Raw genomic sequence first — 108,281 nt, 5'->3', positions numbered from 1 at the left:
AGAGTGAGGTATACTTATCATTAAGATGTTGATTTAGTAATTCAATGCAAAATGGTCGCTCAAACTACTTCTTATTCAAAATAATAATCTCAATAGTATCAGGCAAAGTATAATTTGAGCTTCATTTTTCCACATTTATAGCCCAACTGTATTGCAGCTAAAGTAAAGGTAAATATGGAGAGGTATGTCTTTCATTCAAGTTCTCATAATCTACAGAGGGTAGATTTCAACCCTGGTATGCCATCTAGAATATATGCCTCAGTCACTTGGGAGTTGGTGGCATATGCATTTAATATATTATTATTGATAGTGGTTCAGACTAGATTATTATTATTAATTGTACATTTAAGATCAGTTCCCTTAATCCACATAATATTTCTACGTATCTTTTACTTGGGACTTCAGATAGGCCATAGAAAGGGATAGCAAAGTTAGCAAATAGCTAACTTCGTAAGTTTGTGCTTAAAAAATAAATATGGTAATATGTGAATTTAATTTGTGTGCCTCTGCTGTTTTGGAACAGATCTAAGCACAAACCTTGTGGGTTCACTTTACACAGTATACATAATACTGTTTCTTCTTTTCTTAAAGATATTGTGTTCTTCTAATCAAATAAGGATATCAATGAGCACAATAATATTTGCAAACAAGCAAAACGCTTTCAGTAAGGCTGGTAGAAAAAACCCTTGAAATGGAAAAAAAATATTCAAAGCGAAGAAATAAAATAGCAGAATAGCATGAAATATCTACAGGACCATGATCAATAATTGTTTTGCATCAATTCAGGCATAATAATTATTCTCATCAATAAGAATACCTACTTAATACCCCTGAAAAGGAATAATTTACCAGACAGAAAACCATGTTTGGAAAAAAATTAATATTATTCAACATGTTTGACTTAAATATTTCCACATAACAAAAGTGTTATTTTCAAGTCACCAGCTATATTACTTATATACATATGTCCAGAGTTAACAAAAGAATTATGAGATGTCCTATCAAAAGCAGTGATTTTTCCTTTTTTTTGGAAATAGAAAGTACTAGTCTTATATTACACAAAATATAAATTATATGTACAGATAGTTTTTTTCTGGAACTGAAAAACAAATTAAAAGCAATAATATTTTCATAAAGATATAATATGTCTACATTACATTAAAATGAATCAATACTGATTTTGAAATGTTTATCTAAAGTTGAAAACTTTATAAACACTTCTTGAAACTGGAATTATTATTTACAAAATATACTCATCAGCCACACAGAGGCTTAAATATCTGTATATATACACACATACATATATATAACATATAAAGAAATTTTAAAATCTCAACGTAAAATTAAGCAAGATCCTTCTGTCTTTGGAATGTCTAAAACAGAACATATGCTTTATTTCCAATGTGGGTGTTTTTGTATGATTATACCTCTTTTGAATGATTGGGACCTTTCAGAGTAATACTGAAAAAGCCTAGGTAGTCTTTAAAAATTTCATAACTGTCAAGACAAATTGATGACAATAGTAACAAGGACTTCTAATTCGGAGTTATCTTTCAGAATGACTGTACTGTAATTTAACCTGCAGCTAATTTGATCTTCTTCAGAAAATATATAGTCTTGTAAGTTCTACCATCTTGAATATATGGCTTATATTTTTATGGTTATTCAGCAAAAGTTTCTCTGCTGAAAGATCCACATGAAAGTATATGTGTTTGCCATTTACTTCATGGAATTGCAGTTGTTAGTGTGTTCCTCTGAATTATTGCTGAGTTTAAAGCTGAGAAATAATAGCACTCATCAAACTAAATGAATGTGAGCTATCATCCTGATGTATCTGCCAACACCAATTAATGGTCTAAAACAACCTTAGATCATGTACTATCTGCATTGGAGCAGGCATCATCTACTACTGGCAGAAGTCTCCAACCTTGGCAACTTTAAGCCTGGCGGACTTCAACTCCCAGAATTTCTGGGAGTTGAAGTCCGCCAGGCTTAAAGTTGCCAAGATTGGAAACCCCTGATCTACGGCACCCATACAATTTTGTTTTAAATACTCAAGACATTCCTCATGATTGACAGAAAAGCCAAGAAAGCCTAGTTCAGATTCACTCTTCACTGATTTCAAGATCTGGGTGTATTTCTGTTTTAGAGAATACACTTGTGGTGGAATGAAAAGATAAATAAGTTCCATCTACCTGAGATCACTGATTGTAGACAATGCAGAAAAGTTTGTCTGATGTTTCTCAAATATTCTATATGCTTACAAAAGACAGGTAATTCATTCGGTGTTTTGTAATATTTAAAAAGCTATATCATCCTTATTATTTGCAATACGCTTTAATAGTAAAAATCCACAGATGACTATTTTTAGGAGAAAAAAGAAAAAAATTCTAGTCCTGAAAGCATTCGGAGCTTTCGTCTTATAGTCATCAAAAAATATTGGTTATACTCTGCCATTCGTTTGAAGATTCTTGAACAACTTCTTCCAAATTCAGGGCACGATTAATGTCTTCGCCTTCCTGTCCTTGATGACTGGTCGATTCTTGCATTGCACCTATCATAGTAAAAAGATAAAGAACAATAAGAGATACAGCATAAAGTCTTCAGGCAAACAGCAGAAAATTAAATCCAAAAGATTATTTTATTGACTATAAAGCAGTGATCTGCAAGGGGGAGGGTCTGAAAAAAAGGAAATAAGAGCCTGGGAGTAAGGGAATTTAGTGAGGCTTGTTTTGAGTAAATACCTATCACAACTTTAATTTAAAAAATATTCATCTTCAAAAGGGATACACATCACTTTTCTTTATTGCTATCATTTGGACACAAAACTCTACATGCAGTTCTGGTCTGTGGCATGTCCATTTCTTTTAACAGAGTAGCTTGTTAAAAAAAAATCAATATTTAATTTATGTCTATTAAAATTTATGTATCAGTCCTCAAAAGTAATGGAGCTCTATATGCGTAAATACACTTTGTGATTAAGAAAGTAACATACAGAAGTTTTCATCCGTAAATTCTACTTTCCACCTAATCATTTAATGCAGTTTCCACAGCTGTATTTATTTATAACATAGCCATCAAAATTCCATGATGAAAAAAATAAAAAGAAATTTTGCAAATATAAAGAAAAAGGACTGAATATATTTTTTATTTGTTATACCTCTTAGAGATACACCAAAAGCTTTTCTTCTAGCAAGTCAGATCTTAGGTCTTCTTACAATGTAATCAAGTTTCTACAGTATAGCCACTGGGTTTTTACATTATGGTGACATCAATTAAATGTACACTGCTTTATTTCATGTCAACATACTCTCTAGAAAAGAAAACAGCCTTCTTGTTCATTATAGGTAGTGCTCATTTATTGACAGAAATTGGGATTGGAATTCCCATTGCTAATGACATGGTCATAAAGTGCAATATCACCCGACCATATCATTTAGCATCGACAATCCCATAAGTCCTTATAGATGTTGTTAAGTGAGTATCATGTGTATATGATACTCCTTATAGATGTATCAAGATGCAATCATATCAAGATGCAATCATAAGCAACGACTTGAGTATCAAGATGCAATCATAAGCAACAACTGCTTATGATTGCATCTTGCGACTTCCTGCAGACTTTGCAGTCAATGGAAAGCCAGTGAGAAATCTCAAGTCCCCTATGGCTCACAAGCAGGCAGGCAGTAGGACGAGTTCTATGGAAGAGGGGTGGGGTGCTCCAGTGAGTGCTCCCCAATGGGGAGAGGGTGTAGTGGCGAGGCGTGAGTCTGTGTGGTTGGGGAGGGAATGCTGAGATGAGACGTAAGTATGTGCAAGTTAGGGAGGAGATGCTGTGGCAAGGCCCAGATGTGGATGGGCAGGCTGGCAGGGGAAGGGTGCTAACATGAAATTCCTGCAATCGGATACTCCGTAGCGAAGATGTTCAGGAGAAAATTGGTGGGAGCAACTGCTGGCTTTGCTTGTAAGCTGGCAGGGAAGGTTCCAAATGGTAACCACATGACCACAGGATGCCATACCTGTTAAAAGTATGAACCAATTGCCAAGCACCCAAATTCTGATCACCTGACAGCAGGGGTGCTGGGACAGCCAAAACTTGAGAGAATCAGTTGTAAATACCACTCATTTAATGTCATTATAATTTCTATCGACGGTTGTTAACCAAGGACACCAATAATAGGACTTGTAAAACAGGAAAAGCAGAGTTATTTCCCTTTGAAGATGAACATGCATGGATCATATTTATATAAACCTTATATAAAAATGATGCATGCAGGTTGGGAGTTTGTAACTTCATTTTATTGATTCAGTGATGCTTTTCTGATAATTAAGTGTTGGCCTTCCTAGAGGCCCCTGTATAAACGAGCAAGCCTTTACTTGTTCCAGAATCTATCATACATAAGCAAAGCAAATAGATTGCCTCACATCTTCACCCCTAATAGCCAACACATATATTGATCAGAAAATCATTATTATCAGCTCCATTTTAACTGCTGTTGAAATCATTTTATTTTAATAAGTACAATGTGGTCTGGTAAATCTGAGTTGGATTGGGTCGTGATTGCAATGCTAAGTTGTTGTTAGATAGTTGTTAGATGTAGCCTGAAGACCAAAAGAGGCTAAAAAGCATTGAACGATAATAATTAACTAGTCCAAAGGGCGAGTAGGTTCCCGTGAGATAATAGAAATGAGAAGATCAAAGCCTTCCACATAAAGGTCATTTGCAGAGCATCTGAGAGTGACAGGGAGAAATTTTGTCATCAGTCTCTATAAACCCGTGCTTAACTCTTGAATGGAGACATAGGTAGGTTTGAAAATAGAATTGCCCATTCAATATGTGTTTATAGTTGCTGTATATTCTCTATACTTTAGAGTAAAATCTTGAGTTTAATCACGTACCTTCCTACCTTGGTATATCTACGGTATTGGTTATGGATTTGTTCCACCTATCTCCATGAGGATGCCAAAGCCTGATATCCTTTCCCATTTCTCCCAGTCTCTCTCAGATGTTCTGCAAGTGGCTTTCATCCGGATGGCTTTGATCTTCTCATCTGGGCTAGTTAGTTATTCTTCCTCAAAGCTCTTCATCCTCTTCTGATCTTCAGACTATGCCTAACAACTGTCTTTAGCATTGTAATCATTATCCAATCCAACTCAGATTTACCAGACTGTACTTATCGAAATAAACAAAATGTCTTCAACAGCCACTACTGTCGACTCCATTTTAAACTGTTAGCTATTTTTTCAGACAGCCAATCCAATTCCTACAGTTCTGTTGGTGTTTTTTAAGGCTTCTCCCTTCATGTAAATCCAATCCAGGAGAAGGCTTCTCCTTCTATCTTCTACGAGATAAGAGGTCCTATAAAAATTTAAAATAATGTCTACATTCATCTACCCATTTTCTGCAAAACTAGCAGAAATTGGCATCTGAATATTTATTTGCATTATAACACAGAAGTCTGAAGAGGTGACAAACTAGCTCGGAGACTTGGCTAATGCAGGTGCATTACACCCTACTTTCATTCTCATGGCTCACATTTTTGCCTTACATTTTATTTTTCAGTCACAAAAATGGGAAAACTTAAGCAAGTTCCAAAATGCTTTTTCAAATTCAAATACAGAACTGAAATAATTAATTTATATATTAGTTAGATGCATATTCAGAAGCTGAAAGTAGAATATATGGTGGCACCTCCTACCAGTTTTTCCTTAAAAATCCACCCTGCGAGGTAAGATTTCTCCATACTTCTCAACAACTATGCCACCTATGAAATTGGACTGGAATATAACTGTACTGCACAACTGAAAACATTTCTGTTCAATAAGCAACTGAATTACATTAATACCGCTACCAGGTATTATCTTAAAGATTAAGAGCCAGAGCACAAAGTTCAATTCTTGTAGTGCTTGGTACAATCCGAGAAAATTAGAAATGTTGAGTCTCTTCAGTTTAATGCTATAAAATAAAGAGATATGCCGAACTTTCTCATAGCAAATATCACATTACCGGAATAGCCATGAGCCCGTTTCATATGAAGCTTCATGTTGCTTTTCTGGGTGAAGCCCATTGTACAGTAATCACATTTGTATGGCCTTTCCCCTGTATGTTTTTTCATATGAACTTGCAGTGCACTCTTCTGGTTAAAAGCTTTCTCACACAAGGTACACTGAAAGGGCCGCTCACCTTTGGTAAAGAAGCAAAGAAACAAGAACAGATGAATTGACCTAATGGCAAATTGCAACAAAAATCCCTTCAACTTCCCATTTCTTCTAATGTGACCTGAAAAGTATCTAATTTCAACCGAGCTAAGCAATCATCTAGCCCATTGCAAAACACATGGGCTTAGGGCTATAGTCACAAATGTTCAGCAGCCATAAGGCAGTATGCTGGGAATTGCTATGGGAGAATAAAATGGGAAGCTGATTTTTTTAGCCCATCCTCATGCAAAATAACCATCATATTATCCAAACAAAAGTCACTTTAATACATTTCTTAAGGGTCACCTCTGTTAACACATTTCGAAGATGCAGCAATTCTACTTGAACGTTTGTCCAGAAACTTGACCCTCCCCAAATATCACAAAGTGGTTGAAGACTCTTCTTTCTCTTCCACCATACGTATTCCCCAGGTAACTTGGCATTTCCTCCATTGGTTTTCAAATGATTTATTTGATCTGAGCATGCTGCAGCTAATTTCAGACAGACAAATATCCATGCATGCAATGTTTAAGTTATGTCCTCTACCACTGCAGAGAGAATGGAAAGCTATCAAAGCAGGATACATAGAATATGGAGGAAATACAATTAATAAGAGAAGTTCTGCAGCTGTTCAGAATTGGTTCCACCCCTCTGGATCCTTCTATCTTGAAGTGCAGCACCTACAGATGAGAACTGTCTTGCATGAAGAGATATCTTAGACACTTTGTTTAATATGTCATGTCTCCAATCCATAAATTGTGATAAGGGTGAGCTTTCTCAATATTAATAGCCTCAAAAATGCATGGTGGTTAAAAACAAATGAGACTTCTTTGCCTTTGGTGATTCAGACATAATTAGCAAAATGATTAGAATATAACCTCAAATACTGCAAGGGGTATCACTTAGTACTGTTTAGTTACCTGTATGGATGCGACTATGCCTTTCTAATTGACTTGGTTTAGCGAAGGCTTTTTCACAAGTATCACATTTAAATACTCTTGGCTTTTGGGAACTCGGTGATGGTCCAGCCTGATGCGTTTGCATATGCTCCTAATCAAAGACAAAATACATTTCATTTGGCACATTTTTTTAAATAATAGAAATATATTTGGAGACTTGTTAATTTAGTTCCAGTTTCTACAACCCTATATTCATTTTGCAGTTCTGGCCCAGAGGTGTTACATAACTCAGAGCAAAAGGACAAGAAATGGGCAATGATATAAGAAATGCAATACTTCAAAGACAGACACTATTGCTACGTATGTCTAGTTTAATGAAAAGGACTAGGGATGACATAACAGCAGTGTTCCAATACCTAAGGGGCTGCCACAAAGAAGAAGGGGTCTAAAAGAAGAAGGGGTCACAAAGAAGAAGGTCTGTAAAGCACCTGAAGGTAGAACAAGAAGCAACAGATGGAAAGTAATCAAGGAGAGAATAAGGAAAACTTTCCCGCGAGAACAATTAATCAGTAGAATGGCTTGCCTTCAGAAGTACTGGAGATTTTTAAGAAGAGATTTTACCAGCTGTCTAAAATGGTATAAGGTCTCCTGCTTGAGCAGGGGGTTGGACTAGAAGACCGCCAAGGTTCCTTCCAACTCTGTTATGCTGCTATTTATAATTTCTACATATAATATTAGAAAGGTAAGCATCACATGTGCCTAGATTCCAGATGCATAAAGAACTGCTTGTTCATTAACATTCAAACATAACAATTTCTAATTTTTACTGAAGCAAACTATGATTCAGAATGAAATATTGCTTTTTCTCACCAAACTAAGATTTAGTCGTCTGGATAACAAGTAGAATTCCTACTGCTTCCTACTTGAAACAATGTTCAAGGTGACATAATAAAATATAATGGTATTTATGATTGCAACATTAAATAAAACAATGAAGCAAGAAAACACAAGCAACTGGGCTAATACTTTCAAACACTTTGTCTTCATAAAATCTTTTTCAAGATTTTAAAGGAATACTGAAACACAGAGGTGGAAGTAGCAAGCTCAGGTTTCCTTAGGGAAAATCAATAAAGTGCCATGGAATTACATTGCCTCTCCTGCTAAGGGGAAACAAAATTGTTTCTATAAAAAAATGTGCACCTGGAAGGAAGTTTGCTCATTTGCTAGAAAAAGTGCTTCGTTTCAATTAATAGTTACCATGGAAGTACAGAGCTGAAAAAAATGATAGTACAACCCTCCCTTCGAATAAACACGAAAAGTGGAAGCATGGATATTCCAGCAATAAGATCAATCCACCTGGATTCCTGAAGGCAGTGCAAAATCCAATTAAATATCAGGGTTGTGCAAAACCTTCGAAAAAGGTGTTCTGCACTATGCATGGGGTGATGGGGTGATATGCAAAGAACTCATTTTTAAATTGTTAAAAGAGACAGGTGTGTTGCAAAGTCATATGACTACTTTGGAAGCTGCTCCCAGATATTTTGAATTAATTTGCTCTGCTGGACAGAAAATGTTGCAAAACCTCTCCTTCAAAGTTTTTGACAGTTCTACCAAGGATTTGGTAACGGTAAAATCTCTTAAGCTCACGACAAATTCCGTTGACAAGCCCATGTTGTTTTCTTGACAGCAATAAGGTCGCCCTTTATTCTTTCCTTCTTCTGGGGGAGGTCTTCAAGCCCTTCAAGTCTGTAAAGAGTCTCAGTCACCCAGGTCATGGTTGTCCCAAAGGTGCTTTTTCAGCAGGCAAACAAGAAAGTCCAGTTGCCTCCTGAAAAAGCACCTTTGGGACTTCAAGTCCTAAATTTATCCAAATACCCTGATGTTACCTGGAAATCTCCTATCCAACTACCCTGTTTTCCCCAAAATAAGACATCCCCTGTTAATAAGCCCAATCGGGCTTTTGAGCACATGGCAATAAGGCCAAGCGCTTATTTCAGGGTTCAAAAAAAATAAGACAGAATCTTATTTTTGGGGAAACATGGTAATAACCAGGCTCAAGAGTTAAACCTTAGAGGCAAGACAAAATTGATCGCAGGTTCCTATTATTATTTTTTTCCCCTTCTTCCTAGTGCAGGGTCTGTTCCCCACCCCTTCTCTGGGATCAATCCAGCATTCGCCTATTGATTGCAACAGGAACTGACCAACCAGCTCCTCGCCCAAGCCTGGTATTGTGAGCTGAGACAGTGATCGTCCCAAAGTCCACCCAGCTGGCTCTTACATTTTTTTATTAAAACAGTTTAATTTCATTTTGTACCTTCAGATGCGTGGCTCGTTTGAAAGCTTTATTGCAAATATGACAGACGTGGATTCTTTCTTTTCCATGAACTTCCTTACTGTGCTGCATTAGCACGGTGATTGAAGAAAACGTTTGACTACACTCAAAACAATGATGCACGCGGGCCTCTTTTTCAACTTGAATACTTTTTGACAGAGGTGGAGAAACCTCACTCACCTGTAACAGGGACATAAAATACATAGACAAATAATTATGGCAAATACAACCCACAAAACGTTTGTGAGAATATTGAATTGCCTTTTCAGATGGGATACAATTACATCTCAAAGAGTGTAGTTTTATTATACAGCTTTGACACACATATTACCCCAATTCTTCCATGTAATAAGGGATTAATAATCTTGTTAGCAACTTCCTGCAAGGTACATGTATACATATGTGGATATAGACCACACATCATACACAAGTAATCTGGTAAAAGAATAAGGGTGTTCAATATTATTTCAACCCAACTTAGGGATACCAGTTTTCCCATGAATTTGTTTCATTATGTGACAAGAGATTATTTTGCTGTCAAATTACCCCTCTCACATGGACAAGGAGGGCGGGATCAGTTTGTCACCCATAACAGGCAACTGCCTCTTCATCTTCTGTATAAACTTTTTCTAGGGTGTTTTTTTCTAGTTTCCCAATCAAGCCTACACTCCTGATATTATTACTTTACAATTATATTATTATCATATTATATAGTGGAACTTCATGCACAAGCACAAGTGGCCTCTGCTCACGCGAGTGAAAGTTTGCACACACGTGCTTGCCCGACATTCACACAGCCCGGTTTTGAACAGACCTGGGCCCGGGGGTTGGGGACCCCTGCTCTAGGCAGTTTTCAATGTCAGAATTATTTGCATAATGCCCTCAACAATTTGGATCCTCATTTTATCGACTTTGGGAGGATGGAAGGCTGAGTCAACCATGAGCCTTGTCAGGATCAAATTCCAGGCTGTGGGCAGAGTTAGCCTGCAATACTGCAACTTTAACCACTGTGCCACCAGGGGTCCCCATAGTCCAGCATTCATGTATATGTCACTTAATTTCCTCTTTTCCTTTTGAGGAAAAGAGATTCAGCTTCACAGGATAGATCAGACAAGAAACACATCTGGATAAGCTAATTGTACTTTATGGTAAAGCTACATTAATCAAATACTGTAAGTCTGAAAGTAAAATCTCCTGCCATCTCCTTTACAGCCCAAGAAACTAGGGACAATTCTTTCTGAGTCTTTTGCCCCAACTCACTATCTAGCTGTGGACTATGCCCTCGCTTATCTGACCATTCCCTAGGCAGCCTCTTTTCACCCATCTCCCAAAATCTTTCCCACATACCATTACACACTGGACCTGATTTTTATCTCTGGTCGGTGGTTGAAGGATCTGGACTTGAGAGATATAGTCACGGAACCTTTGTCATGGTCAGATCACTCGCTCCTTCGCCTAGACCTTCTGACCGCTACCCAACACCGCAGGGAGACGGAACCATTACGTTGGTACCGTCCCAGGCGCCTGATGGACCCGGAGAGGTTCCGGACGGAGCTTGGGCCACTTCCTGAGGGTCTGGCTCACGGCACGGCAGAGGAACTAGCCGCAGCCTGGGAACGGGCTGCGGCTGGGGCTTTAGACCGTGTCGTGCCTCTGCGGCCTCTGACCCGGCGCAGATCCCACCCGGCTCCTTGGTCCCCGGAGGAGCGGAGGGGGATGAAACGCCGGAGAAGACGCCTAGAGAGTTCTTGGAGGTCCAGCCGCTCAGAGGCTGATCGGACACTAGTTAGATCCTATACTAGGACCTACCTAGTGGCACTGAGGGAAGCGGCGTTGCTCGCCTCCTCCCTCATTGCGTCGGCAGATAACCGCCCAGCTGCCCTGTTTGGTGACCCGCTCCTCCTTCACCAGGGGAGCGGGATGACCCGTGCAGGGGCGTGCTGAGGAGTTTAACGGTTATCTATACGATAAAATCGCTCAGCTTCGGGACGGTCTGGACCAAAATTGTGGCGATTCGGACGGGCGTCTGAGGCGGTCTTGGTGATATTGTCTGGGATGAGTTTGACCCTGTGGCTCCGAGGACATGGACAGGTTGCTGGGTAGACTGAATGCCACCACGTGTTTACTGGACCCGTGCCCTCCTGGCTGGTGCTGGCCACTCAGGAGGTGACACGAGGCTGGCTCAGGCGATTACAAGTGCTTCCTTGTTGGAGGAGTCTTTCCGCCGCCTTGAAAGAGGCGGTGGTGAGGCCCTCCTCAAGAAGCCTTCCTGGACCCGGCTATTTTAGGTAATTATCGTCCGGTCTCCAACCTTAAGCGGCGAAGGTTGTAGAAATATGGTGGCATATCAGTTTCCTCCACCTGGAGGAAACTGTCTATCTAGACCCGTTCAGTCCGGCTTCCGGCCGGTTACAGCACTGAGACGGCTTTGGTCGCGTTGGTGGATGATCTCTGGAGGGCCAGGGATAGGGGTTGTTCCTCTGCCCTGGTCCTATTAGACCTCTCAGCGGCTTTTGATACCATCGACCATGGTATCCTGCTGCGCTGGTTGGGGGGACTGGGAGTGAGAGGCACCGTTTATCGGTGGTTCTCCTCCTATCTCTCCGACCGGTCGCAGACGGTGTTGACGGGGGGGCAGAGGTCGACTCCGCGGCGCCTCACTTGTGGGGTGCCGCAGGGGTCGATTCTCTCGCCCCTTCTGTTCAACATCTATATGAAGCCGCTGGGTGAGATCATCAGTGGCTTCGGTGTGAGGTACCAGCTGTACGCTGATGACACCCAGCTGTACTTTTCCACACCGGGCCACCCCAATGAAGCTATCGAAGTGCTGTCCCGGTGTTTGGAAGCCGTACGGGTCTGGATGGGGAGAAACAGGCTCAAGCTCAATCCCTCCAAGACGGAGTGGCTGTGGATGCCGGCATCCCGGTACAGTCAGCTGAGTCCACGGCTGACTGTTGGGAGCGAGTCATTGGCCCCGATGGAGAGGGTGCGCAACTTGGGCGTTCTCCTGGATGAACGGCTGTCTTTTGAAGACCACCTGACGGCCGTCTCCAGGAGAGCTTTCCACCAGGTTCGCCTGGTGCGCCAGTTGCGCCCCTTTCTAGACCGGGATGCCTTATGCACAGTCACTCACGCCCTCGTGACGTCTCGTCTGGATTACTGCAATGCTCTCTACATGGGGCTCCCCTTGAGGGGCATCCGGAGGCTTCAGTTAGTCCAGAACGCGGCTGCGCGGGTGATAGAGGGAGCCCCTCGTGGCTCCCGCGTGACACCTATCCTGCGCAGACTGCACTGGCTACCTGTGGCCTTCCGGGTGCGCTTCAAGGTTCTGGTGAACGTCTTCAAAGCGCTCCATGGCATAGGGCCGGGCTATTTACGGGACCGCCTACTGCTACCGAATACCTCCCACCGACCCGTGCGCTCTCACAGAGAGGGACTCCTCAGGGTGCCGTCGGCGCGACAGTGTCGTCTGGCGACGCCCAGGGGAAGGGCCTTCTCTGTGGGGGCTCCCACCCTCTGGAACGAACTCCCCCCGGGACTCCGTCAACTTCCGGACCTCCGAACCTTTCGTCGCGAGCTTAAAACGCATTTATTCATCTGCGCAGGACTGGGTTAGTTTTTTAAATTTATGGGTTTTAATTGGGGGTTTTAAATGGGGTTTTAAATTGTATCTAAATTTTTAGGCCGTTATTGAATCAGTTTTTTTATATAGTTTTTAATTTGTATTCTAGGTATTGTGCTTTTTATTGGCTGTGAACCGCCCTGAGTCCTTCGGGAGAAGGGCGGTATACAAATATAATAAATAAATAAATAAATAAATTACGGGAGTTTAGAAACTTCTATTCCCAATAATGCAATAAGTCTTATGATAATATCTATTTAAATCCCATAGACTTGCTTTTGTTTCAAACTATGTTTGCTGACTTGTGACACAATAATAAACCAAGGATGCAAGATTTCTATCTCAGCCAACTTGTTGGACGGATCAAAAATAGGTAGACCTAAAGTTAAAATCATAGTTGTGCTTACAACTATAAAGAGGCACAAAGGAACAATACTGTTTACATTAAGCTGTTATTTCCGGGCAATGTATTTCTATATGCAGAGTTCTCTTAACTGTTATATGGACTTGAATAGTTTGAGTTGCTGCAGATGATTTAGGCATAACCTAAGTTACTAAGTAAATCTCATAAATCAGCACGGTAGTGGTTATGAACACAGTTTGGGTTAGTATAATGAAGACTGAAACCTGTAGTCTTTATATTCCATTTTCTAATTCCTCAAAATAAGATTTTCTATAATTGACAACTTCATGTGCCATTCTGTTAAATTATACATTGCTGGGGTGAGGGCAGGGAAAAGGAAGGGAAAACATGCCAGAGGTAAACTTGATGAGATTACTATAAAAATACATGGTACAAGGCCATAGCTTAGTATCAATTTGCCTACACATTCTGAAGGCATTGGGGATCTGAAAGCTAGGAGATTCTATCCACCCAAATAATTTAGAATTGAACATGCCCTACTAGTCATGTGACAAAGCAAACAATACCCACCTGCTACTCCTCAGGAATCAGCCTGTCACCCTGTCCACAATTGATTAGAAAGACTAAAATTTAAAAAGACAAATGCTTTCCAGATGTAAGTAAACCTTTGAATGCAGAAATGTTCTTACCTGATTAATTTTCCTAAGATTTATGTCTCCATCAATCCATCTTTCTGAGTACTCCCACTCTGTGAGCAAAACCAGAGGCAATTCAAGCACTGTGGCTGAAAGCTCTAGGCTTAAGCCCTATCAGCAACAGATGTTCTCTAGAGTAGCATTTCCACAGCCTTTGACATAGTTTACATATAGAATGATAACATATATGTTCTCTCTTTGTGTGTGTGTGTGCGTGCGCGCGCACGTGCTTGTCTGTATATCTTAATACTACATAAATGTTTTACTGCAGTTTTCTTCAAGTAGCAAATAAAAAAAGACATCTAAACATCAGTTGCTTGATTTAAGATTGAAAGAGACATTACCCAAGAACAAAAAAATCATCAGGTAAGACTTTCCATTCTTTGTCATAATTAGTTACTGTTGAAGCAGTAAAAAGCAATTCTATGGAAGGCAGTGAAGAGGAAGCTTTGTGGTGGACAATGAAAATGAAGAGAGAAAACAGACAGGTGAACTATCGATATGCATCTTAAGTTTACAGGAAGACATGCAAGGACATAAAAATTATTAGTGTGGTGAGAGAAATTAATCACAAACCAAATCGGATTAGTTGAGAATAAGAATGAAAGGAAGGGAGAAAAATTAAGAATGATGTTTTCAGGAAAGAGAATAGAATAGATAGTAGAACAAGAGTATCTCCTTACATGTGATCTTCAGAAACAGATTTCACGAATAGTAAGAAACAATCAACAAATACCATAGAGCAGGGGTGTCAAACTCAATTTCATTGAGGGCCGCATCAGGGTTGTGTTTGACCTTGGGGGACTGGGGGGGGCATGGCCAGCTCGACATCACTCGTGTCGGGGATGCTTGTGGTGGCTTGAGCACTCTGCCAGAGAAAATGGGCTCCCAAGCTCCATTTTTGGCTGCAATGGCCTTCTGCAACACTCTGCCAGCAAAAATGGAGCCCAGATGAGCCCTCCTGAGCTCCATTTTCCCTGGCAAAGGCACTGTGGATCTGTCCTTCACTGTTTCCAGGGCAGCCCCGCGGGCCAGATGTAAACACTCCACAGAACAGATCCGCCCCACGGGCCTTGAGTTTGACAACCCTGCCATAGAGCATAGCGATACCAAAACTCTATGTTAATGCATGTTAGCTATAAAAAATCAGCTATAGTGCCAAAGGGGCTGAAACTGGTATTGAAAGAAAAGCAGAACTTGCTGAGAAGTTAAATAAATTGATAGTACCACTCTTTACTGCAGTTAGTCATATTTAAGCTATTTTTTTCGCACAGTACATCTGGAAAACGATGTCAAATAGCAATAATAAATTACATATTTGAATATAATATTCTCCCTAAAAGGATGTGAAGGCAATCAACAGAGATATGGGAATTTTTAGTACAGTAAAGTCATAAATATTAAATTGCAAAAATATGAACTGACTTTTAACACTTTATGCTCTCCTTTAAAGCCTCAATGCAAAGATCATCCAAAGTATTGGCGTATTATGTTCAAAATATCAAAAGTAGTCATATTTCAAATCATGTATTACTGTACGTTTTGTACACATTGCAAAATCTTGGTGTCCAGGATTTTAGGCCAACTAGGTGGGCAAGCAGGACTTCCTAAAGAATACTGCACTTATCAGGCAGCCCCTTATAAAGGGATATTTTAAATTGAATTCAAATGCAATGTTAGCACACTAGTAGGGCATCTGTCAAGCAATGCATATGCCAAAATGGAAAAAACAGGGAAGTTGTACATTTTCTTGCTTTATAGAAATCACATTTAAATTCAATTAATTTAAAAAAAGCAAAATGTATGTAGATCTATCAATCCAACACCTAAAGACAGCCTCTTTGCTCAAAAATCCTTCAGAAGCTGGACACAAACAACATGGAAATGGTTAACTTCACCATTGCTCATTCAGGGAATCTTATAGGATGCTGTTGGATCTATTACAAGCAACAATCATTAACATTAATGATAATTAATTTGAAAAACTATCCTAAAAAATCAAAAAAAGCAGAATAATAATAATAGTAGGTTTCAGATAAGTGATGTAAGAGAAAATCAGAAGAATTAAACAATAATGATGAGGTGTTGATGAGGTGCAACCAGAGCATAGAAGAACAACAAAATAAAATAAGTATTAAGAATACTTGGCTACACTAGGATAGCTGTGAACAAAAATATCATCAGCCTAAAGCTACAGTTCCATATACGAGTTTCTTCAAACAAATTATCTAGATATATTGGACTTCCAAGTTTCAGAATCCATTAATTAGAGGCCACACTGACAGGGGGATTATGGCAATTGACAATATCTAATATATTGAATTAATATATACCAGGCTGGAGAACATTGCAATACATGCTATCTGGAGTAATTCCTATTGAATATCAGACTCCCTCTATAAAGGCCTGCACTTCAGGTCTCATTTAGAAAAATGACAAATAATACATTTAATATAGTGCCATCTCAAATTCTCCTTGGAAGAGCAAAACTCTGTCAAATTGAAGCTTTCATAGATACTATCCCTAATGAAATAAATGAGTAAGATAAATGACAACCTCAGATACAGGACACAAAATAACTGCATTATCATTCGAGAAAGGTTAATGAAGACCACTTACCTGATAAGTTAATTCCTCATGGTTTGCAGGTACTGAATGTGGAGCATGGCTGACTAGGATGACCTGCTGTGAGCTTGAATTGGTCTGGCCAGAGAGAGTAGAATCTGTGAGTAAAGCAGGAAACTGTTGACCCTGGCAAAGAAATTTCCAAATGTTTAGAAAAATGTGCAACTAACTCACATCATCAACATCTAAGCCAATTAACATATTTATTATTTAAACTTTCCACTCATAGATAACTAAAAGTTATCAATAAATATAATCTGATATCACTGGTTAAATAAAAATATAAACTATTATTCTATTAATAACCCCAAAATATTTAATTTGTCTAATGTTAGAATTACGCTAAATGCAGTAATACGTAATGTGAAATTAATTTACTGACAGCCTATGGACTATATATCCTATGATCACATTATCTGAAATCTGTCCAACAAATCACACTTATGACACCATCAATTTGTTACTGTGTAGTACTAACAAAATTCAAGAGGATTTGTCACACATTAATTGTGACTAAACTAATAAAAACTAAACATAGGGAAGAAAACCAAAGTTGAGAAGGCTATATAAAAGACTAAAACATTTATTTCAGTTTTATATACTTCGATTTGGCTACTAAGAGGAAAGCAGTGAAGATGCAGCATTATATAACGTATTCTGATAAATGATTCGGGGGAAAAAAATATTTTATTCATAGTTCTCAAGGCCACTGTATGAAAACCCCAAGGCTTAATCCATGATTAACCCCTTAATCCTTGAGGGATTAACTGTGAGTTTTGCAGTTAATTGATTTGGGGTGAGATGTATATCCTTGGTGCATGTTTCTATATTACCCACTACATTTCTTTCTCTGATCCGTCTGTCACTTAAAAAGTATGCTCGTCACACAGTCAGCCAGATGTTCAGATTAGATTGGGCATTTTTATCAATTTATCAGGACCTAAAGACTTGGGATAGGCAAATGTAGATGCATTAAAGGTATTGTCGCAAGATGTAAGCTGTTCAGAGTAAAGCTGCCTTTTGCAACTGACTGATGGTGATTTTGTCAATGCCAGTGGTGTTTTTGTGGTGCTCCAGTTGTTTTGGGATTGTACCCAAAGTTCCTATATTGTTAACTTCTCTGGTTCCTTCTCTTCTATTCTGTTTTTTCCAGCTTTTTCTACTACCATGTCCACTATCCAGATTTTTTTGTCTTTTTTTTTATAATTGCTAAGTCTGGGGTTTTACATGGCGGGTATCTATCAGTTTTAATTCTAAAGTCCCAGAGCACTTTAGATTTTTCTTCCTATAATAACTATTAGACTTATTTACTGCCCCTATCCCCTATATGCTTTGTTTTAAAACCATACAACCAAAAGCAGCAGCAATTTGTATTAGCCATATTCATATTTAAATGTAGAAATTTGTTAAGGAAGGATATAGAGTATAAGTTATACTCTATATCCCTCCTTAACAAAATTCTACATTTAAAAAATCTCCCACAGATGTATCTTTCTTCTATATTTTCTTCTTAGGGATGGGCTTATATTTAATCTTGGATACATTATACATAGATAAATTAATGGGAAAATTAAGGGAAAACAAAAGTCTTTTGTAATTGATGAGAGCTAACGGTCAGCTGCATTCAAACTATTGTTCTGCAAACAAAAATCACAACAGAATTTCTAGTCCCACTAATTCAATGCTTCCTGGGAAGCAAAGAAGGGAGCTATATTTGTTTATCTGTGCTTCCCCCTGCAGTTCTCATGCCATCTTTAGAATTCCATATTATCTGGATCAAGTTTTAGGAAGCAAAGGGAATTGCAAGAAGGGGAGGAGGAGGAACAATAGAAGTTTGGATCCAAAGCCTGAATGTCCCATCTTACCTTTAGGAAATATAAGCAAAAATTCAATTACACGGTGACCCTGAAATATTGCAGCACCAGACATATGATAAAATTGAAACCACACGAAGAGCGAGGCATATAGCACAATTTTAAAAATATGTTCGATATTCACTGCTATACAAGAAGGATTAACCTATCATTATCTTAAGATTTTTTCCAAATTTTATGGTTTTAGCAAAATGTTAAGAACAAGATAGAAGAGATCAGAGAAATGACACAAACCTGTGAAGTGATATTAAGTGTCACTGCATCAAGACCAGCAGATAACATGCTCTGAGTATCAGCCAGGGTCAATGTGACACTACCATCTCCTCCCACACCTGGGGATGACATTACTAGGTTCTGAGCTGGCTGAGACATGGGTGGTGTCGTTGGAAGGTTTCCGCTTGAAGTGTTAAGTTCTACAAAAAGTATACCACAAGAATTCAAAATCAGAATCACACTTCATAATTGGGAATGTACTGTACACCGTTCTTAAATTCTTTATTATTTAGCCATTTTGTAACCCATGCAAAATTTAAATTCCAGCTTCTGTGCAACTGTAAGTATCTTACTCCAAAATAGTTCTGTGCTACTCACCTCTTGGGGGTGGGGGTGAGGGGATTGACGGGTAGGGGGAGTGACCCGTCGGGGAGGGTATGTCCAGTCCCAACGCGGGCTCACGACACTATTTCACTTGGTCCGAAGACGGGGCGGGAGGGGATTGTACATTATTCCATCTGTACGGTGAGTGGGAGGGGCAGATATGGCGGAGGCAGGGGGCCGTATCGCTCTTTGGGAGCACGTGTTCGATGTTTAAAAGCGATCACGTGCTCCGGCCCCCCAGTCCTCACTCGTTCCCCGGATGGTCAAGACCCTCAGAGCTTGGGTCTTAGGCTGATGCTTTGCAATGCCCGGTCCGTGGTTAACAAGGCTCCCCTGATTTGTGATCTTATTCAGAGGGAGTCCGCGGACCTTATGGGCATTACGGAGACCTGGTTGGGCACAGAAGGGTGTACCCTGGTCGAACTGTGCCTCCGGGTTTCCGTGCATTCCATCAGCCGAGGACCCAAGGTTGGGGGGTGGCGGTTGTGATTAAAGAAAGTCTGGAGCCGAGGGAGTCCACTGTTCCTCAGATAGCTGGCTGTGAATCCTCCCTTGGGAGGTGGGGCCACCGGAATCAGATGGGGCTGTTGATCACGTACCTGGCTCCTTGCTGCGTGACTACAGCCCTACCTGAACTGCTAGAGGTGCTCGCTGGCGTGGCGGTGGAGATCCCCAGACTACTGGTCTTGGGGATTTCAACCTGCCATCTGCCGGCTTGTCGCCGACGGTGGTTCAGGAGTTCCAGGCCTCCATGACGGCCTTGGACCTGATTCAAGTCAGCATGTTTCATGGAAGACCAAATTGAGCGACTTTGGGTAATTCACTCTCTCAGCAGAGGGTTTGAAAATGACCTTGAAGAAAATATATCACAGTCATTACCAAAGTATCAATTTTGCCTGAAAAGACAGGAGAGAGTGAGGAAAAAAATCAAGTCTGGTTCACCACGATTATCTTGGGTATAAGAGAGAGAGGGAAAGAAATTGTCAGGTTTTCAAGATTCAGTTATTATAGCTTATACAGGTAGTTCTTGACTTACAACAGTTCATTTAGTGACCATTCAAAGTTACAACGGCACTGAAAAAAGTGATTTATGATCGTTTTCACACTTACAACCATTGCAGCATCCCCATGGTCACATGATCACAATTCAGATGCTTGGCAATTGGTTCATATTTATGACAATTGCAGTGTCTGGGGGTCATGTGATCAGCATTTGTGATCTTCTGACAAGCAAAGCCAATGGGGAAATCAGATTCACTTAACAACGTTATTAACTTAACAACTGCAATGATTCACTTAAACAACTGTGGCAAGAATGATCGTAAAATGCGGCAAAACTCATTTAACCAATGTTTTCCTTATCAACCTAAATTTTGGGCTCAACTGTGGTCGTAAATCGAGGACTACCTGTGCCACAACGTATTTTCTTGGATAGTTGCCTCCTGAACTGGTCTACCTCCAAAGGGACCATACTTTTACCTCAACCTATCTCAGAAAATTGCTGTGAGGAAAAACAAGTGTATTGCCTTGAATTAAAGCTAGCAAGTAAACAAGCACAAAGTGCACTGAAATTTAGGTTAAGGTGAATAGGAATTTAGATTACAAGGATGTTCAAATATTCAAATGATTACTTTGGTGTGATGAGAATCTGCACAAAGCATCATTTTGAAGACACAATGCAAAACAACGTACCCTCCCCACCACAGTGAAATGGGATGTTTTTCATGACTGCAAGCTTTTCCTTAGCAGTTCTAACATTGGAAATGACTTCTGTGGTTGCATATTTTTGGACTGAACTTAAGCCCTTTGGGAAGGTAAATTGTGCCATCTTTGCACCTTGACACATCTCTCCATGATCCTATTCCTCCAAACCGTGGCTGTCTCACATACTTCCTACTAAAGATAACCATGTGGTCAAAGTGAATAAAAACCAATGATTTTTTAAAAAAAAAAATTAAAAAAGGATTTTTAAAATTTAAATCGGATTTAAACTATCTAAAGATAGTTTTCTATTTAAGATACATAAATGATTTAGTTTATTCAGCATGAAATGGAGTTTAGTTATGTAGCATGAGGCTGTATATTCTGCAACATTGGGACTGTCGGAAAGTTAACAGCAGGTCAGAGGAGTAGCAGAGATGACAGTTGCTCTTTAAAAAAACAAGCTTTTTAAAATCAACTTGATTTAAATCAAATCCACCCTGCATGTGGTTCAAACTAATAATTTATAACATCTTTTCAAATGTAAATTCCATCGAAGTCACTTTAAAATAGTTCTAAATAACTATGTGCAATCTAGCAAATTTGAGGAAAATAAATGAAAACTTACCTGAAGAACTATTCAATGCTGGGTTATGAGACAGTAACTGATCATTATTTATAGTTAGTGTAGTAGCAGGTGATTGATTAGTGATATTAGGGGTTGCCAAACGTAGGTTCCCATTCAGTTCATTGTTGCCAGAGGAAATGTGTTGAATAAGGTCTTGGCCTAAATGGAAAATGGAACTGTTTAGCCACTTCAGATCTAGGTTCCACTTTCCTTTTACAATAACAAAGCCCTCAGCAATTAGTGACATCATGAAACTTTATACATTTTAATATTCTTTAAAATGAACATTTTTTATTTCTGAAAGAGAACTGCTTATGTAAAAACTTCAGAATTAAAGTTTCAGTATGACTTAAGCTCTACATTTACAGGGTCCATTGCATCCTACAGTATTTTAATACATACTGACAAGATCAGTATGTACAGAGAGCATACCAATAATGAAATAAAGCACAGAATTATTGTCACTTGTATAACAAATTGAGAGACAAGTATGGTAAATCTTATCAAGTTCAAAAGTATATAATTATGAATTATTTCACAATATAAACTGGATATTGTCAAATATATGGAAGAAACATGTGAAACAAAAGCTCTAATAAAGTTTTTCTTCACCAGAAGCCTCACAATTTAAAAAAAAAATTCTATAATATATACTCAATGGGTATTAATCAGTTAAAGATCAAGAACATTTGTACAAAACTTACTAAAACACTACATTTTAACCCCACCAAATATAATCCCATCATAAATACCCTAAAACTTTTTATTTAAAGATGGATATTAAAAAAATAAAATAAAATTTAAAATACCCAAATCTTCCACTTAAGATTAGCCTGGAAATGAGTACATTTCATTAAAAAGAGTCAATGGAGAAGAATCAGATAACTTCACAATTATACTTGCCAGATATAGTAAGGGTGATCTCTTGAGGGGTTCCTGATGAATTTGTAGTGGTTGAACTAGAAGCATGAGTTAAAACATGACTCAGACCAGAACTATTTATTGTCAGTGTAATCTCATGTTGACCATTGGCAGTTGATACCATTCCCTGTGAAGTCATAACTTGAGAGAGATCCTGTGAACCTGAACATGAGTAAAATAAACTAAATAAAAGTACTCGGGTTTTACATTATTCATATTTAATGTTATAACGGTGTTGGACACATAACTGAAAAACGTAAGGGAGCTGGCTTTGATACGTATCACATATTAATGGTTCCCATCTAGATAATCCAAGAATTGGAATCACAATAGTGGAAAAACAGGTGGTCTATCTGGGTTAGATCTGAAGGAGTAAGAGGGTGGTTTGTGACTCTTGGGACTAATCTGAAGAATTTTCTTCCAGACTTCTCCAGGTGACCATTTGTAGAACCATCCTCAATGAGGAACCAAATCTTTGGTTTTTCAAAAGAATTAAGCAACCATATTTTAAATTATTTAAGCAAATAAAAGATAGAAAAATATCCCTCGGTTCAGAGCTCAGAGATAGGCCAGATTTTCACAGGAGGATCACAAGTAATTTCAGGGTGATATTCCTGACAGAAGTGAGTTGAATTTCTGGCCTGTGAGCATAAGATGGCTCTATCTTGATCTATTTTAGAAATGTTTATTAATATGTCTTTTATCAGATTATAGTGGTATAATTATAAGATAGGAAAATAAGAAGAATTTAGATCATTTTACTCAAAGAGCTTCCGGATGAATTTGCTTTTCTACTATATTTACCTGAAGTAGTTGTAGCCAATACGGATTCTTGCTCAGCCATAGGCCCCATTGTCATATTTGCTGAAGAAGTAACATTGGGCTGTAAGGACAAGCTTGACAAAGGCTGTATTACCACATTTGCTGTTGACACTGCACTTTCTGCTGTCTGTAGGGTGGAGTTCTGAGATGCCAAACTGGAATCTCCTGTTAGTTGCTGGGTGAGTACATTACCCTGTTGAAGGGTCTGTTGCAAAAGACTGGGGTCAATCTGAAAAGAAACAAGTCCGATAGGAATATATTCCATTTTTATTTTCCAAATCAGAGTATAAGTAAACCTATAATATGCAACAAAAGTTGGCTCATCTCATAGATAAATAACTTGTTCAATCTTAGAAAAGCTGGACAGTTTTAATGTTTAATGGCAATGTTCCATTGTCTTATTTTAAACATCAGCCAATAATTGGCAGGTATTAAATAAAATACAAATTCTGCCAGAAGTTGTATTTTGTGAATCTGAACCACTTCATTTTCCTTTTTAGCATTAACAGATCTAAATTTTTTATGTCCATTGGCCAATAAAAAAATTCTATTCTATTCTATTCTATTCTATTCTATTCTATTCTATTCCATTCCATCTGAAGACCTTTTAGAATTATTTCTTTAAAGTTGGCTTGTTCAAAGCAAAGTATCGAGTGTTATTTATAAGAAAGCTTCTGAACTCTACATGAACATGATTAACTTTCTTAGAAAATCAAAATGTTGGACAGCTGCAGGCCAAGGGCTTTCTTTTCACAGTGCCTCATCACCTGATAAAAACTTTCAAATATAACATAGGAGAGATACAGGGTCAGAAAGATAACAAGAAACATTCTCAGCATTATGACTTATGATAAATATGATTGATTTTTCACATTTATCAATTCAGCTATTCTAAATCCCCTTTTCGAGGGATGCCTATAATGTTCTCTTAGCATTCAAAATTTTCGAGTAATTAGGTAGAATTAGGAATCCATATTCTAAATAAGTGGGCAATAGAATACAATTATGCAAAGAAAATTTCTTGTAGGAAGGAAAGAAAAAACAGCACTTAAACTTCATTTAGTCATTAAATGAAAGATCTGGAGATTAAAAGCAAGAGATTATGGGCATTGTGGGTACAACTTATTTAACATCCTATGAAGGATAATATAGAATAAACCCACCTGTAAAGTAATGTTGTTAATGCTACTAGGATCTATTCCAGAAATTTGAACATTCTGTCCAACCAAGTTGGCAGCAAGTTGCAACTGTATTCCTTCGAGGGTGGCCAAGCTACCATCTGTCAAGGATAGAGTTAAATCACCTCCAGCTACCAAAGAAAACAGCCATATTTTATATATATTTCAGTTTTTATATACACAAATTAAGATTAAACATGAATTAATCCTTATTCTACATCAGTGAATTAAGCAAGCTATACTACAACAATTAAAACTGAAAACCTAAAGTTGCTTACCCAGGAATGCCTTACTGAATAATGAATCTTCCTTTTAAATAAATATGCAATACTGCATAGTGGTAATATCAATAAAACCATAAAATTGGTACTGTGTATTTTAAAAAGTGCCAAATTGATTAATCCTGACTGATTTTAATAGCAATGAAATGAGAGAATGTGTACATTCTATACATATAAATGAATTTAAGTAAGTGGATGTACATAGAGTGGGAATGACACAACACAAATCCATACACACTAAGTGGCTAAAACTATTTGTACCAAAATAATTAGCATTCTATAATATATAATAAATCTACCAGAATGCATGGATTTCAATAATTTTGCTACTGATACTTTAGCACTGTGATTTACTGCTAATTTTATAAAGCAAATGATTGGATTTTTAAAATATTTTATCATTCTCTTCAATTTAGTAATTATTATATCTTATTTCCAAAATATCAATAATCATATCTTAATGTAAGGAAAGATAGAAATCTTGTAATCATAATAAAATAGATTTTTTTTCAAAATATAACCCAAGCATTTTCCTGCAAAACACCACAAATGTCCTCTATGAATAACTTTGAAACACACCTGTAAATCATAAGTTATAAACTACACAAAGATGGAGAGACTCAATTAGATCAACTGTGAAACCCTCTGTTCAGAGAGCCCAAACAGATATGACTGTACCATCATCTGTCCTGAAAGTCTCTCTTTCAACATTAACAGGAGCCGCAGAAGAGTTTGATTTTGAGCAGCATGAACATTTCCACATCGTCTTTCTCAAACTGAACCCCCAGGAAAATAGAATGAAACACTTTCATGTTTACCTGACATAGAAGCAGGAAGGATAGCCTGACCAACAATACTTTGCTGGAGCAAATTTTGGTCAAACTGGCCTGTCAGCACAGAGTTATTCATGATGAAAACGTTAGGATCATTTGTGGATGAATTCAGAAGATTGACTGGCTGTAGACCTTTGGCTGGAGCACGAGAGCCAGCTTTCCTGGCTTTCTTGGCCTCTGATTTAAAATGGCACTGTATATGAGTCTTCCTACGTCCAGAAGTCCGAAACCTTAATTCACAATGAGGACACTTAAAAGGCTTTGCTCCAGTATGTAGACGCATATGAACTTTCAAACTCCCTTTTGTAGAAAATGAATTACTACATACATGGCAGCTGAAAAGTTTCTGACCTGGAGAATAATGAAATAGTGTACAGCGAAATATACATTATTTCTAATCACATATAAATTTATGCTAGATTTTGTTTGGACATTAAACGATCTGCATTAATGTTTTATAGTATTTGATAAAAAATTTGTTTAAAGAAGACTTGCTCCTAAATCATGATCTACTCCTAAGTTTTCGAGTTTTGAAAAAATATCTTTTAGGTCATAACTAGACAAAGTCCGCAATAATAAGGGGCGTGCATAAGAGCACAAACGTGCCTACCGTTCCTGTCCTATTGTTTCTTTCCCTATATATATATATATATATATATATATATATATATATATATATATATATATATATATATATATATATATATATATGCTTATACTTCCTTGTTTCTCCTCATATATATGTTTATATATTATATAATCTTTTTGTGTTATGCTTGTGTATATTGTTATGACAAAATTAAATAAATAAATAAAATAAAATAAATATTGGCTTAACCACCTTTCAAATAAATAAGTGGAGGAAGAAATGAATGCAGGGAGGGAAACCAAACTATATACTTAAGTATTAAAAGCTAAATTGTTAATTCATTAGAAAGTAAAGCATCTTTACTTTAATGCAAGGTACAATATATCTGATGTTTATTCACTATTATCTAATTAAGTTGGAAGTGTTCATGATCTTACATACCTGTGTGTGTTTTTACATGACAGTCCAAAGTTGACTTTACAGTAAAACTTTTTCCACATTCATCACATTTGTAAGGTTTTTCTCCCGTATGTATACGTACATGCCTAGCCAAAGATATTTGTTCTAATCATTATAAGGTATATTATGTTTATTAAAATAGCTAAGAAGTTTCAGTTAGGCTTCATCTTCCATTAGGACTCATATTCCGATAGAATTACTTTATGGTTTACATTCAATGTAGCTTAAACACACAGTAAAAACTCATTTTTTTCTTTAATTCACCTACAATATACTGTACTTTCCAAACTTGATTCTGAGTACAGATTAGGAGATACATATTATAAATAAATTGACATGGGGGAAGAAATTGCTATATACAATCCACTTTTCTTTAATTCTGAGTCAATTGTTATGTTATGCCATGTTCTCCTATACAGCATTAAATGATTTTCACTTCCACTATTGGGCTGAGTGTGGGGAGAGATTTCTGTGTTTTTACAACCCTGTATGATATTTTCAGTTGTACTGACCACCAGGACGTTAATATATGTCTAGCTTCACCCTTATTAGGATTCATCAGACATACACCTGATGAATCTCAATAAGCATGAAGCCAATCACATACTGCCTCCCAGTGGTTAGCATAACTTTGTAAAATAAAGAATAAAGAATTATTTGAAGGGAAAATTATAATCTGAATAGAAAAGGATGATAAAAAAATAGTTTTCAGCCAAAAAATCCATAGATCAGTTGTCATTTAAGTAATCAAAACTAGTGCTTTGCTGCAGATGATCACAACTTTTATTTGTACCTATGAGAAAACCATTAAAATCACAATTATCTGTGCGTGCATTTAATAGGATCATTGAATATAAACTCTTCAAAAGTCATAAAAAGTCATAAAACTTATGGCATTTTACTATCACTGCTAAAATCCAAAAAACCTGAGATAATAGAGCTACACACTTTATTGCAAAATGCTTTCAAATCTCGGTTTCAGTTTGACCAGCTTCTAACTGGAAAATAATGTCATCAAAACATTGACCATGCAGTTGATACTGCACTGATAGACGAGACCCTGCCAACATTGAGAAGTCAGACTGTCTTGTAAAGAGTTATTCAGAGATAGTACAAGCTACTTGGTGTGGCAGGTGGTACTCATTTCCTCAAGCTTATACACAGATAATCACTGGAAGGTTGCCTGCCTCTTCCTCTAAATTAAGGATGAAAGAAAGTAAACCGCAAAGTAGTATAATTGATATATCAAAACTAAAAGAAATCTACATTCACTTACCTAACTAAGTCACTAGGTTTTTTAAAGCTTTTTGGGCAGTAAGTACAACAATTGGCATATTTTGGCTCAGCCTCCATTTCCGCTTGTTTGTCTTTGATTTCACTAATCCTGTCCTTTTCTGCTGCAGACTGGACGAGAACTTTTTCAGAGACAGTGGCACTTTCTTGAGGTCTAATTTTTGCAAGCTCGGCTGTTTCCTCCTCCGTGAATGTGATAACACCCGGCCTAGATTTCCGAGAGCTTGTCTTTTCAGATGCTGCCTCTTCTTCTTCTGCATAATTAAATAGGGAAGCAACACTTTTAAAGACTTAGTAATATCAAACACACTTCTTGGATGTTAATGTAAAATCCAGTTATTCTTAGCAATTGTACAAAAATATAGACACTCCAAGGTTAAAGGACATCAGAAATGTATCTACAAGGTCACTACATGTTCTGTGTCAACTAACAACATAATACTGTGCTGCATGTTCTCTCTTTCAGATTATAAAACTTACATAATTCCAGGCAAAAAAAATCCTGTTTTTTTATTGCTAAAGAACATATACTGCTAATTCTCAATTTACCAATATAATTGGGACCAGAATTTTTTTGGACAAACTGGTTGATAAGGGAGATGCCCATGACTGCTTTGCTCAATGTTTGCTATCTTGGCACTCTAGGTTGTGATTGTTACATGATCTCCCAGGTTGTTAAAAGAGTCAGAACAAAAAATCTGCCTGCTGAAACCCTCCTGATAGCCCACAAAGGCTTTCCTTCCCCTCTGTGCATCAAGGATTTTAGTTCCACTCTCCCCCCCACCCCCCTTGCAACTTTTTCTGCGGGCTTCCCCACTGATTTTCTGGGCAAGCCAGCAGAGAAAATTGCACATGACAATCACATGATCACAGGGTGCTTGGCAACTGGTTATAAATGTGAGCCAACTGCCAAGTTCTGAAAATACAGTCATGTGTCAGGGTGGGGGGTGGGGAGTTTCCAATATTTTACAATGGCCAGAAGTGCTTTATGAGCTGTAGAGCACTCTTTCCAAGACTGACATAATTTTGAATGCTAGTTGAACAACCAGTCGTAAGTGGAAGCTAATTATAATATGCTTTTCTGCTACACAGAGAAAGTTGCTTACCCCCTCCCACTACCTCTCCACCTGTTGCTGCTGTTGAAGATACTGTTTGATGCTTTTTCATGTGTTTTTTGCAGTGAACTGTGGTTCTGAAGCTTTCATCACAAAATGGGCACTTGTAGGGCTTCATACTCATATGAGTTGTCATATGTCTAGTAAGGCTTCCATTGGTGGTGAAGGAAGTATTGCAAATACTGCAACTGAATGCTTTAACTCCTGGGGGGAAAACACACAAATGTGAACACATATCCTGATGATTTCCACTTAGTTTCACAGATGTATTTATTTTTTATTTACTTATTTATTTATTTACTTTTTAATCTACATTCAGCTGTAATATAAAGTTACTTCTTCCTTACAAAAGTATTCAAAACAATCCTATAAAATTTGTGTAATAATGAGCTTCATGGCTGAGTGAGGATTTCAAATGTATTCTCTCATTATTACTTCAGGTTTTTTTTCAACAAGTCACTACATTGATACTGCTTTTTGTGAATTTATAGAAGATTTTGTAACCAGTAACTATTAATTCCGTTAATTAAATGGAATCTCCACGATCAAAGTGATATACATTCCACTTTCTGGAAATGGTCATGATCACCTACATATATCTTTTCTTTGGATTGCACAGCAACTTTAAATAGATTATTATAGTGAATAAAAGATGAATTAAATACAGATAGTCCTTGACTTGCAACAGTTCGTTTAGTGACCATTCAAAGTTACGACAGTGAAAAAAGTGATCTATGACCATTTTTCACACTTACAACTGTTACAGCATCTCTATGATTATGTGATCAAAATTCAGATGCTTAGCAGCTGACTCATGTTTATGACGGTCACAGTGTCCCGGTGTCATGTGATCATCGTTTGTAACCTTCTGACAAGCAAAGTCAATGGGGAAGCCAGATTCACTTACCAATCATGTTACTAACCTAACAGCTGCAATGATTCACTTAACAACTATGGCAAGAAAGGTCATAAAATGGGGCAAAACTCACTTTTAACACCTGTCTCTCTCAGCAACAGAAATGTTGGGTTCAATTATGGTCCTAAGTCGAGGACTACCTGTATCTCGAGGCTTGATCCCATTGTACCATCCATTTTAAGTAAGCTAAAAGGATTTGCAAGGGAACCAAATATTACCAAAATTTCATCACCTGTATGTGTTTTCTCATGAGATTTAAGGACTCCGGAAGAGACAAATCCCCGGCCACACAGTTGGCATTTATAAGGCTTCTCCCCAGTGTGTGAACGTACGTGCTGCTTCAAGTGGCTAGATTTCTTGAAGCCCTTATTGCAATACTCACACCTATTAAAATGAAAGTTTACGTTGGATAAAATGAAATAAAGGCATTGATGAATATCTAGGAATATGTGAAAACTTTACAGTTTCTGACTTAATGCTAGAAAAAATTACATATAATTACCTTTGAAATATGACATACCTGTAAGATCTTTTGCTTTGATCATCATTATCTTCCAGAAACTGGGAACGCTGGGCATGCATCTCAAGGTCTGATGACTGATCTTGAACTAACCGGGTAGCCTGGTTATCAATACATTAAAATAAATCCTTTAAATATATAATGGTTATTTATCCAATAAATAACCTCTCATTTAGCCCATAAGGGTAGAAGATTTAAACTCAAGAGATTCCAAAATGCCATAATCCTATTCTCATCCTAGATTATTTCTCTGATTTAAATAAATGTTGCTAATTTTACATATATGTTGCTTTTCTACCAAAATACATTTTCAAGATGGTTAACTATACAATACAGAACACAGGATGAAAATAAATCATATAAAAGCAAATAAAAGGGTTTAATGAAAAAAGTATCCAACAATTAACTTTCATTTTACCAGTAAGTCAATCTAAAAGTCAAGCCTTATCTGAAAAGAAGTATGAAGATATAACAGGAAGAGAATTCTATCATTTGGGTTCCAAATGTGGATTTCTAGTATTTGGAAGAAGCAACTGAAAAGGCCTGCTGTAGCATTCTTTATGGAGGAAGAATTTTTCAAATATCCTGCTTACAGGTTTTCACCTGTAGTCATAACAGGGCCTAGACACAGATTTGTAACCAGTAAAGTTGCGATAAAGGAGTCATAACCTTATTTATAACTGGCTCTGATGAAGAAATTCACTGCAATATAATATAGGAGGTCATCCAAATGAGATGAATTTAGCAGAGATACAAAATACAACTGATGAATACAACTGGTATATTTAGTTATATAAAATAATAGACACTGCTGAAATATGATGCATCACTGTTTGGTGGCAGCAATGTCTCAGATAGAAAGTCCATATAGAGAGTGGTAAGGACAGCCAAGAAGATTATAGGAAGTTCAGTTCCCATTATTCAGGATACTGCTTTTAAGAGCTATATGCTTAGAGCTCATAGCATTGTTAGAGACCCCACACACTCACTTTATGGTCTGTTTCTGTTGCTTCCCTCTGGAAGGAGGTTTTGAAGTATTTCTAGCAGGACTATCAGATTCTGAAACAGCTTTGTTCCCTAAGCCATCCGTCTGGTAACCTCACAAGATTAGTTTTTCTCGCTATGTACATGTATACATCCAAACTAGACTGTGTTGTTTCTCTGTGTCACATAATATATGTGGCTATATACATAATTTTGTATTTATTTATTTATTTGTCATGTTCATGTGGGTATATTGGAGGTGGTGATCCTTTGAAAGCTGTATGCAATGAAATTTCATTTTAATGTATGCTGATTAGTGTACATTGAAAGTGACATTAAAACTATTCTATTCTAATCATGAAAAGGCAGTTTTTGACACCAGAAATCTAATTCTTCAAAAGCACAAGAAATCCTCCCAAATAATTGCTAACTTATATCTGTCTTTTTGACTGCAATCTTATCCACATTAAGCTTCTATTAGTTCTCCATTATCAAGCCAATCCATCTAAATCAGCTATTACATTCAGCAGAATCTTCTGAAATTGGATCCAAGGATCTAATTGGATTTCTAAGACTTGGCAAAAAGATGCCCCTGAGGTCCTTCCCAACCAGACATACTATGACTCTGTTTTTAAATACCAGGCTTCAAGAGACTGACAAGAGACAGACATACAATTCTTTCAGTTCCTGATGGTGCTCATCCATCAAAATTATTGCTATCTATTATAAGCCTTGAAGACACATAAAAAACCCACAGATCTAAATATTATCTAAAATCTCATCCAGAGCCCCAAATCAGAAACGGCATAAATACTTTCTTCAATCTTTTAATAAATACTTACTACATTGATAGTGTCGGGGGCAGGAACCTGAAGCAGACTTGGTTGATGGTAGCTTGTTGAAAGAGCCTGAGATTCAAGAGTGCTTGAATCCTGAAGCTGCTGTACTGCTGGAAATTGACTTGGTTGACTGTAGCCATCATTAACTGTAAAACCTGGTACAAATACAAATGAACAAAACAACCCCCTATTTTTTTGTAACACAAACACACCTAAAACAAAGCAAAAAAATCCTTCACAACTCAGGTTTTGCTAACTAAATGAGCTCTTTAGCATGATTCATATAAAATGGCATCTTGAAGTTGGCAAACAGGAATGCAAGGAAAGCCCCTTTCCAGATCTCTGGAACAGATCCAAGTTTGGCCCAAATTGTTGCACTGATCAATGATCCTTCACTGTCCTCTTTTTTGGCAAGATTGTGAGATATTGTTTCAAAGTTTATGTAAGTGATACCACCATAGTATCGTATTTTAAAAGCCCGACACATCACCCTCTGGATATAATGGGACAGCTGAATAATGTTAGTGATCCTGACAGCATTAGCATTAGCTGATTCATACATGTATTACCTCCCATTAGGGTCACCTTCACCAATAAAATCAAAAGATGAAGCTAAGGATAATTAAGGTAAGTAAGTGTAGGTATGATTCTATAGAAATAAGGGAAGATAGTCCATCTAGGAAAAAGGAAATCAGAAGAAGACAATGACAAACTATTTACTGCTGACAAGAAAAGTATATAAACATTGTTCCAATATGCTCAGGTAGCAGATGATGACACATTTTCCCAAGTACAGACTGGCCTTCTCTTTAAATATAGTGATCCAAATCAAAACTGCAAGAAGATTGATTACGTATAAATCAATCCTGAAAGAGGAACTCCTTATTTTTCCCCCCCTTCCATTCAATCGTGTCCAATTTTCAGAGACTGACTGGAAAATTCCCTGCAGTTTCTTCAGCAAGTGTCTTTTTTAGAAGTGATTTTTGCCATTGTCTCCTTTCCAGGGCTGAGAAAAAGTGACTAACCCAATGTCACTCAGCTGGCTTTGTGCCAAAAGCAAGGCTAGAACTCAGTCTCCAGGTTTCTAGTCTGATGCCTTAATTGCTATACCAAACTGGCTTTCACAGTAATACTGAAAGAGGAATTCCTTACTTAGAAGGACACATATAACTGGAACATAGTATGTGAGATACATGAAACCTGGAATTATGAAGTAGGAAATCAAGCTTTCTAAATTTGAAGCTTTAGAAAGAAGTTAACATAAATAGACAGGGATAGGCCTCTTTAAACCACATTATACATATATTATCCAAAGCATGACACCATATGAAAATATAGAGTGCCAATATTAAAAAGGCCACTGTCAAATGTATAATTTGATATATCAAATCATACATTTGACTGATAGCAATCAAAATATCACTGGAATGTCTTTGGAATAGTTACGGATTATCGCTAGAGACAGTATGATATAAGGAACATGGGGTCATGCCAACTTGATGTCATCTAATCAACCCTACATATTTGCTATAGAAAAATAGGGATCCATAAAATCAGCAATATCAAATGAAGAACAATGTAATCATAGCTCATTATTATAATAATGGCTGTTGAAATATAGAAACTATATTCTCCAAACTTAGAAGAAAAGAACAAATGTGGAAACATTCTAATAATTTACTAAATAGCCATAGTAAGGTCACTTACCTTTTATTTTCCTTATTTTTTACAGTCATTTCCACAGAATATAAATTGAAGTTTCCTTTAAGTCAGAGCCATTCAAAATTTGAATTTATGTACATATGCATGTGTCTAAGAGGTTGACCCGGTACCCTTTATCTTCCATTATTACCCACCAATTAAAGCAGGAACAAATATTAACATAAGCATGTGCCCTAATCTAAGGAAAAAAATAATCACACAATTCTGCACAAATTGAATCTTCATTCTAGAGCATTGTTTCCTCCTTTTAAATGATGTAATTTACAAATTCGATACTGCACATTGAAAAGCATTCTCTCTTTGAAGTCACTGTTTCCCTGCAACTGCTTCCTTTTCTTAGAACAGTTCCATTAAAAAACGGAAGGAACTGTTGAAAATGCACTGAAGGGAGGATCCAAGAACCTTCCATGTTTACTTGTTACAAAATCCATGGCTACCACTGACCTTTAAAGCAGATTGGAAAATTATTTGCTTGGTGTTATTATATGGCGGCTGAATCTGGGGGGCTTTTATTCTTCACAATAGACAAATTTGAACAATGAAGTCTTGGCTACATAAACCAGGATATGCATGAGCGTTATGTATACCATCTTTTAATCCCTTTCTGCTCTTCAGATTTATTGAAAAACCAGTCACAAAGCCTCCCATTGGTTCAATCTGGGGAAATTGTGCTTAACAAATTCTTGTATCAGGATATGAAATGCATCTTTAAAGCGGATTTAAAAATAACTACATTTAGAAATAATGAATGTCCAATTTAGATTAAGAATCACAATGAGTGGTTCCCAGACTGTTAGTAGTAGTACCAAAGTAGTATTATGACCATGTCAGACAAAGTAACATAAAGGTGAAATGCAAGGTCTCTTTCGAATATAAAATAGGTAGGAGAAAATAATAAAATACATATGTATTAAATACAAAAAATGAACTTTTGGATAAATACATCGCCTTTACATAAAATCCAGATCTCTTCATTATATTGGCTTTTTAGCTAAATTGCCTGGTGTTTACTGTTCTGCTCACAATTTATATATTACAGTCAAATAGAACAAGCTACGATTCAGATCTCAATGGGATGTTGTTTCAAATAGGGATCTTAAATATCTAAGCCTAAAGGGGGTTTAGCGTTGATAGTTGAACAAAACGTGAGCAATATCTTTGATGGCAGGGGCACCACTTATAGATATCCTTTCATGATGTAACAAGTGATGAAGCATCCATATTTAGCCATGGAATTCAGCAACTCTTGCTCTAGGATAGACCTTGTTAGGAACTGCATGAAATTCCTTATTTTTCCATTTGGAAATTGGTTTTGTTTTTAGCCAGCCAATGTAAAGAGCTTTTCTTTTCTTTTCTATTTTGCCAATACCTACATGTCTGGGCATTGATATCTACGACTCTGTTTAAAATTTTCCTTTGCCTAGAAGGCGGTTGAGAGTAAACATCTGATGGAAAATCCATGCTGTTAAATTAATTTTGGCAGATCAACTTACCCAGGAGGTAGGCCGAGCTATATATTCAGCTAATGCTTGCATATAACATTAAATCAGAATTTTTAAACTATGGTTTATTGTAAAAGTCATAGTGTTCAAGTTAATACTAATCTATAATGGTTGGATTTGCTAAATTGAATAAACTGACAAACCACAATCTGGATTAATGTCCTATCTGAACCAAGTGGCAAAGAAAAAAAATAAAAATGAGTACATGAAATTTATATTTATATCCTGGTTTATTAAGCCATAGTTCAATAGATCAAATTTTACAGTGTGGTTAATGATAAGGTCAACAGTTAGTGTGAGTCATTTAATTATTGTTCTATGCAGAGAACAATACTGGAAACAGTGAGAAGTTGATTTTGTTCACATCTAAAGATCAATTGTTTAAAAGAGAACAAAAAGATCTGCATTTTAATTCTTAGTATTCATGAAAGAGACAAAAATATTCAAATCCTGTGTGCTCTGACAATTATTTTATTTTAAAATAACATGTATATTTCAGCACTTGTATTCATACAAAAATAGTTCCCAGAACTAATGAATCTCCTGTATATTAAACAGAAATACAATAATTCTCCAAACAAAACTATATAATGAAAAATGATAATGAAAGAGCCTTTATAATATTTAAAGAATTTGAAACTGATACTATTTTATATGTATGCATCATTCAGAAGAGATATGGGTCAAACCTTTAAGCTGTTAAGATTTCTATTAACTCTTCCTTTATTTTAATGGAATTGTATCACATTTAGATTTCACTATACTGAAAGGCTTTTGCAGTGAGAAAATATATTCTAACTCTGAAGGGTGCAAAAATAATCTATCAAAAGATTATAATGTAACAATCATAGTTATAACAGAAGTCATTTTTATGATTCTGCTCCCTTTTTCTTCCAGGAACAGTTCCTCACATCACATATGTGCTATTTCTGAGTGTTGTCCTTATGGATCTAAAAGCTGTCCATCAGGAGGAGCAGCTATGACATGTAAAGGAGAACTGCGGAAATAGCAGGAGAAAAGTGCCAACTTGAACGTCATCTAGTAACAGAGCAAGGAATGTTTTTCAGGTAATGTGGAATCAACAAGTGATACCTAAGAACAATGTTGTCTATCAGAACAAAGAAGTGAAGAGACAATGACCTGAACTGAATTTTCCTCTCTGACTAGTAAAAAGGAAAATGGGAAAGAATGAAACACATATCCAGACAAAGGGATAGGGTCCACCATTTTAAACACATGTGTCCATACACACCTACCTGAAATTCAAAATTTCTGAAGGGCTCCAGGAACTTCAAGGAAACTCCAAAGTATGGAAAATCTGTAGAGGGTATTCCAAGTTGAATAGGAATTGTGTACAATATAGACTTTTAATTATTCCGTCTTAAGTATTTACATTTTAAGGTCCTTGGTCAAATATAATAATCATTATTTTTTTAAAAAGAAAAAACTGCACCAATGATTCAGTATGCATTCTAATTCTAAATGCAAATTTATTACTGCTGAAAATCAGTCTAGCTTCCCAGCAAAACCTATTTCAGTGTACATAAAGACTGAAAACCTTTAGAACACTGCTGGGGTGGGGGGAGATGGGCAAAGAGGGAAATATAGGAAATTACCATACTTCTCTTGTTGGAAGCTTCTATTCTGTTCTCTTTTTGAGAACAGAAGCAGAATTTTCATCTGCAAAGGATTACCTTTGGATGGAACTCATGAAAAATAAACTTTTAAGGTTTACAGATTAGCAATTTAAAAAAAAACAAAACTGGATTTTAGCCTCTAGCAATGCAATTACATAAGTTCTTACTGCCTTCTATATATGACATTTTGGAACTGAAATAAATTGCTCATAAAGCTGACACCTTTAAAATGACTGTATCTTTACCAACCTTGTGATAATCCTTGCTGATCAAATGATTGCTGTACTATTGTTTGCTGCTCAAACTGGTTTATATTTTCTTGCAGCGCATGCTGGGATGTCACAAATCTATCTGAAATTAAATATATATATTTGAAAAGGAAATGACATTAAGTAATTCAGCAGTTGCTGTGGAAGTTGTTTAACAAAAAAGAAATCCTTGATTTAACAGACTAATGGAGAAAAGCATAATGTCTGTTAAATCCAAGTGATTTTATCCATCATAAAATAGTGACACATATGGATAGAATGGTGAACAATATTTCATAGAAATATACATGGTATGGACAAATGTTATCCTTGCAATATGTATTTTTACATCGATCTAAAGATATCTACATAGGACAAACTCTGGTTGTTGCTTCCAAAGTTCACAAATAAAATTCATTCAATTGAGGGTTATTTTAACTGGAAAAAGATGATAAGTAAAACAGGAAATTATAAAAATCTAATTATTTTCTACTTTGATATTTTTAAAACTCTGCCACTTAACTATTATTTATCTTCAAAGTTTTTTTGAATTGTCAAAAAAGTACTGCTAAGGGAAGAAATTCTAATTATGAAATTTGGAAATCCAGGCAATACAATGCTTATTTAACACCTTAGCTCACTGACATTACCATCAGTGATACAACCCTGCAGATTTTAATCCTGTAATCAGTACACTCAGTAGTTTACCTTCCTCTTGACCTAATGACTGATCAGTCAACTGAGGTCTAAGTCCGGCTTCTTCAGTGTCAACAACCTGCTGCTGTTCTAAATCTAAAATAGCTTCCTGATCTGTTGCAACGGCTTCAGTTTGCTGCAACTCTTCACTTTCAATTTCCACTTGCATTTGAGTAGAAACATGTATATTCTGCTGATCTACAGCTGTGTCATCAATGGAAGCAGCTTGCTGATGTTGCTGAAGCTGCTGTGCAAGCTCATACCTAGAAGAAAAAGAAGAAACATTTTTTGCAATGTCAGCACATTAGAATTTTGGATGTATTATATGAAGATATAGGCCTCTAAAGAAGCCTCTTCTTTAATGTTGGGAAAGGTGGAAGGAAAGAGAATAGGACAAGCAAAGAAAGGTGGATGGACTCAATCACAGCAGCAATAGGTAAAGAATTGAAAGACCTGAAGGATTACGTTAGAGACAGATCATGGAGAAAATCTATTTCTATGTGGTTCCCAAGAACTGACACAAACTTGATGTAATATAATCAAATCACTCAATATATCTAATTTGAGCTACTTCCTAATTCCCCCAATCTGCCCACATTTCTACTTCTGCTATACTATAAACTTGAAAGTACTAATGAAGCTAAGAGAAACTAACAAGGAATTAGAGTTAATAATAGGAAGTTACCAAATTAGCTATTATATTATGCCCACAATATAGGGGCCTCTGTGGCTCAGACTGGTAAGACAGTCTGTTATTAACACAGCTGCTTGCAATTACTGCAGGTTCAAGCCCCACCAGGCCCAAGGTTGACTCAGCCTTTCATCCTTTATAAGATAGGTAAAATGAGGACCCAGATTGTTGGGGGCAATAAGTTGACTTTGTATATAATATACAAATGGATGAAGACTATTGTTTGACATAGTGTAAGCCACCCTGAGTCTTCGGAGAAGGGCGGGATATAAATGCAAATTAAAAAAAACAAAAAAAACAATAAACATATTTAAAAACCAAGTGATAATGAGATTTTTTGCTTTTTCTCATTCTGTATTTTCACTTTTAAACTGATTTACTCATTGAAAATAGTTGTTTGTAATTCAACCTAGGTTCCCAGTCTCTGAAAAAAATGCCCTAAAAGTTCTTTCAACAACTTGAATTTACTGACAGGCCCCACAGAATTTCAAAAGACCACTGTATAACAGCTGGAATTAATTATAGTTCAGGATTGAATTTCAAGATACACAAACCTGTGCGTTTTCATATGTTTTTTGCAGTTTAATGAGGTTTTGAACGTTTTTTGACAATACGGGCACATATAGGGTCGAAGGTCATTGTGGATGCCCATATGCCTCCGCAGACTCCCTCCAGTGGTGAAAGCTCCATTGCATATAAGACACTTGAATGCTTTTAATCCAGTGTGGGTTCGAATATGCGCTTTTAGCACTCCGGCTGATACAAAGCCTCTTCCACACTGAGAACATTTGAATGGTTTTTCACCAGTGTGTGATCTTTGAAACAAATCAAAGAAAAAAGTAAGAGGAATAGATAGGGAAATAAATACTAAAGAAATAGCAATTAAAAGAGAAAAGGAGAGACATAAATAAGTTATCAGAAATGGCACCTGCAACAGTCTCCTGTTCAAATTTCTACTCCATTCCCTTTCCTCTTATTTTCTTCTCCTCTTAATCCCAAATCGGGATTTATCACTAATTATGCTCAGCAAATTTCAAGCCCTCACAAAGGGTTTATCTTTTGCCTTTACTATTTTTTGTATATCCTTGAAGTCCAGTTAATTGGGAACTCCCCTTCTTTGCATTGACATGTCTTTGAATACAATGAATTTCACAGGTGCAGCAGAATTTGTAAGGTCATCTTTGGCAGAGATAACACATTTTCTATAGCAAGATAAGAGGCTTTCTGTCTTGAAATATTTTCCATTGTTAAAGTCTTCTAGTTCAGAAATATGCCTAGGTCTCCTTGCATGCATTGCCTGTTTTAGACCTCTTCACAGAGGTGTAACAACATTCAAGTTTGGGAACTATAAAGTCCATTCCAAAACATTTTTTTTTGTATAAGTCTTCATAGTTTATATATATATATTTTTTGTATATACATTTTTTTTTGTATAAGTCTTCATAGTTTATATATATATATATATATATATATATATAAAAATATATATATATATATATATATATATATATATATACTAATTCTATTTTCTCTTTGATTAAACAAAAATAAGCACAATTGTGCTGTCTTAAAGTTTTAATATAAATATAAAATATAAATATAAATATAAATTTTTAATATAAAGTAAAAGGAACACAGTGGCTCAGGGGCTAGGACGTTGAGCTTGTCAATCGAAAGGTCGGCAGCTCAGCGGTTCGAATCCCTAGTGCTGTGTAACGGGGTGAGCTCCTGTTACTGGTCCCAGCTTCTGCCAACCTAGCAGTTTTGAAAGCACGTAAAAATGTAAGTAGAAAAAACAGGGACCACCTTTGGTGGGAAGGTAACAGCGTTCCATGCGCCTTTGGCGCTGAGTCATGCCGGCTATATGACCACGGAGATGTCTTCGGACAACGCTGGCTCTTCGGCTTTGAAACGGAGATGAGCACCGCCCCCTAGAGTCGGCCACGACTAGCACATATGTGCGAGGGGAACCTTTACCTTTACCTAAAGTTTTAATGCTGAGTATTTCTTGAAATTACCAAAATAAGATTTGCAATAGGGAGCTTAAAAAACAAGAAAAGAACCATTTGTTCTTCTTTAATTTTTACAATACTCGTACCCTTGTCCCTTGTCCCCAACATTATTTTTATTGGCTATGGAAATTTTGACAAAAATGATACAAAAAGATGAAGAATTAGAAGGGTATAAGGGGTATAAGATAAATTTGTATGCGGATGAAAAAATAAAAATTAAAATTAAAATTAAAAAAAAAAATAATTTTTACAATACTTCAAAACATTCTATTTTTAAGTAGAATTTACCGGATATGTTGTTTAAGATGACAAGATTTCTTATAAGCTCTGTGACAGTAATAGCATTTGTATGGCCGGTCTGCTTCATTCACAAAATTATTATTGAAATAATTTTGGAAAAATTGGCTATTCCTTGGGATTGGCTGAATAAGACCTGTAGAAAGAATGGCTCATTAATGCTATTTTAAAGCAAAAAAAAAAAATCCTTCCAATGTTTACTATACTCTGGTTCCTAAACAGAAATGAAAATTATGCTTTTTTCATAATTACTTTTTTTACTTAATGTATATAAAATTCTCAAGAGGGCGGTAATTGTACTAGACCAATGATCCATTTTCAAAATTAAATACTTTAGCAGTAACATTATTCAATGTGTCAGATTCAGAGACATAATGGATCTTTCAAACACCTGTGCTTATGAATGCAGAAAATTCTTAAAGCAGCCATGCCTTTTTTAGGAGCATATGGATGTCCTCTGCCTCTTCCGTGCAGGTCTAGGAACCAGATACATTTAAGAAATTGAAGGCTGGTTTTACATTTGTAAGCACACCCACTCTAAAGCACCATTTTGTCTCTAAAGGTGCAGCATAGCACTAGCCTTTGATTTATGTGAATAAAATATTTATAAATTGTACCATTAGAAATATTCCTATGTATCAATTTTAAGAACCCTTTTAAAGAAGATTATGTTTCCAACCGAAAATACCAATTAATTTCTCCAAGATTAAGATAGCCCAATTATTAAAACTTACTAGGCTGCTTAAATATTAGGAGATATTTGCAAATGTGAATAATTATTTTCCTATAAGTTCCTACATTGAATTTTGAAAAACAGGTAGTCCGACCTTTAATAAAATTGTGTATCTGTAAGTCTCCTGAAAGGAGTTTAGCTTATATACATCACAACATACTAAATGTATACCTTCCATGAAACTTCTCCAAACTGTTTAAAACAAGTGCACTTATTTTCAAAAGATTTAAAAAAGCTGTGCTAATTGTGACTGCTTAGAAAGTTTCCTCCATACAGATTATTTTAAAATGTTTTGCAAAGCCTTATTAAATATAAATATACTATATCGGAATAGGAACTGTATTTTATCTGCACTTTATTTCTATCTTGGCTAAACAGTGCTGATACACTAGAGTAAAATTGCTTTTCTAATTATAAGTTTCTTGCATAATCATAGCTACAATATTAAAAACCATGCAAGAATATTTTCTCAAACTATCTGAATCTAGTTTAATCAAGTATACACATTCCTTTCACTTCTACTCTCTTCGAAGTAAATATTGATATTTCTTTCCAGCAAAATTATGTTATAAAGTTTACCTAAATCTGTGATGAGGATTGGTTCTTGTAAAGGAATATCCGGTACTGGCACATTGCTCTTGCCTATTCGAATTTTTGCAGGTTTCCGCTGATGCCGCATCTTTCTCAATTCAGTATGTTTAAAGTGAGAAGCAATGTGTGTCTTTCTGTGACCTGAAGTTCTAAACTTTTTCTCACAGTGTGGACAAGCAAAGGGTCTAATACCTACAAAAGACAAAGAGATTACATCTTTATTCCAACTTCTAAAAACAGAGAGAGAAAAAGATAAGGTAAATAATCAAATACGCTTAATTCATTCAAAAGCTTTGCCTTAAAAAAATTTCTACTATTTAAAATTTAACCTACAATATTACCAAGACAAAAGCCTGCTTTCCCCAGCATGTGGACATAGATGACTTTGTAGGATCACGAGAGACAGGGTAAATAAAAATAGATGATTATTTTTTTTAAAAAATTAAAAAACGGATTATTTAAATTTAAATCAGATTTTTTTATTTTTTTATCAAATTTATTTTAATAAAATGCTTTTGGAGTAAAAATCTATCTAAGGAAAGTTTTCTATTTTAAGATACATAAATAATTTAGTTTATTCAGCAAGAACTGGAGCTTAGTTATGTAGCATGAGGCTGTATATTCTGCAACATTGGGACTGTCGGTAAGTCAACAGCGGGTCAGAGGAGTAGCAGAGATGACAGCTGCTCTTTAAAAAATATGATTTAAATCGAGTTGATATAAATCAAGCCTTTTTACTAGTGATTTAAATCGTGATTTAAATCGACTTGATTTAAATCAAATCCACCCTGATGAGAGAGAACAAATGTTTTCCACAAAATATAAGCTTCAACTATCCAATCCTTGCCCCAATGTGCAACATGCAGAGCAAACAAAGAACAGCTGTATATGTAAGTTGAAGATGTGCAAGATAACTCTGCTCAAAATCTTCCCTCTGAGGATAGAAAGTACTCCAAAAATCCTGAATGACCCATGTCTTCCCCAAAGGCTAAAAATAGAGTTTGCCCAGCACCTTAACTAAGATGTCTGCCTGTATGAGATAAGGATAAGGCTTCGGATAAGGCCACAAAGGTGCTTTTCCAAAAGGCAATCAGACTTTCTTCCAAAAAAGTCCAGCTGCCTTTTGGAAAAACACCTTTGGGACAATCATAACGATTGAGAATCTCCATAGACACTTTAAATAAGGTGTTGTTTAAGGCTCCACAGTAGCCAAATTGGATCCAAAGTCTCCACCACTTGTCTGCACAAACACTGTAATACGAACCGAGAGAAAGTCAATAGTACACAATTTATAGTTCTTTCTGGGTTGATGTATATTAAATTTAACATACGTAAGCAACAGTTATATTTTACAATGAAAACATGACACTGTTGGTCCTGCTTTGCTATGTTTGATCTGAACACAACTGACAAGCAAATTGGGTTATGACACAGAACATTTTCATTTTTCTTTTTTGCTAAGATTCAAAACATCAGAAGTCCAGTTGCAAGATTTTACCTGTATGCAAGCGAATATGTACTTTCAAACTTCCTGAGGTAGAAAAGCACTTCATACAGTATTGACACTTAAAAGCCTTAATGCCCGTGTGCGTTTTTATATGTGCTGTGAGAGTACTTTTCACAGCAAAGGCCCGGAAACACTGTGGACATTTGAATGGCTTTTCATGAGTATGAATGCGTATATGTCGTACAAGATCACTGGGTTTTTTAAATTCCTTAGAGCAGTATGGACAAATATGCCATCGTATTCCGTTCTCCTCACGTATGGAACCTGAAATATAATTTTAGAGTAAACAGTTTGAAAAGGTTGACATGCTAATTGTGAAAGCAAAAAAGACTGGAATTTGAAATGCACTTAAGATTACATTTTGGCAAATGTCATCAAGCAACTGTGACATTAATTGGGAGGCTGGATTGGTCACTATTAGAGGACTAATGTTTCAGTGAAACAGACTATCATAGCTACCCTATGAATTAATCCAAGTAAAGGGTTCTGTAAATTGAGTTTGACTTAAGATCTGATAGCAGTTCCTGTAAAGTTATGTCTGAATTTCTTCCTGGATTACATTTTTCCAGATCTCTCTAGACCAGGGGTGTCCAAACTGCGGCCACTTGAATAACTGCCCATGGTCAGTTTTATTGGCCCGCAGCAAATTCTGAAAGTATAATTTAATATGGCCCTTTTGCTGCTAGGCTCATGCTCCTCCCCATGGGCGGGAATAACGAAGGGAGGGGCGGAGGAGGCGGCAAGCGGAAAGAGGCTGCTGGCCGTGCCCGACCCCAGCAGTTCTATCCTCGCCTTCCTCGGGCCGCCTGGTGAGGCTCCTCGCGCCTCCCATGTCGGACACGCGTGGCGGCAGTGACAGCCATCGAGAAACAGGTGAGGCGGCGGCAAGCGGAAAGTGGCTGCTGGCCGTGCCCGACCCCAGCAGTTCTATCTCGCCTTCCTCGGGCCGCCTGGTGAGGCTCCTCGCGCCCACCCCTTGGGCATGGAATAACGAAGGGAGGGGCGGAGGAGGCGGCGGCAAGCGGAAAGAGGCTGCTGGCCGTGCCCGACCCCAGCAGTTCTATCTCGCCTTCCTCGGCCCGCCGGGTCAGGCTCCCCGCGCCCCCCCCCCTTGGGCATGGAATAACGAAGGGAGGGGGCGGAGGAGGCGGCGGCAAGCGGGAAAGAGGCTGCTGGCCGTGCCCGACCCCAGCAGTTCTATCCTCGCCTTCCTCGGGCCGCCTGGTGAGGCTCCTCGCGCCTCCACCCCTTGGGCATGGAATAACGAAGGGAGGGGGCGGAGGAGGCGGCAAGCGGGAAAGTGGCTGCTGGCTGTGCCCGACCCCAGCAGTCCTATCCCCGCCTTCCTCGGGCCGCCTAGTGAGGCTCCTCGTACCTCCACCCCTTGGGCATGGAATAACGAAGGGAGGGGGCGGAGGAGGCGGCGGCAAGCGGGAAAGTGGCTGCTGGCCGTGCCCAACCCCAGCAGTTCTAGCCTCGCCTTCCTCGGGCCGCCTGGTGAGGCTCCTTGCGCCTCCACCCCTTGGGCAGGGAATAACGAAGGGAGTTTCAAGTTCATACCAAATACAAAACAAAAGCCAAGATCAGGGGTGTCCAAACTTGGTCTCTTTAAGTCTTGTGGACTTCAATTCCCAGAGTTCCTCAGCTAGCTTTGACCACAAGTCTTAAGGGACCAAGTTTGGACACCCCTTGCCAAGATGAATGAATATGAAACATATTCATAAACTGTGCATAGGGACTACCCAGACGGCTGAAAAAAGTGATTTCTGACAGGTTCTCACACTTTTGACTGGTCCTCACACCTACAACTATCTTTACATTTTGCACCCTATCTTGTAACCGTGGTGAAGAGAAGCAGTTGTGAAATGAGTGATATGGTTGTTAAAAATGCTCAAAAAACTTTGGACACCCCTGCTCTAGACCTTCACAATGCTTTCTCCAAATGATTAAGCAGATTTTAAGGGTTCTTTTTGTATGTAGAGACGACTACCCTTTCTCTTAGCATGCATAAGTCTGGAATAGAACCTGGGGTGGAAGGGAGGGCTTTCTCATTTTTTTCACCTTTTCCCACCTGTTTAGAGGTCAGATTGACTAGGAATGGTCCTTTACTAGGAATGGTACAGTATGCCTGGATCCTACAATTTACTAGATATGCTAGCTCTAGTTACACAATGCAATGTCTATAGAGGCTCTTTTTTACTTTAGAAACCTGTCAAATAGTGAACAGAAAGGATATATTCAGCTTGTAGTACGGTACAGAAAGGCAACTAGCGGTGATAATGCTACACTATATATTGATAAATAATGCTTATACAGTGTATGTTGCTGTAAATGTGTGAAATTTGCATTTTATAGAATAGTAGGTAATTTATAGAATGCCAACAAATGAGACATCGAAGTATGAAATGCTTAATATTTCACACATTTCATATGCATTCTATGCAATGGCAAAAGACAAACCCGCAAAGTATAAAATACTCCCACTAAAATGCCATTCTAGCCTTCCTTGTTGCAACAAGTTGATCAATAACCCTAATCCAACTCGGACCCTAACCCTTTTCATGATTCTTTTCATAATTTGCCTAAATAGTTCTTGTCATTTTGCATAATGCCTAGGTATGTATGTATGTATGTATGTATGTATGTATGTATGTATGTATGTAGGTCTTTGGTTATTCGGGTTTTCTCCCCGAAGTGGAGAAGTTGGAAGTGTCTTGGCGATGTTTCGACGAAGTCTCATTCGTCATCTTCAGGCTTCAGCTTCATACAAACACCCGCGAAAACCTCAGAAAACAAGTATGTATGTATGTATATATACACTAGTAAATAATGTTTATATATACTGTAGTAGACAGAATTAACCTTTCACCATTACCAGGTAAAAATGGGGATTTTTTCTTCAGAACCCTTTTCTCTTTTTTATCTACTTTCTCTGGGTTGTCTCGCTCTTTAACTTGTTCCGTATTGTTTGAGTTGACTTGATGGCTGGAGAGATTCTGATCATCTGAGGTTTCTTCTGGACATGGAGGAGTTTTCGTTTCACCACAGTCCGTGTTTGCTGAAACTGGTATTGAGGATAGCCCACTATTTTCCAAGGCTTGCTAAGACAAACATAATGAATTAAACTGAGAGCAAGATTCACGTGGAACTTTCAAACAGACAAGAATATTTTAAACTGGTTTTTCAGAGATGTCTGATTTATTTTATCCTTTCAAATTCTATCTCAATTTCAACACTTCACAGCTTTCTGTTTTTTCTATTCTATTTAGATTCCAACAAAAGTAACAACCCAGTTGTCCCAAAAGGGAAAGCATCACTGCTAATACTTTCAACCCAGAAACAACTAGAAATTTGCTGAAAGGTTTTGTTCTTCAACAACTTAGAAAAATGACCACCTCATTCATGTTCCACTGCTCATTTTAAACAGCTCTGTCACATAATATCATCATTTCTACGATACATTTTTCTGTGTTTTATTAACACTGAAAACTGGAGTTTCACAGGCATTTTGAAAACCCTGAATCCAGTGGGAAGAAGTACCAACAGTTGCCAATGGCATTCCTGTAAGAAGACAGCATTCAAGTAGCAATATTTGGGTGAGGATAATGCTCTTGTGGGAATTCAGCACTTTTCCTTCCTAAAACAATCACAATCAGTCCTGTTTTCAGCCACCAGGAGCAGTCTGAATTTCGAGCACCTTTGCCAAAGTCCCAAAGGTGCTTTTCCAAAGAGCAATTTGACTTTCTGGGGTTTTTTCCCTTGACAACGTTTCATTTCTCCTCTAAGAAGCTTCTTCAGAACCGAAAAAACTCAAGAAAGTCCAGTTGCCTTTTGGAAAAGCACCTTCGGGACAACCGTGACCTAGATGTTTGAGAATCTCCATAGACAAAGCATTTCCTGAATCCACCCGAGAGAGAAATTAGTCTGGGATGCTTTGATTATTCCTTTGCTCCAAGTAAGGAGACTGCAATATGTTAAAAGACAAAGTGAGGATTCCAAACAGGTTACCCTACCTGCAAAATATCTCTGTTGATTCCCACAGCCATACTGAGTTGCTGACTAGATGGCTGGGACGGATTATTTTCCACTGGCTCTGACAATTCAAGCAGTTGTTGAATGACATCAGTTACTGATTGCTGACCTTGATGTCCTGCAGCTGGAGCTATTGGATTTTCTGCCTGTGGATAAGTCATTTGTGAGTATACAAATGTGATTTGCAAACACATGTTAGGTATTACATTTGGAATTAAACTGATATTTTAAAATAAAATTGAACCATACTGTTTAATAATCCAACGGCAAGCAAGGAGCTATATTTCAAAGCTGGACAAAAAATTAATTTTACCTTACCAAGGCACTTCTTCTGCAATGTTAAATTCAAATATGTCTCACAAACATGAAAATTTTTACAGAGACTTATTATTTAAAAAAAAGCATATAGGCCTGAATTAATTACCAAAAAAAAGGCCAGTTCATTAATTGGAGGAGCTTTATTGCATAACAAAATCAAGAAAGGCACGTGTACTGTTTTATAAACCGTGTAATCTAATAACTTTAAAATAATGAAAGGAGACTTGATAATAGCATGAGTACTCTGCTGTGAGAAAATATTTTATGAAATGTAACCATTCTAGTGCCCTGTAATTTTAGGCTCATTCCATTATAAATGTTTGTGGGGATAATGTTAAAGCTGAACAATTACTAGCAATAAAAAATTTATCTGTGTCTAAAAGGGTAATAAAATCAGTGATGGCCTACATGCATAACCCAAATTTAAAAAATTGATAGAGATAAGGTTTATTGTTTTCTTGGGTTTTGCTTTTTGCATTCTTTTAAATTCTTATTATACATACTACTTAGTGTAATGAGTATAAGCCCCTGAAACTTTTGAGCTGAGTGGTACAGAAACCCAGTAAAATATATAAATAAATAGTAAGCAACCACAAGCATAATTCTCTGCCAATAGAACTAGTCCTTATTGTTCTAGTACTATAATAAAAATACCTGTTCTAACTGTTAAGTGCCATGAGCTGGAATGGAATTGTGAGCACACAAATTGATAATAAGTAAATGAATCTACTTCCCTTGGAACAGCAGATTTATAATTTTTAAGATTTCCCGTACTCTGCATACTTTCTGGTTCTGTAGCTCAGAAATTTCAGGTTCTACAGAATGCTGCCATAAGTGCTCTTTTGTTGAAGTACCCCTGAGTGCATTGTTGCTGATTTGTTAATATTCCACAACAGCTAATTATTTGCAAGAACCTTTCAACGTATTACTCCTACCTATTACTTTAAAAATATATTCTAAGTGTGCAGATTAGAAGTTCCCTAATGTGTTACTTTAACACCTACCCTGTTATTTATTCAGCTTCACATTTTAACTGTTGTAACTGCATAGGGTACTTTGTGAAAAAGTAAAAGCAGAAAAGCAAACAGTTAAAAAAAATCTCAAATATATAATACATTTAAACTTCTTGTAAGTTACAAACACTATTGATTACATGTCTAATTTTAGGTTATTTTCAGGATCATTTTATTCCTTGCTGATTCCAATGGTGTCTGCTAGATAATCTGTTTCTGGCCTTTCTGGAATTTTTGGTATTCATATTAACAATTACATCTGAAGTCCACATACTTTTTGAGCATAATTTTGGCAGTGTTTGTCTTCTATTGGGTTATATTTGATTTTTGTTTTAAATAGGCATCCAGTAATGTCAGGAATAGCCATGCTAATCTTCTCTTTGCTGCTAAATTGCAATGGAAGAATGCTCAATGTATACTTCAGTTATGAGAGTTGGTAGATCACTCAGCATTCCTGCAAGCAGCACAAGATTATCCCTATTTGGTAACAGCAAATTCACAAATAATATCATAAAGTCCTTTAAAATCTCTCAAGGATAACTGTATCTCCCCGAGACAATTATATGGAATACATGAAATATATAAAAAGTTATGAGATTTTACAACAGTAATAATACCTCATTAAGGTTGGAAGCCAAATACTTACATTTTTCCATTTATTGTCCACAGTCTGCAGTAAATTAACTGTTGTTAACGTCAATGGCTGAGACACCGAATCCTATTTTAAGAAATATATATATACTACTTTTCAAAACAAAACATGGTAGAGTAATAAATTGCAGAATTAGTTTCATTTAGGACTATGTTAGGATAAATCCTTTTAAAGTCCTGATATAAAATATCTAGAGAATTTGACTGAAATTATTGAATATTTATTTATTAAAGGATGAAAAAACATTAACATGCTTTTCTTTAAGATATGACTAATAAGTGCCTATTATTATTATTATTATTATTGAAAACTCAAATTATTTTTTTCATGTGTCTGTACTTCTGGTCAAAGAATACCAAGAAAATTTCTGTTTGCTTTTTTCTACTGCTATGTTCTGATCAAAATCAGTAGCGATACATGAAAAAATTATCAGACTGCTATTAAAGTGGAGTAAGGCTTTCAGTTGAGGTCAAAAACATCCCTTGAAGCAAAAGTTAGCACATTTTACATATTCTGCAAATATTTACTGGGTCATGAAGATGGTTTTAAAAGAAAATGCTCTAAAAACTCTGCTTTGTAAAAACATTTATGAGTAATACCAAGAAAAGCAAATTTTTTCCCTATTGTGAAAATAGCCTATTGTGGACATGAAGAATAACTATTTTCTAGCAGACTCATTTTGACTTTTTGTTAAGATTTAGAAGAACATTTTGACACTGCATTAAAATTCTACAAAAGTTCACAAAAGTATTTTCTGACTCCCCCTCCCCTCAACACTTTGAAGGGTCACTTTGCATATGTCACTTCAACAATCCGTGGAAAGGTTTTTTTTAAAAAATGAAGTAATAATAAAATTTCTGTACAATTATAAATGATGTAATTGTATATAGTGTATCGTACCATCTAAGCAAAATTATAGCACACAATATATTGCAATTGGGCAAAGATTTTAGAATATAAAAGTTACCGTTGTAATATGAGCTGTTTCTGTAGTAGAGTTCGTTGTGTTTTGTGTGGAGCTCATATGCATCTTGCTGATATGAGTATTTAAGCTGCCTAAACTTTTGAAAATACAACTACACTCTGTACAATTATACATAGGGCCATTCTTTACCTTTAGAAACAAAAGAAAGAATATATGTTAGTACATATATTTTTAGGTACAAAAATTATTACATGGGTACTTAATATAAACTATTTTATTATAATTGGTTTTATTGTGAAAAAAATTTAAATAAAATCAATCCTATGTAATAAAACAGCTCTTTCATTCTTGAGTTGCCAGGATTGTCAAGCATGCTGTGATCAGATAGGTTTGAAAAAGCATGCTGCATGGAAAAGAAGGCTAGCTTCAGTATTGCAGTATCTACTTCACATTTATCTGAGAGGGTCTATGAAAATTCACCACAGCCAACTTGCCATGGCCATCTTGTCACAGAACAACTCACTGCTGGACAAGAGTTACACTAATATCAAAGAATGGTGGAATAGAATCATTAAAGATGTAGAAGGAATGACAGAATGAAATGTGAATGACAAAAATTAAAATAATTTTTACTTATTTTAAATAATTAAATAGAATTGTTAAATTGTCCCACAACAAGATGTCTCCTGGCCAAGGTAGGTTGTCCTGCACCAAGTTGCCCGTGGTGAGTTGGCCACAATGAGTTTACTGCAGCAAGTTGGCTGAGACACGAATCCTATTTTAAGAAATATATATATACTACTTTTCAAAACAAAACATGGTAGAGTAATAAATTGCAGAATTAGTTTCATTTAGGACTATGTTAGGATAAATCCTTTTAAAGTCCTGATATAAAATATATAGAGAATTTGACTGAAATTATTGAATATTTATTTATTAAAGGATGAAAAAACATTAACATGCTTTTCTTTAAGATATGACTAATAAGTGCCTATTATTATTATTATTATTATTATTGAAAACTCAAATTATTTTTTTCATGTGTCTGTACTTCTGGTCAAAGAATACCAAGAAAATTTCTGTTTGCTTTTTTCTACTGCTATGTTCTGATCAAAATCAGTAGCGATACATGAAAAAATTATCAGACTGCTATTAAAGTGGAGTAAGGCTTTCAGTTGAGGTCAAAAACATCCCTTGAAGCAAAAGTTAGCACATTTTACATATTCTGCAAATATTTACTGGGTCATGAAGATGGTTTTAAAAGAAAATGCTCTAAAAACTCTGCTTTGTAAAAACATTTATGAGTAATACCAAGAAAAGCAAATTTTTTCCCTATTGTGAAAATAGCCTATTGTGGACATGAAGAATAACTATTTTCTAGCAGACTCATTTTGACTTTTTGTTAAGATTTAGAAGAACATTTTGACACTGCATTAAAATTCTACAAAAGTTCACAAAAGTATTTTCTGACTCCCCCTCCCCTCAACACTTTGAAGGGTCACTTTGCATATGTCACTTCAACAATCCGTGGAAAGGTTTTTTTAAAAAAATGAAGTAATAATAAAATTTCTGTACAATTATAAATGATGTAATTGTATATAGTATATCGTACCATCTAAGCAAAATTATAGCACACAATATATTGCAATTGGGCAAAGATTTTAGAATATAAAAGTTACCGTTGTAATATGAGCTGTTTCTGTAGTAGAGTTCGTTGTGTTTTGTGTGGAGCTCATATGCATCTTGCTGATATGAGTATTTAAGCTGCCTAAACTTTTGAAAATACAACTACACTCTGTACAATTATACATAGGGCCATTCTTTACCTTTAGAAACAAAAGAAAGAATATATGTTAGTACATATATTTTAGGTACAAAAATTATTACATGGGTACTTAATATAAACTATTTTATTATAATTGGTTTTATTGTGAAAAAAATTTAAATAAAATCAATCCTATGTAATAAAACAGCTCTTTCATTCTTGAGTTGCCAGGATTGTCAAGCATGCTGTGATCAGATAGGTTTGAAAAAGCATGCTGCATGGAAAAGAAGGCTAGCTTCAGTATTGCAGTATCTACTTCACATTTATCTGAGAGGGTCTATGAAAATTCACCACAGCCAACTTGCCATGGCCATCTTGTCACAGAACAACTCACTGCTGGACAAGAGTTACACTAATATCAAAGAATGGTGGAATAGAATCATTAAAGATGTAGAAGGAATGACAGAATGAAATGTGAATGACAAAAATTAAAATAATTTTTACTTATTTTAAATAATTAAATAGAATTGTTAAATTGTCCCACAACAAGATGTCTCCTGGCCAAGGTAGGTTGTCCTGCACCAAGTTGCCCGTGGTGAGTTGGCCACAATGAGTTTACTGCAGCAAGTTGGCTGTGACAAGTTGTCTCATTCCAATCCGAGATACAGCAGTCACCATCCAGCAACAAAAAAGACTTATCATGGGAATGAAAAAATTCAGGGTCCAAAAATTTTCCAGGCACTATATTGCAAGCTCTTGTGGATACATGTTACATAATAGCATAAATAGAAAAGGATATAGTATGCTTTCCATCAAGCAAACTCTTCATTTACCTGACCATATGTAGGAGCATCCAAAGAAGATACATTGCAAGAGAGAAAAAGAAATATACAGGGAAATTCCAGGAGTAAAAATAATGTACAGATAACCCTCATTTAGCGACTACGATTGGGGCCCGCAGCTTGGTCATTTAAGAGAAGCAGTTGCTAAATGAAACCATAATTGTGCTTATGATCTTACTTCAGCTTTCAGGTCAATTTTACAGACCTGATGTCATAAATGTGAGGACTGGTTGCAAAATTATTACTATCGTAACTGCAAATTGTCACAGAACAAGGCAGTCGCTAAACAAAGACTATTTATACAGTGACACCTTGACTTGACAGACTCTCATTAAGTAGAATTTGGATGTGACACATGAAACGTGTTCAGATTTCATTTTCAAAATAATGTCCAAGTACATATAGTGCGAATTATAAAAATTGACATAAAACCTATAAAACATCAGTTATGTAATGATACAAAGATTGTACAAACAAGAACATTTGGCTTTTGGATTTAATGGACAGCCATCGGCCCCAAACAAGGAAAGTTTTATTCTAACAAAGAACGTTTCTCCCTATTTTCACCTTAATTTAATTATGGTCTATTTGTTTGTTTTCCCCAGAAACATCCTTTTATGCATGGAAAATAAAAGAATGCAGTGTAAAATTCAAATTAATAGCAAACCATATTGCAGTTGCTTGAAAAATCCTGGAAACCCAGAATGTTAATAACAAATTAAAACAAAAAAGTAATAAATGTTCACATCACTGAAATTAATGGTGTGATTTACCTCTGAGTGTACTCTTTGAACGTGTGATTGAAGGTTGCCTTTCTGAGAAAAGGCTGCAGGGCAAAAGGCACAAGGATGCGGTTTTTCACCAGTGTGTTTGATCATATGAGTTTGCAATGCACCTTTCTGATTAAAAGCCTTTCCACATTCACTACACTTAAATGGCCTTTCACCTAAAACAATGCACACATCAAACAAAGAAATACTTTCTCATCAATAAAGGCAGCATTAGGGAAGTGGAAAAAAGAAATATCTAAAAAGCCTGCATAGTTAAAAGAATATACAGGGAAATTCCAGGAGTAAAAATAATGTACAGATAACCCTCATTTAGCGACTACGATTGGGGCCCGCAGCTTGGTCATTTAAGAGAAGCAGTTGCTAAATGAAACCATAATTGTGCTTATGATCTTACTTCAGCTTTCAGGTCAATTTTACAGACCTGATGTCATAAATGTGAGGACTGGTTGCAAAATTATTACTATCATAACTGCAAATTGTCACAGAACAAGGCAGTCGCTAAACAAAGACTATTTATACAGTGACACCTTGACTTGACAGACTCTCATTAAGTAGAATTTGGATGTGACACATGAAACGTGTTCAGATTTCATTTTCAAAATAATGTCCAAGTACATATAGTGCGAATTATAAAAATTGACATAAAACCTATAAAACATCAGTTATGTAATGATACAAAGATTGTACAAACAAGAACATTTGGCTTTTGGATTTAATGGACAGCCATCGGCCCCAAACAAGGAAAGTTTTATTCTAACAAAGAACGTTTCTCCCTATTTTCACCTTAATTTAATTATGGTCTATTTGTTTGTTTTCCCCAGAAACATCCTTTTATGCATGGAAAATAAAAGAATGCAGTGTAAAATTCAAATTAATAGCAAACCATATTGCGGTTGCTTGAAAAATCCTGGAAACCCAGAATGTTAATAACAAATTAAAACAAAAAAGTAATAAATGTTCACATCACTGAAATTAACGGTGTGATTTACCTCTGAGTGTACTCTTTGAACGTGTGATTGAAGGTTGCCTTTCTGAGAAAAGGCTGCAGGGCAAAAGGCACAAGGATGCGGTTTTTCACCAGTGTGTTTGATCATATGAGTTTGCAATGCACCTTTCTGATTAAAAGCCTTTCCACATTCACTACACTTAAATGGCCTTTCACCTAAAACAATGCACACATCAAACAAAGAAATACTTTCTCATCAATAAAGGCAGCATTAGGGAGGTGGAAAAAAGAAATATCTAAAAAACCTGCATAGTTAAAAGAATATACAATGATTTAAGCTGCAAACTCAACAGGTTATTTTCATCCTATGCCAGTGATGGCTATCCTTTTCCAGACCGAGTGGCCAAAGTGCACGTATGCAAACCCCCAAAATGCAAGGCGTGTGCGGGGGCCCCCATGCACCCTGCTCTCCTGCGCATGTGCGCATAGCCCCCCGCATACGCCCCACCTCCCCACGCATGCATGGCAGAGACCTGAAGACCAACTGGCTGGTGGGAGGCATGTGCACATGCGCAGGAAAGCTGAGCTGGGGCGACGGCTCGCATGCCTATAGAGAGGGCTCTGTATGCCACCTCTGGCACGCGTGCCATAGTTTCGCCACCACTGTTCTATGCCATTATAGTGGCTATTGATAAATGATAATTGTCCAGATTTATGCCAACAAATTAATTTTAGATTTGCCTGACATTTTTTTCTTTAATGGGAACATACGGGCTGGAGACACATATCAGGAACCATTGATCCTTCTGGTGCATGGCGTTTTATTTTCTGAAATCATTTGAATGCAATCCCTATTCAAACAGATAGATATGATTTGCACAGAGCTGTTTAGGAAAGACATACATGGAAAAACTCAGCACTCTGGAATTTGCTGAGAAGCTAATTAAATTATTTTCTGGTATTTTTTCCAAGGATTTTTTGGAAAGATTTTTCAATTTTGTTTCCTTACCTTTTCATTAATGTTCATCTAAAAAGTCTTACTGTGCTATTACCAAATTTCATTAAAATGTTGTGGGAGAAGGAAAAAATTGACTGTCAAAGATTTGTACGAGTGAAAGCTTTTTAGAATATTTTTACTGATAAATTTGAAAAGTAAATTTGCCACAAACCCTAACCATTATTGCACTGCTTCAAATTTATGTTATACTTGTCACAGTATATATTCACAATTTTGAAAACTGAAATACTGATTTCTTGCACAAGATTTCTTGTCTGAAGCACACAAAACCAAAGATTGCTGTAGACAAAATTTCAATTGCCCCATTCTTTCAATAATGAAAATTAACATATGCAGTGGGAAGTCTCTTTTTATATTCATGTGAGCTCTCCATATAGGATAATCTTGACCACAGAAGATTTCCACAAACAGATGAGGCTCATTACTTCAGAGGTTTACCTTCAGCGAAGGGGGAAATGAATATTGGCATGCATTGTCAATGTAACACACTCATATAATCCTCATCTGTTCTAAGGATTTCTCAGTGGTAAAATGTGAATATTTATGTTTTTTAAATAAAATTTGTGCCAGATCATTTTTAAGCTTTCTTTTTTATGAAGAATTAGCAAGGCATTACATGATTTTTTTAAAATATCGTATTACCCTACACATACACACAAAGCAAAAAGAAAAAACAAAAATGTATTTCATAGGGCTACCAAAAATTCAAATACATTCTTGATACATTTGTTCACCTTACCTGTGTGTATTCGAACATGTCGTGTTAACTGACTTGGTTTCTGGAAAGTTTTTCCACAATGTGGACATGAATATGTAAACCCACTTCGGTCAATATTTCTATTATATGACCTGGTATTTGATACCCTATGAACATAAAAACAATGAAACATTATTTTAACCATACGATCACCAACAGATCTTAAGGTAAACTAGTTTTCTTATTGTTTCCACTATTAATAATACACAAAATTACAATTAAGTATTTTGTTCAGATATACAGTAAAATAGGTATGGTGTTATTGACATATAATCACGATTACGCACCAAGCATTTTTTTCTAGTAAGCATTATATGTGATACCGATAACAAAGAGCAACAAATTCAACACTATTAGTGCCAAAACAGTGATCATCTTAATTCTTATCATTTTTTTTTCTATCAATGTCCAGAAAGCTTGGACTATTTAGGACTGCAATTACATTTCTATTTGATCAAAGAGATGTTCTAATTTAATTAAAAGAAAGAGCAGATAACAAACACCATATTAAAATAGGAATTCTTATATGGAACACCTTTACTAAGGCTATGCATCTGCCGCATGTACATTAGCCACCAAAACCCCCAAATGCAATAAATTAGTTGATTAATCAATTAAAGTTTACATAATTAATACATTAAATTGTCTCCAAACCAAGCTGCAGTCCTTGTTGAAATACATGCAGGACTGGATTAAGAGACACTGCCAGTCCTTCAAAGAAAGAAGAAATGCTGTCTACAGCAGGGGTGTCAAATTCACGGCGTCACGTGAGGTACTGATACTTTTTTCTTCTTTGCTAAACCAGGTGTGGGCACGGCCAGCACGTGACATATCCAGCCTGCAGGCTGGGAGCTTGACAGCCCTGGTCTACAGTATCTGAGATAAAGAGTAGGGAAATCTGCTACATCAGACTAGTTCTCAGCCAATTTTTCACACAGGAAAAAAGGGGAGAAATGTTGGTAGTGGAGACCACACATAATAAACCACTGAGCATCTGGGCTCCATATGGACACTGCTGGAATGCATATCCTGGCAAATGCATGAACTAGGCCTAAGAGTATAAGTAAGGTATCTAAATTGCAATTGATCTTTACAGGAAACTCTCTCAGTTTTATAAATTCATTTTTTAAATTGAAAGATGTATTCCTGTCAACTACTCACTCCAATAAATACTAGGAGGTTATTTCACTTCCAAATTCTTTATCCTTTGTTATGAAAAGGTTTTTACTGATTGAGGACATCAGTAAAAACTTTTCTATTAACAAAGGATAAATTATTGCATTCTTTACATAAAATGAATTGCTGCATTCTTTACATATCCTCCATTTTCTGTTCTGATTGTAAGCAGGACAAAATATATCCTCAGAAATCTGGGGATAGCAAGCTCTCAATTTCATTCCCTGCCATCATAGGATACAATCTGTTTCCTCTGCCCCAGGATGTTAAAAATCACAAGATATGAAATCTGGGGCTTTTCCAGAACTATTAAAAATCATCCAGCCATGCATCTGAAAATGGCACAGGACGGTAAGTCAACCAGAGCAGTTTTTTATCATTTAACCTACTTGTGAACATATGTAAAGAATCGACGATTTTCACCTTATTTTGTAGTGAGTTTTCATATGTTCCTTTAGTTGGGAAGCAGTTTCAACCTCTTTCTTACAGGTTTTACAGATATGGGTTTTGCTTCCAGACAGCTCTTGGCGATGTTCTTCCATATGAAGGGCCAACTGGCTCTGCAAAGTGAACTCATCTCCACATTCTGAACAGATGAGGTTCTGTAAAGGTAATGTCAGCTTGATTACTTTCTGGAAATGTGTAAGTATATTTTATGACATTTAGGAAAGTGAACCATTTTTTTAAAAAATTAGAAAACCCAGCAGACTTACAGGTACCATAGTTCTCAACTTACAACCGGTCGCTTAATGACCAAAGTTGTGATGGACACTAAAAAAGGGTACTTACAACTTGTCCTCAAAGTTATGAGTGCTGCACAAGTCCCACAGTCACGTGACTGCCTTTTGGACATTTTCTGGCAAAAAAATGTCCATTGGATAAAATGGGTTTGCACTTATAACCATGTGGCTTGCTTAACAACCACAGTTATTTGTTTAACTATCACAAAAATGGCCATAAAATTGAGTTTACTCATATGCCTCAAGTTAAAACCACAACTTATGATCAAAATTCCAGTCCCAAATGTGTTTGTAACTTGAGGACTATGTGTAAATGGATTTATCAAATCTTTTCTTACCCCTTCATCAATGTCAAACTAAAAGCCGAGTAAATGCAGGACTTCATTATTAGATGTTATAAAGCAAATCTGTAAAACCTTCTCAAAACTACAATATATACAGTACTGATCTATTTATAAAATCCAACAAATCACATGTACTTTGGTTAGGGATGCACTTTTCAAACTAACTTAAAATAGTCAGGTAAGTATGAAATTGGTATCTACGTGAAAAATCAAACACTGATTTCACACTTGAATTTCATGACATTTTGCAGTTTAGATATATATAAAAATATGCTTCTAGATATGTAGCTTGGGAAATAAAAATTTTCAATATGAAATAATATTGTCAATATGATTTGTGAACTGTTGCAAACAGTTGCCTGCATTCGCTCCCGTAATACCATTCTGATGCTGAAACTATACTTTCAAACCTAATGTTATAAACTCAAATCACAATACATCAATTTCAATCTTAATTCCAAATTGGAATCAACCGAACTAGAATACATAAAGGGGAAAACCATATCATAGTTAAATAGCTGGAGTTAAATCAAAAGCTATTTGATATAAAGTCAGATATATTATCTCTGCTTATAATATTATGATACTGAAAGGCCTTTGATGTAAGACAGAAGAAAAGCTATGAATGCTATTTGCAAGCAAGTACTATTAAATTTATTTAAGAATAAATAGAAATTTAATAAAAGAAAATATTAGGTTATTATTAAAGTTAGAAAATATATTCTTTTTTTCCTTACATAATATTAAGAACCAATTTAAGGACTATGTCAAAATAGACACCTTAACTTCAAATACTCATATTGTACAAATATTTAAAAATATGATTACCTCCTCTTTTTCATGAAGCATAATATGAGCTTTAAGACTAGCCACTCTTGAGAATTTTTTGTTGCAAACAGGACACATAGGGTCTTCCCCATTGTGAGTACATTTGTGCAATGTAAGATTGAACTCAACATTAAATGACATTGGACATTGGTCACACTGATGAGGCTGTTTATAAAAAAGAAAAATGAAAAGTAAATTTAATACACTTATAAAGGAGGGAATACAAAGTAATCATTCTAAACTCTAGGAAATTATGTCATCCTTGATAGTACAGTATAACTTTATATACAAGAATGTTTTATAAATCATCTGCATGTAGATACCCTGAAGTCTACATGAAATAATCCCTATTAGCAAACTATTTTTATAATGCCACTGAACTTTAAATATTTCCTTTTAAAATATTCTCTTTCTATAATCTCAGATTTCTAATTTCCAGTATAAATTTTACAACAAATATATTGTTTTATATTTTTTATAAATTGTCTATCGGAGGGCGGTCAAACTCCCGGCCATGGGCCAGATGTGTCATACTCTGGTCACAACCATGCTCGGTTTAGTGAAGGGGAACAAAGTCCCAATACGTCACATGATGCTGCCATGAGTTTGATACCCCTGGTAGGGAAAAAATCATAAACAAAGTATAGGCATTTGTGGCATTGTTTTTTAGCTCAGCAAAATACTCAAAAGATAGTACAATAGCTAAGAGCTTGTCATTGCTAAAATTGGAATTAAATGTTCTTATAAAATGAGGGTTTTTTTTCCTGTTTTTCTCAAATACATATAAGGGAAAGGAAAAAGAAAATTCCATAAATCAAATCTTTTGCAAAATTAAGAATCTTGAAATTTGATTCATGAAGAAATTGAACAAAATATGCATACTTTTTGGTACATCAATTTTATCATTATTATTTTTTCAAATTAAGTGAGATACATACCTTGTCATTTTGCTCATGATCCCTCATGTGGCGCCAAAACAGTGTGTCTTTTGAAAAAGACCAAAAGATTCACACTTATAGAAGTCTGAAATTTGCCAGAAATTATTATTCTGCATTCAGTGCTAGAACACCATCTACAAACAAAGACAAAGCATTTTAATGGAATTATACTTTTTATTAACTAATCATGCCTAGCAAAAATTACCCATGTCTATTTAGATGGTTCTATTCTCATATTTTTAAGAAGATATATATGGCTGAAATGGTCTAAACTGATTCATCTTTATTTTTTTGTTAGATTTCTATCCTGCCTTCACTCTCTTTTTTACCATAACCACCCTGTGATCTGATAAGTAGAAGCTGTCTCAAAGTCAATCAGTGAGCTTCTCTGAGTAAGTGTAAACTTGAACTTCAGTCTCCCAACACTTTAAACACCATATCAGCAACTGTTAAAAAGACTAAGAAATTCTTTAATTTATTCTATTTTAAATGCTAAGTTTAAAAATTCAGGGAAACTAATGATAAAATAATAACAATAATAATTTCTTATACAGTTCAATGTGTTGCAATGAAATATCCTTCATGAAAATATCTAAAGGGGCCGGGATAGCTCAGGCTGTTAAGAAGCCTGTTATTAGAACACAGTAGCCTGCAATTACTGCAGGTTCAAGCCCGGCCCAAGGTTGACTCAGCCTTCCATCCTTTATAAGGTAGGTAAAATGAGGACCCAGTTTGTTGGGGGGGCAATAAGTTGACTTTGTAAAAAATATACAAATAGAATGAGACTATTGCCTTATACACTGTAAGCCGCCCTGAGTCTTCGGAGAAGGGCGGGATATAAATGTAAACAAAAATAAATAAATAAATAAAGTTTTAAAGGCCAAGAACAAAAATTAAGAATATCTCCCAAATATTTTTTTTTATTTTTTTAAATAAAAATTAACAATTCAGAGGAGACAGAAATATTTTACCTTACTGAATGAAATATAGTTCAAAAGACCATTTTTTATTTACTCATTATCTGAGTATGAGATTGGACATTGCCTAAATGTATCACTAGAATTATAATTTATGGATTTGAGATATAATAAATAATATAGTATTAAAAAGCTTATCTTTCTCTTTCACATGATACACATCTCTCTTTCTCTGTGGGTATACATAGATAAACCACATCAAATTGTATACTTTGATCACATAATAAATTTATGTCTTTCCACTATTTTCATATTGCCAAATTTTATAATTTAACCACTGCACAAAAAAGAAACTAAAATTTTAAAACAATCTGAATGTTTGTCATAATGATCTGTTTAAATGAAATCCAATGCTACATTAGGCAAAGGCATATTAAAATTGTATTACATATGGTATCAAGATTCAGTCAACAGATAACGATGACATATCGTGTTTTTTTAAAAATAAGACCCTGTCTTATATTTTTTTGAACCCTGATATAAGTGCTTGGCCTTATTGCCATGCGCTCAAAAGCTCGATTGGGCTTATTATCAGGGGATGTCTTATTTTGGGGAAAACAGGGTAGTTTTACTATCAGTATTAATTATTCAAATAATGATATTCATACAAAATTAATAATACCAAATTTTGAATTCCAAATCCAATACTCGTGTAATAGACATAGATATAGGCTCTTTCACTGCTACAATGATACTTAGTGGGTTCATTTGCAAAGTAAACAATGATTTTTTAAAGTCACAATTTTCTGACTAAATCATAATACAGGTAGTCCTTGACTTATGACCACAATTGAGCCCAAAATTTTTGGTGCTAAGCAAAACATTTCTTAAGAGAATTTTGCCCCATTTTATTACCTATTTTGCCACAGTTGTTAAGTGAAACACTGCAGTCATTAAATTAGTAACATGGTTAAGTGAATCTAATTTTCCCATTGACTTTCCTTCTTAGAAGGTTGCAAAAGATGATCACAAGACTCTAGGACACTGCAGCTATCATAAATATAAACAAGTTGCCAAGCATCTGAATTTTGATCAGGAATATGGGGATGCTGTAACGGTTGTAACTGTGAAAAACGGTCATAAATCACTTTTTTTCAGTGCTATTGTAACTTTGAATGGTCACTAAATGAACTATTGTAAGTCAAGGACTACCTATAGACTAATTTAATACATTAAATTTCCAAAATACAACTGCGGGATTAAAAATTTTCGGGGCAGGGATTTACTATGAAGCAAAGTATTGATTTTTAGTTTTTTTCAAACTGGATTTGCTAAGTACTAATACAGGACAACAATTTGCCTACTTGTCACAGTATTGATAATGAGATGTTATTTTTTATCACAAACTTTTACCACACTTCATTTTAATCAGAGCTAAATACAAAAATGAAAAATAAACCTGTTCCGTGTTAAACCTATAGCAACATGCTGGATTATTATGTTCACTGGGTACATACTTTTATAAATTCTGATAAAATAGCAAACTCTTAAAAGATTTATGGAAATAATTTCTTGGTAACTTGGGAAATACATGCAGAAATCAGGGTGTTAGCATCTTATTGTTGTCAATTAGGGCTCTTCGTGTAATTTGAACTAGAACTAGCATCAGCTCCAGTGTGGGTCTGTTAGACATGTCATATATTTGCTGTCTGAATGTGATCCTACATATAATGAACATACAGAAGAAAATATATCCCGCTGTTACAATGCATCCAGTAAGTGGCTATCTAAAATTTACTCAATAGGCACATATTTCAGATGATCAACACCAGTCTACATTATGAAAATTGTTACGTCAAGGGAAAAGCCATGAATTACACATACTCTGTTTGCAGATACCTTCAGCTGGAAACGGAGAAGGATGGAAGACAGAACAATATATGAACAAGTAGAAAACAGAGTCTGAGATATCAGTATGTGTCTCAGTGAGGCTCCAGGCTCCTATATATCTACAGATCGGTTCTTTGAAAGATCAACTGCACTATGGAGAAACAATGGGGCAGCACAATGGAGTAAAAGATGAAGGGGAGCTATTGCGGAGAGGGTAAAAAGCCATACCTAAGTTCTGACCGGATTACAACTATCCAATTTTGCATTTCTCACCCTTAGTTCTGTTTGGAAAGAGTTCAAGGAACAGATGTTAGGGCTGAATTTAGGGCAGAGAGAAATAAAGTTCCCCCAGCAACTGATTTCAAACTATTTAAAGAAAATTGGGGGAGGGGAACAGACTGATGATGCTGAGGAAATAAAGAAGTCTTCCATACTTATTGGGGGGGGGGGGGGTAGCATAGTGGAGGAGAGCAAAGTGGGAGCATCTAACAAAACAAATTATTAAAAACAGTTTCAGAGATTCCTTGAAGTTTGACAAGCAAGGAGAAGGATGTTGTGGATTCTAACTTCTGACGGTCAGATTAAATTCGGGCCATATTCTATAATCACGATTGGTCAGATGGCAGCTAGAAAGCTGCCTGTTTGGCGACCAGCAGAAAGTGTCCTGACTGCCACAAATTGTAGGGGATGGGACTTTGCTCCCCCTTCCCTGCTCTACAAACGGGCCAAAACCAGGCCCATCCAGGAAGCTTCACAGCAAAGGGGAGGGAGGGGTGTAGGGAAGATTGTTCCTCGTTCACTTTCTCCGTAGCCGAAGCAGGCTGTTTATTACTTTGCCTCCTCGTCACTCTCTAAACAACTCTTCCTTCTACCTGGCCCGCCGACCTAACGCAGCTCTGCAAAGGTCCCTCTCGCCTAACTGCACTGCCCCAGTTCCTGGCCGCAGTCAACCGGGAGAAAGAAACGGGCAGCCCCTCTGTCCCTCCTTCCTTCCTTCCTTCCTCTTCCCCGGCTCGAGCAAGGAAAGACAGAAACCGCCACCCTCGCCCCGTCGCGTCGCGAAAGAAGCGGACGGGAACGGCACCCCCGCCACCCCTCGCCAAGCTCCGAAAAGAGGAATCAAAATACATTTCTACCTACCGCCGGAAGCGCAGCTGGCGGCGGAGGGAGGAAGAGGGACGGACGGTACCTACCGCCGGAAGCGCGGCTGGGAGGGTAGATGAGGGAACGGACCCAGAGAGGAGGAAGGGGAGGGAGAGGAGGAGGAGGAGGAGGCGGGGATGTTTCTTAGGGCGGAGGGCCCACGTGACCCGGCACGAGGGTGAGCGCGACTCGCGAGCCGAGGAGGAAGAGGCAGGGTAATGAGTTGAGGAGGAGTGGGGGCGGCGGTCAAAGCGCAAACTGACGAATCGGAAGGAAGGAGTCGTCTTTGGCCTGGTGTTCTCCGAGAGAGGATGGCGGCTACAGCCCCTCCCCCTCGGCCGTGGGGAATTTTGGGAGTTGTAGTTCCAAGTTTACCTGACAGGCTGGTTCCGCCCATCCGGACAAATCGGAGTTTTTGACTGACGAGGGGTGGTCCCGGGTCTCTCACCAAGTGGCCCAGCTGGCGAAACTTCCATCGCTCTTTATTTTGATTTTTGGACACGAAGTGCATAAGAGCACAAACGTGCCTACCGTTCCTGTCCTATTGTTTTCTTTCATTATATCCAATTAATATAGTTATTGCATGCTTATGCTTATATATATATGCTTATATATTATATAGTTACTTTCATGCTTATGCTTATATATACTGTTGTGACAAAATAAATAAATAAATAAAAATAAAAATAAAGACTGAAAAGACTATTTGCCTTGTAAGGATACTGCTGAAGCTCAATGCAGGGCAATGAATAAGCTGCTTCAACAGATTCAGTAGAAAGTGTGGGATATAAAGATTCAGCCATTGGTTGTGTTGTGACTTACTGAGATCAGATGAAGAGGATCTTTTACCCCCACATCCTTATCTCTTTGAGATAAAATTCTTTCATAGTTTCTTTGTGTTGCAGATGTAAACATAGCATCATAGGGCTGCAAGGGACCTTCGGAAGACTTCTAATCCAACCCCCAAGGCAGAGGTGGGTTTCAGTAGGTTCTGATCAGTTCTGAAGAACTGGTAGTGGAAATATTGAGTAGTTCGCAGAATCAGTAGTAAAAATTCTGACTGGCCCCACCCCCATCTATTCTCTGCCTCCCAAGTCCCACCTGATTGGGAGGAAATGGGGATTTTGCAGTAACCTTCCCCTGCCACACCCACTAAGCCACACCCACAGAACCAGTAGTAAAAAAAATTGAAACCCACCACTGTCCCAAGGCAGGTCTTCTAGTCCCCCTCTCCCCCCAAGGCAGGCAGGAGTCCTCTTATCATCTAGGACAAATGGTTATTCAGGCTGTTCTTTAAAACCTCCAGCGATGGAGCACCCAACTCCTTTAATTAATCCTTTAACAGCAGTGTGTCAATACAATGCAAGTACTTCCAAGTTGGTGGGATCAATCAACAGACAGTTGACTTTCAAGGTGGCTTTAGAGTAGCCATACAAGTTTTCAGAATAGGGTGAGGATTGGGTACAGAGGACTGACTAAAATGTGCCCAAATTGACCGTTATATTACAGGTAATCCTCAATTTACAACAGCTCATTTAGTGACAATTCAAAGTTACAATGACACTGAAAGAAGTGACTTATGACCAGTTTTCAAGCTTATGACCAGTTTTCACACTTATGACTGAGGTAGCATCCACATAGTCTTGTGATCAGAATTCAGACACTTGGCACTTGTGTCAGGTTTATGATGGTTGCAGTGTCCCAGAATATCGTGATCCCCTTTTGTGACTTTCCAACAAGCAAAGTCAGTGGGGAAGTCAGATTCACTTAACAATAGTTTGACTAATTTAACAACTGTAGTGATTCACTTTAACAATTTTGGCAAGAAAGGTCGTAAAATGGGGAACCTCACTTAACAAATGTTTCACTTAACAAATGTTTCACTTAGCAAGAGAAATTTTGGCCTCAATTGTGGTCGTAAGTCAAGGACTACTTGCATTTCCCTTATTATTGCAAAGAAAATGGCATGAGTGTAGCTAAACCTTCCGCCACGAGCTTAAAACATATCTATTTATCTGCGCAGGACTGGATTAGATTTTAAATTTATACGGGTTTTAATGGGTTTTATTATTTATATTGTTCTTTTTTAATTATTTGGCTGTGTAGAATAAGTTTTTTAATTGATATTTTATTCTGTATTTAAATGTACCTTTTTATTGGCCTGTGAACCGCCCTGAGTCCCTAGGGAGATAGGGCGGTATACAAATACGATAAATAAATAAATAAATAAAAATAAATAAAGCTGATAAACTGCTCTGCATTTTATTTTTCTAAACCCAAACATGGAAAAATTTGATTAATCAAAGGCTTGATGGAGAGGAGGAAGATTGTGATGGAATGTTATAGGTGTTGGTAAAGAACATAAACTAATAAATTACATGAAAGGGAAATAGATACATTGCCTGTCTGAAAGTGAGAAAAAGGGGAAGGATATAAATGCTCCAAGGTCCCTTCCAACACTGTTACTGTTAAACCTGTTAAACTGAGCTGGGTGATCTGGGCTTGTTAAAAATATATAGGGAAGTTATGGTGTAGGGTTTATTTGTAAATAAAAGGACTAATATATGGCAGAAAGTATTGAGATAATCCAGATCAGGGGTCATGGTGGTATTCAGCCGGTTCTATCCGGTTCGGGCAAAACGGTAGACTCCGCCCACCCACCTGGACCTCATCACATCCTGTTCTTGATGCTCTGCGAGCGTGCTCCCATTTGTAGACCGGTAGCAAAGGTAAGTGAATACCACTTCTGTCAGGAGTGTAAAATTCACTTCACATATGGGACATATGGGACCTTCGCTAAACTGGGGGTGGGAATGGCCAGCACGTGATGCATCCGGCCCACAGGCCGCGAGTTTGACACCCCTGATCTAGGTTATTGTGGGTGTATATAAAAGTAGGATACCATAGATTTTGTCATTGCATATGTCAAGGTTGAGGTTGAGAAGAGGGGGGGGCTCTCCATTCCGCCCCGGGGAAATGTTTTCTCCCAGGGATTTCACTTCTTGCAATTGATGGGGTGGGGTTTGGCCGGAACGACAGCTTACCCATGAATCGGAGTCTTTAGGCCGTGCATCAAGCTGACAAGCAGGCTCTATCACTTCGGGTTTTTGAGTCATATCTTCCGATGGAAAGTAGGTGATTTCACGTCCTCAGATTCCAGCCTTTGCGCCCCTTCCACGCTTTCAGCTTGCTGCCCTTCCATCTTCGCTGGGTCTTTGCACCACTGTGGAGGTTGTGGAGGCTGGGGCCCAGCACCCCCTTAACGCCTCCCCCCTGAGCGGAGGAGAGGGTACCGTTAAGCAAAAGAAAGTTAGGAGTTTTGGAATACTATCAAGGTTCCAGAAAAACCTCTTCTGCATAAAAAAATCTCAGAAGCCATTGTCTTTCAGAGTACTTTACTAGCATAAGGAAACTGGCACACGATGAGTGAAATTCCAAAACTGAACTTCCGGATTCAGCCTTCCCCACCACCCCGGAGGCCTTCCCCACCACCCTGGAGGCACTCCGGAGGCCGGAAACGGCCCATTTCTGACTTCCAATAGGACTGGCAGGCCCATTATTTCACCCTTCCCAGGCTCCAGGGGCTTTCTAGGAGCTTGGGGAGGGAGGAAACTGCCTCCCCTCCCCTGGAGGCCCTCCGAAGGCCGGAAACAGCCTGTTTTCTGACTTCCATTGGGCCCGGAAGGCTGAAAATCAGCTGGCTGGCACACGCATATGCGCTGGAGCTGAGCTATGGCAACGCTCAGCTGCTCAGAGATATGGCTCCACATGCCACCTGTGGCATCACAGACATAGGGGTTTTGAGGTAAACTGCAATATTCTATTATTGCTCTAATCAATGTGTATAAAATATTCTATTAGGTGGAACAGAATCCTAGATTAAGACTTGGAAGAACCTTGGAAATAGCTAATCCATCCCTTTGTTCAGAGCATAAATTCACTATTATAATGTCCTCAACAGATGGCAAAATATTTAAACACCTCCACAAAGGAAAGTCTGCCCTTTCCCAACGCAATGTATTCCATTGTTGCGTAGCTTGTAATGTTAAGGATTTTTTCCCCCTTATGTTAAGCCAATATCAACTTCCTTGTAATTTATTCTACAGTATTGTTTCCAGGATGGATAAGAGGGAACAAGATGAGATAATGTAGAAAAAGTGATTTGGGCCAGCTGGAGACCAAAAAATTAATTACACTTGTGACTGTTGTTTAGCAGCTTTGAAAGACATCTCTCTCCCTCTCTCTCTTTTTAATAGATGATTTAAAGATATTTATACAAATAATATCCAAAAGCACATTTTTTTTCATTATGAAAGAAAGGACATAGAAGAAAAAAAAGAGAGTAATAGTAAAATGACTGTAAGAAGGAAAAGCAAGAGCTTTGTATGAAAAAAGAAGTACCAGATAATCTCCCAACAATGAAAAAGTTAGACTTGAAGAATCGTGTGGATGTTGCTGAGATCATAGTGAAAATCATTATTTTGAACAGTGACATAAAAATGAATAGAGTTATACTAACAGAAATATGATAAAGGATGATTGGGAAAAGAGTTTTAGGTGAGCAAATGTTTATAAGAATGATCAGTGAGTACAGGATATCCTTGACTTACAACCATTTGTTTAGTGACCATAGTTACAGCACTGAAAAAAGTGATTTATGATCGTTTTTCACATGACTATTGCAGCATCCCCATGATTATGTGATCACAGTTTGGACACTTGGCAATTGGCTCATATTTCTGACAGTTGCAGTGTACCAGGATCATGTGATCGACTTTAGAATAGAATAGAATAGAATTTTTATTGGCCAAGTGTGATTGGACACACAAGGAATTTGTCTTGGTGCATATGCTCTCAGTGTACATAAAAGAAAAGATACGTTCATCAAGGTACAACATTTACAACACAATTGATGATCAATATATCAATATAAATCATAAGGATTGCCAGCAACAAGTTATAGTCATACAGTCATAAGTGGAAAGAGATTGGTGATGGGAACTATGAAACGATTAATAGTAGTGCAGATTCAGTAAATAGTCTGACAGTGTTGAGGGAATTATTTGTTTAGCAGAGTGATGGCCTTCGGGAAAAAACTGTTCTTGTGTCTAGTTGTTCTGGTGTGCAGTGCTCTATAGCGCTTTGAGGGTAGGAGTTGAAACAGTTTATGTCCAGGATGCGAGGGATCTGCAAATATTTTCACGGCCCTCTTCTTGATTCGTGCAGTATACAGGTCCTCAATGGGAGGCAGGTTGGTAGCAATTTTTATTTTTTCTGCAGTTCTAATTATCCTCTGAAGTCTGTGTTTTTCTTGTTGGGTTGCAGAACCGAACCAGACAGTTATAGAGGTGCAAATGACAGACTCAATAATTCCTCTGTAGAATTGGATCAGCAGCTCCTTGGGCAGTTTGAGCTTACTGAGTTGGCGCAGAAAGAACATTTTGTGATCTTCTGACAAGCAAAGTCAATGGGGAAACCAGATTAATTTAACAATTGTGTTAATAACTGCATTGATCCACTTAACAACCGACAAGAAAGGTCCAACTGGGCAGAACTCACTTAACAACTATATTGTTTAGCAATGGAAATATTGAGCTCAATTGTCATGGTAAATCGAAATTTGCCTGTATTATTATTTCTTCTTCCTCCGTAATCTCATGCCTTTAATTTTTTTGACTTTGAATTTCTTCCTCCATCTATGTGCTTTGTATAATATTCCTTATCCAAATAAACTAATGTGTGTACTATATGTGTACTTTCGTTCTCACTGTGTATTAGCAATGTGCAAATTAATTCCTAACAGATGTTCTAATTTGGGTTTTGCTGAGTATGTACATTATTCTTTTTTAGCTGTGTTTGCATTACACAATCATGGATAACCTTGATTTGTACCATTAATCCAATCATTTGGGTTTGTATGACATAAAACCATAAATTAAATACCTGGCTTAATTTAAAAGTTTGTGGGGCTTTTTTATTTATTCAGAAACTCAAGGTGACATATAAGGCAATCTCATCATATTTTTCCTCATCCAACTAGTTTCTTATTACTTATATTATTTGGCAGATGCATGGTATTTTCTTTGGACCTGTGAACGTAGCCATTTCTTTTCTTATTTCTTTTCTTGCTGGGTGTTGTTTATACAATTTCATTAATTGTTGAGAAACAGAAAAGTGAGTATACCACTGGGATGGAATGAATTGAAAGGAAAGCCTGTATAGAAATAACATATCAACACTACAAAAATAAAAGCATATGCAATAGGCTCTAAAGCTATAAATTGCCACCAAATAACAAAAACCAGGAAAAATATTGGCAGATGTAAAAACTAATAATGAAAATATAAGAGAGAAGGGAGTAAGCACATGCTGTTTCCCTGTTTTAAATAAAATGACCTTGAAATGGCAATGGCATGAGCTTTTATACTGTATATATCTCATTCATTTTGTTACTTATATATTCAAAATGTAAAGTTTTTATGACCAAGCAGTCACAAAAATATTTAATGTAAAAAATTCATTATGGCAGATGTAAACCCAGCACATCAAATACCAGGTTATGAACTATACCATAAACTATTTACACAGGAAGGAAGGATAAAGGAATAGCAAATAGGTCAGTTAAAAGGTTGCACTGAAAGGATTGAATATAAACAACAGAAAGTAGTCCTATTATTGCCCCATTTTCCCCCCACCCCATGGAACTTCAATTCTGATGTAAGCTGCCTGGTCCCAAACCATTTCACAATTTAAAATTTAATAGAAGCACTTTAAATTAGGTTGGAAATTCAATAAAACTGATGCAAAAACCTGTGCTGAAAATTGGGCATATTTTGCACCAAGTAAAGTTTTTCAAGTTGTCTTTTAAAAAATACCATACTTAAGGCTTAATCTTTGAGTTAACTAATGCATGATAATGAACAAGTCAAACTGCCCCAGCTGGATTTTATTTATTTTTTATTTTTTGTCACACAGTATATATAAGCATAAGCATGTAATAACTATACAATATATAAGCATATATATAAGTATCAGTATGTAATAACTATATTAATTGGATATAATGAAAGGAAACAATAGGACAGGAACGGTAGGCACGCTTGTGCTCTTATGCACGCCCCTTACAGACCTCTTAGAATAGAATAGAATAGAATAGAATTTTATTGGCCAAGTGTGATTGGACACACAAGGAATTTGTCTTGGTGCATATGCTCTCAGTGTACATAAAAGAAAAGATACGTTCATCAAGGTACAACATTTACAACACAATTGATGATCAATATATCAATATAAATCATAAGGATTGCCAGCAACAAGTTATAGTCATACAGTCATAAGTGGAAAGAGATTGGTGATGGGAACTATGAAACGATTAATAGTAGTGCAGATTCAGTAAATAGTCTGACACTGTTGAGCGAATTATTTGTTTAGCAGAGTGATGGCCTTCGGCAAAAAACTGTTCTTGTGTCTAGTTGTTCTGGTGTGCAGTGCTCTATAGCGTCGTTTTGAGGGTAGGAGTTGAAACAGTTTATGTCCAGGATGCGAGGGATCTGCAAATATTTTCACGGCCCTCTTCTTGATTCGTGCAGTATACAGGTCCTCAATGGAAGGCAAGTTGGTAGCAATTATTTTTTCTGCAGTTCTAATTATCCTCTGAAGTCTGTGTTTTTCTTGTTGGGTTGCAGAACCGAACCAGACAGTTATAGAGGTGCAAATGACAGACTCAATAATTCCTCTGTAGAATTGGATCAGCAGCTCCTTGGGCAGTTTAGGAATGGGGTGAGGTCAATAGTAGACAGCTTTTGGTTGAAGCTTTGGGGATTTTGGGAAGAGACCACAGAGTCAGGTAGTTTATTCCAAGCATTAACAACTCTGTTACTGAAGTCATATTTTCTGCAATCAGATTGGAGCGGGTAACATTAAGCTTAAATCTATTGTGTGCTCGTGTATTGTTGCAATTGAAGCTGAAGTAGTCTTCGACAGGAAGGACATTGTAATAGATGATTTTATGAGTTAAACTCAGGTCATGTCGAAGGCGGCGTAGTTCTAAATTTTCTAAGCCCAGGATTTCAAGTCTGGTGGCATAAGTTATTTTGTTGTATTCAGAGGAGTGGAGAACTCTTCTTGTAAAATATTTCTGGACATGTTCAATTGTATTGATGTCAGAAATGTGGTATGGGTCAGTCGAGCCTTATTCAAGAATTGGTCTAGCAAATATGCTCTGGTTAGTGGAAAAGAAGCTACCAAGATTAGGTTTACAACTCTTAAAGCCTTTTTTGCGATGTAGTTGCAGTGGGCTTTGGCACTTAGATCATTTGATATGAAAACTCCAAGGTCTTTAACAGGGTGGGGGTCATCTGTAAGGTAATGTCCATCAAGCCTGTACTTAGTGTTTAGGGTTTTTTTTCCAATATCTAAGACTGGGCATTTGCTGGTTGAGATTTAGAGTTGCCAAGTTTTAGACCATTCAGATACAAAGTCAAGGTCTTTTTGAAGGGTAGTTGTATTGTTAGTGGTGTTAAATAGTTTGACATCGTCAGCAAAAAGAACACAATTAATTGTAATATGATCACAGAGATCATTAATATATAATATGAAGAGTATTGGTCCAAGAACGCTGCCTTGGGAAACGCCACTTTTGACAGGAACAGGATTTGATAGAGCATTGCCAATTTTGACCACTTAAAAATACACAATACACTTAAATTTAAATTTAAAGTGTTAAAAATACACTTAAAAATACACAAAAAATACCAAACTTAAAGCTTAATCTTTGAGTTAACTAATGCATGATAATGAACAAGTCAAACTGTCCCAGCTGGATCTGCAGGTAGACTAGCAAATTTCTTCTTACCGCTTGTGCCTTTGTAACAAATGTGATGTACCTGGATGCTATGTACCTGGATGTTAAGAAAATGGAATCCAACAAGGATCACATTGCTATCCATGTTTCATAACTCAGAATGTTTCTGTCATCCAGAGATGTGTGAATAACTGCCTGAAGTTTATGTCATACATAAATTATATGACTAAATTATAATAAATTATATGACTATAAGGGCACAAAAGTGCCTACCGTTCCTGTCCTATTGTTCCCTTCATTATATCTAATGAATATAGTTGATGCATAATTCTAATTATATATATATATATATATATATATATATATATATATATATATATATATATATATATGTAGGTCTTTGGTTATTCGGGTTTTCTCCCATGTAAAATTGGAAGTGTCTTGGGGACGTTTCGACGAAGTCTCATTCGTCATCTTTAGGCTTCAGCTTCGTGCTTCTGGGAGCAATGTGTGATTGCAGCTGTTTCTTCCTTTTTAACTGCTAGTGGGGGTTTGAACTGATTGGGTGAGAGCTTGGCTGTGCTCTGATTGGATGGGGTTTTTTTGTGTGCTCTGATTGGCTGGCTCTCTAGGACACACCATGGACACACCACCCAATGGCTCCCTAGGACACACCATCTACCAGAAGAAAACACACACAAACCGCTATCTGCACGCACTCTCACACCACCACCCAGCACAGATCAACTCCGTAGCCAAGACACTCATCTCTAGAACAAAACGCTTAGCTGACGAACAACACCTAAAAACTGAACTACACACTCTCACAAACATACTAACATCCAATGGATTCCAGAGAAATAAGATTACCAAACTAATCCAAAAAGAACCCCCCACTAAAATCCAAGACAGAGAACAAGAAAACGGCACAGCCCTCCTCCCATATATAAAAGGCACCACAAACAAGATCCTCCACAAACATAACATCAAGACAGCATTCTGCACAAACCAAAAAATATCCACCATCCTAAGAAACCCCAAAGACAAAATTGAGTTAGAAAATCAAGGAGTATATGAAATCCCATGCACCGCCTGCCCCACCACATACATCGGACAAACCAACAGAAGAATAAGTGCACGCATTGAAGAACACAAGAACTCAGTCAAAAAAGAGGAACCAACTTCTTCCCTGGTCCAACACCTTAAAGCCACAGGACATGATATTGACTTTAAAAAGACCAGAACTATCGCCAAAACTGAACACTTTAACAACAGAATAATCAGAGAAGCCATCGAGATAGAAAAACGCCCACACAGCATGAACAAACGAGATGATACCTCTCGCCTACCAGCCATTTGGAAACCTGCCCTTATTGACAAACGAGTCCCTAACACGAGGAATGACACCAGACCCACACTCACGAGGTCCACACAGGATGTCACCACCACACATCCACCCAGAAAGCAGACCCAAACCCACACTGATCAGGAAGCACGGCCAAGGACCAGAAGCCAGACCGCAGCTTCAACATTAGCCATTTCAAACCCCTCCAATCCATACATACAGCAGACAGACACCCACTATGAAGATGTAGCACGACCACAAACACGAAGCCAAACAACAGCAATGCAGCTCACCAGCTCAAATCCCCCTGGAACTCAGACTAATCTGAGCACAACCAAGCCCCCAACCAAACAGACACCCCAGCCAATCAGAGCACAAAAAAACCCCATCCAATCAGAGCACAGCCAAGCTCCCACCCAATCAGTTCAAACCCCCACTAGCAGTTAAAAAGGAAGAAACAGCTGCAATCACACATTGCTCCCAGAAGCACAAAGCTGAAGCCTGAAGATGACGAATGAGACTTCATCGAAACGTCGCCAAGACACTTCCAATTTTACGCGGGAGAAAACCCGAATAACCAAAGACCTACATACAAACACCCGTGAAAACCTCAGAAAATATATATATATATATATATATATATATATATATATATATATATATATATATATATATATATATATATATATATATATATATATATATATATATATATATATATTTGTTTTCTGAGGACTAGACTGAGCACAACCAAGCCCCCACCAACACAGGACACACCCCATCCAATCAGAGCACAGAAAAACCCCATCCAATCAGAGCACAGCCAAGCTCCCACCCAATCAGTTCAAACCCCACTAGCAGTTAAAAGGAAGAAACAGCTGCGATCACACATTGCTCCCAGAAGCTGAAGCCTGAAGATGACGAATGAGACTTAAGACACTTCCAATCTTACGGAGAAAACCCGAACAACCAAAGACCTATATACAAACACCCGTGAAAACCTCAGAAAACATATATATATATATATATATATATATATATATATATATATACATATATATATATATATATATATATATATATATATATATATTCTTCAAGATATGCTGTTTTATCTATGACATTTGTTTGTGTATTCTGTTGTGACAAAAATAAATAAATAAAAAATAAATAAATAAAAGTCTGTGAAAGAAGAAAAGTAATTTTCATTGCTAATGTGAAAATTAAGTCTGTCTAAGAATGTTTGCTGCAACTTATTATAGCGTTTATTTGCTTGGATTGGAATATATATTTCTTGGACTACAATCTAATTAGCCTTAAGAGTTCACTAAATGATAAAAGGGGAAATTTAGGCATGAGTACAACCCACTGTCCAATGCTGGAATATAAATTCAAGTGTTCCAGACAAATGACAATCTAATCTATGCTTGAACTCACTCAATGAAAGAGTCTGCTGCTTCTCTGGTAGTTGGTTCCACTGTCAAACTGGTCTTACGCTTGGGATGTTGTTGTTTTTTTAAAGATCTGGATTCTAATTTTTTGCTTCTTCAATCTTTTGCTTTCCGCACATTTTTAAAAAGGTGTGTTTAAACATAGGTTAGACTGCCATAGCATCTGACTGGTCTATCTTGGAATGGAATTTGGGCAGTTTGCAAATACTCAAAATTGTATACCTCCAGATAGCTAGTGGGGAGCAGTCAAAATGGCTGTTATCTGGAGTCAGGGGTGAAATGCTCTCAGTTCGGACCGGACTGGCCGATCCTGTAGCGATGGCGGCGGGTGGTTTGGAGAACGGGTAGCAAAAATCCCTGCCCCCCGATGCCCATCCAATCGCCCGGTCGCTTGCTTGCCTGCTTGCCGGCTTGCTACTTCTTTTAAAAAATGCTTTTAAAAGGTAAAAAAAGAGACTCTGATGATCACAGCTGAGTTGCACAATCATCAGAGCCTTTTTTTTTACTTTTAAAAGCGTTTTTTTATAACCTATTCGGCCAATAGGCTACTCATGCCTATGCACAGGAATATTCTCAACTAATGGTTAGTTCCCGCTAAGAGTTAGATAAGAGTCAATGGAATTCAGAGGTTAGAATTAGTCCCTTTGTAGCTATGTAGAGATTGTAGGCTGATCCGCCTTTTAACTCTGCCCCCAGGTTCTGCCACTTCTTTCGCTACACTAAATGAGAAAAATATAGAATATAAATTAATGTAGCCCTCATTATAGCATAGCAGGATTTCTTAAGAACACCTATGATGTCACAAGATAATGTTTATTATACATTTGTCACGGTTTTTTGCATTTGAAGCACAGAAATGTGAAAAAAGGAATCAAACCACACCAAAAGCAATAAAATCACTTTGCCTACGAATTGAGCGGGTGTATAGGGCAACTAGTAATTTTCTATTTTAGTCTGTTTAGTGAAAGAAATTCAGGAATGGTGATGGCTCTGGAGAGAATACAAGGCTGTAATTCACTTAATGGGAGTGGGCTGATGTCATCAACCACAAATATATTGTGTATCTGAGGAACAGAAAACATATTCAAAGCTCACTAGAGCAAAAGGATCTCAGTGGAAATACAACCAGGTGTTGTGTATGGATTTTTAGGAAAACAAATATGCTTGAAGCTGTAACTTTCAAATATGTTAAAATAAGTCTCAACATCTTTTATAGCTAGCTCCCTGCTTTCTTCACTGTAGTTACAAGACAAAATAGATAACAAACACGAGAGTAAAGGAGAAAAAAACAGCTATTCTTAGCCAACTTCTGTTCTGCCACACAGTAAACGTTTTTTTTCCCTAAAATAATAATAATAATGTGAGGCAAGTCCTGCAGCTATTATGTTTTTAAATGTTGCCATTTCTGTGCTCTTTGTGTGCTACTTCACATTCTTGGTTTGTAAACAGAAATACTGTTTTTATTAGCATTAATACCACAAGAATGTACAACTGAACTACAGCATAAGGAAATGGCAGTTCCATGCAGCATTTGACTTAGTAGGTTGAGAGTGAGTGACTGGCCCAAGGTCACCCAGCTAGGTTTCCTGCCTAAGGTGGGGATAGAACTCTCACTCTCCTGGTTTTTCTTTTGTCTGGTGCCTTAATCAGTAGACCAAACTGGCTTTCTGTTAGAGTAAAACAAATATGCAATTGGAATTCCTACAAAGGAAAATGTCTGGAGAAGAAATATAGTGAAATTCTAGCATAGCAAAGTCTCAAGCAGGGCACACGTCCGCTCCCTTTGAGAAAAAGAATACACTGTAGATGAAACCTTTAAGTCATGTTGACCCTTAATGCAGGGGTGAAATGTAAAATTTGTTACTACTGGTTCTGTGGGCGTGGCTTGGTGGTGGTGGTAATGTGACCGGGTGGGCGTGGCCAACTTTTTTTTTTTTACTTTTAAAAGCATTTTTTCTACAACCTCTTCGGCCGAAGAGGCTGTAGAAAAAATGCTTCTAAAGGGTTCTGGCGATTCCAGCTGAGCCACGTGATCATCAGAGGCTTTTTTTTTTTTTACTTTTAAAAGCATTTTTTCGGTGGAAGAAGAAATGCTTTTAAAAGTAAAAAAAAACCTCTGATGATCGCGCAGCTCATCTAGGCATGGGCAGGGGCGCAGGGATTTTTGCTACTGGTTCTCCGAACCACCTGCTGCAATTGCTACTGAATCAGGTGATCTGGTCTGAACCAGGAGCATTTCACCCCCGCCTTAATGATTGTGTAGACTATTCCCTGCAGTCTACAATGCTGGAAGTTTTTAAGAAGAGATTGGACAGCCATTTGTTTGAAATGGTATTAGGGCAGGACTGTCAAACTCCCGGCCTGCAGTCTGGATGCATCATGCACTGGCCATGCCCACACCTGGTTTTTGAAAGGGGAAAAAGTCCCAATATGATGACGCCCCTGGTATAAGGTTTCCTGCCTGAGCAGTGAGTTAGACTAGAAGACCTCTAAGGTCCCTTCCAACTCTGTTATTCTGTTCTATTCTGTTCTGTTCTGTTCTGTTCTGTTTTCTTGCCAAGATTTTCAGAAGTCATTTGCCAGTGCTTGAATCCCAACAAATGAATGTGGCCCAAGATGGTTTCGTGCCTGAGGTGAGACTAGAACTCAATTTCTCAGCTTCTAGCCATTAATCTTTATTTTACTCACTACATCAAAGTGGTTCTCTGTACTAATTATTTTTCTTTTCCACCTTTTAATCCCTTTATTCAGAGTTGAGCCGGGCCACTGAATGGAGCTGAGCCAGGGGTGAAATCCAGCAGGTTCTGACAGGTTCTGGAGAAACGGTAGCAGAAATTTTGAGTAGTTCAGAGAACTGGCAAATACCACCTCTGGCTGGCCCCAGAGTGGGGTGGGAGTAGAGATTTTGCAGTATCCTTTCCTTGCCATGCCCACAAAGCCACGCCCACAAAGCCACACCACGCCCACAAAGCCATGCCCACAGAACTGGTAGTAAAAAAATTTGGATTTCACCACTGAGCTGAGATGCCTTTCCTGTCATCTATGCGAAGGTCGCAGCAGGTATTTTCTCTCTACGCTCTGATAGAAAAACCTCTGCCACTGCCTAGGATTGAACACTCAACCTGCCAAATGAGAGGCAAGCATCTTCACCTCTACGCCACTATGCCACTCAGTTCTCTGTAATAATAACAACTGTGATATTTAATACACAAATGAAATAGACCAAATACCCCATTTGCTTCCAAATTGTGTGACTTTTTTATTATAAAATGTTTGTTTCTATACTCTTTTCTGCACTTAAAGATAGATTTTCTTATTCCTATGTCTTATACTATAATCATTCTTGGTCTCTATTGTTACTTGTTCCATTAACGTTCTACTTCTACATGCATTCTTAAATGTCTGTATTTTATTTTATTTCCCTTGTAGGTATACCATACCATCAATCTTTTTTTTTTTTTGTATTTCAGTTATATTCTTTTCACTTGCATCTAGCTGGTCCAAATCAAGCTCATTTGCTCACAGCAAAGTTTGTCGTTTCTAGTACTCTCAGGAATATATGATGCTTCTTTTGGAGACCATCATATCCTTGAGTAGATAGGAGATTTCATCTTTATGCTGCCAGGCTGCTACTTCTGGCACTTGGTTGCCTCTGGGTCAACTGGGGCCAGTTTCTACTCTAAAGTAACTGTGGATGTTTCTGGCTGGCCTTTTGGGCCTGTCAACTTCTCTGCACCTGTCCCCAATTCACCTGTCTAAGAACTTTTTACTTCCGTGAATAGTACGTTAGGTTTCAGGATGTGTGCATAATTCTCTGAAGGAAAGGTCGTCTGGGAAAGGTTTTATAAAAAAACTGAGTATGCTTCATTTCTGAATTAGATAAAAAAGGTATAAGAAATCAATTTTGCTTTTATTCTGAGAAAGGATCTATATTTTATATCAGGAATTTGCTCAGAAATTTATTTTGATTTACTCTCTTTCAGTATATCTGAATTGTTGTTACAAAAAAACCCCAAACCAATTCTTAGTAGATGGAAAGTAAAAAATCTGTAATTTATTTTCAGCTGTATTGAAGTCTGTCATACAGTACTAAAAACTGCTTGGAATACAAATTGACTTGTATTCCTATATTTAACATAGAACATAACTGGAACTGCTTTACAATTACTGCTGATAATATTTCCACATTCCACATAATATTTGTTAAATATACTTTTAAGAACAACAGAGTTTTGTAGTTCATGAATACTATTTACTAATGTGGGCTAGAATTCACACTATCTGGAATTCTCTGCTGTAATACATTTGTTCATCTTTTAAGATTACAGCAAGATTGTTTATTGTAATAAACTTGTTCATGATTAAACCATAATGCCTACTATTTCAGTTTAGGTTGGTATAGCGTTAAGATGCCACATAACACTTGCAAGATATTGAAATAGCTCCTTTAATAGATACAAGAAGAAAAGTCTGTTGAACTAATATTTATAGTTACTTTGCAAATCTAGTGTCTTAAATTAAATAGATCACATTAGTTTGTTATAACAACTAGTTTCTCTATGAAATGTACTATAATTAAATCCATTAAAATGGTAAAGCAGATTACAGCAGTGGAAACTACCATATTCTATATTTACTAACTCATGGCAATAAAATATAGAAATGTAAATATCTAAATGACATAAAATTAAAAAAAAATCCCATTCCACTCCCAACACACCTAGAAACATTGCTAGTTGTCACATCCTATAGACCCTATATTGGATGTAGCTTAAGTAAGGACACAAAAGAACTGTTACAGATTTCTTTTGCCTTACCGTGTCACGATCTGTCAAAATGAATTTGGCCATAACATGGATGGGAGCAATAAATGGAATTTGCTGGAGTCCATTGTTCTCAGCAAAAAAAAGATTATAGCATGAGAAAGTGATATAGAAAATCAGCATAACACTCTATACAAAAATCAATATATATATTTGCCAAAAGTTATTTTAAAAATGCACGCTGTGGAAAATTTCATAGAAAATAAAAGTAATCACTTATAAAACGTATTTTATATATATATATATTGAATAGAAAATATGTACCTTGCAGAAAGAGAAGAAGAAAAATCCATATAACAGCTGAGAATTTCCTGGAGATTTAAAATAGTATTTCTGAGAAATTGACTGGAGAAAAAAAATGTGTGAATATGTACAGCTCTAATAGGGAGCAGTTTTACACATTCCTAATTCAAAGTATACTGTAGGCTTTTTACTATATTCAGTGCTTAATACAGATCATGTGTTTATTGGGAAAAAGTTTTTTTCTGATTTTCTATACTAGTGGTATTGTTTACTGTAAGTGCAGCAAAAGTTAACATTTGGATCACTAACTAACTTATTGTAGAGAGTAAGAGAGATGACCTTGCTGGAGATATGCAGAAACCATTACAGATAGTCCTCAATTTCCGACCACAATTGAGCCCATAATTTTTATTGCTAACTTTTGTTAAGCGAATATTGCCCCATTTTATGACCTATCTTGCCACAGTTGTTAAGCGAAGCACTGCAGTTATTAAATTAGTGACACGGCTGTTAAATGAATCTGATTTTCCCATTGACTTTCCTTCTTAGAAGGTTGCAAAAGGTGATCACATGATTCCAGGATACTGCAACCGTCATAAACATGAGTCAGTTGCCAAACATCTGAGATTTGATCACGTGACTGATGCAACGGTCGTAAGTTTGAAAAACGGTCAAAGGTCACTTTTTTCAGTGCTGAAGTAACTTTGAATGGTCACTAAATGTACTGTTAAATAAACTGTTATAAGTTAAGGACTACTTGTACTTTAGACAAAAGGGAATGGGACAAATTTTGAGACCACAACAATGGAAGCAGCTCAGGAAGAAACTTCCCTAATTTCTTGAACTATAGTATAAGAAGGGGGAAGAAAATACTGGCAGAATTCTATTATTGCAGCCAATCTCAATAAAAGTAGTTTTAGCCTTCCTGTGGAGATTTCCAGGTCTAGCCTACTTAGCGGGCTTGTTGCTCATCTGAACTAGTTAGACTTTTTCTTTCTTTCCTGAAATCTAATATTTAATAATTAGAACGAATAATTCTACAATTAACTACTGTAAACAAATAAAACTGGTATTAACATTAGTGTCTTCAATTTGCAGCTAAACAGAGGAAAGCCTTCAAAATTTTGCTATTGAGGATTATTTATTGATTATTTTGAGATAAGCTAAAAATCTTCATGAAAATAACAATATTTTCCACCAATATTTTCCATCAGTCCCCTCATCTCCTCTGCCCCCATATACACAGATATATAAACACAATTTTAAGTGAAAATTTCCACAAAAGTTTGGTTTGTATTCTTTCATAATCTCCAATGGAAAAGATTTTCAGAGAAGGTAGCCAATAGGCAAATATATCAGCAGTGATGTCAGTTTGTCTTATTTCAATAACAGTCACCATGGAAACCAACTAACTGACCTATTTCTTTTTGTACCTCTGAATAAACAATACAGCTACCCATTTTCATATATCCCATTTTAGATACTAGCTGTTTACCTTCTTTCTTCATGTTAATTAAGTGCTATTGTGTCCCTTATATATTCCCTGAAGGCTTTTTTTCATAATGTCTATTTCTGGAGCTTTTATAGTTTATTTTCTTCTGCAATGACAATAAAAAGCCCAAGGCTATTATTAGGGAAACTTCTATTCTTCCATGCGCGTCTAATATTCTGTTCTGTTCTGAAACCTCCCTCAACGTTCCAACATTTAATCCCCATATATATGGGGGTGGGACATTGTTACATATTTTTGTACAGCATGTTCTCTGACACCATTGCTTCAGTTTCATTTGCTGATTCATAATTCAAAATCATTCAATTGCAAACTCAATATTTTAAAACAATAAGATCCCCACACAAACAGAGATTTGTGTGTCCTAGTCTTAGCAAACACAATAAAATAATAGGTGGTCAGGTGAAAGCAGCCAGAAACTCTTGTGACTTCAAGGATTCTGGGAAGGTCAGGGTTGTGCTGCTTTTTGGAGTGCAAGGACTCTAAACTCAGACCCCTCTTAACACAGCCTCCACCACAGTTTATACCAACAATATTATTACATATAACATCATCTAAAACTAAGTTAAATAAAATGAGGAGTTATTTATATGAAAGGTGAGTTTGGTTTGATTTGATTTGATTTGCTCTGATTTGGTTGTGGATATAATTTATAGTATACTCCTGACAATTCTGCTGGTTTGCGATAAACAGTTTACAATAAAAGAATAAAAAGCAATGTCTCAAAGAAAAGAATTCATGAGTAGCCCAGGAAAAGACATATCATAAAAACCTCATACAGCAGGGACTCAACCATAACCTTGCTCTCAATACAACTTTATCATTGATCCTCGAACATGTGGCCATCATAGCATTTCTTCAGTCACATGATCACTGATTTGGGTGCTTTACAACTGGTAGGTGGTTATTTTGGTTGCAGCATTCCATGGTTAGAAGATTACAATTTGTGACTTTCAGTGCCAGCTTCCAACGAGCAAAGTCAATGAGGAAGCCAGCAATAAACTGCTTAATTACCTTGGTGATTCACTTAACAATAATGTAAGCAACATCGTTAGTCAGGCTGAGTTGCAGGATATGCCACTTAGTGTCCGTGTTGCTTAGTGATGGAGTTTGTGGTCCCTATTGTGGTCCCTATGGTGGTCAGTGAGGACTACCTGTACTCTTTATCACTAAACCAACTTCTATCGTGGCAAAAAAATCAGGAATCTAGTAGCATATTGACTAACAAATCTTATTAAAAGGCATACGTTTTCATGGCCTGTAATTCATCAGATGCTACTCAAGTGAACTGCAGCTCACAAAAGTTTAGGTCTTTTAGTAAGATTTATTAGTCAGAAAAGGTGCAACCAGACTCCTGATCCTTTATCACTTGTTTTATCACCATCTCAAAATTGTGGTTTAATTTTTTATGATTCTTGATTATTTTGGAAGGCAGATCAGGTCAGACGGATATACTATAACTGCCTACAGTTTTCTTATTTACAGTTATTGCTGCTTGTAACCTCACTTATGGACTTTTTGTGTAAAACAGAATAAAAGTGAACTTATGTTTCATTTTTATTGGATAGATTATGGGAAGAAGAGAGTCATGATGTAATTTTAGAGAAATAAATTTATAATTGTACTTACAACTTCTGTAAAGAAGTTAAAAAACCACTTCTATGTTTTTCTTTCTTTTCTAGTACAGATTTTGAATAAATACTCTTAAGAGAACACAGCTCTGAAAATCCTTTCTCCATTGTGGCCACTAGGTGCTGTTCATCAACTCCTGGAAGAATCATTGTAACATACTAATCTTTTTTCTTTTCACTTTAAACCTAGTTCACTTTTCTTGATTTAATGCCAGCTCCTTGTTCTTTGTTTTGCCTTTTTTTGAATAGCATTGACATTTTTTTCCCTACATCATTTTCCAGATTCTTTTTAATTTCCTTTTGTCTGAAATCAGATTTTATTTCAGGCATCTGATTTTGAAGCATATACTTCATGAATTATCTACTTATCGATTACATTATAAAAAATAGCTCAAAGTTGGTCATTTCTCTCAGATTTAATCTGGATGACACTTATCAAATTAACATCTGTGTCAGAATTTATCCTAAAAACAGCCAAACTAATAGTTGTGCAACATTCTCAGAAGTTAATTGGATCTTTTACTGAAGCTGTTAAGGATTTAATTCTCATTTTCTCCATTGGGGTAATGTCATACTATCAGACCTTCCAAAGACGAGTGGACAATCCGTTTCTTATGTTTATGAGACATATCACCTTCCCAAAATTCCAATATAGAATTAACATTTCTACTTAACCAATTAAAAAAAACCAAGCAGTTCAAACCATAGTTTACAGCAGATCGTGGAGGGAGAAAAAAGCAAACTGCAGCTCAGAGCTTCATCTTGACCAAAAGTTAAAAATTAGTTGAAGTTCTGCTGTATCTGAAGCCTGCATAGTCCTAGCAGTGGCATCCACTTGAAATAAAAAGTTCTAATCCTGACTCCTGTCTGCAGCCACTACTTTGCAATCCCCCCTGCCCAATAAATACATGTCAGAGTGTAAATATTCATAGACTGGAATAGATCAGCCAATGGGGACTGAATGGAGACATGATAACAAGGTCAGCCAAGGCATAGGCATAGCAACTCGGTTAGCCAATGAGGTCTGCTTTGCTGAATTGAAACTGAAACTGTAAAGAGCCTGGGCGTGGCTCTCTATTAAGCTCTGAGCTCTGAAGCTGCAAACTTGTCCGTCTACTGTACTCTGCTTGTGTTTTGCTTGTAACTGCTACATTGAAAAAAATCTGCTATTGGTATTTATTTATTTATTTATTTTTCGTATTTTTATACCGCCCTTCTCCGAAGACTCAGGGCGGTGCACAGCAGAAATAAAACATAAATATCGAAAAAATTTAAAATACAATAAACAATTAAGAATCTGATTCAATAAGCTGAAGGATTAAAAATTTCTAGGTAAAAATTAATAAAATAGAATTAATTCCCTTAAAACCCCATTAAAACACTCAGTTAAAAACTGTATCGTTAGGCCAGCCCTGCTTGGTGAAAAAAGAAGGTTTTGAGCTCGCGCTTAAAGGTCCGAAGATCAGGGAGAAGATGTAGCCCCACAGGTAATTCATTCCACAGGGCTGGAGCTCCCACAGAGAACGCTCTCCCTCTGGGGGTCGCCAGCCGACATTGTCTGGCCGATGGCACCCTGAGGAGACCCTCTCTGTGGGAGTGCACAGGTCGATGGGAGGTTACTGGCGGCAGTAGGCGGTCCTGTAAATATCCCGGTCCCATGCCATGGAGCGCTTTAAAGGTGATAACCAGGACCTTGAATCGCACCCGGAAGATCACCGGCAACCAATGCAGCCTGCGCAGGAGAGGTGTTACATGGGAGCTATGAGAAGCTCCCTCAATCCCCTGTGCGGACGCATTCTGTACCAGTTGAAGCCTCCTGGTGTTCTTCAAGGGGAGCTCCATGTAGAGAGCATTGCTGTAATCCAGACGGGAAGTAACGAGGGCATGAGTGACTGTGCTTAACGAGTCCTGATCCAGGAAAGGGCGCAATTGGCGAATCAGGCGAATCTGATAAAAAGCTCCCCTGGCGACGGCTGTCAGATGGTTTTCTAAAGACAGCCGTGCATCCAGGAGAATGCCTAAATTGCGCACCGATTCCCTGGGGGCCAATGATTCGCCCCCCACAGTCAGAGATGGAGTTAAGTGACCGTGACGGGACGCCGGTATCCACAGCCAGTCCGTCTTGGATGGGTTGAGTCGGAGTCTGTTCATCCCCATCCAGACCCAAATGGCCTCAAGGCACCGGGTCATCACATCAACGGCTTCGTTGGGGTGGTTCGGGATGGAGATGTACAGCTGAGTGTCGTCAGCGTACAGTTGACAACTAACCCTGAAACCACGGATGATCTCTCCCAGCGGCTTCATGAAGATGTTGAACAGGAGAGGCGAGAGGATCGACCCCTGCGGAACCCCACAAGTATTGTACATTTATCTTCATGTGTTGTTATGTATATAAAGAAGTTAATGAATCCTGCTGCATCAGTCTGCCTGTATGTGCTTTCTGGATTTGATTTTTGCAGCAAACTCTGACAATACAATTATTTACTACAGTACATTGTTAATCTATTAGGCATATTACAACAGTAAAGAAGAAACAAGTGTCCATTAAAGATAAATGTCCATTAACTGATGAATGGATCTTTTCAAATCCAAAAACACAACCAGTACTATTTGCTAACAGTAAGTACCAATTCTGAGGTGAGGTAGCAAACATTGTCCAGGCTGATTTATCAAACAATAGAGTTAATCTAATAAGTCCATTGTTGGTAAAATGAAAACAAAACTTGAATCGAGCAAGTTTTGTCAAAGCCAACTAAACAAGGATTCATTAAATTTTTGTAGCATCAGGTTGAAAATGATCTTCCAGCAGCAAAAACCATTGTGCAATAGTTTTGTTTTCTTTGATGTGGGATTCATCTCACTAGTTCATCTTCCACAGGCGACTGTCAATCAAGTGCTGCTAGTGTCTTTTCCAGTCTTAGACCAGTGACTAGATGGTGGAAAGCAGAAAGTTATTTTTTTTCTCATGTTCATGATGATACACACCCTTGATTGAACTGATAAAGCTAAGACTAACCCAGAACCTAATAACACTTTATTTTGAGTTTGGTAACTGAAGAAAAAAATTCTATGGAAAACTGTTAGTTATGCGTAAGCAGGAAGATATGTTTAGGATCACAGTGCATAGTGAATCAATACAAATGCTCAATATTCAGCATCCAAATTGTTACATATACATTATATATACCTGAGAATCTCCTAGCACTATCAAAGTAGCAACCTCCACCATAAGACAATTGATTGCTACAAACTAATTAAAGTGATCATATTAATATTGCATGGAAAAACACAGTATGTAGAGTGTTCAATAACACAGCTGCATGCTTCCAGTCCTTTAAAGAAAGTGGATTGTTTTCCCACATTTTTGAATACCCATCTGTAATATCATTTCCCAATCTGTTACTCTCTGTATATAATGGAATACAAATTCCATAACTCAGTATATTACTAACTGGTTATTATCAGAAATTTCAGTGTAACACATGGATAGTACAAGAGTGGGGTAATTGAATTACATCACTGCATTTTGTATAACTCACATGCCTTCTTTCGAAAGGATGCTGCATTTAAGAGAACATTGTTCATATTTTTATCTCAGTACTGATATGGTACTAAACTGATTTCTGATTTTTCTTTCCTCTTTATAGCATATTGAAACCACCTTATAAACAGAAGGCTCTAGCTTGTCATTTTGGACCTGCTAAATTGTCTTTCTCTGAACAGGAAGCCATCAGTAATCCATAATAAACTGACTGCTGATAGACCAAGTTTGATTTACTAATCTATCATGCTGTTATATTCTTGGGGAAATATATCTTCTTTGTAGATATAAAATCTAAAACTTATCAAAGGCTGTAATAAGCAGCAAATAAGCTTTGTTCTGTATCTGAATAAGCCCCATAGCACCAGACAGTCACATTATAGCTCCTTTGCAATGCTTTTCTCAAATATTTATAGCTAAAACGTATATGATTTAACAACATAGAAGACAGCTACTATACTTTACAAGTAACCATCTGATGTTTTAAAATTGCCTTTTTCCCTTTTCTCTTTGTATTTTTTTCAGGGGCATATAACATTTGTACCTTAATATCAAGAATGTCCTTCCTGTTAAAGACTACTTCAGCTTTAATTGCAATAATACAAGAGCAACCAATAGATTTAAACTTAATGTTAACCGCTTTAATCTAGATTGCAGAAAATATTACTTCTGTAACAGAATCATCAGTGCTTGGAATACTTTACCTGACTCTGTGGTCTCTTCCCATAATCCCAAAAGTTTTAACCAAAAACTTTCTAATATTGACCTCTTATGCACGCCCCTTATGGTCCTCTTAGGAATGGGGTGACCTCACCCCATTCCTAAGAGGACCATAAGGGGCGTGCATAAGAGCACAAACGTGCCTACCGTTCCTGTCCCATTGTTTTTCTTTTTCTTCTTCTTATATATATATATGCTTATTCCTGCTAATATTTACTCATATATATGTTTATATACTATATAATCTTTTTTGTATGATACTTATATATATTGTTGTGACATAAATAAATAAATATATATATATATATATATATATATATATATATATATATATATATATATATATATATATATATATATATATATATATATAAGTCTTGGCTTGTCAATCCAGGTCCGTGAATCCATAAAAGACCAGCAGCAAAACCATGGAAGCAGAGTTCTTTAATGAGTAACCACAGTCAGAATGCAGAACAAGTCAAGTTACAGGGTCAAAGTTAGCGCTGAGAGCAGCTGCCTCTCAGTGCTATTTATACATGCTGTTCATCTTAAGCCACCATCCAGTGGCTAAGACCACCCCCCATCATCTATTCGTCAGTTTTAAGATTCCCGCCTCCGTGGAGTGTCTCTGTCTTCCCCGGCACGCGATACATGACATCATCAGAGTCAGACACTGTCCCTTCGTTGCAGCTGCTTCCCCGTCCATCGCAGATGCCGCCCTCCACCACCAGAGGTCACTACAGGTAGTTTTGGTGGCTTCATCTCCCCCTTGCCCCCACCCCACAGAATGTTGAGTCCTGGCCGGGGCTTGACAATAGGTCTACACAGTTTGTGAAGAGAGATATAACAACCAGAAAATATGAGGTACAACCAAAAATATAGCAGGACTATTACAATCAGAGGGGAAAAATACAGAATAATAAATAATAAGTGACATTTTTGGAAACTAAAGGCATACCCATAAAACATCATAGAACAGGCTCAGTCCTTTAACATATCATTAAATCTCACCATGTAAACCATTTATTGTTCTATCTCCTCAGTTTTAGTACAATATGTTGTTTTGATGCATTAATATTTATATAATATGCTTCAATTAAGAGCCATAGCACAGTGGTTAGAATGCAGTATTGCAGGCTAATTCTGCTGACAGCTGACTGCCAGCAGTTTGGCAGTTCGAGTCTCACCGGCTCAAGGTTGATTCAGTCTTCCATCCTTCCAAGGTCAGTATAATGAGGACTCAGATTGTTGGAGGCAATATGCTGACTCTATAAAACGCTTAGAGACGGCTGTAAAGCACAGTAAAGCAATATATACGTCTAAGTTCTATTGCATAAGATTCTTAATGTTCTGTTGTGTGTGCGCATATACATCTACATACATCATGCAATAACACAATGGAGATTTTAATTACATGTAACTTATTTTTTATTGTAAAAATAGTTTATATTAAAATGATGAATATGAAACAAAGATATCGATGTATATTCTTTATTTTTCATTTTATTCATATATTCATTACATTTAATTTTGAAGAAAGGTGGAATAATTATGATGTTTGCAACACTAATATTTGAAACTATAGCTAATACCGATATTGTTAGAATATCCACATTTTAGTACCTTGAATCTTGAATCCACAATTTAGTACCTTGAATTCATACTCTAAGGACAGTTTTCATTCTTGCTGGGAAAGGAATTACCCTTCAGAGATGCAGTGTGAAATGCTTACCTTTCATATATTAAATGGCTCATAAGAAATATAAAAGAAATAAAATTGTATTTTTAAAATGTTAAAAATCATATTTATAAAACGTACCATGGGATTAAATGAAGATAGATGGATATAGGTAGTCCTGGACTTACAACAGTTCATTTTGTGACCATTCAAAGATACAACAGCACAGAAAAAACTGACTTATGACCGTTTTTCACACTTATGACCGTTGCAGCATCCCCCACTTTTCTGGAAAGAGCACTTAAGCCCATGCTTCCTGGCTTTGTTTACACAGGTCTGCTAAGCATGGTTTTTGTTAATGTTTAAATGTTTAAAATACAATAAGCCATGGGCATTGGGGGGGAATGAACAGGTGATAAATGGACCAATGTCCATTGGATGCAAACTTTTCCCCTTTCAACTTGCATTGTGATGTCACAACACTTTTTTTTTATTTTGTCACAACAGCATACACAAGCATCAACATAAAACAACAACACATCATATAAGCATATATATGTTTAATTTATATATTAATTATTAATTATATATTAATTATATATTTTTTATTTTTTTATTTTTTATTATTTATTTATTTTTATATATTATATAAATATAATATATATATTAATTTATATAAGTTTAATATATATAAGTTTTCTTCACTTAGGTGAAGACTTCGGGGAATACTTACGAGCCTAACTAAAAGCTTCATTAATTATATCATTTAAAATTACCCCACAGGGGCTAATATTTTGATGAGATGGGATTCCAAAACAAAAAGAATTGTTTCTTCTAAATTTGTGTTAATTCCATTATGCCTAAAGAAAAACAGCCAAGTGTTTCCAGGATACTGTTAAAGAATAAATAAAAAAGAGTAGGCTTTCATGTTCATATTCATATCTTCCTACTTCATACAGTCAGTGATCATTACGCTGAGGATTACATATATTGAAAAATATCTGTATTGTGCTTGACATGAATGGGTGATTACATGATATTTTTTGTAGTATTGGGTTCCTTGCAGGATAGAACTCCCAATAACCTAGAAACCTATATGCGAGTAGCTACTGATGAAAATGTTATTTCAGTACAGATGTCCACACCAATGTAGAGAATGGAAGCTAACAGGATGGCAGATAAAATTGTGGTTTATTTTATTTTAGATGATTATCACACCTTTAATAGAATAGAATAGAATAGAATAGAATAGAATAGAATAGAATAGAATAGAATAGAATAGAATAGAATAGAATTTTATTGGCCAAGTGTGATTGGACACACAAGGAATTTGTCTTGGTGCATATGCTCTCAGTGTACATAAAAGAAAAGATACGTTCATCAAGGTACAACATTTACAACACAATTGATGATCAATATATCAATATAAATCATAAGGATTGCCAGCAACAAGTTATAGTCATACAGTCATAAGTGGAAAGAGATTGGTGATGGGAACTATGAAACGATTAATAGTAGTGCAGATTCAGTAAATAGTCTGACAGTGTTGAGGGAATTATTTGTTTAGCAGAGTGATGGCCTTCAGGAAAAAACTGTTCTTGTGTCTAGTTGTTCTGGTGTGCAGTGCTCTATAGCGTCGTTTTGAGGGTAGGAGTTGAAACAGTTTATGTCCAGGATGCGAGGGATCTGCAAATATTTTCACGGCCCTCTTCTTGATTCGTGCAGTATACAGGTCCTCAATGGAAGGCAAGTTGGTAGCAATTATTTTTTCTGCAGTTCTAATTATCCTCTGAAGTCTGTGTTTTTCTTGTTGGGTTGCAGAACCAAACCAGACAGTTATAGAGGTGCAAATGACAGACTCAATAATTCCTCTGTAGAATTGGATCAGCAGCTCCTTGGGCAGTTTGAGCTTACTGAGTTGGCACAGAAAGAACATTCTTTGTTGTCCTTTTTTAATGATGTTTTTGATGTTAGCTGTCCATTTGAGATCTTGCGATATGATAGAACCCAGAAATTTGAAGGTTTCTACTGTTGATACTGTGTTGTCAAGTATTGTGAGAGGTGGAAGTATGGAAGGGTTTTTCCTAAAGTCTACCACCATTTCTACGGTTTTGAGTGTGTTCAGTTCCAGATTGTTTTGGTTGCACCACAAGGCTAATCGTTCGACCTCTCGTCTATATGCGGATTCGTCATTGTCTCGAATGAGACCAATCACTGTTGTGTCATCTGCGAACTTCAGTTGCTTAACAGATGGATCATTGGAGATGCAGTCATTGATATACAGAGAGAAGTGGGGAGAGCACATATTAGGTTAATAGGTTGATAACTAACTCAAGGCCCTCATCATACCTAATATTCCTTCCTCTTCCTATTTTTCCCAGAACAACCCTGTGAGGTGGGTTGGGCTGAGAGAGAGTGACTGGTCCAAACTCACCCAGATGGCTTTGATGTTTAAGGTGAGACTAGAACTCCTGCTAGACTAGGTTTCCTGCCTTCTAGCCTGATGCCTTAACCCACTAGACTAGACCAAACTGGCTATAAATATATTTATATTTCATAAAGCTTTATTTTACCATAGTGTGTGAACTCATTAATCTGCCTGGCCAAATGCTTGATGCAGCAGCCTGATGATTTTGAGTAATATTACTGTAATTTAATGAGTGAGGGATTCTTCTACTGAATCATCCATTATACACACACACACACATTTCCTAAAATTGACTCCATTCTTGAGCCAATGTGGTATTTCCCAGGAAAAGAATGACAATGTATGCAATGATGTCATCACCCCATTGCCACAAAGTCATGAGGTTTTTTTAAAAATTTATTTTATTTTATTTTTATCACATCATTATTGTTTTAATAAATAACTTAAAGTGGCTAACATACCTATTGCTCCTTTCTCCTCCTATTTTTCCCACAACAATCCTGTAGGTGAGTTAGACTAATGGAGTGATCGTCCCTAAGTCATTCAACCAAGGCAAGATTAGAACTTGCCATTTCCTGCTTTCTAGCCTGATACCTTAAACATTAGACCAAACTGATTTGATGATAACCACTACACTAAACAGTATTGATTTGATGATATCAGCAGACCCATGTTTATGATTGATGCCACTGAAAGCTGGACTAGGTTGTTATTATTATTCTTATTATTCTGGGAATTTCCAATAACCATGAATCATGAATGGCTGAGGATGTTGTATACCCTATTAATACCTAGGTACATGTCTGTATTTTGTTACGATGGTGTTAATAATCTGAGGACACAGGAATGTATTCTAGCTCCATAGTCATAAACAATTCACCCTTTGGATAACCTTGTTAGGAAAGCCCCTGCTGTTTGAGATTTGTTAATTAGGACTCAGTATGAGACATGGATTTCACCTACTTCACTCACAAGTAACGGAAAACATCCTCATAGGAACTGTGTGCCCCATTTTTTCCTGTCTTAAGGAAAGAAATTAGGAATTTTTAATTATGTTATGGTTTATTTTAGCTGTGTTAACCTATTTTTCTTTTGAGTTTTTGTGAGCTGTCCTGATCATTGTGTGAGATGGAAAGACAATGAAACACAAGAAACAATCAATCTTTAAAATACATTAATTTTAGATAAAGTCATTGTTATACATTTGCAAAACCCTCATAAAGTGAATTCAAAAGAAGCATCTTGTGTACAGAATCTGCAATTTTCTTGATTCCCAGGAGATGGCATCTGACTTCTAGAAAATTACTTGCCAAAAATATCTTATGATTTACAAAAGGACAGAAATTTGAGAAACACACAATTATACTCTAAAAACTGGATCTTTGTGTTAAAAATAGTGAGAAAATAAAATAATTATATATTTAAAATCTTTAAAGATTTTGCATTGGATTTACCTTGAAACTAATTTTGTGTATGTATGCATATATGTATGTATGTATTCTACAGATTCTTTGATTAAATATAATTAAAAGTCTAAACCCTATGTATATTTGTATATATTTAGTAGGGCCAATAATTATATCAAAATATAAGTCCAATGGTAATTGAAAATCTGGAAAACTGAAAGTTCTGTTTTCATCTGAAAGGCAGAGAAAACCTAGGAATTTGATCATCCCATACAAAAATTTCCTAGGTCTATTTAAAAAAATACTTAACAGGAATTAATATAGGCTATTACCGTATATACTCGAGTATAAGCCGAGTTTTTCAGCACGTTTTTTGTGCTGAAAAACGTCCCCTCGGCTTATACTCGAGTATATACGGCTTATACTCGAGTTTTTTTTCTTCTTCTTTTTTTCACATTATACCGGATGGTGCAAACTTGGCGGGCTTTTGCATTAGCGCGGGGAAGCCCTGCCGGTGCAGTGAGAGGGCGGGGCGGGGGAGCCGCCAGCCTTCTCGGCTGAGGGAGGGAGGCTTTCCCTGACCGGTAGCTGCCTCATTTCCCTCCCTCGGCTTATACTCGAGTCCCCAGTTTACCCCAGTTTTTTGGGGTAAAATTGGGGACCTCGGCTTATACTCGGATCGGCTTATATTCGAGTATATACGGTATACACAGAGACTCTATCTATCTATCTATCTATCTATCTATCTATCTATCTATCTATCTATCTAATTATTCTTCTCCATGAAATCAGAGATTTTTTTTATTCATGTATTTATATTATTATCAATGTGAAATAATAAATTGGAGAAAAATACTCTTGAACAATGAAAATACCTTAATATTTATTCCAAGATATTAAAGGGGTCCAAACAACATGTGAGGCCTAGTTTTTTTTATAACGTTCTATAGGGATTTTAGAACCCACAAAGAATATATTAGACATTCAAATTAATTGAATAACCCGACAAAGTGTATTATGTCCATAAATGTTGGTAAAGAACAATGATAATTATTAGTAAGGCATATAACAATAATTTGTGTTCCATTCTACCTGGGTTAGTAGCCAATTTTGTCAGAGCTCCAGAGCAGCTAGGAAAATTGAAAATGAACAACCCAGAAAGCCACATTCTGAGCTCTGATGATTTAGATTTATTAAAAAAAGATTATGATCACAATATAAAAATTCTAACCAGTACCTTTGCTTTCAAATGACATACATATACATATGACATTCAAAGCATTTAATATCCAATTCTCTGTTACACTTTCAATGACTATAAGGAGCAAGTTCTCACTCGAGGAAATGTGAGCCAGCTTGTATCTGAGCAATATTTACACAATAGTTGCAATATTTCTTATCAGTGTGTGAGTTCAGACTCACACAAAATGTCTTTAGATTATCCAATAACAGGCCAATGGTTCCAAAGTCAAATTAAATAAAGAGGAGAAAGGGTGTGTCCTTCACAAGTTCAATGTAATATACTAATGACTGAAGAAATAATTCCATTCATCATTTCCCTAGTTAACTGACAGATTAGATATACACATCATTTAAACACTAAGTAAACATGGAATGAAAATTGTACTTAGCTGAGGAATTCTAAAAATTTAAATCACACTATATCAAAGGTCTTAGCATACAACAAAATAACCCACCATCAAATCCAATTATTCATAGAACTGTGAAACTGTGTTTTACCAAAGAAAAGCATTACAATATATAATTCCAATGAAGTTTTTGTTTAATGTAGTTTATATTTATTATTTTTAAAAACAACTCAAAGCAGTGAACATATCTAATGGTTTTTTCCTCTTCCTATTCTCCTCACACCAACAACAACCTCCTGAGGTGAATTGTTTCACATCACTATTCTTCTTTTTAAATGAAGCATAAACAATAATCTGATCTTCATTATACTCCTTAAAACATTCTGTAGATTGGAGTCCCTGTTGGAGTCCCTATTTAATTTATATATATATATAATTTCACCTATTATATAAAATATGAATCATTTAATAACAATTTATTTACATACCATATTGAAATAGATTTGTTCCCTTACAAGAATTGATAAGATTTCTGGATCTTGATTACAATTTGCAAGAGAATCAAATAAAATCCAACAAACATTTTGTAAAGTCCAATAAAAATGATATAATGAAGAATAAAATAAAAAATGCACTCATAGATCAAATCAGAAGATGCCATATATCTACTAAATTAAAGTCCAAGAAGTAAAATTGTACCATTTTTAATCAATGAGAGCTCAATTTACTTAGAACTGTACTATGATCAACTGAGAATCAAAACTTCATTAAAATCCCCAGCCGTAATTATCTGATCAACAGCCAGACTAAAATGATGAGCAAAACATCTATGCAAAACATCTGAGTGATCTTTAGTTGAACCATAGTAGTTAATAAGTGCTAGCCTATCATTATAGTTTCTAATTACTGATATTGAGAAGTAACTTTCTGAATCATTTCTGTCTTCTTCCACAGAAGATTTAGTTAATCAGTGGAATCCCTCTTGGCCCCCATCAGGTTGGGAATTACTATTAATATATGTTTGAGTTATCCATTTTTGAATTAATTGGTAAGGAGATTGTGGTTTACATTAATTCAGAATTGAATTAATCCTTCTCCTATAAATTGTATAAATTTCTCGCATAAAAAACCAGATTTTAAACCACTCACTATATTAAAATATTTTTCCCTTTAGAAGGACACTATTTGTGTAGCTATTGATGACCAAATCCTATTGGGAAATCTGGAAAAATAAATCTCAACAAAGACTGATAAATGAGCGGCCGCTTAGACATCACTTACAGCTCACATGTGCAGAGATCCTATTTGATTAAAAGTAACAATAGCAGCATACATAAGAATAGCAATAGCAATAGCACTTAGATTTATATACTGCTTTACAGTGCTTGACAGCCCACTCTAAGCAGTTTACAGAGTCAGCATATTGCCCCCAACAATTTGGCTCCTCATTTTACCCACCTCGGAAGGATGGAAGGCTGAGTCAACCTTGAGTCTGGTGAGATTCCATCTGCCAAATTGCAGGCAGCCAGCAGGCAGCAGAAGTAGCCTGCTGTACTGCACTCTAACCACTGTGCCACTATGGCTCTAATATTAAATTACTACTTGCCAAAAACCTTCATATTCCTATACTACATTTTCACCCGTTCCTATACTAGATTTGCCTGCTGCTACATAATCTAAGCTTTGATCTGCCCATATTTTGCTAATGCAACACATTAAATGCCTATAGAAACATTAGGCAGTACAAGTCCCAATCCTGTTGAGAATGGTTGAAGTGAATATGTACTGGCTTGTTTTCATGTTTGGCCTTAGTGTGGTTCAAAGATGTCTTGAAAGACAACTACTCATGTTGATGTAGTCTAGAGTTAACTTTAATTGTTCTAGTGATTAGTGGTATGTTTCTTATTCATCTAACACAAAATTTGCTATATAATATAGGCAGAGTGTATAATATAGTGTATAATATATAATATAGGCCAGTTCCATTTGGCCAATTGAGGCAGCTGTATTATCCTTCCCATCTGGTTGCTGGGCTCTGCCTGTATGGCCATTATGGCTTGGGTATTATTTATGTATTTAAGAGATGTATAAAGCCATCTATTTTATGAGCTGTCCTGATCATTGTGTGAGATGGAAAGACAATGAAACACAAGAAACAATCAATCTTTAAAATACGTTAATTTTAGATAAAGTCATTGTTATACATTTGCAAAACCCTCATAAAGTGAATTCAAAAGAAGCATCTTGTGTACAGAATCTGCAATTTTCTTGATTCCCAGGAGATGGCATCTGACTTCTAGAAAATTACTTGCCAAAATATCTTATGATTTACAAAAGGACAGAAATTTGAAGGTTTCTACTGTTGATACTGTGTTGTCAAGTATTGTGAGAGGTGGAAGTATGGAAGGGTTTTTCCTAAAGTCTACCACCATTTCTACGGTTTTGAGTGTGTTCAGTTCCAGATTGTTTTGGTTGCACCACAAGGCTAATCGTTCGACCTCTCGTCTATATGCGGATTCGTCATTGTCTCGAATGAGACCAATCACTGTTGTGTCATCTGCGAACTTCAGTTGCTTAACAGATGGATCATTGGAGATGCAGTCATTGATATACAGAGAGAAGTGGGGAGAGCACATATTAGGTTAATAGGTTAACTAACTCAAGGCCCTCATCATACCTAATATTCCTTCCTCTTCCTATTTTTCCCAGAACAACCCTGTGAGGTGGGTTGGGCTGAGAGAGTGACTGGTCCAAACTCACCCAGATGGCTTTGATGTTTAAGGTGAGACTAGAACTCCTGCTAGACTAGGTTTCCTGCCTTCTAGCCTGATGCCTTAACCCACTAGACTAGACCAAACTGGCTATAAATATATTTATATTTCATAAAGCTTTATTTTACCATAGTGTGTGAACTCATTAATCTGCCTGGCCAAATGCTTGATGCAGCAGCCTGATGATTTTGAGTAATATTACTGTAATTTAATGAGTGAGGATTCTTCTACTGAATCATCCATTATACACACACACATTTCCTAAAATTGACTCCATTCTTGAGCCAATGTGGTATTTCCCAGGAAAAGAATGACAATGTATGCAATGATGTCATCACCCCATTGCCACAAAGTCATGAGGTTTTTAAAATTTATTTTATTTTATCACATCATTATTGTTTTAATAAATAACTTAAAGTGGCTAACATACCTATTGCTCCTTTCTCCTCCTATTTTTCCCACAACAATCCTGTAGGTGAGTTAGACTAATGGAGTGATCGTCCCTAAGTCATTCAACCAAGGCAAGATTAGAACTTGCCATTTCCTGCTTTCTAGCCTGATACCTTAAACATTAGACCAAACTGGCTATAAATATATTTATATTTCATAAAGCTTTATTTTACCATAGTGTGTGAACTCATTAATCTGCCTGGCCAAATGCTTGATGCAGCAGCCTGATGATTTTGAGTAATATTACTGTAATTTAATGAGTGAGGATTCTTCTACTGAATCATCCATTATACACACACACATTTCCTAAAATTGACTCCATTCTTGAGCCAATGTGGTATTTCCCAGGAAAAGAATGACAATGTATGCAATGATGTCATCACCCCATTGCCACAAAGTCATGAGGTTTTTAAAATTTATTTTATTTTATCACATCATTATTGTTTTAATAAATAACTTAAAGTGGCTAACATACCTATTGCTCCTTTCTCCTCCTATTTTTCCCACAACAATCCTGTAGGTGAGTTAGACTAATGGAGTGATCGTCCCTAAGTCATTCAACCAAGGCAAGATTAGAACTTGCCATTTCCTGCTTTCTAGCCTGATACCTTAAACATTAGACCAAACTGATTTGATGATAACCACTACACTAAACAGTATTGATTTGATGATAACCACTACACTAAACAGTATTGATTTGATGATAACCACTACACTAAACAGTATTGATTTGATGATAACCACTACACTAAACAGTATTGATTTGATGATAACCACTACACTAAACAGTATTGATTTGATGATAACCACTACACTAAACAGTATTGATTTGATGATAACCACTACACTAAACAGTATTGATTTGATGATAACCACTACACTAAACAGTATTGATTTGATGATAACCACTACACTAAACAGTATTGATTTGATGATAACCACTACACTAAACAGTATTGATTTGATGATAACCACTACACTAAACAGTATTGATTTGATGATAACCACTACACTAAACAGTATTGATTTGATGATAACCACTACACTAAACAGTATTGATTTGATGATAACCACTACACTAAACAGTATTGATTTGATGATATCAGCAGACCCATGTTTATGATTGATGCCACTGAAAGCTGGACTAGGTTGTTATTATTATTCTTATTATTCTGGGAATTTCCAATAACCATGAATCATGAATGGCTGAGGATGTTGTATACCCTATTAATACCTAGGTACATGTCTGTATTTTGTTAAGATGGTGTTAATAATCTGAGGACACAGGAATGTATTCTAGCTCCATAGTCATAAACAATTCACCCTTTGGATAACCTTGTTAGGAAAGCCCCTGCTGTTTGAGATTTGTTAATTAGGACTCAGTATGAGACATGGATTTCACCTACTTCACTCACAAGTAACGGAAAACATCCTCATAGGAACTGTGTGCCCCATTTTTTCCTGTCTTAAGGAAAGAAATTAGGAATTTTTAATTATGTTATGGTTTATTTTAGCTGTGTTAACCTATTTTTCTTTTCTATCTATTAAGTATTCAGGGTATTTCAGATGCAACAGTAAATTTTCCTTTTATTTTATTTTTCCTGTTGTGAATTATAAATAGTAAGTGATAAAAAATAACAATATAGATATTTTTTCTTACTGAACCTCCAACAGAACTGTATAAAAGGAGAGGTTTTTCCCCAGCCTGTTGCTGGGTTCACCCTATATTAAAGAGCTGTTGTCACTACCCTGGTCTCCAGCCTCGTTACTTCCGAACTTAACATTGGCGACGAAGGTGGGATTTCGAGGCTAAGGAGAACCAGAACCGAGCTGAAGCACGCTAGTCCCGAACCCAGCAAACTCAGGGCAGAAACGCGGAAATGGCAAACACGCCACCCGCACCGTACAACCCGGGCAAGGAGAAATGGGGAACATATATGACCCGTTTTGAAAGCTTCCTAGAAGCCACCGACCTACAGGGGACCCCTGTTACCCGCAAACGGGCTTACTTCCTAAGCCATTGCGGGCCGGAGGTAATCGAGATTGCGGAAGCCCTGGCAGAGCCAACGCCGATACAATCGGTATCGTGGCCGACTCTGCAGACTTTGCTGAAGAACCATTTCGCACCGACGCCGTCCAAATACGTGCAGCGGTTTGAATTCGGAGCGTAGACAGATGGAGGGCGAGTCCATCGGTGACTACATGGCCGCTTTAAGAAGGCGTCCAAGGACTGCGGATACCGAGACTTAGGCAGTGCTACTCGAGCAACTCATCCGAGGGGTCAAAGACATCCGCCTGGCGGCGACTGCTAGCCAGGAGCAACCTGACACTAGCCACCGCTCTGGGCGAGGCCAGAGCACACGAAATGTCTACTAAAGCAGCAGAGACCCTGCAAAAGCCTCTTCAATCCAAGGCGGCGCCAAAGCCAACGCCAGTACACCAGGAGGAGATTCAGTCCGAATCCGAAGGTGAGGCGAGGATGAGAAGGGTCTGCCGGACCGAGAAACGCGACACTGAGGACCGTGGCGAGCGGAAGCTGCGGAGGGCAGCATCAGCGCCAACGCTGCAGGTTTAAAGACGCGACATGCCGGCGGTGTGGGAAGAAAGGACACTTAGCTCAGGTTTGCAGAGCGGCCCAACCTTCCGCCGAAAATTCAAATCGGCCAATCAAGCGCGGAACCGGAAAGGCGGCCCGATTGGTTCAAACAAGAAAGGCGCCAAGTCTAACCAAACGACTGTCATTATAGGCGCGCCTCAACCAAAGTGGAAAGAAGATTTTCACAAAGCCCAAGATCGAGGGAGTACGGTGCAGGCTTGAAGTAGACACGGATCAGCGATCACCATCATGTCCTGGGACACTTTGGCGAAGTCGCTGCCGTCCGTCAGCGCCATCTGCAAGCACAGCGGCTACGAGTGCACGACTACCAGGGAATCGCATCCCTGTTCGAGGGACCACCTCCGTCCGAGTCGAGTACGGCCTCACAAAAGACCCTGCCCATCACGATCGTCGAAGGAACTCTGCCCAGTCTGTTGGGACTAGACTGGTTTCGTGCCCTGGGCATGGGAGTGACTGGCATCTACAGAAGTGACTGCAATTTGAAAGACATTCTCTTTAACGAGTTCGAAGATGTCTTCAAGGACTGCCTGGGCAAGTACAAGGGGACCCCTATTTCTTTCAACTTAGACCCCAGGTAGCCCCCATTAGGCTTAAGGCGAGGAGAGTCCTTTGCCCTAAAACCAAAATTGATAAGGAGCTGGACAAGCTCATAAATCAGGGATTTTGGTGCCAGTCGATCACGCAAAGTGGGAGACGCCAATCGTCACCCCATCAAACCGGACGGGTCAATTAGAATTTGCGCTGACTACAAGGCGACGCTTAACAAAGCCTTACAGAAAAGCGCTTACCGGTTCCCGTGGTGCAACACTTATTGCACTCTTTGGGGCAAGGGCAAGTCTTTGCAAAGTTAGACTTGGCCCAAGCCTACCAACAACTGCCAGTAGACGCCCGCACAGCCAAGCCCAAACGATTGTGACGCACAGGGGGCATTCAAGTGCACCCGATTGCAATTTGGGGTTAGTGTGGCACCAGGGCTGTTCCAAAACCTGATGGAACGACTACTGCAAGGGCTCCCAGGGTAGTTCCTACTGATGATGTCCTAATTTCAGGGAAAACATGGAGGAATTGGGGAGCGGTTAAGAAAGGTCTTGAGCATTTTCCGACAGCCGGATTAAAAGTCAAGACAAATAAATGTCAGATAGGGGTCGAATCGGTCGATTTCTTGGGCTACCGGATAGACAAGAAAGGAATTCACCCTACTGAGAGCAAGGTTAAGGCAATTAGGAAGGCTCCAGCGCCCAAAAACAAAGCAGAGCTGCAGGCATTCCTGGGATTGGTTAATTTTACGCGGTCTTTTAAAGAACAAAGCAACTGCTATGGAACCGCTGCATAGGCTCTTAGGGAAAAATACTGTTTGGTCTTGGGGAAAGTCAGAAAATAGGGCTTTTGAAGCAGTAAAGAACCTGCTCTCAAGTGATAGCCTGCTCATCCAATATCACGACTCACTACCCCTAGTGCTGGTTTGCGATGCGTCCCCTTATGCGGTAGGGGCTGTACTCACCCATAGACTTCCAAACGGCACAGAAGCCCTATAGCGTTCTACTCTAGAACGATGTCCTCCCAGAGAGGAACTCCAGCCAATTAGACAAAGAAGCATTAGCCATTGTATCAGGGGTCAAAAAATTCCATGAGTATGTCTTTGGGCGGAATTTTGAAATCGTGACTGACCACAGACCGTTACTGGGATTACTGGCTGGCGACCGGCCAACGCCTGTGGCACTTTCGCCACGCTTGACTCGATGGACTATATTTTAGCCGCTTACTCATACAAGCTGCAGCATCGACCGGGAAAGAAGTGGGGCATGCAGACGCATTGAGCCGATGCCCACTGCCAGGGCGATCAAGACCCCACTCCGGGACACCCATCCTCCTTATTGACTCGTTGGACTCTGGCCCAGTCACATCAAAGGAAGTGGCTCGGCATCATACCGGGACATTGTGTTAAGGACTGTACTCGGTTGGGTACAGAGAGGGTGGCCCGCTGCGCCGGCTAACGGTTCAAAGAATTTGTTAAGAAACGTGATGAGCTCTCGGCTCAAGGGGTGCCTGTTATGGGGTGATCGTGTAATAATTCCTGTTAAGTTAAGGGAAAGGTATTGGACCTCCTCCACGAGGGTCACCCAGGCATCGTAAGGATGAAGGGTTAGCTAGAAGCTATGTATGGTGGCCACTCATGGACGCAGAGATTGCTGAGAGGGTAGGGAAATGCCAAGCTTGCCAAGAGTCCAGACCGCTACCCCAACAGCCCCAGTCAGAGAATGGGAAAAGCCCCAAGGGCCTTGGTCAAGAATCCACATTGACTTTGCTGGCCCTTTCACGGCCAAACGTTCCTAGTGGTGGTGGACGCATTTTCCAAATGGTTAGAGATCATACTTATGAAGTCCACCACAGCCAAGCAGTAATCGCAACCCCGCGCCACCTATTCGCAACTCACGGGTTGCCGGACACTCTGGTGTCCGACAATGGGCCCCAATTCACGGCAGCCCAGTTTGAAGAGTACCTGGCAGAGGAAGGCATCCGACATGCCCTCTCTGCACCTTTCCACCCTGCGTCGAATGGCCTTGCAGAGCGTTCCGTCCGGAGCGCTAAGGAGGCATTGTCCAGGCTCAAGCCAGGTGACTGGCAAACAAAAATAGACTTTTTCCTAGCCGTCCAGCATAGAACCCCAAGCACAGCCACTGGGAAAAGCCCAGCCGAATTGCTAATGGGACGAAAACTCCGGTGCCCACTTGACCGTTTGAACCCCCATTACACACCCGAGGGTTACAAGGGGGAGCTAGAAAAAACAAGGGAAATGAGCATAGGCGACCGGGTGTGGGCCCGAAACTATGGGGACGGCCCTAGTTGGCTCGCAGGACAAGTAACAAAAGTAACAGGGCCAAAATCGTATGTGGTAGAGCTACCAGACAACCGAGTGTGGCGGCGCCACATAGATCAGTTAAGGAAACGAATAACTGACCAAACCGAACCAACAGAGACAGGTAATGACCAATACCACTTTGAATCCACAGCTGACAATGACCCGGGGGAGGCGCAAGACTTAGCTGAGGTCCCAGAGTTCCAGCGACGCCATCAGGTCCCCGAGGGAAACAGCAAGGAAAATTCCAAAATTAATCCAAGGCCGGATGGCCAAGAAAAAGAGTCGGCCAATAATCCAGAGCCCGATGGCCCAGAGAAAGAGCTGGGAGGAGAAAACAGCCCCTCCGACCAGCGCAAACACCACCCAGAACTGAACCGCAGGTCAGAAAGAACTAGGAGACGCCCAGGTTATTTGCGTGACTACGCCGAAAAAATAACATGTAAATAAATATGTAAATAAGACCAAGTGTTTTCTGGGAGGAGGAGTGTTATGTATTAACAGTTGTGCCTTTAAATATTTGAGCGGAAATCAGCACGTTGCTGATTGGGCAGAAACCTCAACAGAACTGTATAAAAGGAGAGGTTTTTCCCCCAGCCTGTTGCTGGGTTCACCCTATATTAAAGAGCTGTTGTCACTACCCTGGTCTCCAGCCTCGTTACTTCCCGAACTTAACACTTCCATTTTACACATATTACCATAGAGCAGATGAAATTTCCATTTCCATTAGATTGTTTGAAGATCATACTGACTTGTTTTGTGCCGTTTGCCGAGGTACAAAACCCATCTTTAAAGAGCCTGGTACCACTCAGTAAGTTGTTTTTTTAGTGTTGACTAAATATCATAATCAGCAAAACAACATGGTCAAAAAACACCTCACAGTCACTTCATAACATTTTAATGTCAGCCAAATTCCACCCACATACAAACCAGTTTGTAATATGGACTTTGGTGTGAGGTTGAAGATAGAATTAGACTGTTGGATTGAACAACTTTATCCAAATTGGTATCTTGTGAAGTAAATCATCCAAGTTTCTCATACCAGAATTCCAAATGGACTTTATTTTAACATTTATCTCCCAAAACTGCTCAAATATCTGACCATGCTAATTCTTTTGCTGGTCTTTTCCACAAGCCACATATCAAGGGACATTCATGCATCAATTATTCAAGTATCTTTCTGCATGAACCTCTGCTAAGATAACATCTGATAAAATTTGGAGCATAATCAATTGTAAAATGCTAACCAACATTTTATATCCTTTAAATAAGAGATCTGAAATTTTGCCGTCATTTTTTCCTGTCACAAAAATGGTATTTTTCTTTTCTATCTATTAAGTATTCAGGGTATTTCAGATGCAACAGTAAATTTTCCTTTTTATTTATTTTTTCCTGTTGTGAATTATAAATAGTAAGTGATAAAAAAATAACAATATAGATATTTTTTCTTACTGAACCTTCCTTATTTCAGATCCAACTTGCATGGAGTTTTTATTTCTTAGTAATTCTTTCGGAATTGGTAAAAAAATCTGAGGTAGTTTAGTTAATTATTTAAATCATAATAAAATATTCATCCCGTCATGCTATTATTTATTTATAAAAAAATCTATTCCACATGTTCATTTGTTTTTTGACAGTTACGTTTTTTCAAATAAAAAAATCTGTCAAACCTCACCCATACTGTTACTTAAACATGATTGAGAAAGATAACAGGCAGAGATTCAGGAGCACAGTACTTTGATAAGCTAATTTTATTATAGATACTAGAAAAATTGTAATAGGAACAAAATACTAGCTCCTGCTAACTATAAGCATCTAGTCACATATAACATTTATCAGTCCCAAGATACAAATGTTACATGTCTTCTTTTTTCCCTCACTGGTATACTAATGGATAGATGTTTACATAAACCGATCTTTCACATATCAGTAGTTACGAGTTTTTCAACACACTGATATCTGTTTTAGAGTTTGCAATAACACGTTCCAATTTTCCAGTTGAAGAGAAAATGAAGAAGTTTTATTAAATTATATTTCTGATATATCCTTCTTTTCAAAATCTGATCTACACTAATTGAACACATCATTAAAACTAATTAGTATATGGGTTGCTGAAAATGTATATAAAAGACATTTGTTATACAGAAATTTTAAAAAATGAAAAATACCAGAAAAAAGAATGCATATAAAGAATACCTTGGTTTTAAAATTCATCATTAAACCATGATCACACAGTAATATTGATCAGTCTATAAACTGATATTGGTAGCGACTTCATAAACAGTGAACACATACCAATCCAAGATAGTAAGTCTGAGGTAGCATTGTCTTTCCATCAAACACAATTTTTTATTGTACTTCTTGCTTGATAAATCCATATTTCTTCATATAAGGTTGACATCCAAATTGGTATACCTAATACAAAATTCAGTATTATGACTTTGAAAGCAAAATCTTTTAGACAAATTTTGGCAGGAAATACGAATAAGAAAATTTAGTTTTACATTACATTAAAACAAAATTGATATTCTTTAACATGCTTATCTGAAAAGAAACTTAAAAACTTTTCTTAATATTAGTATTAGCTCCAAACTGCTGTCTAAAAATTTCACAGGCTTTTAGAGAGATAAATGTCTTCTTGGTTATTCATCAAAAGAAATAATAATAACACATCTGTATTGGGCTATATATCTTATGTAATCTAGCTGATTTTCTAAAATCTTATCAAGTATCCCCGGGGTCTTTTATCCCAGTGTTCAAGAGAATAATAACTAACTTGAGGAAATCCAGGAATGGACTTAAAGGAAAAATGTGACTTTATTGAGGAGGATTATGAAAGCATGTGGTTTAATAGTTAATATTTGTACACCCTTAATAAGAAGATAAGGAAGCCTTTAAAACTAAGTGTGTGATATTTTTTTTAAAAAAGCCCTACAGTATCACAGGTTTTTTATTGTTAGAGCTATTAATTGATTCAGCTATTTGTTTCCTTGTTTGGCTAAGTGAAGACATATGCAAAAGATTAAAAGAATTCAACAAATCAACAAACAAATTTTAATGGATGCCTGCAAAACAGCCCTGTCTCAGTCACTGCCCTTTTATACATGTATATATTAATGCACTTTCTTTACTTTCGTTGATGGAGAACGTGCCGCTTCTGGTCCAGGCCACCCACCTTCGGGTCCCTGAAGGGCAGGGTGTGCTCTGCCACCATTGGCACCGTGGCCGCACAGGAAAACTCCACGGTGCAGCGCAGTTCTGGGATGGAGGGGGAGCCCAGGCAAGCTCTGCTGCTGCTGCTGCTGCTGCTGCTGCTGCTGCTGCTGCTGCCGGGAGCATCCACGTGGGAGAACTCCCTGGCGCAGCGCAGTTCTGGGATTGGGGGGGGAGCCCAGGCAAGCTCTGCCACTGCTGCTGCTGCCAGGAACATCCACATGGGAGAACTCCCTGGCGCAGCACAGT

At 37.2% G+C, this 108,281-nt stretch overlaps 1 protein-coding gene across 1 annotated transcript; it reads right to left on the bottom strand.

The window, feature by feature from the left end:
• Positions 1-507: 507 nt before the first annotated feature.
• Positions 508-68,004, bottom strand: ZNF236 (zinc finger protein 236). The gene is given in 34 exon segments (XM_058176591.1): positions 508-2,554; positions 6,008-6,184; positions 7,119-7,248; positions 9,412-9,609; positions 16,730-16,861; positions 18,844-19,022; positions 21,536-21,694; positions 22,439-22,618; positions 23,261-23,507; positions 24,442-24,587; positions 25,556-25,921; positions 26,601-26,704; positions 27,895-28,165; positions 29,018-29,230; positions 30,175-30,326; positions 30,463-30,563; positions 32,289-32,440; positions 37,396-37,497; positions 38,103-38,353; positions 39,336-39,596; positions 41,082-41,226; positions 42,403-42,606; positions 43,913-44,185; positions 46,797-47,022; positions 47,935-48,125; positions 52,534-52,687; positions 55,249-55,421; positions 56,963-57,087; positions 58,580-58,758; positions 60,069-60,233; positions 61,007-61,074; positions 61,077-61,114; positions 61,116-61,140; positions 68,001-68,004. Coding segments are annotated over 34 exon segments (5,616 nt in total). The 3' UTR covers positions 508-2,429.
• Positions 68,005-108,281: the final 40,277 nt, after the last annotated feature.

The sequence above is a fragment of the Ahaetulla prasina genome, chromosome 3, assembly GCF_028640845.1.
Source record: "Ahaetulla prasina isolate Xishuangbanna chromosome 3, ASM2864084v1, whole genome shotgun sequence".
NCBI lineage: Eukaryota > Metazoa > Chordata > Lepidosauria > Squamata > Colubridae > Ahaetulla > Ahaetulla prasina.
The sequence above is the reverse complement of the archived record's forward strand: the minus strand, read 5'-3'. Positions and strand labels throughout refer to the sequence as shown.